This window comes from Anolis carolinensis, chromosome 5 (genome assembly GCF_035594765.1).
Source record: "Anolis carolinensis isolate JA03-04 chromosome 5, rAnoCar3.1.pri, whole genome shotgun sequence".
Classification (NCBI taxonomy): Eukaryota; Metazoa; Chordata; class Lepidosauria; order Squamata; family Dactyloidae; genus Anolis; species Anolis carolinensis.
This window is the reverse complement of record NC_085845.1, coordinates 149585115-149729293: the sequence shown is the minus strand read 5'-3', so window position 1 is coordinate 149729293 and position 144179 is coordinate 149585115. Positions and strand designations below refer to the sequence as shown.

General features: G+C 40.5%; 1 protein-coding gene across 2 annotated transcripts; it reads left to right on the top strand.

The window, feature by feature from the left end:
• Positions 1-25532: 25532 nt before the first annotated feature.
• On the top strand, positions 25533-136365 carry ppm1h (protein phosphatase, Mg2+/Mn2+ dependent 1H). Of its 2 annotated transcripts, XR_010006737.1 has the most exons (11): positions 25533-26191; positions 80527-80695; positions 84926-85270; positions 88282-88394; positions 103940-104024; positions 107647-107765; positions 117329-117392; positions 125858-125965; positions 129291-129442; positions 131037-133543; positions 133735-136365. XR_010006737.1 is itself a non-coding variant. In XM_062982550.1 (10 exons), the coding sequence occupies exons 1-10, from the start codon at positions 25941-25943 to the stop codon at positions 131182-131184; spliced, it is 1554 nt and encodes a 517-aa protein (XP_062838620.1). In that variant the 5' UTR covers positions 25533-25940; the 3' UTR covers positions 131185-136365. The 2 variants fall into 2 exon arrangements, 1 of the variants encoding a protein (XP_062838620.1); XM_062982550.1 differs by having other exon boundaries at positions 131037-136365.
• The last annotated feature ends 7814 nt before the right edge of the window (positions 136366-144179 follow it).

Here is a 144179-nt window from a genome sequence, read left to right as displayed (position 1 = left end):
GCATTCTTGTGTGTCCACCAAAGTTTATCAATGGAGCCTGATTTCTGTCAAAGTGTATTGCCACAGTTTTCAAGTGTTTCCAACAAGCGTTGTGGTATTCTTTTGTAACCACTAAATTACCAATTAAGAGTCATTTTCAGTTTTTTTAAACTTGAAACTTTGTAGCTAAAATAGAAATTGGATTTAATTATGTCTATATAAAATATAGAATGAGTCATAGAATTTAATTTATTTTGTGTTATCGAACTATTTTTCATGATTTGCTAAAAAAAATTCAAACAACCCCCATCACTCACTTCAGAATTTTCTTTCTGGCTACAGGCTTGATCGTAGCTCTTTATTTAACAGAATGAATAAAATATTTCAGCACCAGTCAATTTATTTCTATGAAACCACTATGACACCAGAGGATTTTCTATTCTAAAATATACTGAATGTGTTCTTGTATAATTTAGAATAAGAAAGAGCAATAAGTACAAGGTATATAAATAAATATATATGTACATAAATATACATTTTCTCCAAGTCTTTGGCATAAAACGATATAGTTTAATGTAATGTGACATTTTATTGCATAAAACAGAGCTGAAAACAGATGGCATGATAAAGATAATGTGTGAAAGCTTTCACATCAGCTTTATCTATTTGATACAAGATGAAAGCTAATCAGAGTTACTCTTGAGAGCCGATACTGTAAAGCCAAGTAGTTTTTGGGAATAAAGTTTTCACTAGCACATAAGGCACCTATAAAAAGATATTGGTATACCCTACCATCTGCATTAATTTTACTCCAGAGTGCAAAAGAATCATAGAACCTTGGAGTTGGAAGGGACTATAAGGGTTATCTAGTCCAACCTCCATGCAGGGATGTATAACTAAAGTACCCCTGAAAAATGCAGCCAACCTCAAGACATCCAAAGAGCCCACCAGCCTCCAAGGCAAATTAATTCCACTGTTGGACAGTTCTCACAATACAAAAGGCCTATCTAATATTTATATAGAACACAGGCCCCAGTGGCGAAATGGGTTAAACCCTTGTGCCGACTGAACTGCTGACCGACAGGTCCACGGTTTGAATCCAAGGAGCGGGGGCTGAGCCCCTGTTTGTCAGCTCTAGCTTCCTATGCAGGGGCATGAGAGAAGCCTCCCACAGGATGGTGAAACATCAAACATCTGGACATTCCCTGGGCAACGTCCTTGCAGACAGCCAATTCTCTCACACCAGAAGCGACTTGCAGTTTCTCAAGTGACTCCTGAAAAGAAAAAATATATACGTGGAATCTCCTTGCTTGTAATTTCACTAAACTCAATGGGATCCCTTCTAAGGAGCATGCTTTGAGACTTGTTTACACATACCCATATTTACTTGAGTATAATGCACCATGGAATCTAATGCACACTTCAATTTTCAAAACGCTGAAATTAAAAAAAAAAAAGGATTTGCTGGTAATTTTTTAAAAATGGGTTAGAGCACAAAGAGCTGCATTGTAAAAGAATTGTCAAGAATGTTTGTGTGCTGAATGCAGAAGCTATGAGGTGAGTACTGTTTTTCCTCAGTGAAGACAACCCTTTAGCTGAATCATGAATTGTGGATTAAACTGGACTTTTTTTTCTCAAAAACTCATAGAATTGATTTCTCCATCGAGCATTTTATTTATTTATTTTAATCTTCCCATTTTCCTAAGTAAACAACTTATATTCTTTTAATCATTTCTGTTACAATTATTCATGCAGAATCAAAGTGGACAAGTTTTTTTTTAAATGGGAATGATGACAGCTGCTTTCACAGCAAACCTTTTCTCCCCGCTTTGCTTCTGAAACCTGCCACAATCCAGTCCAGACACCTAAGAGAAATTTACACTACACAAAATAGGTAGTAACTGCAAGCAGTAAAGAATGAGCAATGGGGCACCAGACTTGTCCTTTTACTAGAACTTTGTTCAAAAGCAAAAAGAAGAAAAATAACTACGCTCTCCTTTTTAACATCCCAGAAGTGCTGTAGATAGTTGCAATGCAGTGCGGTATGACAATGCAGATTTGAATATTTGCAGGCACCGTGCCATGGCTCTGTTCCCAGAGCAGTCTTTTAAAAATACTTTTGGAAGAAAAGGAGCAGTGGGGCAAAGTCCTCTGAGACAGTCTATACAAAGTGTAAAAATCAGTTATTTTGTCTGGGACTATTTGTTTTTATATGATATTCTATTCATGAGGTTGCTGATGGATCTTGTGTGCAGTCAGCCTCTGTATCCATGGCTTTTGCATCTATAGATTCATCCAACCACAGCTTGAAAATGCCAAGTCTAAAAAGCAAATCTTGATTTTGCCATTTTATATATGGGACACCATTGTATATAATGGAACTTGAGCATCTACAGATTTTGGTGTCCATGGGGTGTTTTGGAACCAAACCCCAGTGGACACCAACGGCTCAATGTAAGTAACTCTAGATCAAGTATGGGAAGCCATGGAAAGCGAGAAGCCAATGAGCTCCATAGAAGACCTTAGCTTCCGTGTCACAAGGGAGTTACCCAAGTTGCTGAATATTACTCCAGAATAGATCAATTTGGATTAACAACTACACTCACTAAAATAAGTCAGGTCATTCCTACAATCCTACTGGACAGTTATATGATCTTTATTTTTTAAAATAAATAATAAAATATAGACAGAAATCATTGTGCCCCTCATTCGAAGGTCTTCTTGCCACCCTGAGATCGCATCGTGCAACTTGGAAACCTCCCGATGTTGCTGGGCTGCAGCTAACTTTAATCAAAACCATCATGGCCAGTGAGGCCAACAATATCTAGAGGACTACAAGTTTTTCAATCCTGTGCTATAAGTCAAATTATTGTTAGCATACTACACACACATTTCTACAAACTGGACTACACAGTCATCGGTGAGGCAAATGTCTAAATAATAATAATAATAATAATAATAATAATAATAATAATAATAATAAACTTTAATTATATCTCGCCACCATCTCCCCAAAGGCTCTCAGGGCAGTTCACAAAAGCACTCCAAAGTGTTGCACACACATAGAATACACAATACATAAGGATATAAAATGATGACAACATAAATTTACACAGCAATTTCACATAAAAACATCACATATTGAGATTTAAAATTCCATAAAATGCTTTTAATTTTTATCACGTAAAATCATTAGTTATGTCAATATAAAATAGCCTATTTTTAAGGAATTGTTCATTGATTAAAATATCTTTTGATTTTGTAAAAACCAGACATGGATTTTTGTGTTGTACTAAACAATGAGTTGGATGCCTGCTCTATGCTTCTGTGCTTTCAATGTCATACATTTCTCATTGCATTCTAAATGTCTGGAAATGCTACTGCAGGTGTTCTTTTAAAGCCAGCTATTTCCAGTAAGCTATGTTTTTACTGCTGCACATTTCACATAAGTTTTCTATAAATATGCAACCTGCAGCAGTCAGATAAAATGTTTAAAAGCCTGGTGGCACAATTATCAATGTTTGCTGCCATTAAGTATACATTTTACAAATAATAGCTTTCCTGGCAACAAAACCTGGAGTCTTAGGCTTCCGTGGCTGTTTAATTTTATTTCAATGTATTCAAAATGTACTCATCCAAAATTCAATCTTGTTCTTATTTCAAAGATCTGTTTCTATTTTAATGTAATCAAATGTACTCAGCAGCTATTCTGCTGTATCTAGAGACTAATATTCTTTCCAGACACTTGTTTGTTTCCTTCCTGTTCCGCTGTCTTGGCAGTTACACCAGTAACAGACAGTCAATGTGATAGATAGGATTCAACAAAACATGTTTCATTTATAGCAACATTACTTGGGATAGATTTCCCCTGCTCGTCTTTACAATGAATCATTTTCCCCCAAAGTAATATTCAGGAGATGCATGTCTCCAAATGCCCAAACTCACCCTAGACGTGTGACTTAATGCTTTGTCTAGTTTTAGACAGGTAGGTTTATGAAGAACTGTGTTCTTTGTTATCATACCTCTGACATGCATATGCTGTGTTTACTCAACACCTGGGGCAATGCATCATTGACCTTTCAAATTTCACTTTTTTCACAAATTTCACAAATTTTACTTTTTCTGGTTATTTATAGTAAAGGTAAAGGTTCCACCCCGCTCCCTGGATTCAAACTGCCCACCTTTCAGTCACCAATTTCAGCAGCTCAGCAGTTTAACCCACTGTGTCACTGGGGGGTTATTTATGGATTTGATTAAAATATTATCACTAGGAATTTCTAGGTGCTCAAAGTAGAAAATTAGAACCTATAGTCGCCTTCCACTGGAGGACTTTGAGATTCTTAGAAAGAACATTTCTCTAGAAATCTCTAGGTTCTTCAGTAGAAATTGACCATGTAGTCATCCTGAGGAGCTAGAGATTCCTAGAGATATTTTCTCAGGAAAAGCACTTTAAAATGTGTAGGGTTTTCCTTCCCACTTTTGTTGGGGTGCTATGCCCCTCACCCCAATAAATGTGGAGGCCCGACTGTTATTATTGCTTGTTTCTTTTCATGGCACATGTGTGTACTTATTTTGCAGGGAGATATATTTTGCTCAGAAGGGTTGAAAAGATAATTTATTCTGGAATTACAACTCAGAAAATCCTTGCGTAATTGCCAGCAATGCTGTGTGAGGATTTAGAAGTTGCAGTTTTTTTTAAAAAAGTGTGGCGCAGCAGGTTAAATCGCTGAGCTGCTGAATTTGCTGACCGAAAGGTTGGTGATTCGAATCTGGGGAGCGGGGTGAGCTCCTGCTGCCAGCCCTAGCTTCTGCCAACCTAGCAGTTCGAAAACATGCAAATGGGAGTAGATCAATAGGTGCCGCTCTGGTGGGAAGGTAACAGCGTTCCATGCAGTCATGCTGGCAATATTACCCTGGAGGCGTCTATGGACAATGCCGACTCTTCTGCTTAGAATTGGAGATGAGTACCAACCCCAAGAGTCAGACTTAACTAGACATAATGTCAGGGGAAAAGCTTTACCGTTACCCATCTTTTCCAAGTTCTCCTTTTGTTGGGTTTGTGTGTGTTGGAGGTGAGCATTTGACTGTATACTTGTCTGAGCCTTTAGTAAAACGAGCATTTTATTGTGCTTTGTGGTGATAAATACATTATTTCCCAGTATTCAATTTCTTGTTGCGATTGTTTGTGGTTAAGCTGCATAGGATTCTCGTCCGCAAAATAAGTATTGGAATGAAAAAGATTCAATGTCAGCTTTGTTTTTCAGTATTGAATCAAATTGTGTATTTTCTTTCAGTCTCAGGGCCCTTCCAAACAGCCATATACCCCAGAATATCAAGGCAGATAATCCACAATGTCTGCTTTGAACTAGATTATCTGAGTACACACTGCCTTATAATCCAGTTTAATGTGGATTTTATACAGCCATGTGGAAGGGGCCTGGTTTAACTTCAGGGAAATTGGGGTGGGTTTTTTTTGTGTGTGCTAACCATGTACAATACAGCAGCATAAAATATGTATTCTTATAGCTACCATTTTGTACAAGGATCTGTAAAATTATCCCCAAATTCCAAATTTGGCCACTGACCCTCCAAGGTTAGGAACATCTATTCCAGTACAGGTCTGGTGGCTTCTACTTGCAATTCTATCTTCAAAATCACCAGATCCCTGTCATTAGTTAGACGAATCACACTTGGGGACAGGCAAATGAGGGAAAGGCTTCCACAAAAGGTGGATGAAAATGATGACATTTAAAAACAGAAAGGCATAATTTGTCAACAGTGGTAACAGCAGACATGATTACTTAAACAGCCGATTATTATGGAAGTAAGTCCAGAGTCATCGTTAAAGATCTCAAAAACATGGTTGGTATTTTCAGTCTGTAAATTCCCTGCAGGGCTGTTTAGACCTTTTGATGGGCTACAATTAACTGCTTTGAGAACGAATAAGCCAGGGGAAAAGACAGTGGCCTCTACTTTGACTTTCTATCTGTATGCCAAAAAGCATATGTTTCTGCGTCTGAAGAGGAATTTTAAATCTTAGAGTGATCAGTCTAGGAAAGAAATATGATTATAGTAATCTCAACAGGTATTGCCTTCCTTTATCACTTATAAAATATATACAGTTATCCCTCTACCGAGTTGTATGTATTTCGGGCTGTATGGCCATGTTCTAGAAGTATTCTCTCCTGACATTTCGCCCACATCTATGGCAGTCATCCTCAGAGGTTCAAATCCAGTTCAAACCTCTGAGAATGCCTGCCATAGATGTGCGTGAAACGTCAGGAGAGAATACTTCTAGAACATGGCCATACAGCCTGGAATACATACAATAACCCTGTGATCCCGGCCATGAAAGCCTTCAACAACACATCCCTCTACATTTGCCATTTGTTTATTCATAGATATGATTGAAAATGTTCTCTCTAAGAATATCTATGTGCTCTGTGATCATATTCTTTCTGTCACACTGGAGGACTTTAGAGATTTCTAACGAGGGCACTGAGTGGAGCCAGAGTGGCCAGGGCAAGGGAGGAGGAGAAAAATCGCTGTGAGGAGGGCTCTATGGTACCTTGAACTGGAGGAACTAGGGCTTGCAGCTCTGCAACTCCTTCTGCAGCCACTCCCGGCTTGGCTGCCCTGCGACTGCCAGAAGGCAGGCAGGCCCTGCTTGTAGGCTCTGGAACGATCCCCGCCGTTGCTCTTTCCCTCCTCCTCGTGGCAGAGAGAGAGCCCTCTTCCGCTTCCTGGAGGCACCTCAACTGCGCCTTCTAGAGGATGGCGCCTTCCACAACCACGTAGTTTGCCTACCGTTTGAACCGCCCCTGTGTGTGGTCCAGGATCACTCTCCCCAGAGCCATCATATTTCCTGGACTCTGTTGATATCAATTATATATAACCTGTAGATATGTTTTAATGAAGAAAACTGCCAGTAATCAAATTAACGCTTGTCTGTGGAAAATCAGATGAAGGAGGTGTAAAGCATGCAACTGTTCAAGGAAAATGTAGCTAAGGATAACTTCTTACACAGTTAGTGCTCTAAAAATAGGTGCAAACAACATTGTGGGCTATGGAGGACATGCAGACCTCAATAGCCTCCTTTCAGTCTTTTAACGCACTTCTGGATACACCCTTGAAATACAGAGACAAATGACACCACCAAATTTTAGATACAAACCTCAAAAAAAAAACTCCTTAATACAAGCAGGAAATGAGCAATTGGCCTTGCTTTTACAGTCTTAAATGCTCAGGGAGCTTGAAATATAAAGCTAATATTTCTTCAACAGAGTGAATGCAATATATACATGAAATATGAGGAATGCTTAATTTGGTCAAACAACTTGTTTGCTATAATAGCAATATATTATGATGTGCCAACTGCTCGCAACCTCCTAAGCTTCTACCAAGTAAGCTTATCCAATGTCTAATTGGCTGATGGAGATGTCCATTGGATGTCTAGTAAACTAGCATTAATGCAGCTAGTTGTGTATAGGCTGGGAAGGCCTGCTCAAGACAGTCAATACATAGGCACATTGACAACAGAATTTACACTTGCCAACATCCAGACAACAAGATCTCTCCCTCTCTCTCGCCCCTTCCACACAGCTGTATTAAATCCACATTGAACTGGATTATATGGCAGTGCGGACTCAGATAACCCAGTTCACCGCTCGTAAATCACCAGCAGTAATAAGATCTACCAACCAAAAGGTGGCCAGTTCAAAGCCTCGTTAGAGTGAGAACTCGACTTTAAGCCCAGCTCACTGTTTAGCTAAGCAGTTAGAAAACAGCTTATAAACTGTAAGTAGAGAAAATAGGTACTGCAAATTGCAGGGGAGGTATTTTACAACACCATAAATAACAAGACCAGAAATGCGGTGACCGAGAGGAAGATGGAAGGAGGAATTCTTGATGGATCTTTGTCATAGAGAATGAAGCGACAGTACCCCCTGTGACTGAATCTGAGCACAACCTCAACCTCCAAGGCACAAAAAACCTGGACTTCAAGACTACATACCTCCTTCTGTCTGTCTTATTCTGTTCTATCCTGTCTCCAAATGGTATTGAATGTTTGCTGTGTATGTGTACTGTGATCCGCCCTGAGTCCCCTCGGGGAGATGGGGCAGAATATAAATAAAGGGTTATTATTATTCAAAGCAGATATTGTGTATTATCTGCCTTGATATTCTGAGTTATATGGTTGTGGGGAAGGGCCCTTTGTGTGTGTGTGCCTTCAAGTTAATGTCATAGCACATAATATACTGTAATGAAGTAATGTGTATATGCATGTGACTTAAAATCACCTGCTGACTTATGGCAATCCCTTTAATTTCATAGGCAAGCAATATTCAAATATGATTTGCAGTTGCCTTTCTCTGAAATATAGCCTGCAGCACCTGGTATTTGATGGCGGTCTTCGATCCAAGTATTTAACCAGGGCTGCTTAGCTTCTGAGGCCCATTCTATATTGACATATAAAATCCAGATAATATTATTTGAACTGGATTATATGGCAGTATAGACTTATATAATCCAGTTCAAAGCAGATAATGTGGATTATTTGCTTTGATAAAAATTGATTATTTGGCAATGTCGAGGTGGTCTATGATAGGAGAAGATTTGAAGAAATTCTGGGCTCTTTCACACTACATAATTACAGCCTTCCCTCCACATTAGTGGTGTTGACTTTAGCGGATTTAATGATTCATGCATTTGATTAAAATGTTCTCACTAGAAACCTCTAGCTCCTTCTGTGTGACACAATGGTCAACTTCCTTCAGTCATACTGAAGAACGCCTCTCTATGAATTTCTAGGGCCTCCAGTGTGATTCTATGGTCATTTCTCAGCAGAAGTCAACCACTGACTTAGGCTGGAAGACCTAGAAATTACTAGACAGATGTTATCTCAGAAAAAAACCCATTTTTATTAGACTCTCCCCTCCACAGGGGTCTTGTGTTCCTAACCCCATGGGTGTGGAGGACTGACTGTATAGTGCTATCATTTGACTTAAACTGCCAAGGCTCTATCCTATGGAATCTGGGACTGATGGTTTGGTAAGGCAATGGAGTGCCCTGGCTGGAAATTCAAAATACATCTCCCTAAACTACAAATCCCAGGATTCCATAGATAACACTGAAGAACACGCCCAAGCAACCCCAGAAACAGGCCTAAAAACCAATATATCAATAATTTTTGTTGTTGTTGAGCTCTGTAATTGAAGTGGAATCAGTGCTATAATTTTGTGGTGTGAATGGGGCCCCTATGAGTTTGAGGATGTATTTAGAACTCTCTACTGAACCTCTGGCCCTCTCTGTTTATAAGCCAGGTCTTTATCATTAGCATGTTTTGTGCCACATACCCTTTTCTAATCCTACAATCCAGTATTAAATCAGTGAGAAAAATGAAATATTCTCCAGAGCATTCCCTGTTGGTACTTCTTTCATGAAATATGTTTTTCTGTCATAGTTTCTTTGGGTTTCTTCTCATTTGGTTTCATTGCTAATGCCTATCACTATTATTTTTAGGTTCGGAAGATTAATAGCCCTGGTGGTGGCGCAGTGTGTTAAAGCACTGAGCTGCTGAACTTGCAGACCAAAAGGTCCCAGGTTCAAATCCCAGGAGCGGATGGAGCGCCCGCTGTTAGCCCCAGCTCCTGCCAACCTAGCAGTTTGAAAACATGCAAATGGGAGTAGATCAATAGGTACCGTTCCGGCAGGAAGGTAACGGCGCTCCATGCAGTCATGCCGGCCACATGACCTTGGAGGTGTCTACGGACAACACCGGCTCTTCGGCTTAGAAATGGAGATGAGCACCAACCCCCAGAGTCAGACATGACTGGACTTAACGTCAGGGGAAAACCTTTACCTTTACTTTTACTGAATCCCCCAGTGGCGCAGTGGGTTAAACCGCTGAGCTGCTGAATTTGCTGACCAAAAAGTTGGCAGTTCAAATCCGGGGAGTGGGGTGAGCTCCACCTGTTAGCTCCTGTGTAGTGAATCTTACCTGTTAGGCCGGAAAGGGAGCCTGGATGGCAGTGGGGCAGGCCTCCATTTTGGGAGAGAATGCCAGGGAGGCAGCCATCTTAAGTGAGGCTGGTTGAAAAGGGGAGGAGTTTGGAGACTCCTAGGATTGGCCAGAGGAAGGTGGGAGGAGCCAAGTCTTAGAAAGGAGGGAAAAGAAGGAGGGGAGCTTCTGTTCAGTTTGAGTTGAGCTTCAGGTAGAGTTGGAGTTGAGCTCAGTTGGGAGTGTTTGTTAGAGCGTTGCTTGCTGTGTGCTGACAGGAAAAAGGTCAGACAGCAGTTTGATTCTTTGTGGGAATTGGCACAAGGGATTGACGCTCTAGGCTGGGCTAGTTAACAGGAAGAACTCTAGGATAGAGTTAGTTAATAACCCAGGGGACTACCAAGTTAGGTTAGTCAAACTCGTTACTATTCTTAGAAACAGAGTGAGGGTTCTGTTAACCAATAGTTAGATTGGTCTGGTTAAATCTGTCTGTAACTAAGTGAAGTGAACTGAACAAACAACCAAGTCAAGCTAAAGAACTTTTGTAACAAGTCACGCTTTTTGTACCTCTCAGAAATAGTTAGTTGTCTGTTTTAAAGAAAATAAGTCTTGTTCTATTTAACTTTCAAAACGTCTCTACAGTGCCTCATTCCATCCTCAAGCCTGTGTGATAGTTCCAACCTTTTAACATCCTGGTACAGTAGAGTCTCACTTATCCAACATAAACGGGCCGGCAGAACGTTGGATAAGCAAATATGTTGGATAATAAGGAGAGATTAAGGAGAAGCCTATTAAACATCAAATTAGGTTATGATTTTACAAATTAAGCACCAAAACATAATGTTATACAACAAATTTGACAGAAAAAGTAGTTCAATATGCGGTAATGCTATGTAGTAATTACTGTATTTACAAATTTAGCACCAAAATATCATGATTTGTTGAAAACATTGACTACAAAAATGCGTTGGATAATCCAGAACGTTGGATAAGTGACTGTTGGATAAGTGAGACCCTACTGTACTACAGAAAAGCCCCTCAATAAACAGTGTTGGCAGAAGTGGGAGAAGTTTACCTCAAATAATTTTAAAACAAAAATCCTAAACATCTTAGGTTGGTAGCAGCTTTAATATTAAAAAGAAAGTTTTAAAGACCAGCAGGGTCACGTCTCTCTAACACGTATCTCTCCTGTGCCTCCGTGTATGTGTGTGGCACGCAGTGTGTTATAACTGGTGTCAGCGGTGTGTTATACCCTGCTTCTGCCAACCTAGCAGTTCGAAAACATGCAATTGTGAGTAGATCAATAGGTACTGCTCCAGTGGAAAGGTAACGGGGCTCCATGCAGTCATGCCAGCCACATGACCTTGGAAATGTCTATGGACAACACCAGCTTTTCAGCTTAGAAATTGAGATGAGTACCAATCACCAGAGTCAGACACGATTAGACTTAATGTCAACGAAAAACCTTTACCTGAGAAAAATAGTATGGTGATTCAGAGGGGGCTCCTGAATAGAAAACAGAAAAGTGCTTCATCAAACTACATATCCCTGGATTCCAAAGAATGGAACAGTGACAACAGTGCAAGGAAATTAGAGCCCTCATGTAAGGTGGATATTATTGTTATTCTTAATCTAAAGTAAGTTCTTCCCAGTTTTGATCATGAAGTATTAACCTATGCTTTGCTTGGAATAATAGAAAAAATGCAATCAATATAAATAATGCAGGGTTTTGAGTCAGGTATTATATGGTAGTTTGTGGTGATTTCCGTAAAATGCTAAGATGAAATATGACCTCTTTTAGCTTGTTTTCAAATGAGAGCCTTCATTGTATTACATTGCAATTAGCAATTTGATATGCAGCTCATGCCCATATTCTTCTAAGTGCAGCCAGTTATAGCATGCAATGAAACAGTCATGCTGTTGGAGCAAAAATGCTAAAAAGGGAACAAAATGCTGCAGAACAGAAGAAACAATATTTTGGTATTTTTTTCATTAACAACTGCTGCTTAAGTACACTGTCTTTTTAATCTAGAATTAGGTATGGGAAGCCAAATTAAGCCTTCAGATGACATAAGAACTGCTCTGGAATATGTATCAGAAGCAACTAGCTTTTTGAAAATTATTATTCATTTCAGTCTGTTGTTTCATATGCAGCACATTCTGCTTGCATATTTTTCTCATTCCCAGCTGTATCATAAATGGGTTTTCTCTAGCATAAAATGTAGCTGGAATACATTTGGGATTGTCCAAAACCACCCTCGTTGTGAGCATGCATCTTAGATTTAATGTTTTCCTTCCATCAACGAGTTTTCTTTGCAGAACAACTCTAATATTTCAGTATCTTTCAGTGGCTTGAATTCATATTTTATATTGTATTTAATTGTTCTTAACGGATTTATATATTGTTATGATTTTAACCATGTTGTCGGCATCGAATTGTTGCCAATTGTGTAAGCCACCCTGAGTCCCTCCGGGTGAGAAGGGCGGGATATAAATGCTGGAAATACACATTTAAATGATATTTATCAAGTCTTTCCTGGCCATGTTTGCTCAGCATCCTTCCACACAGCCATATAACCCAGGACCCTTCCACACAGCTGAATAAAACCCCATATTATCTGCTTTGAACTAGGATATATGGCAGTGTGGACTCAGATAACCCAGTTCAAAGCAGATATTGTGGGATTTTCTGCCCTAATATTCTGGATTATATGGCTGTGTGGAAAGGCACCTAGAATATCAAGGCAGAATATCCCACAATATCTGCTTTGAACTGGGTTATCTGAATCCACTCTGCCATATAGACCAGTTCAAAGCAGATAATGTGGGATTTTATTCAGCTGTGTAGAAGGGGCCTCCGATGTGAACAATGTTGCGACAGGCATAAGCACACAGTGGTTGAGACTTCCATGGGAATTGTTTCTGTATGTTCCAGCTTTGTATGTGAAAGTACTTCCATCTTGATTGAATTGGGTTTCTCTGAATTCCATTTGATTTTTCTTCCTGTCTTTGTTTCATAACAGATTTCAAAATGTGTGTGTGCAAAGTACGTAACTGAAATTCATGCATATTAAAAACTTAGGTTACCTAAAGTATTCATTTGCTTCTGTTCACTAAAGCATTTTGTATAAAAAAATGTCCAATTCTATGCATCCCTCATGTCCATGGTACTAATGGTTCTTTTATCCACGTCCAATAAAACATGTAATTTCTAGACATTTTTTATGTTGGCCAAAGTGATTCTATTGTATTATTGGGCTGGATTAAATTATTTGTATAGAGTTGGCTATTATCCACAGTTTCATGTATCCATGAAAAGTCTAGGAATGTATCCCTCCAGGATGTTTGGGTTTTTTTGGGGGGGGGGGGGTCATACTATATTTTATTTCTTCCAACCCCACAATAACCTTTGCAGAGGTGATTTATTTCCCCTTGCAACTGTTAGGTTTTGTTAGGAAAAACTCCCGAAAATACAGTAGAGCATTGAAAAATACGAACAGGATACTTATAGTTGAGCATTCAGCTCACAGCAAGCAGAATGTGAAGTGTTGTGGCTGGAAATGAATTTAGACCTTAGCAGGCAAAGATGCAGAGTTCAATCTTTAAAGTTACAAAAGGTTTATTTACACAAATAATATCTACATTTTTTAAAAGTAAAGAACTGGTCTGAGATACTCTGTAACTCCATCTCTCCAGGATTCAAAATAGGGAGAAAATGTCTCCTGACACACACAAGCAGAGAGAGGTCTCAATACACTAAGATGTAAAAAGTAGAAGTCAGAAACAAAGAGCACTTCATTTTCAATATGTTTTAATCTGTTTATGGTATTTATATGTCTTAACTTTTGTAATTGAGTTATATTTTATTGTATGTTATGAGGCATTGAATTTTTGCCATGATTTGTGAGCCACTCTGAGTCCCCTTAGTGGTGAGAAGGGTGGGGTATAAATATAGTAAATAAATAAATAAAGACATGCACCTGAAAAGTATCCCTTCTACATAACCAATTGGAATGAGAGCAGAAAGAGAGAGAAGAGAACAAATAGATACGTGCATTCCAACTGTCATTCAGGAATCAGCCTATTCTAAAGCTAGCTAACTATTCCTCATTGAGGACTGCAGACTTGAGCAGTGTAGGGTTGAATTTCAGCAGCAATGAGTCCTGAAAAAAAGTGAATAACCCAACAAAATGCATTCCCAACTGGACAAGGCTTCTCCTGGTATCTGGGAAGCTTTTGCTCTTTAAAATGGTCTGCGGCACTCTTGTCTTGTTCTTCTCTTCAGCATCTGCTTAGACTAGTATATGTAAGGTAACACTTATGTTTTCCAAAGGGCCATGGGGCATCGTTTCCTGAGCATGATTTTAGAAATGGGAGGAGGAACTTCCATCAGTACATTCCCCCAGAAGTATAGTGAGTCACATATTCATATAGTGCCACATTATCCTTGCAGGCAGTAGCTGGACAGACTGTGGTGGATCATTTGATAGGATGTGGCATGTTGCAGCTTAGGGACATGTTGTCAGTTCTCTATAAAAAGGGGTCAGAGACAAAAATAAACCGGATTTTTTTTTCCTTCTGGTGCTTTTAAATGTTTCAGAAGTATATTCATCGCATGCTGCATCTACAAGCAGCATAGGCTTGGTAATAACCATCTCTTTTTAGACCAGAAAAAACTAGTTTTACAGTAATCGCTCCACATTTTCAGGGGTTGTGGGCACAGGTGGAAAAACCAAAAGTGAAAAAACAATGAATATAAATCAAAATCACTAACCTGTGAGAACAATTCTCTGGGAATTTCTAGAACCTCCAGGAAGGATTTGATGATAGGATTGTGCTGGAGGACCGAGAGATGTCTAGAGGGAACATATATATTTTGGTTGTGTATCAGGCATCAGAAGAGGTGGTGGCAAACACAGTAATCCACCAATCAAATCCATGAATGCTTGCACCACAAATGTTGATGGATGCCTGTAGTTTTTTTGAGTTTCATGTCAGTTGGCAGATGAAACCACTAAACCCGGTTTTAGTGCAGATTTTCAAGTAACTGTCCAAAGTGCTGAACTCTATAATGCCTTGAATAAATTCAGTCTATTGGATAGCACCTTTAGTAAGACTAAGGGCCCTTTCAGACAGGCCCTATATCCCAGGATCTGATCCCAGGTTTTCTGGATTATATGAATCCACACTGCCAGATAATCTGGGATAAACAGAAAACCTGGGATCAGATTCTGGGATATAGGGCCTGCCTGGAAGGGCCCTTAGTCTTACTAAAGGTGCTATCCAATAGACTGAATTTATTCAACATCCAAACTAGAGTGCAAATGCCTTCAGGACAACACTGTCGCAAGACAGATTTTAGATCTTGTTTTACTTGTTTAATAGACAACACAGCTGCCCTTTCTATAAAAACCAACCATGTCGCCATCAATGAGAGGCTGCTGAACAAATTGTTCTCAGATTGTATGCAACAGGATGCATGTTGATAGTGTTAGAAACAATACCATACTGATCAACTCTAGAGTTATTTTTAAAGCATGTATCTCCATTTGTTTTTTGTTTTCTGTGGCAGGAGGGGTGGAGTGAATCCTAAATAGGGGGTAAAGCAAATATTGATCCGATTTGAACTCTCTTTTGAAAACTAGAGGTAGAGCAATATAGTTCCATTGCTTGTGGTTCTTGGATTTGTTGATTTTGAAAACAGCAACTTGCTATACATCACTTGCATTCACAGCCCTCACCATACCAGCTGTTCATTTTGTCTGGGGGATAATGGCAATTGTAATCCAACACCTGGAAGGCATTATCTTAGGAAAGCCTGATCCAGGATAATTCTAGTGGAGAAGAGTACACTATTTCCTGACATTATCTTGGTTTTATCACAGTCACCTAACCTTTCCCCTGTCTTCCTTATCTCTAGTGTTTATTTAAGCTATTTGGCAGTTCACTCCTCAGCATGTTTACCCAGACATGAATCCCACTGTGTTCAATGAGGTAATTACACACAGGACTGCAGCTTTAAAGTGTTCCTAAGGTCATAAAAACAAATTTTCAAAGTTTGTTTTTTTGCTGAAATGGCAAGTTGAAACTAAAAACAATCAAGAAACCCACCTTTTGAAAAAAGACATCATTGTCTGATATTAGATTGGTAGAGAAACAGAGATGGAGAGAGATGATAGAAATTATCTGAAGACAGTGGGTTGCTGTGAGTTTTCCGGGCAGTATGGCCATATTCCAGAAGCATTCTCTCTTGACGTTTCACCCACATCTATGGCAGGTATTCTCAAAGGTTGTGAGGTATATTGGAAACTAGGCTAGTGTGGTTTATATAGTTGTGGAATGTTCAGAGTGAGAGAAATAACTCTTGTCTGCCTGAGGCAAGTGTGAATGTTGCAATTGGCCAGCTTGATCAGCATTAAATAGCCTAGCAGCTTCAAAGCCTGGCTGTTTCCTGCCTGGGGGAATCCTTTGTTGGGAGGTGATAACTGGCTCCGATTGTTTCTTGTCTGGAATTCCTCTGTTTTATGAGTGTTGTTCTTTATTTACTGTCTTGGTTTTAGTGGCTTTTTAAATACCAATAGCCAGATTTTGTTCATTTTCATGGTTTCCTCCTTTCTGTTGAAATTGTCCACATGCTTGTGGATTTCAATGGCTTCTCTGTGTAGTCTGACATGGTGGTTGTTAGAGTGGTCCAGCAATTTCAACAAAGGATTCCCCCAGGCAGGAAACAGCCAGACTTTGAAGCTGCCATGCAATTCAATGCTAATCAAGCTGGCCAATTGCAACATTTACACTTGCCTCGGGCAGACAAGAGTTCGTTCTCCTACCCTGAACATTCCAGATATATAAACCCCACTTGCCTACTTTTCAACACCTTACAACCTCTGAAAATGTCTGACATAGATGTGGGTGAAACGTCAGGAGAGAATGCTTCTGGAACATGGCCATACAGTCCCGAAAACTCACAGCAACCCAGCGATTCCAGTCATGAAAGCCTTCGGCAACATATTTGAAGAGACTTGACTTGTATGGCTATTAGTCCACATTTTTTAAAAATCCCAAATGCAAATAAAATGAACCCTTTAATAGGGAAGAAAAATATACAACTGAATTGATGTGTGTTTTTTAGGAGTGTATGTTGAACCAGACTTATAAGAAGGGGGATGTTATCAGAAGCTATTTGTTTTAAATACAGTTATAAGCTTTAGTCCACTCAGTTTAGATGTTTTCAATTGTGAGCTTCATATAAAGATTATTGGGCATGTAAAATGTGAGGGTATAATTGCCATCAGATGGAAATTTTAATATCTTCTTTTTAAATGCTGTCAGATTACCCTCAGCTTCCTATGACACGGGGGTTTTTGTGACTTCCTTGATTGACTCAATCCATCTGTAATGTGGTCTTCTCCTTTTCTTACTTCCTCTCACTTTCCCAATCATTGTCATCTTTCCTAATGATTCATGTCATCTCATGCCAAAGTATCATTCTAGCTTCCAGGGAGAGTTGACTTGTTCCAGGGCCCATTTATTTGACTTCGTTACAATTCATGGTTCTTGTAGAATTCCCCTGCAATGCCTCTTCTCAAATGAGCTGATTCTCTTTCTGTCAGCTTTCTTCTCTGGCCAGTATTCACAGTCACAAATAGAAATTAGAAATGCTACAGCATGGATGATTTTGACTTTGGTATTCAGTGACATTTCTTTACATATGAGGATCTTATCTAGTTCTTTCAAAGCCAGTCTTCCAATGCCTAGATTTCAATTTCAGCATATCTACCTGCTGGCTCTTTCCTGCTTACAACCCATGTCGTGGCTTATTATATATTGTAATAGATTTGCATCCTAGATAGTATGGGACTTCAAGGTCTTAAGGTCAGTTGGGAAGTTCTCTTCTGTGTCCCAGGTTGGGAGAAGTATGCTGTCTGGACAGTAGAAGGAGAAGACCTTTTTGACTATGTCTCCCTGTTATGTATTGAATGCTGGCTGGGGCCTCAATGTAATGCAAAGTTACTCAAACTGACTGAATATCCAAAATTTTCAGGCTTAGCAGTCATAATTTGGTTTTAGCCTACTAGGCTGTGGGACTTGTTTTGACGATATTGAACTTTTCAAAAACTGTTTATAGCGTTTAAAATAGTTTTACTTTGACTGTAAGCGTTTTATTAATTCCAAGAGTCATCAAGCATATCCCTGGAATATAAATGAGTTTGTGAGTTGAATCAAGCTTGAGATTCTGTAATCTAGACTCATTTCTTAAAATGCTTGTTTTATTTCTTCCAGGCTGCAATTCTACACAAACATGGTTTTCAAATGTCCATTTGAAGGTCCGAACCCTGTGGCACCACACTAGTCACTTCTTTCCAGGATGCAGTGGAACCATTGGTGAGCACCCTTTGGTTTTGGTTGCTTAACCCATCACAAATCCACATAACAGTAGTATTGCCTAGCCCACATTTAACTAGTTTGTTTGCAAAAAGATCATGGGGAACCTTGTTAAAAGCCTTACTGTAATCAATATTTGCTACATTCACAGCATTCCTTGCATCTACCAAGTTTGTAACTCTATTGAAAAAAAAGATAAGATTAGCCTGGCATGACTTGTTTTTGAGAAATCCATGTTGCCTTTTAGTAACCACAGCATTATTTTCTAAGTGATTACAGACTGCCTCCTCAATGATCTGTTCCAGAATCTTTCCTGGCATTGATGTCAAATTGGTTTGCATCTTCTTTTTTCCCTTGTTGAAGATAGAGGCAACGTTTATAATCTTCCAGTCTGCTGGGACTTCTGTTCTTCAAGAAGTCTCTAAGATTATTGCCAGTTGTTTTGAAATTACTTTCTTCTTTGTCTGAGGTTTTGTTAACTGAGATACACATATAGCATAATAAGGCAGCAATTCAGACGCATGTCTAGCTGTTCATTCATCCTGATTTACCCCTATATACTCGAAGATAAGCCAAGTTTTTCAGCCCTTATTTATGAGCTGAAAAAGCCTCCCCCCGGCTTATAAACGGTCAAGGCCGGCAAGGGAGCCTGCAAGCTATTGCTTGCAATATGTGATCTATTTCTCTCTTCTCCTCCCTTATCAGTGTGTTTACTTTTCCAAAGCCTCCCTCGCTCTTAATCAAGGGAATGTTTTGAAAAGAGAAAGACACCTTTGCAAGTCAGGAAGAAGAAAATATATATTCATTAATCGTATGAAAGCTTTTTCCCCTGAAATATTTGTTAAACTCTCCTATAGGCATTAACCCCTTGTAAGCTTTTGCAATCTCTGTGTACTTTTATATATGTATCTATCTATATACATTAATTTTATATATATGAATTTTCCCCTCATATGTTTGCAGGTCTTTGCAAATCCTTTATACATATAGATCCATGTACCTGTGTATCTGTAGCCATACATATACATTATTTTTATATATGAATTTACCCTCATATGTTTGCAAGTCTCTGCAAATATCTATATAAAGAGAGATGTCTGGATAGATATGAATATATTCTTACCTACCTATATATAGGGCTTGCAAATATTACAGGGGGGAAATGAACACACAAATATATATAGACATGTCTAGATAGATATGAATATATATATATGTGTGTGTGTGTGGCTTGCAAATATTGTAGGGGAAATGCACACACACACACAGAGAGAGGGGAGGATTTGCAAATGTTTCAGGGGAAAATGCATATGTGAAATTAGTATATATAATTATAGATGTATATCTAGCTCTGCATTGTTTATGTAGGCTTTGAATGTTTGCCTGTTACTATGTTGGAAGCCGACCTGATTCCTCATGGGAATATAAGGTGGGATCCAAATGAAGTTTTTATTATTATTATTATTATTATTATTATTATTATTATTATTATTATTATTATTATTAGATTATTATTGATACCATATTGTTTTTGTTGCCCCTACATTTCCACTTATAGAGCTAGTTTATTGATTTTCTTTGAAATATGGTAAATATTCAAAAACATTTAACCTACTGATGCCTCTATTAATGAAATTTTATTGGTATCTATTTTTATTTTGAAATGTACCCGTAACTGCTACATTTCCCACCCTTGGCTTATACTCGAGTCAATAAGTTATCCCAGTTTTTGTGGTAAAATTAGGTGCCTCAGCTTATATTCAGGTTGGCTTATACTCGAGTATATATGGTATTTTGTGACTTTCTTTGGCAATAAAAAGCAAGGTTTGGTAGACTAACCTCCACCTGTTCCAGGCTGAGAATCCATAGAAGGCTTCCATGTGTACAAGCTGTGCCCAGATAAGCCTCACAAATGAAGGTTCTTCCCACGAGATTGAGAAAGCCTGCATTTCTGCAAGGAACATACTGTGTGTACAAAGCCCACTTGCCTGCAGCTAGCAGTGCAGCATTTATCAACAGATGGAGGCTGTGGGAAGGGCCAAGAGATGCACAATTCCACTCCACCCCCAACAACCTGATGTTAGTGATACACAGAGTTATTATTTGCACCTTTGATTCCAGCAACAGCAGGGCAAAGCAGAACGAATCAAATGAGAATTTTGTTTCTGGTGTTTTAGCCAAGTGACTTCAGACATTAGAGTGACTTCCAATGTCTGCAATCTTGGCAATCCCAGCATTCCCTTCAGACATATGGAAGGGTATCCAATGTGTTTAGTTTGGGTTCATTTACATGGCTGCAACATGTGGCAGGACAATCTTTCACACAACCAAAACTTAGAAATAACTAATTATAATAACTAATGAATCCATTTTCCAATAAAGGTATAACCCTGAGTTATATTACAGCTGTAACTCAAGAGAAAATGTCAACTATATAGCTGCTTCTGCTGCTGTTATCATTAATTTATATAGTGCCGTTACTGTACATGGTGTTTTAAAAGAAAAACAACCAAATGCTGTTAGGGAAAAGACACTACAGACAAGGAAAGAGGATGGCAGTGGGGAAAGGGATTAAGTGCAGCAGCAACTGTATCATCTTCTCTCCCTCTGCAACCAGGGTAGTAGCAGTTGGGATGGATGGAGGGTCTTCCATCTGTCGCTTGGCCTTGTTATAATAGAGCTGTGCCTGGCTCTTCTTCTTTACAATCCTCTTGTCATGTGATTGTCACTTTAAAATAATAATAATAATAATAATAATAATAATAATAATAATAATAACAATAATAATAATAATAATAATTTTAGTTATAGGCATATACTAGATCGTGGTGGATGAGGATCACATGGTTCAAGTGCTGGCTTGTGCTGTTGCCTTTTGTTGCTGCCACCATCACAACAAGTTGAATGGAAGGAAACTATGCTTTGTATCACATGTTAGTGACTTGTAGCATTCAAGTATTTTTAAGTAATTTCAAGTAACATCTTGTTATTGTTGATATGAACAATGCCTATAATGGTTGGTTACTAGCTACTTGAAGACTGGTGGTATTATAATAATGAATTGCTTTTGAAAAGTTTTGAAAAGAAAAAACATGGAATTACAAGTGACTGAAAAGTGTTTCCGTTGTCATTGAATACGCATAGTACAACAACTCCCTAAGCAACTAAAATTTTAATCACAACCATCTCCATAATTGAAAAAAGTACATTTTATAAGCTGTAAAGTGATTGAAATGTGGGTATTTTAAAATAAAAAATGGGCAAAACTTTCTGCCCGTTTGACAGAATGGCAGTCTAGAATGCAATAATAGAATTAAGGTGTAGAATGTAATAATATATAACATTTATCTAGAGGTTTGCTGGGCTTGAGAAATTGTGACATCCACATGGCCATTTGAATTGAACTGTGCCTGGTTCTTCTTCTTCTCAATCCTCTTGTCATGCGATTGTCACTTTTAAATAATAATAATATCTAATATCTATTTACGAATTTGTTACTCATAATGTGCACCTTGCTTATCCACTATTGCAACCTCATTGTTTTTAATTTGATGTTTTAATTCTGTGTTGTGTCTTTTCGCCTATTGTGTATATTTTATTATTGGTTTTTGTTTTTGTCCTTTGATGTTTCATATTTTATCATTGCTTGTATTTTGATTTTGCTGTAAGCCGCCCCGAGTCCCCGTCGGGGGAGATGGAGGTGGGATATAAATAAACTTATAATAATAATAATTAAAATAATAATAATTTTAATTATAGGCGTATAGGTAGTGCAGTGGGTTAAACTGTTAGCTGCAGGAAAAGCTGCTGACCAGTGGGCCAGCAGTTTCAAAGCTGCAAGTCAGGGTGAGCTCCCGACTGTCAGCCCTAGCTTCTCCCAACCTAGCGGTTCAAAAGTATGCAATAGGTACTGCGGGAAGGTAAAAGGGCGCCCCATGCAGACATGCGGACAAAACATGATTGAGACATGTCTATGGACAACAGACTCCTCGGCATGGAAAAATGGAACATTTATATTTTGTCTAAATATAAATGGATAAATGAAACCATACAGGGCTCATACTGCTTTTGTAACCAGGAAAAAAAACTAGAATAAAACATTAATAATTCAGTCCCCAGGAAGACCCTGATTTTTAAAAAAGAAACTTCTGTCATTTTCAGCACCTAGAGTGCTGCAAAATGCTGCTGTTCATAAATCCACTCCACATTTTCTGAGCAGTTTTAGTGTATTAAAAGCTGAGGAAGATCTAACCCAGGCTTTATTAAAGACTCACATACAGGTTAAAGGAGCAGCCATGAAAAACTGGCAGGCCTCAATTTACTGGCATCAAACAGAGTAACTACATTGTTCCTGTGTTTATTTATGACTTATGTTTATTTATTACAGCATATTTTTTGTAATAACAACATGCTGTGCTCAGATCATTTCTCTTTATTTTCCTGAGTCCCTCGAGAATCTTAATAGGTGATAGGTAAGAGATTAAAAAGTAGATTTGGAAATCATCAACCTGAATATAATAACCCTTCCAGTTGAATGTTGTTGACACTTTCATTTCCCACAATGCTTTTTTGTAGATTTATTGTGATTCTCCGATTGTTTCTAGTTCTCCAGTTTTGTTTCTGGTTATTATTTTGCATCACGTGATGATACTGGGCTTGAGAACTGTGTGGGGCGAGAAGGCATAAAAATGGGAAAGGTGGGATAAAAAGCTTTTATAAATAGCTTTTTGCGTGCAAAAAGGTCAGTAGGTGCTGATAGGAAAGACCTCCAGAAAAGTCCATGGAGAGCAAAATAATAGATAACCCTTAAGATAAATAGATTTCCTTGGTGTATAAAGCTTTTTTTGAGCTACAAAAAACTGAATGTCAAGGAAGTGCCTTTAGAGTGAAAATAAAACTCAATCTACTTGGAAGACCAATGCAAAAATACAAATAGGTGCCTGTGTGTGTGCAAGCTTTCAAGCCTGTTATCAATTTATATAGATCACATGGGTTGTATACTTGTGTCGATGTGTGTGCCTTGAAGTCATCTACAACAAATGTCATAGGGTTTTTAAAAAAGTTAGTTTTGCCAGTTCTTCTTCTGAAATATAGCTTACAGCATCTGGTCTTCACTGGCAGTCCCCCATCCAAGACCTAACCAGGATGGCCTTGCTTAGCTTCCAAGATCAGTTGAGATATGGTGCCTTTAGGGTATTTATGCTTAGTGGGAAGTAAAAGTCCTATGACATTATGTAACATGATTTTTGTTCCTGGATTACAAATGTCATTTCCTAATTGGTTCTATCATAAAAAAAACATGGAAAAAGTTTATTATGTTGGAAATGACAATCTTCATCAAGACTTCTCTAGTAATGTTTATCCATGATCCTGTTGCTTACTGTTTCCTGTATGTATATTCTGGTATGCAGCTTCCTTTACTCTATGGTTCCTGAGAAGTTATAAAAGGGGCTGTAGACCACATGATCAATATAGCAGACTGCAGGCTACTTCAGACCTCAGATCACACACTTGCTTGATGTTTTGCTATAGGAGATGTCCTGATCAGGTGGCACAGAGAATTAACTCAAACATATCTGAAACTGGACTGATGAGTTTTGTACCTCTGTATGCTGAACACATGAAGGTTGTGAGTAAACCAAACATGTTATTTTTTTTATCAAAGTCTACTTCATATTTGTCTCTTGAGTGCATGATAAAAAACAAGTTGTTTTATGGGAGAGTATTTTTTGGCACTGAAAAACACTTCTAAAGTTCTGCTGTTTTTATGCACTGGCAAATCTCTGTTTTTCTAACAGATCAGAGATAACAGGTTTATTCAGTCTAACAACTGAAACCATAGCCTTGCCTAATTATATCTGGTTGTATACCACAAGAGAAGATTCTACTCTAAAGCGTTTTTGGCTCTTCTCTGAAAGGTCATGCTTTTCTTTAAAAAGTTATGATCTTCAAAAGCTGTTTTCCCAAAAGGTTATGTGCCATTTTCCAAAATATTAAACTGTGAAAACTTTGTTTTTGCGGTATCTCCTATAGCACATTTTGCTATAGTTTTTCAATGAATATCTCATAAGTCTCAAGCAATTCAACATAGTCTGTGGCAGCCACAAAAACCAAGTTTCTGGAGTATAACACTGACTTTCAAAGTATGTACCACACAAGGAATTAACACTTTCAAACCAGGAACACAAAACTGTTCACATTTTGATACATGGTGTTATTCCATATTTCTTCAATTCCAGGACACACACTAATTTTAACAGAAAAAAACTTGATTTGTATGTATATAAAGGCACATGTATTCCATTTTTAGAGATGTTTAGATGGGGAAAAAGGTGCATCTTAGAAGGTTTAGTCCAGTCGTGACCGACTCTGGGAGTTGGTGCTCATCTCCATTTCTAAACCAAAGAGCCGGCACCATCAACCTAGCAGTTCAAAAACATACAAATGTGAGTAGATCAATAGGTACTGCTCCGGCGGGAAGGTAATGGCGCTCCATGCAGTCATGCCGGCCACATGACCTTGGAGGTGTCTACGGAGAAAGCCGGTTCCTCGGCTTAGAAATGGAGATGAGCACCAACCCCCAGACATGACTGGACTTAACGTCAGGGGAAACCTTTACCTTTACCTATATGGATGTGAGGCATTGAATCTTTGCCATGTATAATGCCGTACACCGCTTTGAGTCCCCCCCCCCCCCCCCCGTCGCCTCAGGGGTGAGAAAGGCTGTCTATAAATGAATTAAATAAAGGGTTGTTGTGTGTTTTCCGAGCTGTATGGCCATGTTCCAGAAGCATTCTCTCCTGACATTTCGCTCACATCAATGGCAAGCATCCTCAGAGGTTAAATATGGCAGGCATCCTCAGAATTATGGCAGGCATTATCTATGGCAGGCATCCTCAGAATTAAATAAAAATAAATAAATAATCAAGTTGGCCAATTGCAACATTCACCCCTGCCTCAAACAGACAAAAGTTCTTTCTCCCGCCCAGATATATCAACCTCACTTGCCTAGTTTCCAACAGACCTCACAACCTCTGAGGATGCTTCTGGAACATGGCCATGCAGCCCGGAAAACTCACAGCCACCCAGATCAGGAAGTTCCCGAGAGGAGCTTAGGGCTGCCTGGGATCACGTGACCAGTGGCCAGTCGGGTCGGAGGAGGAGGCGAGAGAGACAGAGAGAGAGAGGGAGGGAGCGAGGAGGCAGCCAGGTTGGTCTGTGCTGCCGGAGGAGGAGGAGGAGAGGGAAGGAGCGCCCGACCCCCGCCGCTCGCTTTGGCTGCGGCTGCTGCTTCCTGGGGGGACTGTCCCCTCTCCATGCGGCGCCTCCATTGCGGAAGCGCTTGGGCTCCAGGGACGCGGCAGGAGGAGGAGGAAGAGGAGGAGGAGGCTGAGGCTGCTGCCGAGCCGTCGCCCTGCGCCCTTGCCTCCCCGCCGCCCGCCGCCGCCGCCGGCCCCGCGAGCTGGATGCGGGCTCTCCCGGCCGCCGCCGCCCCGGGGCTGGTGGTGCCGGAGGGGGCGCCGGGGGCCCGGGCCACGCCGCCGCCGCCTCCCCCTCCGCCTCCTCCGCCCGCGGGACTATGCTGACTCGGGTCAAGTCCGCCGTGGCCAATTTCATGGGAGGCATCATGGCTGGCGGGTCGGAGCACGGCGGAGGCGGCGGCTGCGGAGGAGCGGGCTCGGACCTGCCCCTGCGCTTCCCCTACGGCCGCGCCGACTTCCTGGGCCTCTCGCCCGATGAGGTGGAGTGCTCCGCCGACCACATCGCCCGGCCCATCCTCATCCTCAACAAGGAGAGCCAGCGCCTGCCCTGGACCACGGGATACGCCGAGTGAGTGGCCCCTGCGGGCACCGGAGGGTGGGAGGCAAAGGACACCTCACCTGTCTGTCTTCCCATGCCATGCGGGGAGGGAGGGGGAAAGGTATGGCCAACCCCCCCTGAAAGAATCACAGAGTTGGAAGAGACCCCCAGCACCCTCCACACCCCCTCTGCCCTGCAGGGAAATACAATCAAAGCACTCTCCGCAGATGGCCATCCAGCCTCTGCTTACACACCCCCAGAAGAAACTGGCCTCACTTGAGCCCCATCTTGGGATCCCAGAGCTGGAAGAGACCCCGAGGTGTCATCCAGTCCAACCATCTGCTTGCCAGGAACATACAATCAAAACATTCCTGATCGACAAAACATTCCCATCTAGACTTTACTTGAAAAACTCCAGACTCCACCACACGGCAAGGCACTGAGTTCCACTGTTGAAGAGCTCTTATGCTCAGGAGGTTCTTCTGAGATCTTGGAGTCCTCGTGGACAAGTTAAGCATGAGTCAACAATGTCATGCAGCAGCAAAAAAGTCAATGGGATTTTGGCCTTATTTACTTACTTAGGTGATCCCTTGTTGTCTGAGTATATTTGTCTTCCAGGTGTTGTGTCCTGCTGTTTTTTTTTTTTCTTTGTGTCAGTAGCAACTTGAGTCGCTCCTGGAGTGAGAGAATTGGCCGTCTGCAAGGACGTTGCCCAGGGGACGCCCAGATGTTTTTGATGTTTTTACCATCCTTGTGGGAGGCTTCTCCCATGTCCCCGCATGGAGCTGGAGCTGATAAAGGGAGCTCATCCACGCTCTCCCCGGTTGGGATTCGAACCTGGCAGCCTTCAGGTCAGCAACCCAACCTTCAAGTCACAAGGCTTTAACCCACTGCTCCATCGGGGTCTCCTGGTGGTGGATACGTAGGTGACTGTGGAGCCCTATTCTTGACCCGCATGTTCTTCCACAGTGAGGACATCGGTTTCCAGGTGGAAGGTGGTCGCCCTCCATTTGTGCCTCCTCAAATTCCACAGCACTGCTGGTCATAGCTGACCTCCTGCTAGCATAAATAGGAGTCCAGTGACTAGATCCAGGGAAATCATGCTACCCCTTTATTCTGCCTTGGTCAGACCACACATGGAATCACACTGTGTCCATTTCTGGGCACTGCAATTGAAGGGAGATGTTGACAGGCTGGAATGTGTCCAGAGAAGGGCGACGAAAATGATCAAGGGTCTGGAGAACAAGCCCTATGAGGAGTAGCTTAAAGAGGTGGGCATGTTTAGCCTGCAGAAGAGAAGGCTGAGAAGAGACATGATGAGGGCCATGTATAAGTATGTGAGGGGAAGTCATAGGGAAGAGGGAGCAAGCTTGTTTAAACATGGCTGTCATGTCTCCTCTCAGACTTCTTCCAGCTTAAACATTCCCAGTTCTCCAGCTTCCCCCCTGCTGATGCCAGGGAGGGAGAGACTTGTAGGGCCAGCCTCACAGGTTTTTCTGAGCGAGAAACTCACCTTCTCAAAGCAGAGCTGCCCCATTGTCCTCAGGACCCAGTGCTTTCAACCCTGGAAAGGTTTGGAAGCCAAGCCCTTCAAGGAGCCCGAGATACACAATAGCTGAATTTAAATATCTGAAAGTATGTCACATTGAGATAGGAGCAAACTTATGTTCTGCTGCCCCAGATGGAGCAATGGATACAAATTGCAGGAAAAAAGTTTCTACCTAAACATTAGGAAGAACTTTTGGATGGTAATTTTTGATGGTATGTTTGGCAGTGGAATAAGCTGCCTTGGAGTGTGATGGAGTCTCTGTTGGGAGCTAACACCTCCCAACAAAGGGTTCCCTCAGGCAGGAAGCAGCCAGGCTTTGAGGCTGCAAGGCTATTCAATACTAATCAAGGTGATCAATTGCAACATTCACACTTGCCTCAAACAAACAAGAGTTCTTTCTCCCAGCCTGGCCTTTCTTTCAACAGATATATACACCTCACTTTTCTAGTTTCCAACAGACCTCACACTCTGAGGATGTCTGCTATAGATGTGGGCGAAATGTCAGGAGATAATGTTTCTGGGATATGGCCATGCATTTGGAAAACTCACAGCATCAACCCAGAGTCTGGATGGTTTTTAAGCATGATCTGTCAGGAGTGCTTTGATTGTGATATCCAGCATGGCAGAAGGGTTGGGCTAGATGGCCCTTAAGGTCTCTTCCAAATGTATGATTCTATTAGAAGAGGCATTTCAGGCTTTTCTTTAGGGAGCCCTGCCCTGTGGTATTTAAATGCTCGCCTCACTGCTCCCAAGGGAGTAATATCCAGTATTGCATATATTATCATCTATTTGTGATTATTATGGGATAAATACTCTGTCTGTGCCCAAAAGACATGTACTCTTCCAGTCCTATCAAGAGATTCAAGTGCAAACCCATGAGGAACCTTGGTTCAGGTCATCTCTCCAAAGCAGCCTCCTTGAATATTTGGGTATAGACCAGGCATGGGCAAACTTCGGTCCTCCAGGTGTTTTGGACTCCAACTCCCATAGTTCCTAACAGCCTACTGGCTGTTAGGAGTTTGTGGGAGTTGAAGTCCAAAGCACCTGGAGGGCTGAAGTTTGCCCATGCCTGGTATAGACTGTGGCACTTCTTGACCCCCTTAATTCTTCCCCATAAGCAGTCTCCAAATGGCTTTCTAGGTTTATTTGGAATGGGTGTGTAGTTTAAGCAGTTTGTAACTCCCATTCATTTCATGCAGTTGGGCTTACACCTTCCATCAATTCATCTGAAATTATCTGAGTCTTTTCCTCCCATGTTAGCTCACCCAGGTTTGCAATTTTACAGCCTGATCCCGATATTTGAACAGACTTGGAAAGAAATGCCCTTGGGTTTAATGAGACCTCTTGTTAAATGCGTGCATCCAATGCTGTAGTCATAAAATACTTATCTTTGACTTAAGGCTGGGGTGGTCAGTTACTCTCGAGGCAAACCAGTCAAGTATTCAAATCTTATAGGGCCATTGGAGTTTTACAGGGGGGTTTGGCTGGAAAGGGGGAGGGGTTGATTACAAAATGAGCATCACTCCCCCATAATGTGTGGGCCGATTTGTGTTTCGTTCTGCAGAGTGGCATTTAGCCGAGTGGGTGTTTGGTTCCAAGCCTCTGGGATTGTTCCTTGTTCCTGACAGATAATATGGGGCTGAGGAGGTGCTGTCAGTATATGAGGATAGGGAGTGAGAGACCTAAAATAGCCTTGTCTCCTTCTAGAGGTTTCAGGAACGGGAGAGTGGCATTTCGCTAAGAGGCGCACACGCCCCCTTTCAGGCCTATGCTGCAAAAAATGATGTCTGGAGACTTTGCGGGCGATCTGTTCATTCTGAAAATTTTCCATCCTCCTTCCCTGCAATCACTCTCTCTTGCCGTAGAAGCAGGGCTCAGAAGGTGGAATGAAGGAGACTACAGTACTTTTCATGCATCTCTGCCCATCTCCTTCATTTCCTTGTGACGTCACATTGTATATGTATTTTTATCTTACTTTATTTATTGTATTTACTGCAGTCCTTTATATCTGAATGGCTCGGAATGACAAAACCCTGCATTACAATTTGTTGTATGTGTTAGTGTTTGATGGGAATGCTATGCTGCTTTTGAACTGATAGCAAATACCTTTTTAACCTCAGGGTTTGAGGACGGATTAAGTTACTGCAGCTCAGCAAATGTTTCAGACAGATAAAAAAGAGCACAGGTCCAAATAGAGATCTACGATGAAGCTTTTGTCACTGAAGGAAAGGCGACGAAGGAGGCATATTTGGTATCTTTTTCCAAACCACCCCTCTCAGATCTAGCCTACACTTTTCTTGAGAAGGGAATTATATCCATTGTCAAAGGCTTTCATGGCCGAAATCACAGGGTTGTTGTGTGTTTTCCGGGCTGTATGGCCATGTTCTAGAAGTATTCTCTCCTGACGTTTCACCCACATCTATGGCAGGCATCCTCAGAGGTTGTGAGGTCCTGCCATAGACGTGGGCGAAACGTCAGGAAAGAATACTTCTAGAACATGGCCATACAGCCCGGAAAACACACAACTCCAAATCAAATCCCCCTGTTGTGTCTGGATTCTTGTCACAATGTATATATGAACATATTTAAGGATTTTGAATGGTAAACTAGCAGGAAGGAAACATACCCTGAGGATTCAGTAGTCAATTAAGGGAGAATACAGTATTTCATGAAGATAGTAACAAAGCTCTTTCTCTGACTAAACAAAATAGAAGTAAGGAAACTATTAAAACACTATGGATTTATAACCCTTTATTAAAGTAGTGGTTCCCAACCGTTTTTCTTTTAACCAAGGACCACTTGAGCAGTAACCACTTTGACAAGGGGCCACTCTCTAAAATTAGTACCAAAAGGGTTACGAATCAGTTTTTGGTCAATTTTCGGTTTGGTTATTTGGGGTGCTGATTCAGAAAACTGCATGGAGTAGACCACATCAGCTCTAGTTTCTGATAAAGAACATATGCCACCCAGCTGTCGCCATCTGCTTGCCCACAGAAAACCATATTTAATAATCTAGAGCTGATGTGGTAGTAATAATCTTTTGTGGGTAGTCAGCCTCTCCTCTCTCAACATCTCTGTTGCCTCGACACTATAAGAGGGTTTCACGAGACCAGTTACTCTTGTTGCCACGAGGCAACAATGTAGTAATAGTGAGGCTGACCATATTTCATTCTTGCAGACCACTGGTGGTCCACGCACCACTGGTTGGGAACCACTGGTTTAAAGCATTTTGAACACTACATATTACAACTCTTTTTTGCAAAAACCATAGGTAGACAAACACCTGTTCAAATAAAAAGGTCTTTGTCTGGCAGCAGAGGAACAGAGGCCAGGAGCAGACTAGTTTCCCATGGGAGTGAGTTCCACAGCCTGGTAGGAGCTTCCTTGGGGCCCATCTCCACTTCAGTTTGATACCACTTTAACTGGCATGGCTCAATGCTGTGGAATCATGGGAGTTGTAGTTTTACAAGGTCTTTAGCCTCCTCTGTTAAGGAATGCTTTGGGTTTCACCAGACTACAAATACCAGGATTCCATAGCATTAAGCCATGGCAGCTAAAGTGATGTCAAACTTCATTAATCCTACAGTGTAGATGTGCCCCAAGAAGTAGCACTCCCAAGTGTCTCGAGTCAAGGCCCCTGTGATGGTTTTGGGACCAAGAGAATGCCCTCTTCTGTGCATTTCCAAACTCATGTAGAGAACTATATCTTTTTACAGACTTTGCACCAAGCCCTATGTACAGGGCTTTTTTATTGTGCTGTGCTTCAGCTGGAGGCTCATAGTGTTGTTGTGGCACTTTCCAAAAGTCATATTCTGCATCTATGGGAATAAAGAACCACTTACATGACTTTCCACATATATTTACTAAAATATGTGATTTATGTCTTTCTGGAATGCCATGCAACTGTTTTAATTATGTGTGAAATCCAAACTCCTTGTGTCTCCTCACAGAGGAACCAAGGTATGTTGGTGAAGATATATGAAAGTCTCAGAAAATATTTATCTCAATGGGAGTTATTACGGTGGGGAGTTTTTGCTCTTGAGGATTCCTTAGTTCACAATCTTGGTTGCAATTTTCCAGCAAAATCTGGGTGTTTGTGTGTTTCTATCATGCTACTGTTTTTGTGAGTATTAGTGTATAGGAAGTCAGGATCTGTTCATATATGGCAAGTATATGGAAATGTAGCCCAAGGGTCCTTACCTTTATGACTATCAAACCCCTGTCTTGGTTTTTAAATTTGAACTGCGCGAACCCTAATGCTAAACAGTGTGTAACAACACTTTTTGCTCCCCCCCCCCCCCAAAAAAAGATCCCAACCAAAATGACAACAGGAAGTATTTTGAGGCCATTTCTGTTAAAATACACCCTCAAATAAGAGCAGAGTTCCATGATATGGAATGGAGTTGATCACAATCTCAACATAGTTTCTCCTTTCTGATTTATAGTCTAGATTAGTTGGGATTGGTATGACTTCCTAAAAACTAGCTCAGGAAGCACTTAGGAAGTATTTGTGTCCTCGCTTCTGCATTGCAGACTTTGGAAGAGGGATACAGGCATCCCGCAAGTTATGAACAATCTAGGTTCTGTAGGTTTGTTCTTAAGTTGAGTTTGTTTGTACGACAGAACAGGTACATTTTTAAGTGTAACTCCAGCCATATACATACATACATACATACATACATACATGGGGAGAGAGTGGGGGGAGCTTTGGATGGCATAAGAAAGGGTCAATACCATTGTAGTATTTGTTTTGCTGTCTGTGCCCCTGTTTAGAAGCTTTCACCTCACTTTCTGTCCCTATGATGATTGGATTTTGAGAAAATTGGCTTGTTGTGGAAACAAGGGTTGGGGATACAGCTTCAGTGGAGACACCTTATTCCCATAATAACTCTTCCAAGGAGAGAAATTTCCTTCTGAGGGGTAGATTTCTCTCACTTTCTGTTGTCTACCCCCAAGCTTAACTATCAGTCATTTGTAAGTTGGATGTTTGTAACTCGGAGAATGCCTATAAATAGAATGGCCATTTAAACGTAATTTATGTTTGCTCAGAAGTAAGTAACTACTCATTTCAGTGGAGTGAATTTCTTTGTAGATGCACATTATAGGGTCAATCTAACCTATGAAAAGGTCTCTTGTTGGTTCTTTCAAAAATTAACACATTGATCAGTGTTACTGTGAACAACCTTGCATTGTTGATGTACGCAGCCTTTTCAGTCCTTCTTTGCTCTTTCTTGTCAATGCAGCTGCTAAAAAACCACCACCATAGTACTATATATCCCATCAATATGGGCACCTGTTTCCCATCTTTTCCACAACCACTTTACCTTCAGAATTTCCTCTTCTCTAATGGCGTTTATGAGCTATCAATAGCTCTGCATAGTTTATTTCAATATGACTATAACAAATATCAATGCATTAGAGTATTATATAATTGAATTAGAATATATTCTTTTGAATAAGTGCTTTTGTTCCAAAAGTTAGTTCCTTGACAGTTAGAAATGTAAAATAAGCTTTTTTGCATAGCTGTTCGATAAAAAATTTTCTTAGTAGTTTCATTTGACCTGCTCTTTATAATTTACAGGGTGTTTCTTTTAGTCTGTACTCTTTCATATTCTGTTTGAAACTGAAATTCTTTGTCTGCAGAAAACGAAATTTTAACAGGCTATTGTACAGGAGCCTTTGTCTCTCTTATCAGTTTGGGATCTGAGAAGATTCTTGTTGTACATGTGACTTCATTATGCAGAAGATTTTTTCCTTGGAGACCAAAGTCTCATGTAGTTATTCTATCAGCTGACTGAATGCAATCCTGTTGAGCTTTTGCAGTCTGTCTGCCCCTTTCTGTATAGTAACAAAAGGGGATGTTTATCAACCTGCAGTTAGAATTTCTGCTTTGTTCAGTAGTAACTTGCAATATTCACCCAGTTTTGTGACTCAGAGCAGTAAAGTATTTGTTCCTTACCTGACCTGTTCTGGGCAAAAATGTTCTTTTCCTATATGTATTTGAAGTATTATTCAATGTAAACACATCCCTACAGAACGTATCTCTATAGAATCACATTGTACTGTATATATACCTGTTTTGAACAAGTTTTGAACAAGTTTGGTTCTGTAGGTTTATTCTTAAGTTGAATTTGTATGTTAAGTCAGAATAGGTACAGAATATATATATTAACTTTGGATAGCATAGGGAAAGGTCAACTCCCGCATGGTGTTTGTTTTGCTGTCTGTGCCGCTGTTCAGACGATTTCCACTCACTTCCTGTCCATGTGATAATTGGATTTTGGAAAAAAAATGGCTTGTTGTGGAAACAAGGATTGGTGATAAAGCTTCAGAGGGGACACCTTTTCCTCATGATAACCCTTCCAGGAGTGAATTTCCATTCCTAGGGGTAGTTTTCTCTCACTTCCTGTTGTCTCACCCCTGTTCTTAACTATTAATCATTTGTAATAATAATAATAATAATAATAATAATAATAATAATAATAATAATAATAATAATATTGTCAAGGACAGAACGCCACAAGATTCAAAGTAACAGAGTTTATTAGATTACAGAACTCAAAAATGCCCGTAAAACACAAGGGCCAGGCAGTTTTTGCCTTTAGGAGCAAAAAGGGGCAAAAGTAAATGTTCAAAAGATAAACCGGATTAAACCGGAGTTTAATCCGGGTAAAAACAAACTGCTTACTTCAGCCTGGGTGTAAACGAAACGAAAGCCAAGGAACAAAAGATACAAAGAATGCAACTAATTGGCAGCAGATTCCTCTCTGCTGCCAACACTGTGCTTAGAGTAACTTGCGTCGCTCCCCCACACACACAGCAGACAGGATCTCCAACACGAGTAAATCAGCCAAGGATTGTAGCAGTTGAGTAGACCAGTTCCGTTCCGTAGATCAAAGCCAGAAGCAGACGTTTGTAGTTTTTCCAAGTCCAAGAAGGGGGGAAGACAAGCCGTGGTCAGTTCAGTCCGAGTTCTCAAAGCAGGAGATGGCGTCCGTCAAGAAGACGACGGAAGGTCAAGCTAATAAGAGTAAGCACAGGTTTGCACAAACAAATGCCCACACAATCCCTCCCGCCGTCTGACCCTGGATTCCAATCAACTTACGTCACAGCACAGGAAAGCACACAAGTCTTCAGGGAAGCGTCCCACACACACACGGATCCCAAGCGTTTGCCCAGATTACCTTGCCCAACGCAATTTGCAATTGCTCTCAAGCCCCATTTTATGCCAGTTACAAATCTTCATCACTGTCAGCTGTCCTCCTTAACCCGGGCGTTTCCTCATCACTTTCCTCGTCAGAGCTGGAACACCTCTGACTACGCCCAACAGCATCTCCAGCTGTGGATCCCGTCCCATCCCTCCAGCTAAACCATGGGTCTAATCCTGAAGGTCCCCATTCATCTTCTGTCCCATCATGGCCAGTGGCACCCACTTCCTCCCTTACCCGAGTCCAATCCATCTCATCCTCCTCTGAGCTAACCAGCCCCTCCTCCATTCTCTCCGTAAACCCTTCGAAAGACTCCTCGTCAGATGGTGCTGCAAATATGTCTCGCAGTCTTTTTCTCTCTCGCTCCTCGAGAGTATCTGACTCTCGAGGAGTCTTACGCCCACGTCTGTCAGTAACAGAGCCATGAGGCTCAATCATAACACTATCCCCTCTCACAAAGGCCTCCTCCCCCGATGGCGGAGAAGTGGCAGTGATACCCTCCGCTATAGCACCACGACGACTAGAGGTATCAAGTTTCAACAGCGAACGATGAAAGACTGGATGGACCTTTAAACTAGACGGTAAACGCAAACGAAACGCAACAGAAGAAATCTTTTTAACGATAGGAAAGGGACCCAAATACCGAGGCGCAAACTTTCCCCCAGCCTGTTTAATATGTTTGGAAGATAACCACACCAAATCCCCTTCTTCCAACTCCTCCCCTGCCTGCCTGTGGCGGTCAGCCTGAGTCTTCTGCGTTGCCTTAGCTTCCAACAGTAAGCGACGGGCAACATCATGCAATGCAGCCATTTCCGAAGAGCGGTACACAGGGTCCGAAGAGACCACATTGGTCGACGGCGCCACACCTCCCCGTGGGTGAAAACCATAAGTTAGCTCAAATGGCGTATGCTGACTAGACGTGTGCACCGCATTGTTATAAGCAAATTCCGCCACCGGTAACCACTTTACCCAAGCCGTGGGTTGATCTAAACAAAAACAACGCAGATACTGCTCTAAGAGCCCATTAACCCGTTCCGACTGTCCATCCGTTTGCGGATGGAAAGCTGAAGACACGTTTAACTTAGTCCCCAAACACTCATGGAAGTGTTTCCAAAAGCGTGACACAAATTGCGGAGCCCTATCTGAAATAATCACCTCGGGTGCTCCGTGCAAACGATAGATGTGCTTTGTAAATAGTAAGGCCAACGTAGGGGCCGCCGGAATGGTTGAACAAGGAATAAAATGAGCCAGTTTACTAAATAAATCCACCACCACCCAAATACAAGTATAACCCCCAGACTTAGGCAAATCTGAAATAAAATCCATGGAAATGATTTGCCATGGCCTCTCCGGAACAGGTAAAGACGATAACAACCCTCTAGGGCGCCCAACAGGCGTCTTACTCTGCTGACAAACGGCGCAGCTGTCACAAAAGCGCAGAATGTCTTGCCGCATCTTTGGCCACCAGTAGCTCCTGGTGATAAGCTGTACGGTCTTGAACCTGCCAAAGTGCCCAGCCATGGGTTCGTCATGGTGGGCTCTAATCACCTCCAACCTGAGGGTCCCTACTGGTACGTAAACCTGCCCCCTACGCACCAATACCCCGTCTTGATCCTGGAGATGCGGCAGTATGGTACGGTTACCTGCAGAGAGCAGCATCAGTTGCTCCTGAGTCCACACATCATCCTTCTGAGCCTCAAGGATCTGGTCATGTAACCCAAGCTCATTATCTACAACACACAGAGAGGCAGTAGGCAAGATGGTCTGACATACTACCTGCTCATTGGTCTTAAATTCCGGCTTGCGGGATAAAGCATCGGCCCGCAAGTTTGCCTTCCCCTCCACGAACTGCACCTTGAAGTTAAACCTGGAGAAAAACAAAGCCCAGCGGATTTGACGCTGGTTTAACTTCTTTGCTGTTTGCAAGTGCTCTAAGTTCTTGTGATCAGATCTGACCACGATCTGGTGCCGTGCCCCTTCAAGCCAGTGCCGCCACACCTCAAACGCCACCTTAATCGCCAACAACTCCTTCTCCCATATGGTATAGTTCTGCTCGAAGGGTGTTAGTTGCCGCGAGTAAAATCCACAGGGACGCAAGGTCCCTGAGGAATCCTTCTGAGACAATACAGCCCCCAACGCGTAGCTAGAAGCGTCCGCTTCTACCACGAACGGTCTGTCAACATCAGGATGGGTTAGTATGTTGTCCGATTGAAAACTAGACTTTAGTTGTAGAAACGCCTCGTGAGCTTCCCGCCCCCACACAAATGGCTGTTTCTTGCGCAGAAGCTGCGTCAAAGGTACCGTGAGCTTTGCAAAATTCGGAATAAACTCCCGGTAGTAATTAGCGAAACCCAAGAACCTTTGTACATCCTTCTTAGTCTTCAGCTCCTGCCATGAGTTGACGGCGTCAACCTTATGTGGGTCCATTTTAAGTTCCCTACCTGACACTACATGACCTAGGAACTCCACTTCAGGCACATGAAAGACGCACTTGGAAGCCTTGGCGAAAAGCCCATTAGCCCGCAGTCGGTGCAGAACCTGCTTGACATGTTGACGATGTTCTTTCTCGTCCTTAGAAAAAATCAAGATATCATCCAAATAAATCACTAAAAATTGGTCAATTAGGTCCCTGAACACATCGTTCATGAACCTCTGGAATACCGCAGGAGCATTACAAAGCCCAAAAGGCATGACTCGGAACTCGTGGCATCCGAAACACGTGTTAAATGCCGTCTTCCATTCATCCCCTTCCCGTATACGGATTAAGTTATAGGCCCCCCGCAGGTCAAGCTTGGTAAAGACCTTAGCCCCTTGCACCCTTGATAACAGTTCCGAGATTAAAGGGAGCGGGTACCTATCCCGAATGGTGTATTTGTTTAGGATCCGATAGTCACAGACCAGCCTAAGTTCCCCAGTCTTTTTGGCTACAAAGAATACTGGTGCCGCAGTTGGAGAACTAGATGGGCGAATAAACCCCTTGGCTAAATTTTCATCTAGAAACTCCCGCAAAGCTTGCCTTTCCGGTACAGTCAAGGCATACAGCCTCCCTGCTGGCAGTTTCGCACCTTCTGCCAACTTGATGGCGCAATCATATGGCCTGTGCGGTGGTAATTTGTCCGCTTCTCTTTTACAAAATACATCAGAGAACTCCCCATACTCAGCAGGCACTCCCTCCATATCAGAATGAGTAACATTTAGAGTGCAACAGTCCTGCCTCTTTAAGATCACTTTACGTGTTGCCCAATCTACTTGTGGGTTTACTACAGCTAGCCAATCCATCCCCAGGATCACATCATATCTAGGCAAGCTCGTAATATCCCACACAAACGTTCCCGTTACTCCCTGCACCTCCCACGTTACTGCTGAGGTTTCATGGTTAACCACCCCAGTCTCCAGCAGTCTCCCATCTGCTCCTTCCACCCACACGTCGCATGCCTTGCGCACTCTAGGAATGCCATGCTTCTTAGCAAACTCAATATCTACATAGGAGACCGTAGCCCCTGAGTCCAGCAGTGCCAAAGTAGAAACAAGTTCCCTTCCCCCAACAGATAATGTAATGGGTACGAAAACATGCTTCCTCCCCTCAGTTGACTGCTTGAGGAGCCCTAGTGCGTTGGACTCACGTCGCACTAGGGCTGGCCTTTTCCCGAAAGCTGGGAAGGTTTCACATTACAATTTTTGGCAAAATGCCCAGCATTCCCACAGTACAAACACAAGCCCAGCTGTCTCCTACGGCTCTTTTCCTCTGTAGACAGCTTTTTAAAGACCCCAAGCTCCATGGGCTCTTCCCCCATCACCACAGGTGCCCTGGTTACATGCATGGGTGGCGCACACATTGCTTTTGAGTGTTTACGAGCCTCGAACCTTGCGTCTAAACGCAGCACCTTAGCTACTAAGGCGTCCCAGCTTTCAGCCGGCTCCAAGCGTGCTAATTCATCCTGGAGCATATCACTTAACCCGGCAGTAAATAAAAGCATGAATGCATTTTCCCCCCAATCCAGCTGGTGGCGATACAGGTTAAACTTATTTAAGTAATCCAAAACAGTCCCCTTTCCCTGTTTCAACCGATACAGAGCCCACCCAGCGTTCTCCGTGCGGAGAGGATCCCCAAAAGTATCAGTTAACAACTTTTTGAAATTATTCAAATTGTCCTTGACTGGGTCATTTCCCAAAATTAAATTAGTGGCCCATTGTCCTGCGGGACCGGTCAACAAACTCAAAATAAAGGCCACCTTGCTAGTGTCTGTAGGAAAAGCATGAGCACTGAGCTGAGAAAAATAAAGCTCCACTTGTGCCAAAAAGGTTGGCAACTTGCACCTGGTTCCGTCAAAGCGTTCAGGAGTCAAAACATGTCCTTTCACAGCCTGAGCTGTTTGGCTAACGGTAAAAGCCGTTTGCAATTGGTCTACTTTGGCCCGTAACTCATCCATCGTCTTCCTGACGGGTTTATTGCTGCAATAAACTTTTTATGGCGTTGGGCAATCTGTCAAGGACAGAACGCCACAAGATTCAAAGTAACAGAGTTTATTAGATTACAGAACTCAAAAATGCCCGTAAAACACAAGGGCCAGGCAGTTTTTGCCTTTAGGAGCAAAAAGGGGCAAAAGTAAATGTTCAAAAGATAAACCGGATTAAACCGGAGTTTAATCCGGGTAAAAACAAACTGCTTACTTCAGCCTGGGTGTAAACGAAACGAAAGCCAAGGAACAAAAGATACAAAGAATGCAACTAATTGGCAGCAGATTCCTCTCTGCTGCCAACACTGTGCTTAGAGTAACTTGCGTCGCTCCCCCACACACACAGCAGACAGGATCTCCAACACGAGTAAATCAGCCAAGGATTGTAGCAGTTGAGTAGACCAGTTCCGTTCCGTAGATCAAAGCCAGAAGCAGACGTTTGTAGTTTTTCCAAGTCCAAGAAGGGGGGAAGACAAGCCGTGGTCAGTTCAGTCCGAGTTCTCAAAGCAGGAGATGGCGTCCGTCAAGAAGACGACGGAAGGTCAAGCTAATAAGAGTAAGCACAGGTTTGCACAAACAAATGCCCACACAATCCCTCCCGCCGTCTGACCCTGGATTCCAATCAACTTACGTCACAGCACAGGAAAGCACACAAGTCTTCAGGGAAGCGTCCCACACACACACGGATCCCAAGCGTTTGCCCAGATTACCTTGCCCAACGCAATTTGCAATTGCTCTCAAGCCCCATTTTATGCCAGTTACAAATCTTCATCACTGTCAGCTGTCCTCCTTAACCCGGGCGTTTCCTCATCACTTTCCTCGTCAGAGCTGGAACACCTCTGACTACGCCCAACAGCATCTCCAGCTGTGGATCCCGTCCCATCCCTCCAGCTAAACCATGGGTCTAATCCTGAAGGTCCCCATTCATCTTCTGTCCCATCATGGCCAGTGGCACCCACTTCCTCCCTTACCCGAGTCCAATCCATCTCATCCTCCTCTGAGCTAACCAGCCCCTCCTCCATTCTCTCCGTAAACCCTTCGAAAGACTCCTCGTCAGATGGTGCTGCAAATATGTCTCGCAGTCTTTTTCTCTCTCGCTCCTCGAGAGTATCTGACTCTCGAGGAGTCTTACGCCCACGTCTGTCAGTAACAGAGCCATGAGGCTCAATCATAACAAATATAATAATACACTTTATTTATATTCCACTTTATCTCCCCAAGGGGACTCAGATTACAACATATACAGATAGGCAAACATTCAGTGCCTTGATACAGTGGAATAACAATGACATACAAATACACAGAACAAAAGTAAAGACTTCCCCTTTCATCTCCAGCTTAACCCTGGCCATGGGGAGGTGCTCTTGTTCCATTTCCAAGCTGAGGATCCTCTTGTCCGTAGACACCTCCTGGTTGTGTTGCCGGCATGGCTGCATGGGTGCCTTTATTACCTTCCTGCCGAAGCGGTATCTGTTGATCTACTCACATTTGTATATTTTCGAATTGCTAGTTTGACAGGAGTTAGGGCTAACAGCAGGAGCTCACCCGACCCATGGCTTTGAACTGCCAACCTTTAGGTCAGCAGATTCAACAGTTCAGTGGTTGAACCCTTTGCGCCACCATGGATGTCTGTAACTCTGGGACTGCCTGTATATGTTTTATTGCTATATTTTGTCCCAAATCTTAAGGTAATGCTTTGCATACCTTCAAGACATTTTTGACTCATGGCAGCCCTAAGGCAACCCTATCCCAATCTTATGGGTTTGTTTGTTTGTTTGTATTTGCAAGATTTGTTCAGAAGTTTAATCTTTTATTTTTCTTAAAGCTTGGAATCGTTGCTATCTTAAAAACCGCAGTGAATCCAATAAAGTAACTTTTCCAAGTTCTATTTTCCTTGCAGATAGAGCTTCTGCATCCCACCCATCTCCCTGAAAACTGAAAATCTTCAGGAGGCTTACTTTTTAAAAAAAATCCTCTGGAAAAAGTTCTTGGTTCTCATTTAGCAATTTTTCTGCAGCTTCAATTTTTGTATATTTATTCAGAAAGTGATTTGTGTAGGAAATCTTGACATCTGGTGTCTGAATGCCCTCTTTATATTAAGCCCCCACTATCAATAGATTCTCTGTTTTAGATATAGCTGGACAACATGAGGTAACTGTAGTTGGCCACATTTTTTCCAGTGTTTGAAAAACTTCACCTGCCCTTCGTACCTTACTTTTTTTACACTGTGCTTAGCCCTGTTGCAGATGAAGTAAACATGAGAAGAAAAGACATTGATTTGCTCATACTTTCCTGATACTCTAAATAGGAGAGCTAATTCTAGGCCTCAATTCCATGAAATGTCTTCTGTATATTCCCTCTTTGAAAACAACAACTCCACGTTTCTTTTCATATGTATAGAATTTCAGATCTATAGAAGCTATTGAAGAGGCCAGGCCTATTATTAGGCATAGACATCTAAATGCTTCAGGCATTAAGTCACAAAAGGACAGCAAATTGTTATCTTATTTATTATGATTGCTTTCTTTATTGATGGCTGCCTTTAGAGGCTTTTCTGCTCAGGAGCAAAAGTATACTTAAGGTAATATGCTCTTTAATGTAGGAAGAGAGAGGGACCATTTTCTGCTTTGGTTTAAGCAGCAAAATGCATTGGGCTGGACTGCTGTTCTTGTTATGAGAAACCGACAGTAATGTAGATTTATAGGTTTGCAATGCAGCTGTATTCCTGGATTCAGCCTTGAGCCTTGAGGCTCAGGTTTCAGCAGTGACCAGAAATGCATTTGCACAGTTAAAGCAAGTGCACTGGCTGGTCCTGTTCCGGAAGATGTCTGATCTGTCCAGAGTGACACATGCCTTTGTTACTTTTAATTTATGGTATGCCAGATTTGGCCTGCGGGCCTTGTGTTTGACACATGCACGCTACAGGGAGCACACAACTGACTGCTGGTCCATTTTGTGCACAAATCAAAGTGCTGGTTGTGACCACTAAAGAGACTCTAGCTGTCTGTTTGAGTCTGCCTGAGCTCTGCGATCTTCTTACGTGTGGTTGGTTGAACTAAAGAAAAAGACCTACTTGGTGGCTACTCCTTGAAACACCAAGTAAGCTAGGCTTGTCCCCTCCTTGCTAACCTTCCACTGGCAAATGAAAACTTGCTTAATTCAACAGGCAGGGCTGTAGCCAAGAGGGAGATTAGGGGTTCAACTCCTCCCCCAAAAATTTTCAGGTTTTTTAAAAAATTAACTGATTAACCAAATCCCCATGAGTGTCCACTGACGTTTATTGATGGAGCCTGATTTCTAAATTATTTTGCATTATGGAATTACTCTTCATGATTTTCTAAAAAAAGAAGAAGTTTCAACCCCCTCCCTCCTGAAATTTCTTTCTGGCTATGGTCCTGCCAACAAGCTTTCACAAATTGACTGCAAAGGGCTTTTGATTGTGTGTAGTTTTGTTGTTCCTCTGTTTTAAGACAAATGTTTAAATGTTTTTAATTCTATAATATTGTTTTTAAAATAACATTTACAATCAGTATCCCACAATTGCAGGCTTACCGTGTTCACAGATTATTTGGTGCTGCCCTGTGCCATTTTAAATAAGGATTGATGAGTCTCACTTTGTGATTCCAGCCTCTCTACAGGCCTTGCAAGGTGAGGCTTATAAGTCCCTATTAAAATGGCATGGGGTAAAGCAAAGGAGGCAGCAAGTTTGCTCCTACTTTGCAAAGTATACAGCATATGATACTGGTGTTTTTATTTTTTTTGTTCTCAGTTTAATATTTTGTAGACCAGCTTCAGCTCCATTTGGGTAAATGAATAAAATCATCACAATCCTTGTCCTCTTCCTTCTAAATGTGGAACAAGTCCTATATATGGAGATTCAGTGCCCTGGGAAAAGAAAACAAATATAGTTCCAGTAACAATAGCTGTTCTGTCAGCAATTCAAAGTGATATGACAAAACATCTTAATTAAATCACTATAGATAGGATCACAATAACAGAACTATCACTATAGATAGGATCACAATATCAGAACTTCAAAAAACGACACTCCTTCGAATGTGCCACATTATCCACTGAGATCTTGCAGATTCCTAGACTTTTAGATAGAATCTGAATAACTGAAGTCCAAAACTTTAGCCTTTAATACCTGGTAAACTGTGGAACAAATGATAATTTTGGCATTTTCTAAGCATTTGAGATGTCCTAAATGTGTGCTTGAGAGACGACATGCTGTACTGGTTGGGATGTTGAACTAGGACTCTGGGGACGAGGGTTCAAATCCTTTCTAAGCCATGGAAATCCATTGGGTGACCATGGGCAATTCACACTGTCTCATCTTCCAAAGAAGGCAATGGTAAAACCCCCTTTGCCCAAATCTTGTCAAGAAAACCCCATGATGGGTTTGCCATAAATTGCAAGTAACTTAAAGACAACACCAACAAGCACATACCTATTTTGTACCTTTCCATGAGAGGTCCAGAAAAGTCCTTGGTTCTCCTTTGGACATTGTAAAAGAAATTACATATCATCTGCACTTTAAATTATGAGGTGTACCTCTTTACAAGGTGGTTTTTTTTACTTTTAATGCTGTGTGTACAACAGATATCTTGAAAATACCTTTTTTAACTGTGGTCTTGGAGTTTGACAGCTGCCAGTCTTCAATAGATCAGTAGGTGAGGTATTGTATAACTGTCTAAAACATCATACTGCTTAGTTATAGCTACAGGACTAATTTAGAAAAAAAAACTTTTAAAAAAAGATTTACACTGGTGAAATATTTTAAAATAATCTCTAATAGGGAGGGAGTCCAGAATCATAGTTATCCAGTAACTTTATTAGGACCAATCAAAATGCCACTTTAAGAGAAAAAATTGAAATTTATTTTTTTGTTGGATGGCTGGTGTATGTGTTCAAGCAGATGTCATTGCTAAACCAGTTAATAATGACATTTGGTGAGTGCCATGGATCTAAAGAGTACACTCTGCAATGAGGGTAGGAGTTAGCCAAAATAAGTGTTCTTGTGTTCCTCCAATAGGGAAAGTTTGACTTGTGTTGTCCTTCAGGCCACCTTGTGATGTTGCAGCATTCTGCATCACTGTGACATCATTCTGTTTGGTGCATGAATCTCTTACTTGTGGGAGATAAAGTGGCACCATGTGGGCAAAAAGCACATGTTTCATGGGAAGACAGAGCCAACTTCTATCAACAAAACCTATTTTTAAAGCAGTATTTAACTACCTCTTCAGTAGATGTACTGCATTGTCTAAATCTCAGCTTCTATACAAGAAAAATTAGGAGTGAATTTATACATCACTTAGTATTTAATGCCTGCTATGGTTTTCAAATAAGACAGCAATTATTCCTTTCCCCTACAATCATCACCCTCCAGGCAGACATGTAAAATGTAAGCAGATATAATTTAAGGCAGATTATGTTTATAAGTCTCTGGGTTTTGCATTTCCAGCTGTATAGTCAGCCCTCTGTATCTGTGGATTCTGTAGCCACAGATTCAACCATCCATTGCTTGAAAAGCAATTATCCAGTTTATATATGGAACACCATGATACAACACCATTGTATATAATGGGACTTCAGCATCCATGGACTTTGCAGTTCATATCGGGTCTTAGAACAAAACTTTTGATACTTTTTTTTGTGGGGTGAGGAGCAGATAATGGTGACTGCAGTTTACATTTCTGGTTGCATTGAGAAGTGCTGGTATGGCCCATGACTCCATATGATTGAGCTCCACCTCTGCTTTAGATCATCATTGTCCAAACTTCTTCAGATGTTGCATAGTGACAGCTGACATCTTCTGTCACCATTAGCCATATTCATACAATTATAGATTTGAGAGGGACCTCGTGGATCATCGTATTCACTCTTTGCTCAATGCAGGATCTTTATCATTTCCATTAAGCAGACGCCAGCACTTCCTTAGACAATTAATTCCACTCCCAAACAGCTCTTACTGTCAAGAGGTTCCTTCTAATGCTCCATCAAAATCTACCCCCTTAATTTAAAACCATTAGACCTGGTTCTACCTTTTTGGACAGCAGAGAACAATCCTGCTCCCTCTTCTCTATGACAGTCCTTGAAAGGCAATAGTCACCCCTCAGTCTTCTCTTGAGCAAGCTGAACAAACCCAGTTCTTTCAACCTTTCATAGTGCACTTTATTTTTCATACCTTTTCTCAACCTTGTTGCTTTTCTCAGAAGCTACTCCAACTATAGCCTTCTTACAATGAGGTGCCCAGAACTGAATGCTGTACTCCAGAGGAGGCCTGACCAGAACAGAATTTAAAAGAACTATGTTCAGTTCTGCCATAATTACCAACTACTTTGATTCTTAATCTCTTGTTCCTTCCTCTACCTTTTGACATAAGAAAGTAACTGCAAGACACAGCAGGAATTTGTTGGGCAGCCTATGCTCAAAAGAGTGAAGTCTCCCAACAAATATTCGGGTAGTTAAAGTTCCCCATAACTATTCATTCCTGCATCTTTGAGATTTCTGGGATTTATTTCTGAAAAGCACCACCCACCACATCTTGCGTTGTTGCATTTACTTCTTTCTGCTTTTATTTTTATCCAAATGCTCTCACCTGGTCCATTCTGATCACTCTCATGGATTTCTGTACTGGTGAGGATGAGGAGAACTATAGTTTACCTTCAACTCAAAGTTAAATATAGATTTATGACAGGCATTTTTCCTACAATGTATGCTAGTTTTTGTTATAAGATCAAATTTATTAATCAAATTGAAATTTATATATGGGACATAATATCCAGATATGATTTTTCCTTCATCTATTTGAATGCATATACATGGCAGCATTTAATGTACATTATAAGAGACAATGTGTTCCTGGCATTGTACGCAGCCACTGTCTAGGATGAAGTGATAAATGTTTCTTGATTTATTTTTTAAACAACGTCATTTGGATAATACATTATACTCTGGAGAAAAACTCAGACAGTATCAAAGCTGGAGACTGTAACTTACCTGACATAATGTATAGCTGTCATACATTGTCTTTTTAATATATATCCTTCAGTTAGTACTTTAGGAAGATGATATAACTGATCTTACTTTGTTTCTTCATTAAAAATGTTACCGTATATACTCAAACATAAGCTGAGGCATCTAATTTTACCACAAAAAATTGGGAAAATGTGTTGACTCGAGTATGAGAGTGAGAAATACAGCAGCTACTGATAAATTTCAAAATAAAAATAGATACCAATACAATTACATTAATTGAGGCATCAGTAGGTTAAATATTTTTAATATTTACATACAACTGTAATTTAAGATAACAATAAGACTTTAATAAGATCAGACTGTCCAACTATGATTGCCTGTATACCTGAAAATAAGCCGACCCAAATATAAGTAGGCCAGGACCCTCACTTGAGTAGAAGCTGAGCGGGGCTTTTCAGCCTTAAAAAGGGCTGAAAAATTCAGCTTATGCTTGGGTATATACGGTATGTTTTGCTCTCTTTGCCGAATTTGGTAACATTATGCTTAAACAAAGGGAAATGTTGGTGTTAATGTGATGCCATAGATTAAACATTTAATCTAAACTTTTTTTAATTTGATCTCCTGTAAGTATTTCGAGTAATCAGTCTTCAAATACAATAATTGGACCCCAATTACATTGGAGTGCCTTCTACCATGTCTGTTGCTTTAAAGCAGCCTGTTTCTGTTCCTGATTCTCCCTCACAGAAGGTTACCCAAATGTGGTTATTCCATTGACTTTCATCTTCTTCTGTACTTCCACTAATGAAGAATGATCTCTTCTGGCTATGCTTTTGGTTTCCCAGATAGGTATTTAGAAGGGATATTCAATTATTGTTGCTCTCAACTTGGCAAAACCAAGTCAGGGAAAATCCCTTTATTAGCAAACCTGTTTCTCTTTGTGCCTTGTTTCAGATGAAGGAACTCCATAAAATTGAAAAGATCCCGTTCTTGCTGTGAGCCTTACCTGGTTTCTCCCCCTAATCTTGTGTTGATAGAAGTCTGAGGCTGGATGTACACTGCCATATAATTCAGTTAATTGCATTGAACAGAAGAATGAATTATAGGGCTCTTAGGTACAACTATGTATCTTACATCATTGTAATTGCTGTTCTTTAAAGGGTGTATTATGTCTGTTTTGCACTATGGAGAACCAGAGGAGACAAATAATTTTCTCTGTGAGGTTTGTTCAGAGGAGGGTCATGACTTTGACCTCTTCTGAGGCTGAGAAAGTGTGACTTGCTTAAAGTCACTCCGTGGTCTCCATGGCTGAGCAGTGATTCAGACCCCGGTCTCCAAATGTGTAGTCCAGATCTCCACCCATTACATCAACTTATATTTAAACTCTGATGAGTAGCTCTTGTGCTTATAGTATGAAGAACAGAGGAATTCCTTGTGTAGATTTTTGGTGCTTTTAGAAGGACTGGTAAAAATTTCTTCTTATGATGAAAAGAGCTGACATGAGTGGAACCAAAATTAGACGACAGAGTTAGTGATACTTAGGTGAACTTTCAAAGTAGGTACAGTGAATATAAATTAGGAAGCATGCATCTCTTATAGTTTTATCATTTTTGAAAGATACTATATGTGATGACTCATGGGCCTTGTAGTCCTGTTCCTAGTACTATTGTGGCAGACGAAGAGGAAAACATGGGGTTTTCGCCGGTTCAGCAAGAGCCGGAGTCCCTTCACCTGCAGGATGTTGATGTTTGCCCTCAAGAATTCAGCCAAACAGGCCTTGGGCAGAACTCCCCTCCGTTTCCCAGGAAGGAATCTTATTCTAGAGAAAGGGGAGTCAGAGAAGCCCAACGGAGGAGTTTACGCATCGCTGCCAAACATCAAGCTGATTAGGCCTGCTTCCCTTGGGAAATTCTAAGGAGTCACACATCTGGACAGAGTTGGGTTTCGCTTCTCGTTCTCTAGGGAAAGAGTTCTGTTGGCAGGAAAACGAGACCCAATATAGGTGTTTGGCGCGAGGGATTCTTTGCGGAGTCAATTGATCACCTTCAGGAGAGAGATCGTGTGTGGACTTCGTAATCCCAGTTCCTTGCTTCCCGGATCAAGCTTCAAGCCTTGCCCTGCCTCGCGGTTTTACCACGGACCCTGCTTCATGCTTCATGTTTTGCCTTGTCTCCAGTCACGGACCTAGTCAAGAATCAAGTTTATTTCCAGCCTTGTTGTCAAGCTTCATTGGACTCTAAGACTCTGTTATTTCCCCACACTATTGCTTGGCAAAGTGTGTGTTTCGGTCAAGTGGATTAAAACTTTGAACTCTAATATCATTTATTGGACAATACATTTTTGGACTATATTTGACCTCATTTGAAAGGTCTGCTTCTGAACTATATTCTACACTTGTTTTTATTGATTTTATATATTTCTTTAATAAAGATATTAGATAGAGACTGGCCTCTGTGTAAGGTTATTGGTGCCCAGCAGCCAGGGACCTGACACTATAGTTGGCTGAAACCCTAAATGGAGTCATTTCCTGTAGACGGGTGGGGAGAGACGAAGAGACAAGAAATCACAGCAACACTTTGTTGTAGTAAAAACAGCCAAGAGTCTTGTGGCATCCACAAAAACTGATGCCAAATAAACCTTATTACTCTTTAAGCTATCATATTTTCCCTGATTTAACTGCAACAGACTAACATGCTTACAACACCTCCCCCGCTCTCTGGGTTTATTGCAGGTTTTGCATGTTATTTATTTGGGGGTGATATATAAATGTGACAGAAACACAATGAGTAGCAATACCAGTTGCTTGTTTGCTTACTTATAATACAGAGGGTTTCGTCCCATGGTTGTATATAATAAATTGTGAAATGGAAATGCTGTTGCAGAACTGACAAAGAAATGGTGGCTAATGGGGGTCAGTTAATGTTCCGTTATCAAGCTGGAATGGCTCAGTGGCTTTAATGGGCAGAAAAACGTTTCCTCGAGAAGTGCCAGTGGTTGCTGAAAGCATCAGTCTAAAATGTTTTTAAGTCTGTAGCTGGCAAATATGTCTTCTTTCTGTTAACCCTTTGCCCCCTGCCATGGTTTAAAGTGGATCAGAGACCTCCTATTTGCATTTTGTGTGACCAAAAATGATGATCTATCAATGGATCGTTTTGGGGTCAGTGCAGATTGCCGGAACCAGCCTCCAAAAACAGATCGGAACTGTTATGGGGGAAGAAAAGGTTTTAAATCCTCCCTTAACAGTAGGAACCTAATACAGGATTGGCTCCCCACAATGACTTTGGAATAATAGTGGAAAGTATTAGATTGCAGTGCAATCAGCTCTCCTTAGCCACAGATTTTGTTTCCGTGAATTCAACCACCTATGGCTTGAAAATACTTTTTCTTAATCCAAAAAGCAAACCTTGATTTTTCTCATTTTATATGCAGGGCACCATATTATACTGTGCACAGTGGGACTTGGAGAATCCATGGATTTTATATCTGTGGAGGTTCTGTAATCAAACTCCAAAGGTACCAAGGGCCCACTGTACTAGTTGCATTTTAGACGTAATTTGTGGTTTGATTCTTTCATGGGAGATTAGGAAGCATTTGGGTCTTTGCAGTATAGTCTTTGAGAGAAGGACTGCATCTGGAGGCTGTTAAAGTTGAGGTGATGCATATTATTTTATGTGGGGGCTGATAAAATGCTTGTCTGCCCATCTGTGCTGAATATGTATTTGCCATGCCAGTATAAATAAGCTGATAGTACCAAAAGCTAAACATCATCTTTGGACTCATCTCTCAAAGACCTGGATTCTGTGAAACACTGTTGTGGTGCCTTTGAATAGTGTAGATCACTCAAGGAAGTAGTAATCTACACTAAGAACACTCTAGAAAAGCTACCTAACAGATAATAAGTAAAAGGCGAAAGATTTATACGATCTGAAGAGAAACCAGAGTATAACAGATAATAAGTGTAAGTCTATAGTAGGACCCCCATAATGGCAAGACGAGTGCCTGAGATTCAATTATGCCCAAGAAAGCATGCAATCTCTAGCTAATTTTAGGTCCTTCAGCATTTTTTTTTCATATCAGTAGTGACCTGAAAACTGCAGGTTGCTTCTGGTGTGAGAGAATTGACCATCTGCAAGGACGTTACTCAGGAGACATCCGGATGTTTGATGTTTTACCATCCTTATGGGAAGCTTCTCTCATGTTCCCGCATGTGGAGCTGTAGCTGACAGAGGGAGCTCATCTGCACTCTCCCTTGAGTCGAACTGGCAACCTTCAGGTCAGCAACCCAACCTTCAAGTCAGCAGTCCTTTTGACCCATTGTGCCACTGGGTTCTCCAGCATGACTCTGTGGCATTCTTGGGCCAGCAGTCCTTCATTTCAATACGGTCTGTTAATACCCACAGTTTTGTTTATGCACATGAAGCCCCAAAATGTATCCTAAATGGGGCTATACACTGCTTCTCTCTCAGATGCAGCTTTGTTTATTTCGCTTATCCTTGTCTGTATAAATAAAAAAAATCTGAAGAGAAGGGATTCTGGGTTGTTCTTCATTTAATTATCGACATGATTATCATCATTTTTTAAAATAAGAATCACAGCTGCAGGGAGAAAATTCTGTGCTTGATTAGAAGTTCAACAAAGCCTTCAGCATGTTAATATTTCTCCAGATAGCTAGCCAATGCAATAATTTGAAGGGGAAACATCTAAAGTCCATAGTGATTACTAGCCTACAGAAAAGGCTTGTGGACCTGAATTATTTGACTTGTCAAACACATTCAGCCTGATGTATCTCACAGGATCTTGAGTTCATCAAAAGTAGTGTGGTGTTTCTTGTTGTTATTATGTACCTTTCAGTCATTTTCAACTTATGGCGGTCCTAAGGCAAGTCAATTATGGATTTTAATTGGCAGGATTTATTCAGAGTGGACTGGCTGTTACATTCCTCTGAGGCTGAGAGAATGTAGGTCACCACAGGTGAATGGGGATTGTAACCCTGATGTACAGAGTCCTAGTCCAATATGCAAACCACTGCATTGTGCTGGTGGAGGTCTAGGTGATTAAAAAATGAAAAATCAAGTGGAAAATGTGTGATCTCCACAGGCTGCTGATCTTTTGTGGAAGTGATAAGAAATGTTTGCCTTGAGGCTTGTTTCTTTTGTGTATGCATGTGTATTTTGATCATTAACATAATGCAATGTTACATTATACTCTGGCTTTCTGCTTCATTTGGAAATGAGTAGTTCAGCAATTCATTGAGGGGGATGAAGTTGGTTGCCAGCTCTCCTGCTGAGTCACACACTCTCTTTGCAGCGCACCGTGAGTTGCTCACAAGGGGATAGCTCTTCCATCTGTCAAATGGAGGAGGTTATGTAAGTGTGGTTGTGGAACTTGGCCCACTCGGGAAGGTCTTTAATTGAGTTCTGTTTTCTGAAAACGCAGAGGAGACAATTTGATGCCGCAGTGCTAGGGGTAGGACAAGAAGCAATCAATGTAAATTGCAGGAAAATAGATGTAGCCTTTCTTCAAAGTAGTGTGTTCTAAGATAGGCTTGTCAGACATCAAAGCCATATAGTATGATATTTATATAAATTGTCACTTTCATCAGAGCATTGTTTGCCAAGAACTTGTTTGACAGAATAATTTGGTGCTTAGTAAAGGTTTTCCATGGTTTTGCCAACAAACTCTTCTTCGGGTTTTAAAGAAGGCATAGGATAGCCAAGCAACAAACAATCCAGAAAAACTTTTACAAAGGTGCTGCAGCTTAGAACATTTCACTTTCGCAAAGGGAGAAATAAATGATTGAATCCCCACACAGATGTATATGTATCTGGACTGAGAATTCTCCCACCTTGTGTCCCATATTGCGATAAAGGTAAAGAACGGGGACCTAGAAAATGTCTAGAAAGAACACCATTTAGCATGTTAAGTTCCTCCATCATGACTCTATGGTCAATTTCCTGCAAAAGAATTGTGCTGGAGGATCGACAAACTGCTTAAAAAGTTTGTCTTTTTCCAAATGCAGATAAGTGCAATTACTGGTACTGATTCCACAGATTAGGGGACATACTGTACATACAATAGGATTCTGCTTCACATTCAGCCACATGATAAAATGTTTTTGGTTTTAAATCAAATTAAATAAACATAGTCTATTCATGTAACAGGAACTGGCTTTTACTATTTGCTTCTTCTCAGGTTCATTAAGAATAATGGAAATTGCAGACTGGTATTATTATTTATCGTATCAGAAGTGAAACCGAGGGTAGAGTTGTAATGCATTTAGAAACACAAAGTTAGAAAATTGACATCCTACTAAATGTCCTTGGACCAGAATCTGGCCACTTGGAGTGCCTCTGGTGTTGCTGTGAGATTGTGCATGTGGCAGGGTTCAGATGCATTGTAGAAAGTGGTCTGTGGTTTGCTCTTCTCCACACTCGCATGTCACAAACTCCACTTTGTAGCCCCATTTCTGAAGATTAGCTCTGCATCTCATGGTACCAAAGCGCAGTCTGTGCAGTGCCTTCCATGTTGCCCAGTACCGGAAATATCTCAGTACTAGGTCATTTTCTCTAGGGCTGCCTACTTTGAACAAAACTGAGAAAAAGTCTGAAACAATATTTCTGGCTGATGTTTCATACAGTTGTGTTTTTTTTGCATGTGAACGTAACATTGTTACACAGTCACAGTGAACTTGGGTTTATGTTGGCATTGTGTGGTTTCAATTCAATTCCACTCCTCCCACTTAATAAAGCACACTGTGTACCCGGAAACTAATTCCTAAGTACAAAATGGGTGTACTGCTGTAACATTTGCATCAATGTAAAATTTGCATCTGAACAAAGACTTACTCTTTTTGGGATGTGACCTATTTCTTTCACACAAAGTAATAACCAGGCAGGAGTGGATGGGCGTATCTCTTTGCAGTCTGTCATTTCTACATATTTTTAGTCTAAATTGTGATTCACCGCTTCACTAACCAAAAACTTCTAAAATATATCTGAAAGTATATTTTCATAAACTCCAAATGTTGAGCACTGTAAAACACCTAGAGATCGAGAAACCAATTAATTCCTGCCTTTTCATATGTTAGTGATAACGTCAATTCCATTTTGTTTTTGTATCATCACTTCCCAGTTTTATTCCAAACAATGCATACAATTTGCATTTCTCTTTTGTATAAATGTGTTCCTGTTCTAAGCATTTTATATGCAATGTCCCCTAACATGAGCATTTTTGTATGCTGTTGCTCCTAGTTTGCACATTTGCATTGTAAAATTTTGAAACACGTATGATCCAAAGGTTAATTGCATTCCAGTATAGTACATATAAGTCAGGAAAATATGAGTTAGGTCAATTTGCTTCAAATGTATCTATAGATACATTCCAATTTGCATGTTAGTCTAAGAGTGCTCCTATCACCATCATTGGCAATCACTCGTGCCTGAGTATGATTGTCTTCCAAGTGTTGTGTCTTGGTGGTGAGCCCATAGGTGACTGTAGAGACCTATTCTTGATCCTCATGTTCTTCTGCAGTGAGAACATTGGTTTCCAGGTGAAAGGCGGTCCTGGTCAGGGTTGGCTTGATGCGCCTTCCTCCTGACGCATTTCTCCCTTTCAGCCCTCCATTTGTGCCCCTATGAATTCCACAGCACTGTTGGTAACAGCTGACCTCCAGTTAGAGGGCCAGGGCTTCCCCATTCTCTGTCTATGCCACAGTTTTTAAGGTTGGCTTTAAGCCCATCTTTAAATCTCTTTTCTTGTCCACCAACATTCCATTTTTCATTCTTGAGTTGAGAGCATCGTAATTGTTTTGGGAGGCGGTGATCAAGCATTCAGACAACGTGGTCAGTCCAGCGAATTTGATGGCAAAGGATCATCACTTCAGTGCTGGTGGTCTTTGCTTCTTCCAGCATGCTGACATTTGCCCCCCTGTCTTCCCAAGAGATTTGCTGATGGAATCATTCCAGAAGTTGAGTGTGAAGTCTGTGTCCGTATGTTCCATGTTCCAAAGTTTATTTTTTCCTTTTTGGCTGCAAGGTGGTGACCCCTCTGGATGCGGCAGTCCAGTATTTTTCTTGGAAGACATCTGTGTGCGAAGTTTTTTTTATATGTGGAGGTCAGTTCACAGCTGATCAACACAAGTTTTCACAAAGTGAGGTGCACATCCAGTGGCATGGTTGACATGACGATGGTGGCTTCTCATCTGTTGCACCCTTCTTCTGCCTTCACAGCTGTTGCAACATGTACCATGTTGTCACCACCTGCTCCGCTATTGAGGTCCTTGGATTGTTCTCGGTCAGTATTCTCCCCTGTGGTCCCTCCTGGGAGTACATGACTTCAACGGTTATGCCTGCAGGATCATTGGAACACACAAGCCACTATGACAAGGTGACAATCCTTAGAGGAAGAGTGCTCTATACTATGGAATGAATGCAGTTTGATACACTTTAACGTTGTGGATTTCTGGGAGTTGTATTTGCTGAGGCACCAGCACTTTTTGGTTGGATCTACACTGCCATATAACCCAGTTCAGTACAGTTAATCTGCATTCAGAAAATGGATTATATGGCAGTGTAGATGAGTCCTGAGTCAAGAGAAGACTAAAGACCTTGTAAACCTACAACTCCTATGATTCTATAACATTGAGCCATGGCAGTTAAAGTAGTGTCAGATTGCATTAATTTTATAGTATAGCTCCATCCTAAGAAATATGGGTCAGGTCATCTCAGAAAGCAAAGATGGGCAAGTGTCAGGGGTCCAAAGGTTATTTTTTTTCTCCCAGGATCATTTGTGTGTTCCCCACATAAAATCAGCAGAGAGTGGAAATACTTCTGCATTTTCTTGAAAACCTTGGGGAGATGGATATATCAAGAAACAACAAAACACATTTTCTTTTAAAGTAGAATCATGCTTCTTTGGAATTGTCCAGTATAGATCTTCTTTAATGAAGAAATACTTTTGGGTGGTTGTGACTGTGTGTGTGTGTGTGTGAAAATCCAGACAGGGAATATATATGGCCAAGGGCTGTGTATTTCCATCTGTGCTGTAGGCTATATTTCAGAGGAAGGGACTGACAAAACCATCTCTGGATATTCCTTGCCTAAGAAAAGCCCATGAAATTGACCGGATCACCATAACTTTACAAGTAATCTGAAGCATGTACACACATACATATCCAATATAGAAATTAGAATGGCTATTTCAAGCTTCCTTACAGTCTACAAAAGTGCTACTCAAACTGGTGGTCCCTGGACTGGTGCCAGTTCCTCAGCCATTGGCTGCCCACTCATGGCAGCTTTCCAGGGAAGAAAGACTCAGCTGCACTCAATGGGCACAGATACAGTGATGGTCCCTGATGCACTAGAGAACCATAATTGTCTCCCACTTCATATAACCTAAGAAGCACTCATTTATAAGATGAACCAATTCATAAAAAACATCTGTGTACATTTTGTTCTGTGGAACCTGTCCCTGGTGGCTGCCCTTGTAGCTGGTAGTATACAGACTGCAGCCAGCATATTTGTTTTTTCTATAATCTTGTCCTTCAAGAACTGCATGATGAGCAGCCAGAAAGACCTATTAAGGATAAAATAAAAGAGGAACAATTAAAAATGCTGGTGATTTTCCTTTCCACCATACTCCTCTCTTCTCTACTGTTGTGCTTTAAACATCCTATTGTATCTCCTCCATGAAGAGTTGATGACCTATGTTTCTCTGTTGTTGTTCCGGACTGATGATTGCTTCCTACCAAATACAACTCCTCTACTGTGTGCTTTCATTTTGGCTAATGCGACAGCAGCATAATACTATTTGTCAGCATGCAAGCAGAGCTGCAACCAAGTGAGAACGTTATCCTTTGAGAACGGCAGCTCCTATGAAAGAAAAGTATTATACAATATATAATGTCACTGTTAATGCTTTGATTTCAAGTGGCCAGGGGCTATATCATGAAAGATAGTTCTTTTGTAAGACATTTTTGCCAGTGATTAGTCCTCTGCTCCTCATATGCTCCTCATATTGTAGGATGTCTTGCTAATAGCACAGGGCCCATAGGTGTACTGGATGCACCTGGGCTGCTTTAATGAAGGTCGTATATCATGAATGCTTGTACTTAGAATAGTAAACATGGTAAACTGGAAATATTCAGAGTTTTCAATGTGATCTACTGTTGTTTCAAATTGCTCCAGATGTGGATATAATTTATAAGCTGGCTTAATAAAAATAATGGCATTGCATGCCTTTCCCCAGAAAAGGGAATATATAGCAATGGTGGTTTTTAATAAGCACATACTAGAATGGCATTAAAAAAAACCAACTTGTTATTAAAAATGGAGTTGGTGACTGTGTCCCTTAAAGTGCATTCCTTTTCTCTGACTTACCAAGGTGCTGCTAAGAAAGAATGATTATTCTTTTCCTTTCCCATTTTTGACAATGAGGAAATTTTCACTCTAGAGCAGTGGTTCACAACCTTTTTTTGACCAGGGATCACTTGGACCAGGGACCACTCTCCAACATTAGTACCAAAAGGGTTACAAATCAGTTTTTGATCAACTTTAGATTCGGTTTGGTTATTTGGGGTGCTGATTCAGAAAATTGCATTGGATAGACCACATAATAACTTTATTTTTAATAATTGCTTTATTTTTGTACCCTGTCTCCATCTCCCCAAAGGGACCCGAGGCAGCTTACATATGGTACAAGGTGCCTAAGACAACACATAAAATAAACTCACAGTACAGTAAAAAAAAACAAAAAACCCAGTAGTATTAAAACAACAATTTGAGCTCAGAACAGCGCCCGATAACTTATAGTGTCAACTGTCGTAAAAACATGGCCAACTGTAAACAAGAAGAAAGGAAAGGGATAGTGCAAGGAACAAGGGCATGGGATGAAAGTGCAGAAACATCAGCTCTATTTTCTGATACAGAACATATGCCATCCAGTAGTTGCCATCTGCTCACCCACAGAAAACTATATTTAATAACCTAGAGCTGATTTTCCCCGCATGCCTTGTGGACCTTATTTTAGGTCTCATGGCCCACCAATTGGAAACCACTGCTCTAGACAATGAGGATAATTTTTGAAAGCCGCATGCATTTTTCCTCCATCTTATTAATAGGAAAAAGCACCTAAGCTGATACATTGGAAATACTTGGTTTAAGGTGAACTGAAGATATCTTCATACATTGCTTTCAGGTGCACTGTAGAATGGTAAATCTATAGTCAAAGAATGTTTTTTATTTATTTATTTATTTAGATCCCACCTGCCTCATAAAATGGATCTCACAATGTAAGTTTTAAAAAGTTAAATATTATGTGGTACAAGAGTTTACAAGGGATTAAACTATCAATCAAAGCATTGCTCTTAAGGCAGTAATTTAAACCATTTCAAAGCTCCCTGATTGAGTGGTGATGGCACGATTGTCAGCATAGATGAAACTCTCTGTCCTTTCTGGCAGTGGCTGATCATTTGTGTAAATGTTGAACCTTATAACAGGGACACCAGAGGCAGTCTAAGTGGCCAGCTTCTGGTCAAAGGACATTTAGTATAATGCCAAGTTTTTAAACTTTGTGTTTTTAAATACATTATAAATGTACCCTCAATTTGCTTCTGGCACAATAAATAATAAAGTGATTTAAACAAATTTTTAAGTTTTAAGTTACTTAAAGTTTAAAATTTTAAGTTCTGCAATTTTAGAAATTTGGAAACTTAATTACATTTGTATTTGGGAGACAGAATTCTTACTTCAGGACCTAATGTCTTTATATTGCCCCCCTCCAACCTGATCTGCACCCCTTCTTGTATTTTCCATCTTCATGTTTCACTAACATTTTAATGCAAAAAGTACTGTTTTTTCTTCCTTTGAAGAGTTTTACAGGAATACAGGCCATATGCTCTGCTGTACTGGTATTTGCATAAATCTTTGACATGTTTGCCTTTAGTAGTACACTTGTTCTCTCTCTCCCTCTCTGCTATTGCTCTTGAGCATGAAGAAACAGACTGCTCACTTTCGCACATTGAGGAGAACGTCAGTATTCCAAGCTGTGTGGATATGTACGTAATTCAGTCCTTGGTTTTAGTAACATCTTGCTCTTGTCCGTGTGAAGTTTCCTAGTCTATCATCTTTTAAAAACAGTGATGTGGAATAACTCCATAGGCCTCTGATTTTCCCCCACCAAATGTTTGGGGCTTTAGCTCTCCAATTCCCAATCAACTAGGATTTCTGAAGGTTGAAGTCCAGAACATCTGGAAAACCACTGCTGGAGTACCACTGGAATAAATTAAGATAGGATAACATTAGAGAAGATAGCAAGCTATGAACTTACCTATCTAAGAGTAATTTAATGGGACTTATTTTTTAAAATCTACAGGGTTGCAATGTAAATATTGCACATAGGTCAATGGTACCTAAGTCAGGTCCAAATAGCCAGAAAAGGTTGCACCAACTGAATCTATTTCTTTGGAAAGCTCAGTTTTTAGGGAAACTGTAATTGGCATATTTCATGAACTGGCACTGGTGTTGCCAGTTTTTAACATACTATGATCTTGAGCAGAACTGGCTGATTCTAGTAGTAATCGCAGCAAAAAATACATCTTCTATGCTACCAGAACTCCCGCTCTATTGTTTTCTCATTAACTTTGTAGTATCACTAGTAATTTCCAAGAAGTCAATATTGTCTTACCCAAGTCTTACCCAAGAATACTCCTAGCATGTCCTAGTCATTTGGGTGTTGGACTATGATTTTGGAGATCAGGGTTGAAATCCCAATCCATGGAAACTCACTAGATCTCCTTGGGCAAGTCAAATGCTTAGGGAATGACAAAGGCAAAACCTACTCTGAACAAACCTTGCTAAGATAATCCTGTGATAGGTTCTCCTTAGGGTTGCTATAAGTCAGAAATGACTTGAAGGCATGCAGCAGTAACAAAAAGTATTTCTGCAGAAAATGAAAGCCACAGAACCGCAGTTGGGGGGGGGGGGAGGCACTGCTTCCTTTTGAAGCTCATGTGATAAAGCCTTCAGAAAAGAAAATGTCATCAGCTCGTGACTACTATAGATATTTAGAAGTTCCAGATCTTTAGTTTTTCAGCCAGTTAACAAGATAGGCTTATAGTTTCAGTTTCATTGTTTTTATTGTGCTGCTACCGAGGAATTTTGAAAATTCAGCAAAATCCATAAATATCTTTTATTTCTTAGACAGTCACTCATTCCATGGAATCATACTTGTTAGACCTGATGAGCGATTTCAGTGTAATTATTTCTAAGAAACTTTTATTGCTGCTATTATTATTATTATTATTATTATTATTATTATTATTATTATTATTATTATTATTATTATTATATCCTACCTGTTCCCCAATTTGGGACTCAAGGCAGATGACATCAATTAAAGCAAAGTGAATGCAATATTAACAGAATAGAAAAGTTACAAAGCAATAAAACAATCATAAAATTTGTTGTTAATAAGTTAAACAATAATAACAACAACAACATCAACAACAAATAAAAGTTTAGTTATATTATACAAATACTATTTCATCTGAAAAAAAATCAGCTCTCAAAGACCTGCTGGAATAAAAGGCACGTATAGTACTTGCTTGCAAAAAGATTGTAAGGAGAATGTCGGTTTAGGTTCTCTGTAAAGCAGTGGTTCTCAACCTTTGTGTCCCCAGGTGTTTTGGCCTACAACTCCCAGAAATCTCAACCAGTTTACCAGCTGGGAGTTGAAGGCCAAAACATCTGGGGACGACCCACAGGTTGAGAACCATTGCTGTAAAGAGTTTCAGAGCCTGGGAGAAACCACTATGAAGGCCCTTTCTGATGTTCCTGCAAATGTACTTATGAGGATGGTAGAACAGCAAGCTGCGCCTCCTCAAAAGATCTCAAAACACAGACGTGTTTATTCAGGGTTGGAGAAAATATGTGTTTTATATAGATAAACATGGGCTTTATATAGATAGCTGGAGGAAATATGTGTCTTATATAAATAAGAGATTAATAGCATTCAAGCCAGTGGTCATACGTGGTTGACAGTAGTACCATATTACCAGGTTTTTCAAAACAGCAATAAGGGACAAGTAGAATTCATGACATCCAAGGTTAACACTTGAGAAACAAGCATGTGTTCTCCCCAAAGACCAAATAAAAATGCTGATGTCAGTTATTAGTCACACGTTTCTTTGTAAAATCGGAATATTACTGACATTCATAAATTACATAATGCACACATTTATGTCTTTCTGTATTCAAAAATACAGAAATACAGAATGTTTTGGCATTTTGTTACAGCGAGAAGTTTTCAAGATAAGGTACAACATTAATAAGAGAAACCTGTCAGTCTTGCAAGGAACAAACTTTCTGACTCATATACGGGATAGCGTTTACAATAAGGCAATGTTAATTGTTGTTGTTGTCATCGCCTTGTTGTGTAAGGGTAAAGGTTTCCCCTGACGTTAAGTCCAGTCATGACCGACTCTGGGGATTGATGCTCATCTCCGTTTCTAAGCCGAAGAGCCGGCGTTGTCCATAGACATCTCCAGGTCATGTGGCCGGCATGACTGCATGGAGTGCCGTTACCTTCCCGCCGGAGCGGTACCTATTGATCTACTCACATTTGCATGTTTCGAAGTGCTAGGTTGGCAGGAGCTGGGGCTAAAAGTGGGCGCTCATTCTGCTCCCAGGATTTGAACCTGGGACCTTTTGGTTCGCAAGTTCAGCAGCTCAGCGCTTTAACACACTGTGCCACCAGGGGCCCCCTGCCTTGTTGTGTGTTCTTAAGTAATTTCAAACGAACGATTCTGCCATGGTTTTTTTCTTGGCAATGTTTGTTTAGGGAAGGTTTGCCATGGTCTTCCGTTAAGACTGAAAAAGTGTGACTTGCCCACAGTCACCTAGTTGTTTCCATGGATGTAAACGAATTCAAATCCTGGTCTCCAAAGTCCTAGTCCAACAATGAAACCACTACCCCATACTGACTCCCAGCAATACACAGCCTAATTTTAAATATCTCTGGCAAGAATTAGTTCAAATCTTTGGTAAGAGCAACTTATCCTTCCCAAAGCAGTCCACCTGGCAAGGAGGAAGAGGGAGATAATAGGGGTAGGGGCTACCTTGGTTGTCTCGTTAAAAAAATTCCCACCTGACATGTGGCTCTCTTTCCTAAAGACAATGCACAGGATTCAACCGCATTAACTTAGAAAATTATCCAGGAGGAGAGATTATGCAGCAGGGCATTAGATTAACCAAGCAGAATCAGAAGACAAAGCTCCAGCCCTCTCTCCTTACAAAGATTTATTTTTCCTTCTTGCACAGCATATTTAGTTTTCATGGTTCAGTGGTTGCTCATCCCATTTTCTGTCCCAACGGCTACCACTGCCAAACCTTTTCTCATAAGGCAAATTCATGCTACTGGCAATTCACTACGGAGATGGAAAGAGAACTTCAAAGCATTTAGTGGGGAGCAGTGAAAATTAATAAATTACATGGAATTATGTAAATTGACTGCATAAAGTAGCACATATGCTTAAAGCTGAACTTCAGATTAATTTAGGTAGCGGTAGTGTAGATTCAAATGCCTGTGATGTATAAAGGTAGTTTTACAATTGGATTTTACATATCCTTTTTAAAATCTCCTGGTTGAGTTCACAGTTCAAATTTATTGTTTTTTGTTACAGGAATAATCTTAGTTGTCATTCCGAGCTCTACTATTGCTGCATGAATATCTTTTGTTGCAGTTTACATGTCTGTGTGAACAGATTCGTGTTTACCCTGTCTATGCGCTCATTTGGGGTTTGCTTGTGGAAACTGAGAAAGGATGCCTAGCTGGGTTAGGCTTGAGAAGCATGTTATTACAATAACTGGCTCCTTCCTTCCTGAAAAAGACTCAGAAGGTGGTGGAGGGCAAATGCTATTCAGTTTTATACTCCTCTGGAATGCCACACTGTCTTGTCTTGTCTCTTGGCCCTTTAAACATCTATATGAAGCTTGCAGGGGAAGCATGGTGATGCTGATACTACTTGCCATCCATGTTTTCCAACAGCAAATTCCAGGGAGTCTGTAGGATGTTGAAACCTCCAGGATGCACTTTTGGGAAAGATGAAGGTGAACAAACTGAAGCTTAATCCAGCTAAGTCGAAGCACTATGCAGAAGTAAATTGGATGATCCGGATAAATGGATCAAGCTGGTAAAAAAGGGGGGTTGTGCTCCTCTAAAGGACAAAGTTTGTCTTGGATATTTTTCTACATGTTATGTGAAGACACCAAAGGTAGCAATGTCCAGAAGAGCCTTCAACCACTTGGTTTGCCAACTTCAACCTCATATATAGAAAGCAGCTCAAGTCGCTATCCCCTTGGTCATTCATAAATCAATTACGTCCAGACTGGACAACAGGAGTGCTTTGTATTGTAAGTCTGCATTTGATCAAAATTCAAAAACTTTAGCTGGTGAATCTTGTTGCTTATGTAGCACCTTGAATAAGACAATCAGTACATACTAATTATACAGAGGTGAGCAAAACACAATCTGTGAGGTGGATTTGGCCGCAAGCTCCTTTTTATGGCATTCCAGTGCCCTTGTGTCCTCCAGAGCGTGACACTTCTAGGTTTTCTAATCCAGAGAGGCTCCTTTAGGGGACATCAGTGGTTCTACCTGCTATAGCCTTGGTCCTTTTTATTTATTTACTTTATTTTTTATCCTACCTTTCTCCCGATACATACTCAAGGCAGCTAACAGCAAACATGACAATACAATTTCGAACTGTGATAAACTTTGGAGGGTTACTTATATCGATTTCTAATCTATCTATCTACGCTGTTTCTCCTAAAATAAGAAATACCCATAAAAAAAGCCATAGCAGGATTTCTAAGCATTTGTGCAATATAAGCCATACCCCGAAAATAAGACATAGTGATAGGCGTGGCTATGCAGCATACAAGGTCAGCTCCCCTGTCAGGTCCCAGTTGTTCTGTATGTGCTGCAAGTTGAGGCATAGAGGGAGACATAGAAAGTAAAGTAAAAGTCTCCTCGGTGAAGTGAGGAGCAGGGCACTCTGCTTTAGGTATTGTGTGTCCTCAGGGGGAAGAAGTAAAACGGTGCTGCCCTTTTACTCAGCACTGTGGGTTGCTCTCCCCCAGCACCAACCAGCAACAGTCTGTGGGTCTCTCTCACCCACCACAAACACCAGTAAAGCTGCTGCTCCCCAGCACTGACCAGCAACAACCTGTGGGTCTCTCTCACACCACACAAACACCAGGGGATAGGGGAACAGCTTCAGCAAGGAGTCCGCTACTGAGCCCAGAGAGATCATCCCATAAATTGCAGATTGTTGTATCATACTTAATTAAAAATAAGACATCCCCTGAAAATAAGCCATAATGTGTTTTCTTGAGGAAAAATAAATATAAGACAATGTCTTGTTTTTGGGGAAACATGGTATCTATCTATCGATCTATCATATATTTACTCTGTTTGGCAACTGCCTTCCTACCTGGGTACCAAGGCAGCTTACAAAAACGAATGAGAAGATTAACTAAAATATTAATAAAAAAGTTAAAAGATGATTAAAATAACATCCTATTAAAATGCCATTAAATTTTAAAATACAGTAGAGTCTCACTTATCCAAGCTAAACGGGCCGGCAGAAGCTTGGATAAGCGAATATCTTGGATAATAAGGAGGGATTAAGGAAAAGCCTATTAAACATCAAATTAGGTTATGATTTTACAAATTAAGCACCGAAACATCATGTTAGACAACAAATTTGACAGAAAAAGTAGTTCAATACGCAGTAATGTTATGTTGTAATTACTGTATTTACGAATTTAGCACCGAAATATCACGATATATTGAAACATTGACTATAAAAATGGCTTGGATTATCCAGAAGCTTGGATAAGCGAGGCTTGGATAAGTGAGACTCTACTGTATATACAATAATTTACAAACTGAACAGTCAAGTTAAAAATAAATCATCCCTCCTTCCCCAAAAGAGGATCCCTGCCACCAATTTATTATTTAAAAAACCTATTTGAATAAAAAAGTCTTTGTCAGCCAACAAAAGAAGAGCAGAAAACCAAAACTTGTCATTTAAGTTGCTCTTGATGCTTAAATAGATGAAGATCACTCCAGTTCAGCAAAAAAAATTTCCTCACCACTTAAAGTTAATTTTTGAATGTGCGTGAGGTATGTGTGTGTGCAATTTTTATCATGTTTTAATTGTTTTGTTTTATAGTATATTTGTTGCTGGCCCTCGTGGCAGAATGTAAGCTGCTCTGAGTCCCCTCGGGGAGAAGGGCAGGGTATAAATGCATATAATAAATAAATAAATAAATAAATTGTTATGAGTATTGGGATGATGTGACCAATGGAAAGCAGGACCGGCCCAAGGGAATCTTCAGGGGTACGCAAAAAAAATTTTGCGCCCCCCCACCGTGCTGCGGGAGGCGTGGTCAGATCTGGCCCCGCCTCCCACGCCACGCGCGGGCGCCCTGACCCCGCCCCCACAGCGTGGGGCAGCGCAGGAGGCGTGGCCAGACCTGGCCCCGCCTCCTATGCTGCGTGCGGGCGCCCTGACCCCGCCCCCCATGGTGTGGGCGGCTTGGCCAAGGCGCGCGCGGCAGGAGGCAAGGCCAGAGCTAGCCACACCTTCCACCCCGCAAACCCTGTCCCAGGCAGGCTGCAGCGGGAATCCGGTCCTTCCAGGCCACGGTGAAGGTCCAGCCTCTGCCTGGAAGGACTGGACTCCTGCCACAGTCTGGTTGGGACAGGGTGCCCGCCGCGGGAAGCGGGGCTGGCGACGCCTGTGGGAGGCATGGCCATGCGATGCCGGAGGCGTGGTGAAGTCTGGCCCGCCTCCTGCGGCGCCTGCCGTAGGGACAGGGTGGCTGCCGCGGGAGGCGGGGCCAGCCACGCCTCCCGCAGCGCACGCCCGCTGCAGCTTGGCTGGGACAGGGTGCCCGCTGCGGGAGGCGTGGCCAGCCCCGCTTCCCGTGGTGGGCACCCTGTCCCAGCCAAGCTGCAGCGGGCGTGCGCTGCGGGAGGCGTGGCTGGCCCCGCCTCCCGCGGCAGCCACCCTGTCCCTACGGCAGGCGCCGCAGGAGGCGGCCCAGACTTGACCACGCCTCCCGCGTCGCACAGCCACGCCTCCCACAGCGCGGGAGGCAGGGCCAGGGCGCCGGAGGCGGGGCCAAGTGTGGCCACGCTTCCCAGGGGCGCTCGATAGCACCCCTGGGAACATGGTGCCCCACGCGGGGGCGTGGCTAGCGTCCCGTGTTGGGCCGGGCCTGATGGAAAGGGGAAGACTACTAGAGAGTTCCCAAAAATCCACAAGCATGCGGACAATTTCAACAGAAAGGAGGAAACCATGAAAATGAACAAAATCCGGCTACCAGTATTAAAATAAACTCTATAAAATCGGGGCAGTAAATAAAGACCAACACTCAAAAATAGGGGAATTCCAGACAAGAAACAATCAGGGCCAGCTAATTACCTCTCAACAAAGGATTCTATAGGCAGGAAGCAGCCAAACTTTGAAGCTGCAAGGCTATTTAATGCTAATCAAGGTGGTCAATTGCAACATGCACACTTGCCTCAAACAGACAAGCGTTCTTTCTCCCACCATGGATCTTCCACAGATAGATAAACCCTACTTGGCTAGTTTCCAACAGACCTCACAACCTGAGGATACCTGCCATAGATGTTAGCCCCAGCTTCTGCCAACCTAGCAGTTTGAAAACATGCAAATGTGAGTAGATCAGTAGGTACTGCTTCGGCGGGTCATGCTGGATACATGACCTAGGAGGCGTCTACGGACAACGCCAGTTCAGCCTAGAAATTGAGATGAGCACCAACCCCCAGAGTTGGACACAACTAGACTTAATGTCAAGGGGAAACCTTTACCTTACTATTTAGAATATCGGTGGTGGGGTTTAGCCATAGAACACGGAAGTCCAGTGCTGCAACTCAAAATACCTTGCCTATTACAGTCTGTTGCAGCCATTGCACAATTAAAATATCTAGAAATCCTCAATTTTATTGTGTCAGGATATAATTTAAGATGACAGTTTAACTAACTAGTCAGACAGTGGAGCATCAGAGCTAAAATAATTACATTACTAAATCAAAAAAATATGGCAGATTCAACATCTTGTATTTCCTGCCAGTTGTGTGCTGTTCATTAGCTCAAACTAACCATGAGAACACTGCTTCTAATTGGGAACCTTACCTCGGGTTGGAAAAGCAATAAATCTGGTTGATCAGAGTAAGACTTTTAACATGCTTGAAATGAAAGCATCTTTAGGATTGGTTTGTGTAGGTAGGTGTAGGAATTAGAAAAGGAAGTGATAATATAGTTGGAATGCTCTAAATGTCAAGAACTGATCTTGTATTTAATGAGAATGAAAAGTCATGGGGAGAAAAATACAGTCTTTGCTCATTAAAAGCCTTTCTTGGAGCAATGTGCATTTTTGGACTCTCCTGTCGTCATGATTAGCTTGCTGCCCTGCAGAGCTCAGTGAGCAATTGTAAGCATGCTTTTTTTCCGCCAGAAATATCAGATTTATGAAATGAGCAGCCTAAGCTCACTAATATTATTGGAGATGACTGCTCTTTTTGCCAAGACATGCTTATAGGAAAACCTTGTTTCCTGATGATATAAATGAACACAGTCATCCCAATTCAGAAGGGTATGTGTGTTTGTGCGCCTGACATTAGAAGTGACTAACCATCATGACCTTATAAAAATGATTGATATATGTATTTATACTGGTGTTGTTGAGGAAGTATGCTCTCTGTCTTGAACAAAGGAGACATAAAGTTTATTGTTCTGTACACCTGACTATGAGTACGAATATATATTTGCACATACAGTCCAGTGAAGCAGTTGATGGCATTTTCTTGGGTGCATCTACACCGAGGAATTTATTTATTTATTGTGTTAGAAGTGAGCCGAGGGTACAAGTTGTAATGTATTTGAAAACACAAAGCTTAAAAAACTTGGTATTATATTATGTCAACAATCTGACATAGAAGGCTACAAATCTTGTGAAACTACAACTCCCATTATTCTGTAGGATTCAACCATGTCAGTTAAAGTGGTATAAAACCAATTATTCTACAGTGTACATATACCATTGGCTTACATGGATATTAAATCTTGTGTTCAGTGCTTTTTCTTCCCACTCCCTCAATGTGGTATTCAATGTATGAGTATATATTTTTATGTGGATCAACTATTCTGCATAAACAAAGCTTTTACTGCGCACATAGGGTGATTGCTATATCTGGGTGAATATTCTGAAGATCAGTCCAACAAATAAATGATATAAGGCACACAAATAAAAAGACATTAAGGACAGAATTTATTAGGCATCATCCTGAACTTTTGCTGGTGGAGAATCAGCTAATTTCTCTATTATTTGGAATTAGTTATACTGTTTTAAAGAAACGTTCTTGGCTTTATAAATATTCACACTTTTAGAACTTGGTAGTGAATTGCCATTTCCATCCATGTCAAGTTAAAATTGATTTAACACTTAGCTTGAAAATGTGGAGGAATGTGCAGTGGTTATGAAGTTAAAATTTCAGCAGCTGTCATCTTGTATAAAAGTGTTAAAGGTATACCTTAGTAAATGGGGTTCTGGGCATTCATTCTTTAGAAAAAACTTAAAGCCATTGAAAGAATAAGGATAAGTTTCTGCATAACAGAAAAGAGAAACAGTTCAACATATTTCAGCAAACTTTTCATTAAAATTAACAATATATTATATATGCAATAGGTCACATAAGTTGCATAAGTAAATAAAAAGATACCGAACCTTCTAGAGACTACTCAAAAGTTTCTTCAAAAATTCAGGGATGACTTTTTTTCTATCACCAGTCTCCAATTTGCTTATGATTTCCATGTTGGTGGCCAGACTGCCAGGTCTGTGTCTTTTTCACTTATTTGTTATAGCTGATTAGGCAAAATTATTGGTTTTAGTCCCCCCCCCCCCCCCCCCGTGTTTTGCTGCTCATTGAGGGATTCAGAAGGCAGCTGATCTCAACTGTTGCTTTTGTAGGAAGCACAAATCTAAAGTTACAATAGGGTTGGCCTGGAGTAAAATTCCACACTTCTCCAGTTGAAACTTTATTGTTTTGCCTGTTACCTGACACTGAAAGTCTGAGGTTTCTCTAGCCCTCTTTCACCATTCCAGTTCTGATATTGGTAATACATTTCCTTATTGTTTGCTGGACTGCTTGTACATAAATGTTGTAAACAACCATTGTACTACTACACAAGATAATAAAATAAACAAACTAGGTTGAGGTTGAGATGTCAAGTGGGACTGATAAAAAGAGCTTCATTGTCATACATTTTGTGCTGATGTCCATTTATATTGCACTACTAGTTACACCAATGTGTAAGTTTCGTACATTATCCCACAACTGTATATGTATGCGGCTTTTCATTCAAGCAATGTGGTGGTTCCCAACCATTGGTCCTCCAGCTGTTTTGGGCTTCGTTTCCAGAAATCTTATCAACTGTTAGGAATTGTGGAAATGAAATTCCAAAACTGCTGGAGGACCAATGGTTGGGAACCACTGCTTTAGTGTCACCAAATGTGAGATTTGCTCTCAGGCAATCCCACCCCTGTAGCCAAATGTGGGAGTGTTTACATCTCAAACACCAAATGTGAAGCTTTCACAGTGCTCACTGCAAGCATTCAGTTTGAGGGCATTCTCTGATCCCCTCTTCTGCTGCACATAAGAGCTTTCTCCTGCCCATCTTGTGTGATGATCTTAATGGATTAGAGAGATGGGACAAAACTAACAAAATGAACTTCAACAGGGACAAATGCAAGATATTCCACTTAGGCAAAAAAATGAAATGCAGAGATATGGAATGGGGGATGTCTGGCTCGACAGCAGTATGTGTGAAAAAGATCTTGGAGGCCTCATGGACAACAAGTTAAACATGAGCCAACAATGTGATGCGGTGGCAAAGAAGGCCAATGGAATTCTGGCCTGCATAAATAGGAGTATAGTGTCTGGATCAGGGGTTCTCAACCTGGGGTCCCCAGATGTTTTTGGCCTTCAACTTCCAGAAATCCTAACAGCTGGTAAACTGGCTGGGATTTCTGGAAGTTGTAGGCCAAAAACATCTGGGGACCCTAGGTTGAGAACCACTGGTCTAGATCCAGAGAACTCATGCTACCCCTCTATTCTGCCTTGGTCAGATCACACCTGGAATATTGTGTCCAATACTAGGCACCGCAATTGAAGGGAGATGTTGACAAGCTAGAATGTGTCCAGAGGAGGGTGACTAAAATGATCAAGGATCTGGAGAATTATACTACTTTTATCTCCAACAGAGCACCACCCTTCAACCTTCAATATGACCATTGTATATACTTTGTCTGAAACACAACTCAGTATGACAGCAATTCTGGAAGCCAGAAATGCATAAAAACAACACTTTATCTACACAAGTCAAATACACATCAGCAGATTATTTATAAATAACATTTGAAATACCATACTCTCATTTTAGGCTAAATCAGATTCTTACCAATCATTCAGTTCAAATATGTTACAGTGAGGCTCCCATCAAGCTTTGCTAACATAGTCAGGGATTAGGGATGATGGAAATTATAGCCCAACAGCCTTGGGAGAGCATTTATTTATTTATTACGTACTATGTTCATTCATACACTACTTTTTCTCTCCAAAAAGGAGGCTCAAAGCAACTTACAATAAAATCAATATGATACAATTTAAAACCCAAACATGTATAAACATTAAAATAGAATAAAATATTATCAGTGTTAAAAATCAACAGTTAAACCCATAACTGCACTACAGCATTTTTACATTTTTGTTTGTGTCCGCATGATTTTCATGGGTCTTCAGGTATACCAGTTTAGGAAAATAAATCACACAGTTCATTTACCTATCTTGGTAAAAGAAGAAATTATGTTTTGAACATTATCTAATGTAGAGACAAAGTAACTTAATTAAATATCATAGAGTAGCGGAAAGAATGTGCAGCAGTGTAATGTGTTAGTCAGCAATAGCACATGTGTGCCATTTGGATAAAATGAAAGTTTTAGGTAGTAAACAGTGATGTGATTTAGGCCTGATTCCTATCTTACTGGAGCAGCATGGGAGCCATTCTTGAGTTTGCTCTAGTAATACTTTAAAACATTGCATGGTTTGTATGATTGGTTTGCATTCATGCTACATAATTGTGCTGCTGTTATACCTTAACAACTATGGCTACATTTGGTGGAATCCTGGGATCGGGAATTCAGGGAATGGCATTTAGAAATCTTAGCCAGAATGTATTGCGCTTCAACAGACTACAGGCTGCAGCATTCTATGTAATTGAACCATGGCAGTTAATATTAGAATAGTAGTGCTATAATTATGTAGTGTATGGACCCCAAGTTCCTTTTGATGTATCAGATCTGCCTTCTTGTAGATCAGGGATCTGTGGCTTTGGAAAAATCATGTTTACTGACTTATGTATTTTGGAGGAAAGCATGGGGTCCATCCACATCAGCAGCTCAGGCTGCTCTGGCAGTTTATTAGAAAGTCAGGCTGCTACAGAAGTATGTGTAGCCATGGTCTCAGGCACCAAACTTGTGCATTAGAAGAAATTTTGAAATGATTTTCATGTGATATTAGTTATGCATGTTGAAAGCTATTTTAGTTAGTTTGGACTTGAAGGTGCAGTTAAGTCCCATTAATGTCAAGGAAGACCTGCAGATGGTAGAGGTGAGAGACTGTTAGAATTGGTTTGTTGGTATAGCTGCCTTCATATTTTTCTCATAGGCCTGGCTATGGAGAATTTATAATAAGTCCTTGCACTTCAAAATTGGCTGATATCAGTGCTGTCCAGTGCCTTGTATCATAATTCTAAGCCTGTACTAAAGGCTTTGCTTTTTTTTAAAGCAACAGGTTGAGCAAAATAGAAGATACCTGTGGGGATTCGTTAATAATAAATTATGTTTTCCAGCTTTAGGGGCAAGGGCAAAGGCTGACTTTTAAAGATTCATTGACGACTTAAAAGTGTGCAGTTTCTTAGAATATAATTGAAAAAAGGATACCAGCTTCCCTAAAGCTACTAATCTAATTAGCTTCAGTTGGATTAATTCAGGTTCTTAGAAGGAGTTGCATGGCACTGCTGTATACAAATATCTGTACCTTAGACAGCTTTAATCCAGTTGAAATGTGGGGCTTAATGCAGAGGAAGAATTGGTTGGGTGCTGTTGTTCTGGGATTTCAAGCTATGATGAGGACTTGGTGCTCATACCCAGGGCTGTCACAGATCAGACTTGCTGGGGCTCCAGACCTATCTGGGAATCCACCACCTCAACAGTGTTACTATTCTTATTTTTCAGAAGGGCAGACTTAGAGTGGAGTCTTTTAATTGGTACATTTGTAGTGATTGGAATATATTTTTCCCTCATACTGCTTTATTCCATTTAATCTAAGCTCCCTTGCCATGTTTGAGGGATGTTTTCCTTCTTTCTGTGATAGAGTGTTATCTACTTTTCTTACCTTTCAGCCATTGGATGCCTTTTATCTTTTAAGGAATGAGATGACCTATGTCTGCTCATGTTGCCCCATCCCTTCTCCTTCCCTTGAGAATGCATTCCTTTTCAACCCCATATTCAATTCCTGCTCTTTTTTCCTACAGTTGCCAAGCAACAAGCACTTTTCATTCATGATGATACTTTCAAGAACAAAACTGAAAGCAAAAGAGAATTTCAGCAACGCCCTAAACATGACCTGCTTTGTTATATAGTCTTTTAGCACCTGCTAACGCATTAGTCTTTTTTTTTTTTCCTTTGAGAATGAACTTGCGTGGAGTAAAATTTGCATGCCTTAGAAAATTAAGGTTATGGTGAAACACAGTAACAGGCTTTGGAAGTCAAGACTACAAAATACAAATCAGTAGGGTGCATGTTAAGAAGCCAGTGTGATGCAGTGGCTTGCGAGTTGGACTATGACTCTGGAGACCAGGATTTGAATCTCTGCTCACTTTGTGCCTTTGGGCAAATCACATTCTCTCAGTCTCAGAGGAAGGCAAAGGCAAATCCCTCTCTCAGCAAATCTTGCCAAGAAAACCCTTTGATAGGTTCACCTAAGGGTTGCTGTAGGTTGGAAACAGCTTGAAGGCACACAGGAACAGCGAGCATGTTGACCCTCTTTCAGGTGTTTTGAACACCATGGTGCCATGGGGAGGAGTTAAATATACGATGATCTGCATCCATTGTATCATGAGTGTCGATAAATTGGAAATCAATCTAAGAAAAGGCAGGAAATGAGATGTAAATACCAGAAAGTAAATTGGAATTGATGGGAAATAAAAAAAGTTTGGTGCTGTGTCATCAGAATCTGGAACAAGGAAGCAAGAAGACTTGGGCATGAAGAATGTGGTTGTGTCTCCTTTGGAGGTTTTTAAACTGAGGCTGTGAACATCTGTCAGAAGGATTCTGATTTTGTATACATACATAGCAGATGGCCTCTTCCAACCTGATGATTCTGGAATTCTAACACCCTCTTGAAACAGAGCTCAGTGGACTGAATTATTCCAAAGAATTTACAGGAAGAGAAGATAGAGCATAAAGGATTTATTTCTTTTCAAGCCTTGCCTCTTCTTTTAGTTAGAAGCTCACAAAGAGTGTCATACCCCGAGTCCTCCAAACTCCTGGGTCCAGCATGCTTATATTGCAGGATAGATTGACCATTGACGGTACAGGTTGGAGTGTACAGGACCAAATGACTAAGTTGCACATGGCTGGTTCCACCATTAATATCAGAGAGAGGTGGCCATTTCAGTTACCTGATTCATTGTGTTATTTAAAAAAATTTGATTGTTTTCAGAGATGGGAACATTTGTGGGAGGTGGGGGAACCAGCATTTCCTCCTTGAAAGTGCTATGGGTTAGTACTGTATTTGTGCCATGTTAGCCTATTTTCTTAGAAACCCATCACAAACTGGCAGACTATGGCTCAAAGTACTTTGGCCACATCATGAGAAGACAGGAAAGTTTAGAGAAGAGAATGAAGCTGGGAAAAATGGAAGGAAAAAGGAATTGGCGTTGGGCACAATGGATGGATTGTATCCTTGAAGTGACTGGCTTGACCTTGAAGAAGCTGGGTGTGGCGACGGATGACAGGGAGCTCTGGCATGGGCTGGTCCATGAGGTCACGAAGAGTCGGAAGAGACTGAATGAATAAACAACAAAACATGGCTCAAAAGACCAGGTCTAGGTCTGCATACCACCAATTTTGAGTAGCATTGGCAGATAATGCATCATAGCCCTGACAGTAGATACACCGAACTGAAAGATAATATTTGGTAAAATTATTTATGGATCCTAGTAAACTTTAGTACTTTAAAAAAATCCATCTAAATCTCTCGTTGAATTATATAAATAGGCCAGGATGCACAAAGACGCATGAAGCATAAATATCTAGGGGCTATAATTATCATGCTGTAATGGTTTGAGAATATTAATTGGAGCTAGTACTTGCCTTCAGACCACATTCTTTCCAAATGTTTGAGGTATCAACATTTAGCATGAGAACTTGCGGGGAAACTAGTGCATAGTAATACCATGCCATCTCCCCTAATGAAAGAAGCAACGAAGTCCTAAACTGCAGTAAACTTAACAAAATACACTTGCTACAGTTCTGCAGCACAGAGGCATTATGGGATCAATTACATTCTGACTATATATCCATTACATTCATGAGCACGACACCTTAATAGCAAGTGCTGCTATATGAGATTGTAATCTTTGGGTCCCTCTGTCAGATCAATGACCTCTTGTTGGAGTGATCTTGGGAGGTTTGTGATTAGAGACATTAGGACATATTGTGGTGCCAGACCAGACCAGACCAGGTTTGCAAATGTACTTCAGGGGCTCATTAATAATATTGTCAAATGAGAGGTCAGTTCCGCAGGTTCTTCTGTGTTTCAAATTAAAGTCTAAGTAGAATTGTCAGTTTCTCTAGCATCTCATTTTTTTCCTGTTGAATGTAATTGAGACCTTGTCCTTGAAAACAAGTCATTAAGAGACTCTGTGTGCAGTGGAATGGAAGGCAATAGAATCCTTTTCTGTTTCTTGGAGCTTCTTCTGTCATTCTTATACCACCTATATATTTATTTTACAAAAGACTGCAAGCTCACACTAAAGTCAACCAAAGTCGGACTAGCCCTTTTTGGTCCTGGGTTTTGGCTCCAGGAAGATCAAAAATTGTAATAATTTTATGGACCACTCTTTTAACAACTCTTTATCCCCTTCCCCAACTATATCTTTTTTGCTGTCCTCCACTATTCATATTATCCTTTTGCTTGTTTATTCCCATGATTTATTTAGCATTAGCGCTCTGTCAGGGTTCTGCCTGTTAATTTCTTCTTAATCCCAGGATTCAGTTATGGAATGTGAAGAGAAGAGTCGTTGTGAACATGTGCAAAGTGCTTCCCCCCCCTCATTTTTGCATAACAACTGACTACTGCTTCCTCACTCAGTGAGAATCATGTTATTTCCACCCATCCTCTCTAGTTTTGGGACTGCTGTCAAAGAGATAAATGAACAAAACCACTCTGTAACTGCTTATTGCAACCTAGGGGAAAATGCGCCTGCTAACATGCCTTCAAAGCAATGCATAGTGTAACCTAAGATTACATGACTTAGTGGTGTATGAATTGCAGTTGTGGTTCTGTGCATCACCATCTCTAAAGGGCATTTCTGAAGGAAGTTTTTTAAAGTATCTATTTCTCTGTGTTTCAATCAGTATGCAATTTGGCATAAGCAGCTTGACACCTGCTTTTGCTCATGCATTGCCAAAAAGTTGGTTGAAAGGGAAGAAGAGAACTGAGTGGAATATTAGCATGATTATAGGATGAAGTTTCTCTGCATGACATGCCTGCAAAATCTGGACATTCTTGGCTCAGATGATGGGTTACCACTCCGTTTATCTGTAATAGATACATAGATATCTTCTGTGATTCCCATTCTAAAGAAAGTGTAGAGTAGCTTTAATATAAAATCAAGACAATCATTGTTCAGCTAAAAAGAGTATGCCAACATCAGCCTGAGGCCCTTCCGCGCAGCTGAATAAAATCCCACACGACCTGCTTTGAACTGGGATATATGACAGTGTGGACTCAGATAACCCAGTTCAAAGCAGATATTCTGGGTTATATACCTGTGTGGAAAAGCTCTAAGACAATCTAGGCAAAACAGATTCAATAGCTAATTAGAAGCAATTTTTCAAAGTATTGACTGTCCATTGACCTGCATGTACAATACCATTTTAATACTGTTTCAAATGGTATGAGAAAAGGGACAAAGTGGCATCTTATGGCAAAGTTTTTAAACATTACAGCTAAAATCTTACAACAAATGGGCCTTATTTTTTTACAAAAACTAATCACAGTATTATAACTGTGTAGATCTATATTTAATAAAATATAATAGAGATAAAAATTGTTTAAATAGTGCAGCGGTTTTTAGCCCATTTTTTCACAGTAGGTTAAAAACGTTCTGTAGTCGCCAATGGTAGATTACTGTAACAGCATGATAAAGGCTCATGGGTTTCTATAGATAAATAAACCCTAACCAGAACATCATGGAAAAAACAAATTGCTATTGGAGAAAGCTTCATACACTAATAGATTTTATGTTTTTGACTTGTTTAGTATAGTTTTTAAAAACATTATTATATAGTGATATATTATTTCATTCTACCTTAGTATCTGAGGATGAAGGTCAGGTTAACAAATATTTATAATAAACAAACAAAGCAGACTGTGTGTTTGCTGGTTTTGCTGCAGTAATTTCCAGTAAGGGCTTGTAATTTCAGGTCATGGATGCCACAGAAAAATATTTTGAGAGAGGGAACAAATCCATACCTGTGGACAAAGTGTGAACTGTTCTGGCCAGATGATGAACTGTCTGCTAATCAAAGTTGTCAGCTGTATCAAAAGGGATTAGCACCATCACTGCCTAACTTCGGAGTTTTACTTTCCACACATGTTAAATATAAAAGAAAAAAAAATTAAAGCTTGAAGTGCTTTTAACTTTGACTATTTGCCCAGAATCTAAGAGGACCCAAGTCTGCAGTTTGCCATGTCTATAAGTCTGCAACCCTTTACACATTTACCTAGAACTAAGTGTCACTAAACCAGGTAAAAGTTACTTCTAAATAAACATGCTTACGTTATATACTGAGGCCAATTTTAGAGAGAGATAGTGAAGATATGGAGTGGTGGAAGGAATGTTTTTTCTGTATGAATGAACATTGAGAGATAAAGCTGCATTCATACAAGTAATCCCCCTCCTTTTCCCTGAGCACGCAGACGTCTTTACTGATGTCAGCGGAGATGCCTGGCAGCAACCAGGAGCTCTCTGGATCTCTGTGGCCATCTGCCACAGTGATGGGAAGGTAATACAACCCCAAAACTTCCCTTTTTCCTTGTGCTTCAGAGTGCAGGGAAATGTGAATGGTACTATTGAGGTGTGTGGACAGTATGCTGGATTGGATTAGAGCCAGTACAGCTGTCCACACTCACCCTTGAAGTCTGGAGGATTCTCCAACTTCTTGTCATGCAGAGTGAAACCTGGTAACTAGTTTTACCCTGTGTTATGGACATCCAGGAGTTTGTTTATTTACAGTATTCATATTCTGTCCTTCTCACCCTGAAGGGGACTCAGGGCAGATCAGAATGTACATATATAAGGCAAACATTCAATGCCATATGAACATAGAGACAGACACAGACACAGAGGCAATTTAACCTTCTCCAGCTTCCTGAGGGTATGCTCGATTCCGGCCACAGGGGGAGCAGCTGCTTCATCATCTACTGTGATGCCGACTTCCTCATTCCAAACTCTGCTGGACGATTTTTATGGTGTCGTAAATTAGTTAAATTAGCTATTTCTGGTCGAACATCGGGTTAGGGGCCATTGTCAAGATACATAACTGAATACTAAACTTAGAAATGTTCATGTATGTTTTCCATTTCTGTGTATGGATTGACACACAGGATCCTGCTCTGCTAAAACACTAATTTGTATTCATATGCTGCTCTTTGTCAGGGGCAAGGATCACAGAGCATTTCAGGTGTTCTGTGACTACAGCTCTCAGCATTCCTTCCTCTAACTCTGATTAGGGCTGCTGGCAATTGTAGTCCAATACATTCTGGAGGGTCTTTACATTAGGTAAAGAAGGGAAAAAGCTTATATGTGATCGAAACATAGTCAGCTGGATCTGTGTTTTCTATAGACCAATTTCATTATTAAATGTAGATTATAAATTTTTCACTAGTATATTGGCAGAAAGACTAAAAATATTCTTAAATAATTGGATTGAGAAGGATCAAACATGATTCTTACTGCAGTGCCATATAAAAGAAATATATTAGATATATAATAGAACATTATGAAAAACAATACAAAAGAACTAGCATTTGTATTCTTAGATGCAGAAAAAGCTTTTGACAATATAAATTGGAACTTGATCTTTCTAACATTAAAAGAAATGGACTTTGAAAAAAACCCCATAAAGTCAGGAAGCAAAGCATCAGCAGCTAAACTTTTACACCCTAAAACCCAAACAAACTTTCCTATATTTAGTGACAAGGCAAAAGCAGTGAAAATTGATATGGAACAAAAGGCAAAGATTCAGGTATTATAATACAACTTCTGATTTAGACTGTGCCACTTAGAGAATACAAGCAAATCAAGGACATGCCTGCAGTAGCTGGTCCTATCACAGTCCATGTTTGTATGGCAGGTATCTTTATATATAAACAGATTAAATGAATGCATGAATACATCTTGTGGTGTCTGCTAGGCATGATTGCCAAAATGTAACCTCAGTTTTCATAGATAAATTATCTCTGCCTTCCATATGTTGAGGATTAAGAACTGGATTATGTCCTATTTGTGAGCCTCCATGAAACAGATGTGATGCTATTGTTGATAGACAGGTTGCTGAGCTAATACACTCTTGGCTTTATCCACCACAGATGTCCTGTCTTAACACTGGAGAGATGGATTGTGCACTCCCTCTCTCGCTGAGAGCTTTGTACCTTTTAAAGTTTTCCCACAGGCCATTCCCTGCCCACACAAGCAAGATATGGTTGTAGAGAAACCAACATTTCTCTTTATTTGCTCGTATTTCAGCCCTAGCTGCTAGCACTGCTTGCTGAGACCAGAGCCTATGCTCCCTAACCCTACCCTGCTCCCCATCTCAGCGTTCATTGTGGCTTTAGGATTACCAAGAAATATTTATACATACTGTACTACTATTTCTAACTATGGACTATATGCTCACAACTAGCTTTAAAGATAAATAAGACGGATATGAAACATAAAAAATTAATATTATCTAGTTTAGTGTTATAGCTAGTAATTCTTACAGTGCTCAACTGTGGAAACCTACAGAGTGATCTTTGGCAAGTAACACTCTCTCAGCCTCAGAGGGAGAGAAAGGGAGATCCCTGCTGAACAAATTTTACTGATAAGACCCTATGATACCTTAGACCAGGGGTCCCCAAACTAAGGCCCGGGGGCCGGATGCGGCCCTCCAAGGTCATTTACCTGGCCCCTGCCCTCAGTTTTATAATATAATATTTTTATATCATTTTAAATAATATAATATATTGTATATACATATAATATTGATAATAATATTATAATGTTATACAATATAATACTAATAATAATTCCATATAATAATATTAATTATATGTTATATATTACATATAATATTACAGTATAGTGGTATAGTTCAATATAGTAATATATAATGCTAATGTGATATGCTAATAATATAATATATTGTATGTACATACAGCTGCTCTGAGTCCCCTTCGGGGTGAGAAGGGCGGGATATAAATGTAATAAATAAATGTAGTAAATGAATAAATAAATAATTTTAGACTTCAAAGGTAAAGGTAAAGGTTTCCCCTGACATTAAGTCCAGTCGTGTCCAACTCTGGGGGTTGGTGCTCATCTTCATTTCTAAGCCAAAGAGCTGGCGTTGTCCATAGACACCTCCAAGGTCATGTGGCCAGTATGACTCCATGGAACGCCGTTATTTTCCCGCCAGAGCAGTACCTATTGATCTACTCACATTTGCATGTTTTCGAACTGCTAGGTTGGCAGAAGCTGGAGCTAACAGCGGGCGCTCACTCTGCTCCCCGGGTTTGAACCTGGGACTTTTCGCTCTGCACGTTCAACAGCTCAGTGCTTTAACACACTGAGCCATCGGAGGCTCCAATTTTAGACTTAGCCTCACCCAAAGTCTGAAATGACACAACAACAATCCTAATTAACTATCTCATTGGCCAGAAGCAGGTCCACACTTCCCATTGAAATCCTGATAGGTTTATGTTGGTTACAATTGTTTTCATTTTTAAATATTGTATTGTTCTTTCATTGTTGTTGTTGTTTTGCACTACAAATAAGACATATGCAGTGTGCATAGGAACTTTTTTTTTTCCAAATGATAATTTGGCCCCTCCACAGTCTGAAGGATTGTGGACCGGCCCTCTTCTCTAAAAGTTTGAGGACCCCTGCCTTAGACCCTCAGAAACAAATTGAAAGCAACTAACAGCAATTTCTGTAATGCATCCACTTTGTCACGCCTATCATCCCTAAAGCAGTTGAAGGCCCTTTCTACGCTGCCATATAAAATCCAGATTATCTGCTTTGAACTGGATTATATGGCAGTGTAGACTCATATACTCCAGTTCAAAGCAGATAATCTGGATTTTATATGGCAATGTAGAAGGGGCTGATCTCCTCTCTGCCCTATCTGCTCCACAGGTTTGACTGTACTAAAACAAGAAGAATCTTATGTTTGTGGCTGCCCTGCAAATATTTGGAGATTGCAGTGAACTATTTGTAGCAAACTAGGTCCTGGTTCCCATATTGTTACACAGGTGGCAAGGCAGACATTCGGAGAGGAGTTTGAGCATTTGCTCAATGACCCAGATATCAAATTTAGCCCAAAAATGTATTGCTCAACTCTATGTTTATTGAACATGTTATTTTTTGAGGAATACTTGCAGGTTTTGTAAAATACTTTGGGAATTTCATCTCCAATGCAAACAAATGTGAACAAAATGTTTCTAAAAATCCCTTTGTTTTGGTTCCTTTCTTGATAGGGTGATCAATGCGGGCAAAAGTACACACAATGAAGACCAGGCCAGTTGTGAAGTACTTACTGTAAAGAAGAAAGCAGGAGGAAGTAATTCCACACCAAACAAAAACTCCTCTTCCAAACGAAGATCTTCATTGCCAAATGGCGAAGGCTTACAGCTGAAAGAGAACTCAGTAAGTTGCCACTTCCTCTCTTAACCAACCACAGAAATGGTTGAGTTTGTCATAGAATGCATGGTGTACATGTGATCAGTCCCTGATACAATTTTCATCTAGTGAAACATTAGTACATGAAAGTTATTTTGTTAGGACTACAGCTCCTTGAATTCCTTGATCATTATAATCTGGGAAGGACATGTTTATGAACTTGGCAGATGTGCATGTAAGGAGCAGGCGTTGCCATAATTTCAACAACACTTTACTCAGTTGCTGACCAAACCCATGATTATCCAATTTGAAAATGATGATATTTAGCTTTGCATGTACAGCTAGGCCTTTTTAAAAGACAGCTAACGCTTGAAAGCTTGTTCCTTATAGGACTGTTAAGTAAGAGTCCTCTATTATAAGAAAAGCTCTGTGTTTGAAGGCTTGAAAGTTTTTGCTTTTCTATAGATTGAACAAGATGCTCCCTAAATCTTGTATTTATGGTATGGGCCTTTCTGAAAGCAAAAAATGTGTGTGTCATTTAATTTATAAATGTGGACAATATGCTAATTTTACAGCGAAACAAATGGCTCAGTTTACTAAAAATAATAATTTCACTCAGTATTTAGCCAGAATTTTTAAAAGCTACTTTCTCATAGTCAAACCTGCATTTCATGTATCACAAAGAGCTGTTATTTTACGTATCTCCCGATATGCATCGGGAAATAATAGGGTTAAAAACGATTCCTTTAACCCTGATACATGTCTGTCCAAAAGAATACCTGAGTTAATCTTATTTATTTGATATACTGTATTACTCTCTACCACTTTGCTATTGTGTACTACATCCAAAGTGACTTACAAAGTTAACTTTTCAAAAGATAACATTTGCAACAAGGAACGTTACAAGATATTGCAGCACATTCAAATATTAATTCAGAAAATATAAATTAATTCAAAATTGGCCAAAAAGGGGAGGGGCATGTTATTGCCACTGATTATAATTGCACTCCATGGGAGCCAAACTTTGGAGGTGCTGTCAATAATAGAGATTGTAAGGGTCATTCCAGACAGCCATATAACTCAGAATATCAAGGCAGAAAATCCCACAATATCTGCTTTGAACTGGAGTAGAAGGTAGTGTGAACTCAGATAACCCAGTTCAAAGTGAATATTGTGCGATTTTTCTGCCTTGATATTGTGGGTTACATGGCTGTGTGGAAGGGCCCTGAGTATCCAGAAGGCATCAATTTTGGAAGCTGAGCTGGATGGTGAATACTTAGATGGGAGACCACCAAGGAATGTCAGTGCTGTAGACTATTTTCAAAGGAAGGCAGTAGCAAACCATCTTAAGTATTCCTTGCCGAAGAAAAACAGATAACATTTATGCAGTCACCATAATTGAACAGATGACTTGGGGCCCTTCTACACAGCCATATAACCCAGAACGTCAAGGAAGAATAACCCACAATATCTACTTAGAACTGGAATATCTGAGTCAACTCTGCCATGTATCCCATTTCAAAGCAGATAATGTGGGATTTTGTTCAGCTGTGTGGAAGGGGCCTTGATGGCACTCTCTGTAGTTGGTTATATTAGTTTATTGCTTGTTTTCCATAATGAATTTAATGGTGGCAGAATAGAGAAGCCTCCCCCCCCCCCAGACATTGTGAAAATGTTGTTAACATTCACTACTAGAGGGCACTATTACTCTAGAAATGGTTTTGTTCAGTGTATGAGGCTAGAACTCTGAAACTGGATAATATAAAATGTATACTAACTCGTGGGACAGCATATAAGTACTACTGAGAGTTTCTTACTCATTTCCCCCCCTCCTTTATTGGTTTTCACTAAAAACAATGAGTTGGAATAAGCTATAAGCCACATTACATTGTACTGTACCAACACAAAAGTCAGGCACTTCAGAATATGTGGTCTTGCTGAGTTATTGTTGCATCTCTTAACAATTTATTCTTGAAAACAGACAAAAGCTGGGTGTCATAGCTACTTAGGGAGCATATCCCAGCAGGGCACTTGCTCTAAAATATTTCAAAAGGCAGCCTCATGGAGCAGTCCAATTTACCCAGAGGGGGTAATCTGTAATGGGGAGGGGGAGATCTGTAATGGAGGGTCTGAAGCATCTAAAGCTTTGCTGACTCACAGTAGTTACAACAGGAGCTGAGGGGGCAGCTTTTCATATGCAAGTTCCCACCCTGTTTTTCTGCCAGCATTTAGCTTTCAGGTTTTGTTTACTCTTTAAAACAGCAGGAAGAAATAAACCATTCTAGCTCAAGAACTAATATAGTTTAAGACCTTCTACAGGAGTTGAGAAAGTTTTGGATCCTAGTGATTCTTAATATTATAGTGTTAAAGAAAGGTGGACTAATTACTTTGTGATGTTTTCATCATCATTTTATTACATGGTAGAATATATGTCATGTCATGTTACAGGTTGAGATTCCCAAATATCTGTATTTGCATATACATAGTGAATAAGGGATGGGTGGGAAAGGGGGCTAAGTGGAATGAGAGATAGGTGGGAAAAGGGACTCAACCATTATCAGAAATTTGAAGGTTTCCAGGATGTCCACCATTTGCTGGGTGGGAGAAGAGCACAGGGTGGATTGGCCAAGCAGTTGGAGGTTTCCAACATTCCTTGAACTCATGGCAGCCAAATACATTTGGACTTTTCCCTTCCCTATCACCTCTTTTCACAGGAGCTTTGCATATATCAAGTCATAGGACCTAGAGTCTTTCTCCCACTTTCCTTTCTCCTCATCAAATTTTGGACACTGGTGAAATGAAAGCTTCTTGAGGAAAACTCAGCCAGCACTGGATGTGTAACTAGCCCCCTTTCCTCAAAGATGAAAGTGGCTGTGACAGCAAAAAGTGTCAGGTTTTGGAGAATTTCTGGAAGCAACCTATATAGTGTATTTTATTTTACAAAGGTTGCTGTGATTACCTTTTAAAAACTGTATAATTTAACATTTTTTTCATAAACTACTTTCTGCCTGAAATGGAAAATATTAGAAATGTAAAATAAAATTGTAGAAGGAAAACTTCTGAGTTTTCCAAACACAAATCACCAAATATTGTTGGACCTTAATTCTCAAAAACTCTAGCTAGTGGCTAGGAAAACTGAGAAATGCAATGCAATAACCTCTGAGGGCCCGGGTTTGGGAACCATGGGTGGAATATGGTTCAACAGATGAATTAAATGGCAGAGAAATGGTGGATATCCACATTTATTAAGATTCAGGAGTTCTTTTGCCCATTGTACTTTGACACATGTGAGACACATAGTATACATATATGTATGTTTGTACTAGAGATGCCACTGAATTGTTTTAAGTGGTCTGGTGGCAGATCTTCAAGTTCTTTTGTGGAAGAACTGCAGTGAAACCAGTCTCTACTAACTACAGTCTGCTTCACAGATGAAATAATGTTAAATTACTATATTCATGATTTGTCCCTCCTCTGGTACACTGGTCTATAAGTGCAACTGATTAGTTTCCTCTTAAGTTAATGTATGTTATTACGTAATGATGGTTCTTACAAGTGCAACTGAATGCCAGGTTTCCCTCCCCTCCTACAATATGTTTTTGTAAGCAGGATTGTGATAAAGACTGGAATGGGAGTCTGGAATGAGAATTTGTTGAGAATAAATTCATCCACAGGGTATAAAAATGAACCTGGTGTATGGGATGGGCAAAAAAATTTGTAAGCAGGATTGTGATAAAGACTGGAATGAGAGTCTGGAATGAGAATTTGTTATGAGTAAATTTATCAACAGGGTATAAAATGGACCTTTTTGGGATAGGCAAAAATATTAAAACCGCACTGAAATCAATGGGGCTTAAGTGGCTGATGTATTCCATTAATTTCATTTGAGCTGTTCTTAATTGTGACTAGGAATGTATCTACACTCTAGAATTCATGCAGTTTGACATCACTTTAACTGTCAGGGCTCAATGATATGGGATCCTGGGATTTGTAGTTTGGTGAGGCACCAGTATTCTTTGGCAGAGAAAGCTAAAGACCTTGTAAATATGAAACTCTCTTTTAACAATAGTTAAAGTGGTGTCAAACTACATTAATTCAACAGTGTAGATGCACCCTGAATCAGGATCGTCCCACAATCTCTCCCTCCCTCTCAAAGTCATGTTGCACTTGGAAACTGAGAAACTTGTGTGCCCCCTTTTAGTGAGTAAGCCACCATTGACTCTTACATCGTGTTTTTATGCTTTCTTCTTTAACCAGGAATCAGATGGCATCTCCTTCCATTACTGGTCACTATTTGATGGTCATGCCGGTTCTGGGGCAGCCGTTGTCGCTTCAAAGCTACTTCAGCATCACATTGTGGAGCAGCTACAGGAGATTGTAGACATCCTGAGAAACTCTGCTGTGCCTCCCCCAACCTGCCTGGGGGAGGAGCCGGAAAACATGAATGCCAACAGCCGAACTTTGACTAGGGCAGCCTCCTTACGGGGAAGCGCTGGAGCCCCGGGCTCACCTGGCACTCCACCAACCCGCTTCTTTACCGAGAAGAAGATCTCTCAGGAGTGCCTTGTTATTGGGGCAATTGAGACAGCATTTAAGGAAATGGTAGGTATACCGTTTACTATTCCTGGTGACCATTTATGTAAGATCCCTACATGTGTTCGTGGAGATCCAAATCCCAAGGGAAAGAGGAGCACACAAAGTCACATTAACAAACTTAAGAACGCTACCTCCTGAAACTGAACAAATGCTTGGTTGCACAATACAGATTGATTATCTGTTCTGTGGAACTATAAACTCCGAAATGCAACAGTCAAAATTGTCTATATGGGTGGCTGAGATATTAACACCTTTGCTTTCTGATGACTTAGTGTACACAAACTTTGTTTCATGCATAAAATGATTACAAATGTTACCTTTAGGCTATGCATATAAGGTATACATGAGACATAAAAGAATTTAGACAGATATGCAATCATTCCAAAATTCAAAATATGGAACAACACATCTCAAACATTTCAGATAAGAGATACTCAACCTATAATAGTGTTAATGTACAGTCAGTCTCTGAGTTACAAACACCTCACTTACAAACAACTTATAGATAAGAACATGGGTGAGACAACAGAAAGTGAGAGAAATCTACCCCTAGGAAGGAAAATTCACTCCTGAAAGAGTTATTATGTGGAAAAGGTGTCCCAATTGAAGCTTTCTCACCAATTCTTGTTTCTACAAATCAATTTTTTCAGAAACTAGTTATCACAGGGACAAAAAGCGAGGTGAAATCTTCTGAGCGAGAATAGACAGCAAAACAAAGACCACATGGCTGTTTGCCCTTACCTATGCTATCCAAAACTCTCTCTCTCTCTGTGTGTGTGTGTGTGTGTGTGTGTATTGTTGAGTTCATCACACCAATGCTTGGAAAGTGACTTTTTAAAAACTGTAGCTCTCCCAGTCTGGAACTGGAGTACAAAAACGGAACTCTTCTAAGGAGTGTGCAAGATGCCTCTTTACCTACAAAAATTACAAAATGTTTAGGTTGGTAGAATGCATTACTTTAAAAGTAAAATAAAATACTTTTACACCAATAGTAACTTTTCACCTTATAGCCAACTTTGATGGCACATTAATAGTTCATGATGCATTGTTCACATGAAAGAAAAATTGCTATTTTTTCCATCCCCAGCAAAGCATTTGTACTATAACTCCTAGAATTTCCACTCCAGCATGGTCTGTCTGCAACTTTTGAAAGCTATATGACGTTATGCCCTTCAGTGGAAGTGTTGTGTTCTGTGGGTTGATTTGAGAAGTCCAGCTGTTGTCGTAGATTTTTTTCCAGTGGAAAAATGGCAGCTGATTTTCGTATAAAGCTCTCCACTCTAAGAACATTTTTATACATGTTTCTCCTGATCTTGAACATGTACTGATCTTTTGAATATGCATACCAACAGTCCCGTGATATTCTGCAGACTGTGAGATATATTGGAAACTAGGTAAGGGAGCCCGGAAAACATACAACAACCCTAGGTAAGGGAGGTTTATATATCTATGGAAAGTCCAGGATGGGAGAAAAAACTTTTGTCTGTTGGAGGCAAGTGTGAATGTTGTATTAATAAAAAAAACCCTCTAAAATCAGGACAGTAAATAAAGAACAACACTCTGAAAACAGGGGAATTCCAGACATGAAACAATCAGGGCCAGCTAACACCTCCCAACAAAGAATCCCCCCAGGCAAGAATCAGCCAGGTCTTGAAGCTGCAAGGCTTTTCAATGCTAATCAAGGTGATGAATTGCAACATTCACACTTGTCTCCAATGAACAAGAGTTCTTTCTTCCACCCTGGACCTTCCACAGATATAAAACCCTCCTTTGCCTAGTTTCCAACAGACCTCAGAACCTCTGAGGATGCCTGCCATAGATGTGGGCAAAATGTCAAGAGAGAATGCTTCTGGAACATGGCCATACAGCCTGGAAAATTCACAGGAACCCAGTAATTCTGGCCATGAAAGCCTTCGACAACACATCAAGACATATTTTGTCAGATGCACAAGAAACTGCAGAGCAATAAATCATTAATAGGGAGAAAATGAGAACTTTTGCAATTATGAGCTCTTAATGGGAAAGTTGAGGGCTTAGACTTTTAAATCTTAACATTGATTGGTCACAAAACCAATTCACAATGCAATTTAGACATGAGCCACAAGGTGGCCACATTGAGCAATGCAGAAGTTACTTGTGCTTTGCTTTCCACAAAACCATCCACGGATTATTTATAAAACAAATGGGATTGAACCCTCTGTATTGAACGCACAAGATTTTTTTGTGGTGCATGTTGTTTAGCATGGCAGTCCATATTCTGCTTTAGTACATGAGAAATCCTGCTAAGACATAATAGAAATGCTTGTAGCTCTCCGTTGTCCAAAATAATTATGGACAACTTCTATAGGCCTTATTCTAAAGCATGGTTATCAATACGAGTGCATCTTATTTTTTAAATGTTATGTCTATATGTTTGCTGTGGCTACTATGGGGAACTTTCAACCTCAGTTCTCCAATGGTTTATCATACTAAAAAACAGGATTCCATAAGATGTTGTCATGGCAGTTAATGTGGTATCAAAGTGCTATAAATGTGTGATGTGAAAGGGTCCCAGGTATTTCTCTTCCCTCTAGTGCAGTGGTTCCCAACCTTTGAGCCTCCAGGTGTTTTGGACTTCAACTCCCAGAAATCCCAGCCAGCTAACCAGCTGTTAGGAACTTTGGGAGTTGAAGTCCAAAACACCTGGAGGCCCAAAGGTTGGGAACCACTGCTTTAGTGAGACAGTTTGTTGCTCTTCTGCTTCCCCCCAGCTTCTCTCTCTTATCAAATGTCTGTTATTATATGATCAATTTATATCTTACCTCCTCTATCTAAACAATATCTTGAAAGTCTTCTACAAAGTGGGAAACATTTGTCTGACTTGATTATTTTGCTTCCAAGTTGATGCAGATGGAGTAAGACATCCTTTGTTAACTAGTTTTTAAATACAAGTTTCCTTGCTATCATGAAGCAACCATTACGAGCTATTTTTTTAAATTCTTGTGGAATTGATCCCCTTTCTCTTTTTTCACCTCCAGGATTTGCAGATAGAGCAAGAAAGGACTGTGTACAATATATCTGGTGGTTGTACGGCTCTTGTTATTGTGTATTTACTAGGAAAGCTCTATGTGGCAAACGCTGGAGACAGCAGGTAAGCTTTTGTGAACAAGTCCCTGTATGTGTGTGTTTGGATGGTTGAAAGTGAAGCTGTGTTGCCATGAAAACATTTTTGGAAGAGAGATAGTCATGATAGTCTGTTGCAGTGACATTGTGAAGACTGATCTGTTTAATTTGTCGCATATGATGATATGGGCTGGTGCCAAGGATGCCAAAAAAAAATGCCAAGAAAAAATTGTTTTTAAGATGCTGTGGATCACTTTCTTATTTACACTAATTAAATTATGAGCAATTTCAGAATAAATATAACCCCTAATAGAATAATGATCTAAAAATGAAGTAAAATGGAATATTTACTTCTCAGTCTGTGGACCTTTCTCAAGCTATTTTTAAAACATATCATATTGTAGAGAGTACAGAGTTCTGGTTAACATACCTTGAGAAAACATATGGTAGTGTGCAATTGTTTTTTTTTTAAAGCTGCTAGTGGTGGTCTGTTGCATCTACTACTCTCACAGAGGAAGAATTAATTAACAGTTTCATGAGGATGAAAGTCAATGTATGACTATTCTATCCACTTACCAAAATACAGTATTAGTTTTCAAATTTCCAGTTTTTGGATATCTTATGTAGGATTTTTTTTTTGCAGAAATTCATTCAGTTCATAAACTTCATGTTCTTAGTCGTCAGTCTTATCAAGTTTTATTCGAGGCTTAGACCATAGGTCTTTCACATATAACCCAAATAAATACCAGATTATTAAATGCAATATTAAAATACACCATTAAAATCCTATATAAATCATTAACATGCTACATATATCAATGGCAAGATACTCCCTTAAAATACTATAGAAGATACTGCATGGACTAGCACCTGCATAATTAAAAACCAGGTTAAACCAAGTAAATACAAAATTCTTAAAACTTAAGGAGAAAACACCTTGGATATAAACAGCCACTATTTGTTAAAAGCATCCTCAGCACAGATATTTTAATACAGCTTACCAATATTTTTTCTGATGCTGTTATATGAGGTTTTTTTGCAGAGCTTGGAATGTTAGGATTAAGAATTTGTTGTCAAATTAATTAATATCTGCCATTAGAAGAGGAGACAAATTCATGGTTGGTATTGTTGGAATAATTAGTTAATTGAATTACATTAGTTATTCAGTTATATACTTAATTTGTGTGAAATTTACAGAGAATGGTATGGAACCTATCACCATTGACCTCTAGAGCACATTTTGATATTTGCTTATTTGAAAGTGTATTTTTAATTGCATTGAATTTGCCATCCCCCAGCCTGTCATCAGTTTACTAGCTGTTAGGATTTCTGGGAGTTGAAGGCCAAAACCTCTGGGTACCCACAGGTTGAGAACCACTGTCTAAATGAGATTGTGACTGATCAGCCCTGATCAGGTTGCTTATGCAGACATCAACCCTATGCTCCTATCACCTACTTTGATCCAAAAACCTTTGAAGTATACTTTGCGTTCATTGTTTGGGGAAACCTAAGCTGAACGAGTGAATGTGTTCTATTTTGGGTTCAGCTTCACGTACACATGACTGATTTCAGCTCACAACTCAATTGAATGGCGGTCAAGTAGAGATATAAAGTGTAACAGCCAAAAACAAGAAAATCCACAATCCATCTTGTAGCAAAACATTTTGGACCAACCAATGACACAAAATAATACATCACTCTTTTGAAGCTTCACTGTCTATTTTATCAAGTGATAGATAGTAAAAAGCATGCAGAAAAAAGAGTGCAATATTTTGGTTGTAGCATCCACATTTTAAACCATGATGTGTGTATAGATGCAATGTGAACCCCCACCATTTATGGGTGGGAACAAAGGCAATAAAATGGTGTCAGCAAGGTGTGACTTTTACCTTTTGAAGTATAAAGCAGCCCTTCCCCAAACTTCATTTGTATCTACTCAGCATAAAGCTATAGAAGGCCCTTATGAAAGACGACTGTAGTTAGTATCATTAGAAGGTCTTTGTAAGTAGATGCCAGGACCACAACAAAGTCACAGTCTTCCCCTGTATACTTTTTGCCATCTGTCATTTCACCTGATGAAGAATCCTGTAAAGACTCAAATGTCACTGTGATGTACTTTTAGTTGGACTAATAAAGCTATCACTACAGGAGGGAATTTTTATTTTCTCGTTAACAGAAACAAAAGGTTTATTGAATAACAATGTGTTGTAAAACTTCAAACATGTATGCTGGTTGTCTGATTATTTCAATGTAACAATTGTTTCAAATTTAGTTTTTTGCCACCACTTCACCACCAACTCTTCCTCTCTGCTCTCAATTCACACACTTCTTCAATGAGCTCAGTTCATCCCCTTATTTTTCCCTCATTTCTACCGAATAATTAAATAGTCTTTGCTTCTATATTCCCCACCCCAGCATGCCAAGAATTTTAATTTGATGGGTTTATATATGCTACTGGTGAAAATATCTTGGAAGCACCAGATCCCATCTGATCTTGGAATCCAAGCAATGTCAGCCCTGATTAATCCTGGGATGGGAAACCGCCACAGAATATCAGGTGCTGTAGGCAATATTTCAGAAGAAGGAACTGGCAAAAGTGCCTCTGAGGATTCCTTACCTAAGAAAACACTTTGAAAGTCCTACAACAAGATACCCATTATCTTATTGTGACTACAACAAGATAATGGGTAATTTGAAGTCACATGCTCACACATACATTCTCGGCTGTTAACATACAGGCCTTTGCCCTGCTATCCTTCAAAGATTGTTGACTGGGGATCATGGGAATTCAACACGTCTAAGAAAGTCATTTTAAAAAGGCATTTTAAAAGCATGGGATCCCATTCTACAACATGTTTTGTCTCTGTTCTGTTTCGTTTTCCCCCTCGATACATATTTACTCATACCTGTTGAAAGTTATAAAGAAGTGTTGCTAACGGATAATATGGAATGGTGGTATTGTTTCAATTAGAGGTTAAAGGTAACACTAAATTACCCGCTCCAGCAATTCGTTATTGAATCTAGAGAGGCAAACCTTCAATTGGATATTTTTGAAGTTGTCAGCAAATTCACAGCACTCCATAGGGTTGTCAATAGAGGATTGTTAAAGTAGCCACCCACATCTATTTTGTGGCCCAGCTTTCCAACTCCCTTCCCTCTTGTTATCTAAAAAAAATGGCTTATTAAAATGGGTGAAAAAATTTCATCTCTGGAAGTAAGCCTCTTGGATTCAAGAAGACTTCTGCCCAAGGAAAGATCAAGTTATGGGAGGGTACATGTTTAGCCAGCTGTATATTTTGACTCTAAACTAATAGTGAAAGAGTGGGAGGGTCACCCAATGAGTTTCCATGGCAGAGTGGGGATTCAAACCCTGGACTCCAGAGTCATAGTCCAACACTCAAATCACTATATCACACTGACTTCCAAATTTCATACAATTCAAAAAGGGGTAAAGGGTCTGATCTTCTGAAAGGGCTCTGACTGCCTGAAGATGTCATGCTAAGAAAGCAAATAACTTCACCCCCTTACATTCATTCCTTTACCCTCCAGTGTTGTTCTTTAGTTGTAATAGGTCTATACCTCTTCTTTATCATCTTTTATGAGACATAGACTAAAATGGAGTAGCTTCATTACATGCAGATAAAGAGGTGACAGACCTTGCTCTAGTTTCAGATTAGATAGTGTAGTCATTCTCGGCTGTTAACATACAATTACCTCATTGGCTATATCTGAATCCTGTCCAAAGTGGTTTTTTATGCGCTCTCCAAGATCAAGCACCATCAGAATACTTGGCAGAGACTCCTTTCCCAGTGCAGCTCTTTTTAACGGTGTTGATCTCAAGGTGAAGCTATTGATTTTCTGTCATTTGGAAATTGCGCAAAGACATGAAAGCACCAACCTCAGCAGTGTTCAAGACATTTATCTTTCTCCCATAGTGAAGCATTATTGCCCTGTGTTCTCTTAACATTTCAGCAGTCCATTACATTGCAGGGGACAATGTCTGTGCCGTGTGCTGATTGGCAATGAGTAAACTGCATCTACAGTACAATCTGTACATCACTGTACATCATAAATGTCTGGCAGAAAATTTACTGCTCCATTCTAACAATATTGTCCCTCTTGCTCCTTACCATTCCTAAAGAATAGCCAAGGAAGGTGCAGAAAGATAGCAACCAAAATCGTCAAGGGATTGGGCAATTCTACTACGAAGATAGTTTGGGGTTGTTTAGATGGAAGGGGCCTGCGCAAGAGGAGACAAAATTTACATTTCAAAAGGATCTACTGAAAGATAACACAATGGCTAGCTCAAAATATCTAAAGGGACATCATGCTGAAGATTGGGCAAGCTTCTGATGTCCCGGATACCAAATGTGGATCTATACTGCCACATAATCCAGTTTCTGAATCTAGATTATCTGCTTTGAACTGGATTATATGGGTCTACACTGCCATATAAGCCTTAGACACAAACCACTGGCTTCAAATTATACGAAAGGATATGCCAGGTAACCATTAGAAAGAATCTTTTGACTGTAGGATTTGTTTGGCAGTGAAATAGATGACCTGAAAGTGAGGGTGGACACTTGATTTTTGGAGGTCCTTAAACAGGTTGGATGGCATCTTTCTGGACTGCTTTAGTCATGTGTTCCTGCATGGCTGAACTAGATGGGTCTTTCATTTTATCTAGCATGTTTTTTCTCATGTTCTGAGTCTCTAATATCAGTGTTTTCACAATACTAAAATCATCATGTTCACTGTACTCAAGGTGTACTAGAATATCTGTGATGATATAGCAACTCAGATGGTGATTAGAGAGAGGACTGACTGACAGTCAGTGTTTTTTAAGAAAACATCTCTGGACATGCTAACCCTCAAAGTGCTTCCTGTAAATGTCATGAGCAGTAACCAAAAAATTTACAACTTGCCTCAGACCAGTCCAAAGGACAAATTAACCTTGTATCAGTTCAGAAATCCAGATTTTGATGCCTCTAATCTACTAATCGACTGTGATACTTAATATTAGAATTAGAAGTAGTTTGCCAGCATACCGTAGGTAGCAAAGGATCACATCTACCATATTTCAGGTGAACAGATGTGACAGGGAGACCTCAGTTTTTAAGTTTGGGATGGGACTGATTCATAGAATCATAGAGTTGGGAGAGACCTCATAAGTCAACCAGTCTAACCCCTTGCCAAGAAGCAGGAAAATCGCATTCAAAGCATCCCTGACAGGTGGCCATCCAGCCTCTGCTTAAAAGCCTCCAAAGAAGGAGCTTCCACCACACTCCCGGGCAGAGAGTTCCACTGCTGAACAGTTCTCACAGTTAGGAAGTTCTTCCTAATGTTCAGGTGGAATCTCTTTTCCTGAAGTTTGAAGCCATTGTTCCGCATCCTAGTCTCCAAGGCAGCAGAAAACAAGCCTGCTCCCTCCTCCCTATGACTTCCCGTCACATATTTATACATGGCTATCATGTCTCCTCTCAATCTTCTCATCTGCAGGCTAAACATGCCCGGCTCTTTAAGCTGCTCCTCAGAGGGCTTGTTCTCCAGACCCTTGATCATTTTAGTCGCCTTTCTCTGGACACATTCCAGCTTCTCAACATCTCCCTTCAGTTGTGATGCCCAGAATTGGACACCGTTGGATTCTGTTCTGTTTCCACAAACAAACAAACAAACAAACAAACAAACAAAACGAAACAAACATTTGATATGTATGAAAATGTCACAGGTCATAAAGATGGCCTTACAGCTTTCAGTTAAAATCAAAATATCAGACACCATTCCAAAAGCTATTAGAGGGCTAATCTGAGACCTTTCCTTAGCTGGATATTACACACTGGACATTATGCACCACCAAGAAAGTATCACCTGCTTAATTTCAGATGGTTGAGGCCCTAGGACCATGATAAAATGTATATACACCCATTCATCCACATAATACATTTATAATTTTACACGTGGGGCTTAGGTGTTTTAATATGCTTTCCTAAGTAAAGATATTTATCTTGATGGCCAGATAATCAGGGGTTTTTGTAGTTTGGGATGAGATAATACTACTACCAACTTCAAATAGTATATAGCACTTATGAGTAGAAATATCCGTGTTTCTTCGTCTCATCTGAAAGCCATTTCAGGAGATTGTTGCTACAGAACAAGCACTGACTCTTTGCATCTGCTGACAACTAAAGGTAGTTGATTTGCAAGCTTCTCATGCTTGACTTCAGAACAAATTGATTTTTGCATTACTTGAGCTGTTTGACAGGTATGTCCGGGTCAAGCAAGCTGTTTGCTAGCTTGCATGCTCATTTGCTTATCTGGACTCGTCTTAGCTCAAAATACCTTTTTTGAGGTTTGAAAGTAAGAAAATAACTAGAGGCTGCTTTGATAGACACTTTTCATGCTCTTCCCCTTACCAGTTTCCCCCCTCATTTGCTACTAGTCACTTTACAACTTATCTCCATACTCCTCATAATTCTCATTTTCCATTCAAGTGCAGAATTAAAAGGATATGTATCTCCCGTTCAAATTCATTCTCTTTAAAAAGTGAAAATATATAACAACTTGTATAAACTAGTTCAATCTAAACAAGCCTTGCTTATTTTAGCATTTCAGCAGTTCATTGGGGGTAATAGAAAAATCCTTCCAAAAAGATGATGGGCTAAATCTCAGTCCTAGCCTGGCGAAGAGAGATTATGGAAATTGTAGTTTATTGACATCTGAAGTACCACTCATTCCCTAATTCTTCCTTACAATTACGATAAAAAATTTAAAGTGAATTTTCCCTGCTACTTGGGATTGCCACATCCAGTTTTCAACAGTATGCTTGTTTTCTGCCCTTCTCCAAAAAACCCTACCACACATTGTAGGAAATGCCTTTACTTATACCCATACTTAAGTCACTTTGAGTTAATATATACTACACCAGGAATGTCAAACTCATTTTCATCAAAGCCCACATCGACCTTAAGGCCATTAAATCTATTGACAGAGAATCTATGGATACAGAGGGTCAACTATATATATTTTTACATAGTGGTCAGCGCTCTTTAGTTTTTACATAAATTGTGTCTCCTGGTGTTATTGAATGACAACTCCTATCACTTTTTACGATATTTTTATTGTTTCAGCTTTACAATATCTTGCTCACACTTAGTTTCCATTTCCGTGGAAATGAAGTGTATATAAATATGAACACCAAAGGAGACAACACGTATCACTTGATTATCTACCATGCAGACTGGGAATAATGGGAATTGCAACCCAACAGCACTTGTGGCTTTCAGGTTGTGGAAAAGATTAAAGGACATCTTAAAGTCTGACATCATATCCACAAGCCCTGTATCTACCTACAAACCCACTATCCTGACTAAACAAAAGAAACGGTAGCCTTCCAGATGTTACAGTAGCACAACTCCCATCAGCTCTAATGATGTATAATGATGTGGAATATATACATTCTAGACCAGCATCTGGAGGGCCACACAGTTTGACACATGTGCACTACATAGTTCTAGCTAATTCAAGACTACTTAAAACTTCTGTGGTTTTATCCTATGGAATCCTCAGCATTGGTAGTTGGGTGAGTATGCAGAATTCTCTATTATAGAGCTTGTGCATTCATTTTTCTTCAATTATAGCACTAGGGCTCTCTAGTAGAAATTCTAAATTCTTCTCCATTTCTGTGTATGGTACTTAAGTAAACTACAGTTCCCAGGATTTCAAAATACGAAGACATAACTGTTAACGTGATATAAAACTGATATAATCATGAGGTGTGGACCCTTGGTTCTTATGAAGCATTGTCTACACCAGTGGTTTTCAACTTGTGGGTCCCCAGACGTTTTGGCCTACAACTCCCAGAAATCCCAGCCAGTTTACCAGCTGTTAGGAGTTATGGGATTTGAAGGCCAAAACATCTGGGGACCCATAGGTTGAGAATCACTGATCTATGCAGCTGCAAGTCAGACATGTAGAGAAACACATCTCACATTTTCTACGTGAACTGAGTGCTCCTGAACCTTCATATGTTTACATATTACAAACGTTATGCATTTTACTTGGGTATTTGTTAGACAGTGAATAAAAAAACAATACTAATATTTTAGTATTTTATTTTTTCTGTAAATTTCTGTAAAGAAGAAATGGACACATTCGAGGCACATAACCGCTATAATAAGCAAATAAAAGGGGGAAATACTTGTATTCACAGATTATCGTCCTTTGACATTTTCCTGATGCACATAATCAAAATCTACTGGAGTGTCCTTCTGAAAGTAGCTGGAAAAAATCCTCCTTTTTTCTGTCAAATGCCTCTTCACTCAAACCAGATGTATTTGCCTCACCTGTATGGAATTCATAATGTTCATTGACTTCTGACAAAGTGAGCACATCTTCCCTGTGGCTTGGAAGTCATAACATACTGTTAGAAAGGGTTTTCCAAGTGGTTTCTCTTTGTCACTTATCACCAGCTTTTAGCATCCCTTATAGAAATGTGCAGTTCAGTGTTTTGTTTCAAATATTTTCTGGCTGAAAAGATGTATAATAGAATAAGGGCATCCTGTGAATATTCTTCACTGAAGTAGAGGGTTTTCCCCCCTTTGTTGTTTTAAGCATTTGAATGTCAAACAACAGCAAGGAGAGTGAAATTACCCTTCTGACTTTATACACAGCAAGAGGGCATTTTCTCTTTGTGGTTTGACCAGCGTGCCCTTTTTCTGCTTTTATTTGCTAGCAAAGGAACATAGACTTCTGAGGAACAACACCATATACATGTGCAAAGAATTCATTTTTAGGAACATGTGGACATTTCCATAGCAACATTCATTGCTTTTCCTTGAATTAGTCCACTTCAATTGTTTTAGTTATAAGCTATAAAGGTTAACTGTCCCAAATGGGGAAATAATGTTAAAAACAATACTTTTTGGTTCCTCCCACAATGTATTAAATTGGAGACTAAATATCGACCATGTATTGTTATCCTCTTTGACCTACATTAAGTGGAGAATATAATTCCAGTTACGGCACATGCAGCATCCTTATTTTAGCAGGACTAACAAGATATACAAGTTGAAGGATGCACAAATATGAATATCATTTGGGATCTGGCACATTTTGATAGGATTTAATGTCTTTTCAGTTAGCACAGGCTCAGTCATCTCACCAGCATTACCAAACCTAATTCTGTATTAGTAAAAATAAATTAATTCAAATAATAAATATGATAGACCGAGTGGCATGGGCCAGTACCCCTCTCTATATACTCCCTTTGGGCATAAGCATCCAGGAGGTTGTTTTAAAATGCATAGTTCTGCCAATTCAGTTCGGCTCTAAGAGGAAGGAGTTCTGCTTTAATTTAAGACATTATACTTGTAGTGGCCGTTTTCCTTTCCTTACACATTCTCTCCATATTGGTGGCTACATTCGGCTCAATGTATTGTTCTCCTCATGCTCCTATCTTCATAAAATTTGACTTCATTTTTTATTGAAAAAGGCCCTCTGTGTCCCCCTAGGAACTCTGGAAAAGGCGATTTTGCAAGTTTCTCCCTAAACCTTATTGGTTTAGGCTCTTTTTCCAAACCTCCAGTCACTTCTTCTTTGGAGAACAGGCATCTCCTGACCTCATAAATCCACATAAAACAGGCCACTGTAATGTAAAAACCTAGCCAAAATGCCCCCTTCTCCATTTCTGTGTATGGGTCAGGGAAGGTCTTTTTGTAAAAAGAAAGAAAGAAAGAAAGAAAGAAAGAAAGAAAGAAAGAAAGAAAGAAAGAAGAAGAAAGAGGGGGGGTGTTAGTGTTTCTGGCATGAAAATTTATGTAGTCCTAACATCTTGGGAAGTTTCCTTACCCAGCCCCAAAACATGTATGTGTGTGTTTGTTTATTAAAATGTGCATGCAGTTTTAAAGTACTGAGTAGCATAAATTTCATCTGTTGTGGCCAATGCATTATGACAATAAGTGTTTGACTTTTCCAAGTCATAAAGTAGCTCTGTACGAAGCAAATGTTTAATATTCCTGGTTAGTGGTACCACTCAAACAAAACACAGGCAGTCCCCAAGTTATAGACATCTGATTTACAAATTATTCTATTGTTAAGGGAGCCTCCGGTGGCTCAGTGTGTTAAAGCACTGAGCTGCTGAACTTGCAGACAGAAAGGTCCCAGGTTCAAATCCGGGGAGCGGAGTGAGCGCCCGCTTTTAGCTCCAGCTTCTGCCAACCTAGCAGTTCGAAAACATGTAAATGTGAGTAGATCAATAGGTACCGCTCCGGCGGGAGGTAATGGCATTCCATGCAGTCATGCCGACCACATGACCTTGGAGGTGTCTACAGACAACGCTGGCTCTTCGGTTTAGAAATGGAGATGAGCACCAACCCCCAGAGTCGGACACAACTGGACTTAATGTCAGGGGAAACCTTTACCGCTTTACTATTGTTAAGAATGGGGGTTAATATTGCAAATTAATACTTGCAGCAAGGTATATTGAGATAAGGTCTGCATTTCAAAGCCTGTTAAAGGATTGAATGTATCAATAAAAAAATTAAGAATAGAGGCGAGACAACAGGAAGTGAGAGAAATTTACCTAGGAAGGGGGAAATTCATTCCTGAAAGAGTTAACATGGGGAAAAGTTATCTCCACTAAAGCTTTGGGTGCTTCCAAACAGTCCCCAAATCCGTAGGCCTTTGGGGAGGGGGGCGGGCGGTTGGCTACATGTCATTCCAATTACAATTGGGATGGCATGCAGCCACCCTGAAACCACCCAGATTTCTCCCTAAAAATTAAATAAAATTTATCTGACCACCATTACGTTCCTCCTCATGACAGGGGATTTCGGGGTGGGATGAGGAGGAAAATCCCCCCTCCTCCCCCCGCCTCCTGGTGCATCATTTCCTTGTGGGTGCCTTCTTAGATTTGGGTTCCTGGAGCCCAAAAAACTGAGATGGTTGTATAGATGGGGCCTGGGGATTGCATGATGCTGTCCCCAGGTCCAGTCCACACCTGGTAAGATCCAGATCTTACCAGGTGTTTAATTAATCCAGAACCAAGGAAACTCTGATTTCTTTGGAATTAATTCAGTTTTACCAGAGGTGTCATTTGGACACCTCCGGTAAAACCAGGATGGATCCCAGTTTTTGGGCCTGTCTGGATGGGCCCTGTATCACCAATCCTTGTTTTCACAATTTTTCAAAATCCAATTATCACCAGGACAGAAAGTGACCTGAAATCTTCCGAAAAGGGGCACAGACAGCAAGACAAACACCACAGGGGTGTTAACTAGTGTTAACCCTTCCCTATGCTATCCAAAGATAAAATAGGGTTTATATTTTGGTCTGGAGTTATACTTAAAAATGTATCTGTTCCGACTTACTAGCAAATTCAGTTCAAGAACAAACCTACAGAACCTATATTTTTAGTAATTTGGGGACTTCCTGTACTCAAACTGTCTCATTGTTTCTCTTTGTTAAAGTGATTTTAAGTTTATATTGTGTATGTATTTCAAAGTTAATGAATTTTAAAGCATTTTCTACATAATTGGCTCAGTGTGGCTGGCAACAGAACTATTACTGGCAGGTGTTGGAGAAGCCTGGGCAAGTGTCTGTCGAGATGAGTGGCCAGGATCAATTTGAATGTCATAAAAGAAATACAGCAGCGGCTGTGAATGGCACATCGCTCTGTGAACATGCCACATGGCCTGTGCAAGGTCATTTAAAAGGCCTTTAACAAGGCCTGTCTAAAGAACATTTTAAATCTGTCTTAAGCTGATCATTATCTTGTCCGGTTTCAAAAATTTATATCCATTTTGTTGAACTGTCAGCTTGATATTTGCAGTAGCAATCAGAAAAAAACCCAGCTTTCCACTGGCCACCACATTCTATTGTCTTGTCTTAGATTTAGAGGGTTCTATTTGCTGGGAACTGGAATAACTACCCAATTTACTCAATACTATTGCTTACCTTTTTTTTTTTTTGCTCAATTACCTCTCCAAAATTACGTTGCACATTAGATTTGCATAATATGGTAATCTTAGTGTTGAGCCAAAGCAAAAGGGAAAGCTGCTTTAGGAGCTGCACCTGGAGCTCCTCTTTGAGGGACATTGTCTCATTTAATTCCCATGGCTCAGTGCTATGCAGTGTTGGGATTTGTATTTTGCTGAGGCATCAGCATTCTTTGGTAGAGAAGACTTTCAAGATAACATTTTATTTCACCCAGCTTACCTCTCCCAGCTACTGTGAAATGCTATTACACATTACATCTGATTTGGTTTATCAGTTAGTGGTAATCCAACATCTGTTTGACACTCTTTTTCACAACAGCTTTTAAAAACTGGACCCCCACCCCTTTTGTGCTTTTCTTCTCTTTCTTTTGGTGGTTGTTAAGCCTTGGGGGAGGTCCATTTTCCCTTTTGTACAGCACTTAAATGTGAATAACATCATTATCCTGGACAAAGAAAACTAGTTGCATTCCTGTCTCTGAATTTAGTTAACATTTTATATCTATATTCTATTTCATCAAGTTTGTAATCTGCCTTGGGCACAATCAATCCTTCAAAAAGTTTGCATCTGTTGTATCCTTTTCTTTTTGACGCATTTAAAGGGACTTTGGGATTTAATGTAGATGTTACTGTGCTTTGTCCATTTGTTAATTCAGACAAAATGTGCTAGAGTGGTTCTCAATCTGTGGGTCCCCAGGTGCTTTGGCCTTCAATTCTCAGAATTGCTAGGATTTCTTTGATGAACTACAAAGCCCTAAATGGCTCCAGCCCTGCCCATCTTCGTGATCACATCTCCCCTTATGAACCGATCTGCTGGGGAAGCCCTCCTCTTGCTCCTGACACCATCACAAGCGTAGTTGGTAGGGACGAGGAAGAGGGCCTTCTTGGTGATGGCTCCCCGACTTTGGAATGCCCTCCCCAGAGAGATCACGCAAGCCCCTTCCATAGGGACATGAAATCCTGGTGGTTCCAGCAGGTTTTCAAGTATGATTTGTCCCTAGGCCCTCCCCCTTGGTTGCCAATCAGGACCCTGCTCTGCACTTCATCCACCTCCCCGGCCCTGTGATACTCTGTCACATCAGTCTTTGCCTAGCCCTTCATAGTTGGTCATGTCCATTCTGAAATTCTGGCCATTGTTACCTTGAACCCATCTGAAGGATTGTATGTTTTTGTTTGATGATGTTACTTTTGTTGTATGGTCTCCTATTGGCAATTGAATGTTTTGCTTATGTTGGAAACCACCCTGATTCCTCTGGGAGAGATAAGGCAGTATATAAATATAGTCTTATTATTATTATTATTATTATTATTATTATTTCTGGGAGTTGTAGGCCAAAACACCTGCGGTCTCACAGGTTAAGAAGCACTGTGCTAGAATGTAGCTTTTGCTTAAAACATTACTTCAAATGTTTTGCTTGCAAAGAAAATAATAATAATAATAATAATAATAATAATAATAATAATAATAATAATAATAATAATAAGTTTATTTATAAACTGTGGTGGAGGCTCCTTCCTTGGAGGCTTTTAAGCAGAGGCTGGATGGCCATCTGTCGGGGGTGCTTTGAATGCGATTTCCTGCTTCTTGGCAGGGGGTTGGACTGGATGGCCCATGAGGTCTCTTCCAACTCTACTATTCTATGATTCTATGATCTATGATTCTATGATTATACCCCGCCTCCATCTCCCCCGAAGGGGACTCGGGGCAGCTCACAGATAGTATCAGATAAAAACAGTGACAATAAACAAAACATCAGTAAACAAAAACATACACCAATTATAAAATTTAAACATTAACCTATGAAAATAAAAACATACTTAATAAAACACGGAATTAAAAACAGCGAAGTTGAGTAATAGACTCAACTATTAGACTCAACTAAAATAGAACACATAACTAAGATGTGCTCTGAGTTGTTTTGTTTAACTGAGTGTTACTCCTGCCTTTGTTACCCTCTGATCATCTACGTTTACTGTGAGATGGATTTTGTGAGTCACACATGTTTTTTTCCCTCTTTATGCCTTGTAAAGAGAAACTCTTGTTTTCACTCCTTCTTCTAAAGTACATTGTTTTGTTCATTCCAGGTCACTTCTGTGCCTTTTATTTCCCCAATTTCCCAGGGCCTCATTTCAGTTCCTTACCTTGCATGCTTATACTCTTCTGTGTAGGAAATGCACATTTCTAGTTCACTTGTAGAAAACAGAAATATGCTCTGTGAAGGAATTCTGCTTTGGTCTGAAGTAGCCATTGAAAAATATGACAAGTTTTGTTTGTATGGATTATTAGCTTAGGGAGGCTGATTTTTAACAGGATGGTAAGGAAATTCAGCTGAATTTTGTGATGTGGCTGATGAGATGTATGCCCGTATTGAGACCTAAATTCCCTAAAGGTACAAGATCCTGTTTGTTATTGGAAGCTATGAAGGGTCAGCTCTTGCTAGTATTTGGGCGGGAGCCCACCAACAAATATCAGGTGCTGTAGACTATATTTAGACATATTGTAGACAAATGTTCATTGCCTGAAAAAAAAATGGTATGGAATTCATTATGCCACTATAGGTCAACAGGTGATTCGGTGTCATATTTGTGCATATAAATGATAGACACTAGCTATACTTGGCTTATTTGTTTTCCAGCTGCCTAGTGAATTTCATCGTTTTCTCTGTCTGTTTATTGCATTAGTTCCATTTGTGTGTAAAGTATATTTGCTTTGCTGTGTCCATTTGCTGCTAAAGTAGGTGTGTTATAGTATATTTAACCAATCAGGAGCTTTCTTGACTCATCTGCTGCTGTATCTATTATGCTTTGCTCAGATCTTACCTGGAACACTGTGTCTAGTTCTGGGCATCACAATTCAGAAAGGATATTGACAAGCTAGAATGTCTCCAAAATGGAAAAAGGTCTGGAAGCCAAGCCCTATGAGAAGCAGTTCAGGGAGCTAGACCTGTTTAGCTTAGAGACGAGAAAGTTGAGAAGAGACATGAAAACCATGTTTCAATATTTGAACAGATATCATATTGAGGAGGAGGCTTGTCTTCTGCTGCTGTAGAGACTAGCACAAGGAACAATGGATTCAAATTGGAGAAAAAGAGATCCCACCTAAACTTTAGGAAGAACTTCCTGATGGGAATTGCTGTTTGGCCATGGAATTTGCTGCCTTGGAATGTGGTGGAGTCTCCTTCTCTGGAGGTTTTTAGGCAGAGGCTGGATGGCCATCTGTCGAGGGTGCTTTCATTGTGTTTTCCTGCATGGCAGAGGATTCGACAGGATGGCTCTTCCAACTCTATGGTTCTATGATTCTATCTCAAGCCAGAGGATTTGAAGGCACCAAAGGGGTCAGATGTGCAAAGGGGTATTCAGGAATGTGTGCTGTTGTTCGCCTTGGGTCAATAGATCTTTTCTAACATTCAGTGTAAACAAAATAGACCAAGTGTTTTGTTTTCACAGTAGTGAGAGAAGAAACAAAATATGCTTTATCTGTTCTGCAGAATAGAATGAGAAGTCACTTTTAGTTTTTAAAATAGCTGTCTTCCCTTAAAGAGACTGTGCAGCATTTCCTCACTGTGTCTTCTGGCTATTACAGGGCCATAATAGTCAGAAATGGAGAAGTCATTCCGATGTCATCAGAGTTCACTCCAGAAACAGAGCGACAGCGTCTTCAGTATCTGGTAAGCGTCCTAGGAGCTTATATTAGTCATTGATTTAGAGTTTTCACCTACTCAGTTGTTGTTAATTTTTATAACATCCAATTGAAATCATTTTAAGTACAGTAAAGTCTCACTTATCCAACATAAATGGAACGGCAGAATGTTGAATAAGTGAAAATGTTGGGTAATAAGGAGGGATTAAGGAAAAGCTTATAAAACGTCAAATTACGTTATGATTTTACAAATTAAGCACCATAACGTCATGTTTTACAACAAATTGACAGAAAAAGAAGTTCAAAACATGGTAACATTATGTACTAATTACTGTATTTACACAATTTAGCACCAGAACATCATAATATATTGAAAATATTGACTACAAAAATAGTGACTACTAAAAGGCAGACTACGTTGGATAATACAGAACGTTGGATAAGCGAGACTCTACTGTATATTGAAATTGATAGTATAAGAGCAGTCAGTCAATACATGATATCATTCATATAGACATTCATACATATACATATATCTAGATAAAGGTAAAAGTTTTCCCCTTACATTAAGTCTAGTCGTGTTTGACTCTGGAGGTTGGTGCTCCTCCATTTCTAAGCCGAAGAGCTGGCATTGTCCGTATATGCCTCCAAGATAATGTGGCTGGCATGACTGCATGGAGCACTGTTACTTTCCCGCCAGAGCGGTACTTATTGATCTACTCACATTTGCATGTTTTCGAACTGCGAGGTTGGCAGAAGCAGGGGCTAACAGCAGGAGCTCACCCCGCTCCCTGGATTTGAACTGCCAACCTTTCGGTCAGCAAGTTCAGCAGCTCAGTGGTTTATACATATACATATATCTTTATACATATATCTACACCAGTGGTTCTCAACCTGTTGGTCCCCAGATGTTTTGGCCTTCAATTCCCAGAAATCCTAACAGCTGGTAAACTGGCTGCGATTTCTGGGAGTTGTAAGCCAAAACACCTGGAGACCCACCGGTTGAGAACCACTGATCTGTACACACACATATATGAACTATATGTATAGATATAGATAGATAAGTAATGAGTAAATGACAATCAGGTTGGCAAAGAGGGTCTTCAACATCTATAGTTCTCATATATATAAGAGAGTGAAAAAAAAATACTGACAAAGTCCTATTTACTACTCTTTCCAGACTTGGCAGTTGTTCCAAATACCACATGTTAATCTTGAGTTTTCTCATGTGAGAATAGTTTTTTTTTAAAAAAAACCCTTTTCAGATATTTGGCAAGTTTGCCCTGTACCTTAAATTCCACCACAGAAGTCTTGTGGCACCTCAGCTAGATGCTTGAAATGAATGTGCTTTTTCTGTCTGTCCCCTTTAAAACTAGAACACCTCAACTGTGGTGCTCTCTCCCACTGTGACCAGAGTCTTATTGAAGCCGGCTCATAAAGACCAGATTACTCGCTTTTCTAGGAAATGCTTGCTCTGAGTACAACATTATTTGGTTGGCTGTAAATGCAGAAAGTGTTGCGGTGGAGTAAGAAACTATGTTTGTCTCCACTCAGATTTCATTGCTGTTATGTTGCGTTGCCAGAGTACAAAATGTTTCAGAGGAAGAGACTACTTTAGGGGCGATGATATTCACAGCGATGAATACAAAGCAACGGCAATAAATATTTATGCTGCATCCTAGTTTTACATTTATGCTGCCTATATTTAAAATAACGTGTTTGCCTTTTAAATTAAAGATGATCTATATCATCTTGAGGGTAGGGTGTTACTTGAAGAAAGATAAAACATAGCCTGGAAGGGTGGTCTTCTCCTTCTCCCTTGCCCCGGGTTTCTCTTTTGAAGTTCTTTCAGCTAGGATTGGAAATCACAGCAGCCAATTTGAAAAACACTTTTGCCGCTTCCCCAAACTTTTTCTTTACCTTTGTTTGTTTACTTCATCTCCATATGTAGCAAATGTGCTTGAGTTATGGATATCATGTTCAAAGAAAATATGGGGAAGATACCAGAAGCGTGAAACCACATTAGAGAAACACTTCCAATGCATTTAGAACAAATATGTAGTCACCTCTCAGTACGAGTGAAACAATATGCCCTTTAGGATTATAAACCTTAAAAGGATCTAAGTTTTCATAGGTACTACATCCCAAAAGCTTGGTACAGGATTTAAATATACAGTAGAGTCTCACTTATCTAACTTTTGCTTATCCAACGTTCTGTATTATCCAACACAGTCTGCCTTTTAGTAGTCAGTGGTTTTGTAGTCAATGTTTTCAATACGTTGTGCTGTTTTGGTGCTAAATTCATAAAAACAGTAATTACTACATAATGTTACTGTGTATTGAACTGCATTTTCTGTCAATTTGTTGTATAACATGATGTTTTGGTGCTTAATTTGTAAAATCATAATGTAATTTGATGTTTAATAGGCTTTTCTTTAATCCCTCCTTATTATCCAACATTTTCGCTTAACCAACGTTCTGCTGGCCCGTTTATGTTGGATAAGCTAGACTCTACTGTATGTCTTTTTACTCCTTTAAATTACTAAATTAAAAAATATACATCAATACTGAAGTACTGTATTCTCCAGTAACCAGTCTGGCTGCCGTATTTTGAACCAACTGGAGTTTCTGAACTTTGTACACCTGTCACCCCGCTTTGACTCTTCCTAAAATTATTTTGTCTGCTTTACTGCTGTTATTTTCAAGACTAGGATAATGCATCTTCCAACAGGCATCTTCATATGATTAATATTTTTATTTGTATGCAAAAAATGGGTTAAAACATTAAACTTTCCTTTTCTTTTTCTTTTCTATTGGATAATTCCTGTCCTTTTCCCAAGCATTCGTGTCAATTGTCTTACTAAGTCTTCAGGTTGCTCCCTGCCTCTGCCATCTCCTTTGCCATACATTTTTACATTGAGTTGGAAAACATGTTTAACTATGTATTTTTTTTACCTCAGTTCTTGTCAGCACTAGCCTACATAGCTTAGGATGAGAGATGATGAGAACTGTGATCTGAAGTAATTTGGGAGGAGACCTCTTTTCCATCCCTGCATCTTAGCTGCTCTCCATAGACAACCTCTATGAGGTTCAAGAGACAAGACCAATACTTCCTTAAACAACATTCTTTGCAAATTACCATATATGTGCCTATAATGTAGACTGTTTCAGTTTTGTCTTAAATGCAACAGCTGTTTTCAGAGATCAAGAAAACTGATTGCTGTTGCTCACTTTCATGAGAAAGGCATGAGGGCAGAAAAGCATTGTTGATGATGCTAAATTAGCAGCTCATCTTTTCCAAGTATATAGTTAGCATTGCCCAGAAACTTGATGAAATGTGGAAGAGCCACAGGGTGATGGTTTCCACCAGGTCAGCATAGTACAAAATGTGAAAACAAGCTGTTCTGAGTTGTAAATAATTAGCAAAAGAAGCTGAGTGTTTGTAAAAGGCAAGAACTGCAGAATGGTAAAATGTGTTTCCAAATGGGCATGGAAAGCTATTTATAATTACATATTCTTCTGGAATATTGTTCATTGACATTTGTTTATTGTTAGCATTTCTCTTTGAACATCAGGAGAACAACAATTTGAGGGAATCTCAAGGAAGATGGTTTTGTCACTTTATTTTCTTTCCCTTTTAAATCTGGTAGGCATATATGCAGCCCCATTTGCTGGGAAATGAGTTTACACACTTGGAGTTTCCAAGGAGGGTTCAGCGTAAGGAAGTTGGAAAAAGAATGCTTTACAGAGACTTCAACATGACTGGCTGGTAAGAATATGTTCCCTTTTTGGGCACAGATGTTTGCCATCACATTGCCATCAAGTCAAAATGTCTGTTCCGAAATAAGGACTTCCTTTAAATACCAAAGGTGGGCAAACCTGGTCTCCTTGCCATGCCACCACTGTGATAACACAATGTTTAGCACATGTTTAGTCATGTCTGACTCTGGGGGTTGGTGCTCATCTTAATTTCTAAGCTGAAGAGCTGGCATTGTCCATAGAAACCTCCAATGTCATGTGGCCAGCATGAATGCATGGAGCGTCATTACCTTCCTGCCTGAGCGGTACCTATTGATCTTCACATTTGCATGTTTTTGAACTACTAGGTTGGCAGAAGCTGGGGCTAACAGTGGGAGCTCCTCCCACTCCCCACATTCGAACTGCTGACCTTTTGGTCAGCAAGTTGAGCAGCTCAGCGGTTTAATCTGCTGCGCTACCTGGGGCTCCATGCTAGCACAATAGTAACAATATTTTCTAGGATAGTTTTCTAGGATAATAGTTTCTAGGATAAATTGCTATTTTATTGCTATTATAGTGATAGCGCTATAGTAGCAATAAAAAAGCAATTTAGCCTAGAAATAATGCATACAGGGTGCATTGCCAAAATTGTGCTCAGGTCACCCTGCTGGACTTTGTTGGTGCAGCGACGTGTATTTTTAAGGAAATTGCTTTTTTGCTGTGTTTTTTCTGTAAATCAGTCATTTTGCCAGAGCCACTGGTGGAGCAGTGAGTTAAACCCTTGTGCCGGCAGGACTGCTGACAAACAGGTTGGTGGTTCGAATCCAGGGAGAGTGGGAGAGCATCCTCTGTCAGCTCCAGCCCCCCATGCGGGGATTTGAGAGAAGCCTCCCACAAGAATGGTAAGACGTCAAACATCCGGGCATCCCCTGGCCAATTCTCTTACACCAGAAGCGACTTGCAGTTTCTCAAGTCACTACTGACAGCAAAAAAAGTCATTTTACCCATCTGGACCGTCTGCCTGGGATGGTTCTAGGTTGATCTCTCTACTTTGTCATATCTATATAAGAAGTTGACATGTTCTAGTTCTGGTTTAAACAGCTTTCTCTCTGTCCTTCATGCCCTTTGCATTCTGCATCATATAGCTATGACCAAAATAAATTAAAATAGGTAGGAGTGCTTTCTGGGAAAGGATTTTGTAAACTAAGCAAAGATGAAGCTGATGCTTGTTGGACAGGACAACCTGTATAGTTTGGCCTTGCTGTTGGGAGACGTCATTGTTTATAGCCACTTCCAAGGTCATGTGCCGTCATGACTGCATGGAGGACCATTACCTTCCCCCCGGAGCAGTACCTATTGATCTACTCACATTTGCATGTCTTCAAATTGCTAGGTTGGCAGAAGCTGGAGCTAACAGGTTGTGCTCACTCCACTCCCCAGATTCGAACCGCCGGCCTTTTGGTTAGCAAGTTCAGCAGCTCAGTGGTTTAATCTGCTACGCCACCGGGGGCTCCTTGTTTTGTTGTTACACAATGCCATTTAGCCACCAGTAGGCATCATGTCTTTGTGTTCATAAGAGGGAGATTTCTATTGAACAAACAAGGCTGTAGCCCTCAGGACAAATGATACACCCCTCTCCAAAATGAAGGGAAACAAACCCTGTTGTTTCTTTAGTATCCGTATTATCTGCTTTCTTGGGTTGCAGTCAGTTTTCATGGTATTGCTTTTGCTTTCACATAGATGAAATCTCTTGAGTCTCTCTCATTTTTTAAAAAAAACACACCTGCGTTCTAATCTTTGTTTTCTGTTTTGTATGCATATGTTTTAACATTTGGTCTGAGCTGACCTTTACTTCTCCCTTGCAGATAGTTTCAAAGCTGTGAAATTCTAGTTGTCAAATACATACACACACATCCATTCCCAGGGCCCCTCGACTAAAAGCGGCAGCTCATGTGAGCTTTGCTTTGTCTAACTTGCAAGTTGTGTTCAACAAATATTGTAGCTGTGGGCGCTCTTGTTTTCTTTCTTGTTCTGCTCAATGTCCACTGACAGCCCCAGCCAGGCAGTCTGACAGGGAAATGGATAAGTAGATAGAGAAATGCCACGGAATATTTTATGAAGCCAACGCCAGACTCTCACATGGCCTCCTCCCATCCACTTTAATCCAAATTGATTGATTGAATTGAACACAGAAGCTCTGTTACAGAAATCTCCAGTTTTATTCTCCAGAGGATCCTGCTCCCCAATAATAAAAAAGAGATCCAACTGGCAATCCTCATTTTCTTAGCCATAGATCCCAAGGCAGTGTTTAAAATGACAGTCTCCCTTTTCCAGACCTGAATTTATCTGTCAGCCACCACCAGTCGGTCTAATTAGCTTACTCTTATTACTCTTCCTCAGATAAGTGGTTTTCCCTGATAGTTTGACTCTAGGGTACAAAAGGAAATGGGCAACCAGCCAACTTTATGTTTCAACCTGCTCATTTGCACCTTGCGTTCAATCGATACAAACCCAAATGAATATTCTGTATGGTAACATTGGCTTTCTACATATTATGAATATTCAACCAAAATCACAATCATATTTATTTTACTTTAGCAGGACTTCAGAAACATTTTTGGACTACAAGAAGTTTCATCCGAAAAATAGCTTTCCCAAGCTCTGCAGGTCTCGCGTGTCTGCAAGGGAATGGGATCAATTCCTAGTTTGTGGGAAAGCAACCTTTACCTCCATTATCTTGAAAGAGAGCTTTCTTTGAAGTAATTCATTTCTGCACTTCTAAGGTGCATGTTTTTCCCATTTTAGGGCTCCAAAAATGAGGTGCAACTTAGCAAACGATGGTGCCTTTGATTAACCATTTTTGAAAAGTTTTTTACATTGTAATATCTCCAGGAGAGGGAGAAAAGGAGGAAGGGCTTCAGCCACAAACAGCTCTGCCAGTCATCACCATTTCGTCCTTAGCCTCAACCAGACAGCTGTTTACTGGTCTGGCTGAACTAAGTGCTGCTTCCTTTGCCTCTGCAATGGGTCCATAAATTTAGTAAAATAGACTCATGCAGACAAGATGACTTTTGGATTGAAAAGGAAACAAGAAAATGTGCATGCAGAGGACATTCTGAAAAATATTGAAAGAAAATTCTTTTTTCCAAAATCGAAGCTTCAAAAACAGGTTGTGCCTCACATTTGATGCACCTCACATTTTGTGGAATAGAGTAATATTGTATGAGGCCAAAATAAAATTCCCTTTTAGATCAAAATATGGGTAAAGTGTAATTATTTAGTGTACAGACCATTAATTTGTAGCAAATGACAAATGGACAGAAAAAGATTTAATTAAAAGTCAAAATTAACCCAAATCCTTTCTTTGTTTCCCAGCTTCATACATACAAGCAAAGTGTGTGTGTTTTCTGTGGATTCTATATAGGAAACCATTCAATGATGATAAATGGCTGTTCACAACATGCATGTTCTGCATCTTTCCAAGATTTGCAAGCTATAGAGGCAGGAACAGCAGGGGAAGAGATCTAACCTGCTGCGTATAGCACATCTCCTGGCAATGATGGATGGCTCTTCCTTCCCTTAAGAGCTTATATGCTAGAGGAACAGAGAGAGGTTGCAAGGGTAGACTGAACTGGTTGCAGAGAGATCAGAAAAGCCTAATAGCCCCCCCCCCCCCCCCCCCCCCTCTTCCTGGCCTAATTGCAAAAGAAGGAATAGCAATATAAAGCTTGTTTATCTTGGTAGTGGGCTTCCTTCTGTGAATCTTTGTATTGCCATTTAATTTTTTAAACTTCCAAATACATGTAGTGTTTTATTTCATTTTATTTGGGTTTCCACCTCTAACAGATTGGAAAGACTTTGAAATCCCTGCTTCTAATTTCTACCTTAATACTTCTATTCAACGTATTCTTAACTCTTTAATATTCTGGATGTCACTCCTGTCATGGCTATGCCGCCAGCTTGGGAAATTCTGGTTCAATTTCCCATTCAGCTGTGAAACCAGCTGGGTGGTCCTCCTTGCACACAAGTTAAATCGCCCTCATTAAAATAATACTTTGTTTGTATAGTGTTCTGGACCTTTTCCTCCTGCCAGTGAGTGCCTTGTCTTCTTCTCCTAACTCTGGAATCTTTTTTAATGCAATCTTTGTGCTTATTTGTCATTTTTAAAATTTGCACATTTAATTTTTCTAGTGCTATCAATTATTTTTGTGTTTAAATTTTATGTTGTTTTACTGTATTGAATGTTTATATAAGCCTTTCTGAAATCCTTTCTGGAATGAGGTCTCTCTGAAATAAATGCATCTAAATTTGGGGATATAATCTGCGATTTTATTTATCAGAAATTATCATCTTGCTCTTAGATATTAGTTTCATATATTGTTCCAGAATCTTCATTCAAGCCTTCCTCTCTTTTTTAATGTGGCAAGGTGGAATAAATGGAGTGGAGGGAGTAAGTGCAACCATGTGCACAAATATGTGCAAACATGTGCACAGCATTAATTCAGAGGAGGAAACCTGATAAATTTGAGAGGACAATGTGTTTATGCAAAGAATTGATCTAGGAAAGTGGTTCCCAACCTTTGGTCCTCCAGGTGTTTTGGACTTCAACTCCCATGGTTCCTATCAGCTGGTAAGCTGGCTGGGATTTCTGGGAGTTGAAGTCCAAAACACCTGGAGGCCCAAAGGTTGGGAACCACTGATCTAGGACAATATAAACTAGAAATGAAATGAAATAGATTGTATTGGGATTCATTGTGAGAGCACTTTGTAGGCAAATGTAAAGATATAAGAATGCTCCTGTATATCACTCTCCTTTCCAAATGTGTGTCTTTAGCAAAGGGCTTGTATCATGTAAAGTGACAGATGTTCACACATGACAATTGCAGTAACATTGATAAGGTTCTAGCGTGACTACTCAAGAATACATGCTCCCTGAAAAAAACCAACATTTGAGTGGTTTCAACAGTTGGGTACCATTTCCTTGTCCTGCTTTATAAATATATGTTTGCGTGCAGTAACTAAACTGAAGAACAGCCCTCCTTTCCCCACACGAGTGCATATTACTTTGCTGGCTTGTTCTTAGCTTTGATTTCTTAGTCCACATAAACAGCCAAATGGAAGTCTTCTCTAGTTGAGCTTTGTCATTCCAAAATTGAAGCAGGTGTCCTCCGAAATGTTTGGTCTGCAGCGGTCCACCTGTTCTTATCATTGGTCATAATAGTTGAGCTTCTGGAAGTTGAAGTATCAAATATGTAGAGAGTCAAAATTTGCTTGACCTTGTTATATACATGGTGTTTCAAAACAATGTAGTCAATTTCAAAGCAATGTACTTACTCTTAAAAAACAGCTGGTTTCCTCAAATTGTTGTTACCAATGCTGAATGTTCTTTGGCATTAGCGGATCAATGCCAAAACACCATTGAAATGACATTGCACCCAAATTACAGATTCAGTCTTGCCGAACTGCAGACTACAAAGCACCTTATTTATGGAGTAACCAACATGGGAATGACTGAGGCTAGGGACTGTTTATTGTTTGGGAGTGGCATACAGCAGTTATAATTTGAAATTCTGTGCCTCACCATTTCAAGTAGTAAGAGTTTCATTCATTCAGGGGTGGTTCGTATTTGCAGAGATATAGCAATTCCAAATTGGATCCATCTTTTTGAAGCTCACTGGTAGAACGTATATTCTGCTTGGGTTTCTTTTTTTTCTTTTTTTTAGAATGTATGTTGTTACAAACTCGGCTTATGGTTTTGCAGCTCATAAAAAAGACACCGCCAGAGTATATATGTCCTGGAACATGCAGATGGTTCTTGAAAGGGATGTCCTACTCCCATAAAATTAAATACTAAAACGTTTATTCTGTTTCTCCTTTTTTTGAATAAAGCACTTGAAAGAGATAAAGTTCTGCCTGCTGAGTTTTTACTTTTGTAGGGATCCTTCTTGAGAGATGTGTGCAGTTTTACTGCATTTTTACCCATTGTATACTCTCACTATTCTAAAATGCACTGTTATGAAAGCAACTCAGTGCCTTCACATTTATATATCAGCTTCAGATATTTAGTTTTTTCACCACTGTGGGTTCCTGGCTGGTTTGTAAGACATACTGTGCCTTGGCTTGGCTTTTTCCTTTCCCTCTGCCATTTCTTTCTTCTAAGAAATTGCATGCAGATTCTAATGTGGTGCATGAACAAGATTGTATCCTAGAGAATGAAGCCTTTGGAGGATGAAGGTGACACAGCCTAACTTTAGAATAGCTCATTTGCAGTAATCTGAAGACAGATTACAACAAGAGGAAATTAGAAATTAGTGCTTGGGAACTTTCAAGTATTATTCTAATAGGCAAGTATTGGACCAGGTACACCTTTAACAAGGTCAAATGCAGGAGTTCTAATTTTTTAAAGTGAACAATTGTGCAATTTCTCACTTATGTTTTAGAAAAGCCATCATAATGTTTGTAGGATTTTCAGCACCCAAAGTCTGAAACTCTTGTATGCCCATAGTAGGAGGGAAACCCAGCCACATCTTTTTCAAATAATGTGTTTACAGTATCTTCTTGTTATGTACACTTTATTTAAATCAAAGATTTAAAATAGTTAAATGGTATTCTAATGCCAGTGTAAAAACACATGTTCTATAAGTCTATGTGAAAAAAAACCAGATTCCTTAGTTGATGTTGAGCTGCATATTTCATTATAACTATTGAGTACCGCTAATGGTTTTCTGCATCTGATCTAAGAGTGTCAATATGAAATCTTGGAAGTTAAAAACTTGGGGAGGGAGCTGTCTGAGGTATTAAACTAAATGTTCCCCAGGCAGGCTAGGAAAGAAAAGACACCATAGTATATTCCAGTATTTTGCCCAGGACAGTGCTGGTGGGTGGTCCTCCTGTATCACTCCAGGGTTTCTTGAATATCAGCTTCTCAATTGGTTCTTTTTAATTCAGAGCATTCCATTGAGAATTAACTTGTTTGGCCTTCCTTTCTCAAACTGCTCAATCTTGCCATTTTTACATCTCAATTTGAAACCAAATGCAAATCTGTGCATATACTTATCCTTTAATGAGCACCTCTGTCTAGTCGGACACCCCTTTAGAAATGCTGAATAGATGGCAGCAGAAGGAAGCAGCAACTTTACAAAGTGTGGCCATGACTCTATCTGATCCAAGTGTTTTATTTTTCTGAATGCTGTGGCGCTGGCGGAATTTTAAAAGACCCTAGATCATAAGCTTCACCTTTACAACATACATTTTTGTCATGCTTTAGTAGCCATTGAGTTATTTCAGAGGCAGTGGCTGAGAAAACAAGGAGTAAACTGGAAACCTGCCACTAAGCTGTGATTTTATTGTTTGTTGCTTCTGAAATAAATAGATCTCTTGAGGGGTGTCATGCTGGTCCACTTGAAAAGGATTTCCTTTTCTGTGCCTGTTTATGGGATGACAGCAGTGGCAGAGTATTCTTTATGCGCCGTGTTCTTCCCATAAATAAGACAGACAGCATTAACACCATTTTATTGCTTAAAAGCGAGTGAAATAGTCTAGCAGATTGTAGCTGTGTAAAAGAGACCAATAGAAGAAATATGTGTGTATGCATAGGCTCATGCTATAGGGCAGGTTTAGCAAACAATTGTTTATAGCTTATTTTGATCTTCTTTCTGAATTCCCAGGCTTAGAATAATAGCTGCCACTTAACAGATCCCAGCTGTCTTTTAGGGCAGTTTCTCTCAAACTGGTGTCCTGTAGCTTTATTAGACTGCAACTTCTGTTCCAGCCAGCTATGCTCTGCTAGTTTGGAGGAATTTGAGAATCGCATACCAGTGAATAGACAGCAGGTGAAAGAAGGTTGTTTTAGGATGCTTCTGCACTATAAAATGAATCCAGCTTGCCACCATTTTAATTGCCATGGCTCAGTGCCATGGAATCCTAGAAATTGTAGTTTTACAAATCTTTAGCCTCCTCTGCCAAAGAGTGCTGATATCCCACCAAACTATAGATCCCAGGATTCCCTAGCAGTTAAAGTGATGCTGGGCCATGGCAGTTAAAGTGATGTTAAACTGCATTAATTCTGCAGTGTACAACTACAGTATGTGCACCCTTAGAAGAATTTGTGGCCAGGTTCATTTTTCATCACCTGGAGGTCTTTACACAAAACTAGCCACAATGGCACTGAGTGACCTGGTTTGAGACTTTAATATTTTTTAAAGAGCTGTCTCATAAATGATCTTAGAATTCTGCTGCTTGTCAACACTACCAATTAATAATATAATGTAATGTAGTTTTGGAATGTTACTACCAGGACCATAGGCAGAAAAAAAATGGGGGGGGGAGGTGAAACATTTTTTTGTGAATCATGAAGAGTAGTTCCTTAATGCAAAAAAATTTAGAAACCAGGTTCCAATGATAAACTTCAGTGGATACTCAAGGCAGATAAACTTCAGTGGACACTCATGAGGATTTGGTTAACCAGTTAAAATTCATAAGTAAACCAGGTTAAAAAAAAACCTGAAAAAATTCAGGGGGGGGGGGTTGAACCCCTAACCACCACCCCCCCCTTTGGCTACAGCCCTGGCTGCTACTATTTGGTGGTGCTGTGGTAATCAGGGTGTTCCGGTTTCTTTTCCTATGTGTTATTAAAACAAAAAGATAGAAGGGTCTGTATCCAATTGCTAGTCCAAACCGCAATGGACCTGTTGAAGCAATGTGGCTAAAGTGTGAATGATCTTCCCGCACTTGATTTAACGAATCCATTCAGGTTGAGAAACAATAGCTGAATGAATGTGTTTATAAGCTTACATGAAAAAGTACAACTTTAATGGACAGGGAATGGCCAGAATTCTGTTTGGGGCATACAGTCAGTCTTCCCATCCACAGATTCTGCCTCCATAGATTCAATCACTTTATCTTATCAAGGAGTAACATATTTTGTTACGTCATATATTTTGAGAGTAGCTCATGTGGTATAATGGTCTGTGTTGAACTAGGTCTCTGGGAAATCAGGGTTTGAGTCCCCATCCCAATATGGAAACATCAGGTAACCTTGGACAAGTCACACACACTCAGCCTAAGGCCCCTTTTACACTGTCCCTATATCTCAGGATCTAATCTCAGATTATCTGCTTATCCCAGATTATCTGGCAGTGGAGACTTATATAATCCTATTTAAAGCAGATACTCTGGGATCAGATCCTGGGATATAAGGCAGTGTAGAAGGGACCTAAGAGGAAAGCAATGACAAACCTTCTCTGAATAAATCTTTCCACAAAAATCCTGTTGTAGGGTCATCATAAATTGGAGTCAACTTAAAGGCAGATAAGAACAATTTTTTTGTGAACTGCATTCCATTTCCTCCAATGCATAACACTTCCTGCACCTGAGCTGTAGGCCATTGGTTATTCTTCAAAGTGCCAAAAGACTATGTGTTTTTTAGCGCTCATCTGTAATATTTATTATGGAAACAAATACTTGGAGAGGGGATCATGAGTCCTTTGTAAAGATGCAGCATTAATACACAGAAATAATGATACCAACTAGTGTCAGACAACTCGCTCAATAATTAAGTCCAAGCTTTATAAAATGTTGTTTGTTTTCCCACAGGGCATACAAAACCATTGAAGAGGATGACCTGAAGTTTCCTCTTATATATGGTGAAGGCAAGAAGGTGGGAATAAGTGTTTTGCCATTTCAAAGGAATACGGGAATGTTTTTCTGTTTATCACTCAGTTTAGCCCCGAGCTGTCCAATGTTTTCCTCTCTTTCTCTTTTATTTCATCGTTCTGTCAGCTTGAAATAATATTGTGTCTGTCATAAATCACCTCACCCTGTCTATAATGTGGGAAGATGGAGGGGAAGGATGCAGTATATGATCATTTTAGAAACATTTACTGCTGAATTTTCTGATTTCACCTTAATTCTTTTGTGAAATCAGAACAAGGAGATGATTTGAAAAGGCACATTTTCTTTGTTTCATTTTTCCATTTGATGTGATTGCAGAGTTCTGTGTAACTCAATAACCTGGAAAAAGACAAAAGGCATAATTTGGTTTTAGGTTGCTTGAGTACAATGTTCAGTTGGCTGGGTTCAAATAAGACTGAGTTCCATTGATGTGGTAGCAGTAGTCCATAAAAACATTGTACTACTGTTTTTTTACTGTTTTGTTAATTTGAATACAATTTCTTTTCAAGAATGTGAAGAAAAGCCTGAGAATTCCATTGAAGTAGCAACATGTTACCAAATGCATAATTAGGAACAGCAAGAATATTTGTATCCATCCCAGCAAGACAAGGCTCTGAGATCAATAAAAGAACACTGAGATTTAAAAGCTGCTGGTGTATTGAATTAAAGCATACGCTTTTTCTCAGCAGTTCATTGCCAATAATCTGACTGCTTTCTTGAATTTTATATAAGATCCCTCCTTTGTCTTCAGAATAATCTGAGTTTGCAGGGTTCAAGTGTGCTATAACTTATCAATATATTTTAATTGGATTTTGGTTTTCAAATGTGCTTTCACACCTGCAGCATTTGAAATCCATTTTTCTTTGTTTTGTGTGCCCAGCATGTTGTATTTCATTCTTGGTGTATTTTAGAGGCAGATTTGGGAGTGTTTGGCATTTTTAGAGCAGTCGCAAGAATTTTACTGCTAGTGGTTTGCACTACTCCCTTGTTTCTTAAGACTTGTGGGTTCTACTTTGTCTTTGACATGAACACTGAGTTTAATTATCTGGAACAAAGAGCACACTAAGACTGAATGAAGCTAGGGCTTCAGATTATATGCTTGACCCAGAACTTTGTACAGTATCAGAACCAGTCTCGCTGGTCTGTTCACACAAAATTTTGGTCCACATTTGTTTTATTTATTTATTTATTTGCGGTATTTATATACCGCCCTTCTCAACCCCGAAGGGAACTCAGGGCGGTTCACAGTGTTGGCAACAATTCAATGTCCTCGATAAAAAAACAGTATAAAACATCAAAGTTGACCCTCCCCTACATTAAACATTATTAAACACATCACATAAATAACATCATATATCACACAAAGACATAGCCATTGTCCGTAAACAGTCCTGGGTCATTGTACTTTCAACATTTACTTTAGCTTTAAATATTTCTATGATGGGCCAAACGCCTGGTTCCACGGCCAGGTCTTTAACTGTCTCCTAAAGGTCAGGAGGGAGGGGGCTGACCTGATTTTGCTTGGGAGGGAGTTCCACAGCCATGGGGCCACCACCGAGCAGGCCCTGTCTCCCGTCCCCACCAGCCACACCTGTGAGGCCAGTGGGGCCGAGAGCAGGATCTCCCCGGAAGATCTTAATCTACAAACTATTTAATAGAGGGAGATAGGTTCGGAGAGGTCAGTTGGACTAGAGCTGTTTAAGGCTTTATAGGCTAAAGCCAGCACTTTGAATCGTGCTTGGTTGCTAACAGCCAGTAAGTGGAGTTGCCGCAACAGGGGGCAACTTTGTCAGCAACTGAAATGAGAGAAGAGATGATCAAATGTGAAAACCACTTTTAATTGCTGCCTTTATGTAACAATTGGGAGTTCAGAAATGCTTATCAGTCATTTATTCATGAAAATATTTATAATCCATCCTCTGTGAAAAGATCTCAGGCCAGCTTACAAATAATGTTTAAACACAGTAAACAGTTTAAAACAAAATCGTATAAATAAGCTTTACACCTTAATGATTTAAAAACAGATTGAGACACTTTAAATCCAAAGATCCACATATAGATGCTGATTGACCTTTTGTCCACCACTCTGAGAACTTTGCCCATTTCTCCTTCAGTTCCTTGAACTCCAGACCACTGCCTGTACAAATGTCACCTGTCTTCTGAGTACCATTTTATGGGAGCTCAGAAGGACAGGTTGCTCACCTGTAACCATGTTTCTTCGAGTGTACTCTGTGAATTCACACTAATGGAGAAGCTGCGCCTGCGCAGGTTCCGACGGAAACTCTTCCAAGCTGAAGTTCAAATTTTGGCGGTAACCACGCCCCCCTTCCCAAGGGGCATATAAGGCAGCCCCAGGCGCCCGCTCTCCAGTTCCTACGCCGCCAAGGCAACGAGAAAGGGAGAGGTTTGCCAGAGGGGAAGGAAGGGCGGGTTTGTGTGAATTCACAGAGTACACTCGAAGAAACATGGTTACAGGTGAGCAACCTGTCCTTTTTCTTCGTGTACTCTGTGAATGCACACTAATGGAGACTAACACGCTAAGGTCCCGGATGGTGGGACAAGGCAAACTCGACAATCAGTGAATGTCCAAACACATGTTTATTAGGACATAGAAAAAACAACCGTCCCAAGGGACCAGTGCAATAAATTGTCCGAAAGGACCAGTGCAATGCAACATGAGCATCATAGAAGAAGAACATAACATGGAAGGAATTTTTCAATAAACATGATAGAGAAAAATACACAATTGCGTAGTGCATATAAACGCTCTCCCAGGGGGAGAGGGACAAACACATCTTGGTCTTTGGCATATCCGCCAGGGCCAACGAGGCGGTACAAAGCAACAGAGCAACTGCTCAATACAATCATGGGAAAAAACACATATCCCTAGAGGCAGGTATGGGGAAAAAACCCCGTCCAACTTGAAGGAGAGGTATAGAGAGTCACCTGTGGGTGAATATGAAGAGAAAAAACGTCTGAGAGTCAGGAGAGGCAAGATGAGAGTACTGATCTTGCAAAGGCCGAGTCTTTAAGGGCTTTACTGTCCAGCCTGTAGTGAGAGACAAACGTGAGAGGGTTTGACCAGATAGCCGCTTTACATATGGAGTCAAGCGGAATACCCCTAAGGAAGGCGGTCGACGCCGAGAGGCCCCTAGTCGACCTCGGGCGGATGGAAGGAGGGGGAGGTCGCTTGGCTAGTTCATAGGCCAACTCAATGGCCTGAGCGATCCAGTGGGACAGTCTTTGGGAAGAAATGGGATTACCCAACTTGTCCTGGGCATAGGCGACAAAGAGTCTTTGTGACTTACGAATGTCCTTAGTACGATCCCTGTAGAAAAGAAGTGCTCTCCGAACGTCGAGAAGGTGCAGTTTTTGCTCGAGAGGAGAGGAGGGGTTAGAGAAGAAAGCTGGTAAGACAATGTCCTGGTTGAGGTGGAAGGCTGACACCACCTTAGGAAGAAAGGTAATGTCCGGGCGAAGAACAGCGCGGTCATGGTGGAAACGAAGATAAGGCTCGTCGACTCTGAGGGCAGCGAGCTCGGATGGCCGTCGTGCCGACGTGATCGCCACCAGAAAGGCCAACTTCCAGGAGAGCAGGCGTAGATCGGTCGAGGCAAGCGGTTCGAAGGGAGCAGAAGACAGCTGAGAAAGTACAAGTTCGAGGCTCCAGCCCGGCGTAGGTGGTAGCGACGGCGGGCAGATGTTATTGTAGCCCCGGAGAAAGGTTTTGATCAGGTGGTGAGAAAAAAGAGATGGCTGGCCGTGGCGCTGAAAGGACCAGGAAAGAGCTGCGAGATAAGCTTTTATAGAGGCAAGAGAAAGTTTCTTCTCGACGAGAGTCATGAGGAAGTCGAGGACCACCGATACCGAGGTCGGGAAGGTGTCGACGTTACGGGATCGAAGGAAGGCATGAAAGCGAGAGAGTTTGTAGGAATAAGCCTTGGTAGTAGACGGCTTATGGGCTGCCCGCAGGACGTCTCGCAGATTCTGCGGAAGAGAGGCTAGGTAAGAATCTTCCATGCAGTGAGATGAAGGGAAGAAAGGTCCGGGTGAAGAATTTTGCCGTCCTCCCGTGAGAGAAGGTGCGGCGAGAGAGGCAGAGGGTGAAACGAACCTCTGGAGAGGCGAAGAAGGGCTGGATACCACGGTTGGCGGGGCCAGGCCGGAGCTATGAGAATCGCCGTGACCGAGATCGAGAGAAGTTTTTCGAGAACTTTCGGTATGAGGGGAATCGGTGGGAAAAGATAAAGCATCTCCGCCGACCAGTCCAGAAGAAAGGCATCCCCTAGGCAGCCGGGGAAAGAGTTCGGGGGGAGCCTCGCTCCGTAGCGGGGTAGCTGGGCGTTGTGGGGAGACGCGAAGAGATCCAGAGTAGGGCGCCCCCAGAGGCGGAACAGACCGTCGAGGACCTCGGGATCGAGCTTCCATTCGTGAGAGGAAGAAGTCATCCTGCTGAGGGCATCCGCTAAGCCGTTTTGGGCGCCCGGTAGGTGGATTGCAGAGATCTGTACGCCGTGGGCTATGCACCAAATCCAGAGACGAGAGGAGAGGAGCATCAGTTTCCTCGAACCCGTACCACCCTGTTTGTTGATGTAGAATACTGCTACTAGATTGTCCGATTGAATGAGGATGGACTTGTGGCGGATGAGGGGGGAGAATGCTTTTAGGGCTTTGAGAATGGCAAGAAGTTCGAGGAAGTTTATGTGGTTGGCCCTCTCTGACGGGGACCAAAGATTTTGAACCGTTAGACCGTTCATGTGGGCTCCCCAAGCGTAGGTGGAGGAGTCTGTGGTTATGGTTAGCGATGGCGGGGCTGGATGGAAAGGAAGGCCCTTGCACACGTTTTGGTGAGACATCCACCATGAGAGAGACTGGCGGACGGACGACGGTACCGACAGGTATCTGGAGTTGTGGTGGTGGAACGGTTTGAAAGTGTCTATAAACCACCTTTGCAGGGTCCGAAGGCGCAGCCTGGCAAACGGGGTCGTGAGAACCGTGGAGGCCATGTGGCCTAGAAGGACCTGAATGACACGGGCTCTGACCCTCCGGGCAGATCGACAAAGGGCGATATGGTGGCGGAGAGCCAGGAATCTGTCGAACGGAAGTGACACAGTCTCTGCGACGGAGTCGAAGAGGGCCCCGATGAACCGGATTCGGGTTGACGGGGAGAGATTTGACTTCTCGGAATTGAGTTGGAGGCCGAGAGATTTTAGAAGACGCAGCGTGAAAGAGACGTGATTTTGGAGAAGAACCGGGTCGGGCCCGACGAGAAGCCAGTCGTCCAGATAAGGAAAGACCGTGATGCCATGTAGCCTGAGGTGAGCCGCTACGGCGGCGACAACCTTGGTGAAGACCCTCGGGGCCGTGACGAGACCGAAGGGCAAAACGGTAAACTGGTAGGTTTGGTCGAGAACTTTGAAGCATAGGAACCGTCTGTGCGCCTCTCGTATCGCCACGTGGAAGTAGGCGTCTCGTAAGTCTATGGAGGCAAAGTAGTCTCCCCGCTGCAGCATCGGGAGGATAGAGGCAATAGAGACCATCCTGAATTTGGAGGGGCGAATGAATATATTGAGTGCCCTTAAGTCCAGAATCGGGCGTAGCCCGCCTCCTCTTTTCGGGACTGTAAAGTATCTGGAGAAGAAACTTAGAGGGTCCAGTTCGGGAGGGGAGGGACGGATAGCGCCTTTGGCCAGTAGCGCTTCGACTTCGGCCAGTATCTCTGGGGAAGGGTTTGAGTGGAGAACGTGACCTGTAGGAGGGAGGTCCATGAACTCTAAGGCGTAGCCGTCTTGGACAATGCGGAGAACCCACGCATCTGAAGTAATAGAGTCCCATTGATTGTAGAAAGGGGCTAGTCGGTCTGCAAAGATACCGAAGGGACGAGGCAGCGTGGGCTCTACAACGGTAGCGGGCGAGGAGCTTTGGCAGGAGTTGGCGTCAGGTACGCCGATTAGGCTGCGGAGGAGCAGGGGTGGATCGACCGCGTTGCTTTTGCGGATGAGGTCCCCGGCGAGGTTGGTGATGGGCTTGATTGTTCGAGCCCGAAGGCCGCCTGAAAGAATGGTGTCTGAAAGATTGCGGCGGGAAACGGCGGGAACGGTGCGGGAACCAGCGAGTGCGCTGAGGTTGAGGTTGGTCGCCACATTTAGACGCAAGAATTTTAAAGTCATGATTAGACTTGAGTTTGTCATCGGTACCGGCGTGAAACAGTCCGAGCGCGTCAAAGGGAAGGTCCTCAATGACCTGTCTGGAAGATGAGGAGAGACCCGAAGACCTCAGCCAGGCGTGGCGGCGAATGGAAATCGCGTGGGCAATCATTTTACCCGCAGTATCACCTGTATGCTTCGCCATTTGTATTTGGTGGTGAGCGAGCGAGTCTGCCTCCTGTTGGAGGGTAGTGAGGACGGAGCGGTCTTCGTCCGACATCTTAGCGAAGAAGGGCTGCGCCTTCTCCCAGATAATTTGTTGGTAGGCACCCATGCAGGCTCCATAATTCGCCATGCGGCAAAGCAAAAGGGCTCCGGAATAAAGTTTTCGACCCACGGCGTCGAAGCGCTTCCCTTCTCTGTCGGCCGGAGTATTCGACTGACGACCTGAGGATTGAGAGGCCTTAACGACCAGGGAGTTAGGGTCGGGATGGTGTTTGAGCCACTCCAGGGTATCATCGTCGGTACGGTACCAAGTCTCGATCCTCTTCGAGGTCGGAGGAATGGAGGAAGGGTTTTTCCAGGAGGCCTGGATAACGTCCAACAGATAAGGCAGAAAGGGGAGTAGCGTGGCCGGCGGAGCTTGGGCCTGCACCCTTTTGAAGACTGGGTCAGACACTGCTTTGGAGGTTTGCTTGATCTCCAAACCCAGGGCGTCGGCCATCCTGACCATTTGCTCAGCGAAAGCACGAACATTGTCAGTAGGAGAAGGCGGGTCCGCCTCATACGCGTCGTGGGGAGGAGAGAGGTCGAGACCGAGAGAGACCACCGAGGCCGAGAGGACAGAGTCTGGACGGTCGACATCAACATCTTCCTCCTCAGCCCCTTGGGGGGACTGAGGGGGAGAAGACAGCACAGTCTCGGGAGGAGGCAAGGCCTCGCGGGAAGAGAGGGCCGGAGGCCGAATGTCCTTAGAGGCTGAGGCCTGGGCTGCCCGAGCCAGGCGAGCCGTTTGTCTGCCACGCTCCGGTGTCGAGGTGGGAGGGAAGAGCTGTTGGCGCGACGAGCGAGGCGGCGCAAGGGGCTCCGGCACCGGCACCCTAACCACCGTTTGGGTAGAGTGGTGGGGTGAGTCCTGCAGCTCCCCATCAGACAGGGGGTGCAATGGAGACTGAGAAACATCTCTAGGCCTCTGGGCTGGTACAATAGGAGAAGACCTTCTCGAGGAAGTTGTCGAGGAAGATGGCGGGTCTTTCTTTGAGGAGGCCGAGGAGGAGGAGCGCTGAGTTAGCCGTTTCTTCGCCGGCGGTTGCTTGGATGCAACCCTCAAGGACTTGCCAGGTGTGGGAGGAACCACAGCTGAGTCGGATTGCGCTCGACGAGACTCCTCGTGAGCCCTTTTAAAGGCTATTTTGATAGCAGAGGAGGACGGAGGGGAACCGATACGAGAGCGGATCGAGGTCACCGAAGCCAGAGAGCTCGACGTCGAGGAAGGTCCCACCTTTCCGGAGCGGGTCGACACGGTCGCCGTCGTCACAGTACACGGTGGTTTGACCGGTTTAGCGACCCTGGAGGTCTTGGACGCTCTGGACGAGACCGAGGAAGCCTTGGCTGCCGGAGGCTTAGTTGGTGGTGCCGACATAGCTCTCAAAGCTGAGGACGCCGACGTACCCGACGTCGACGGAGTCGGTTCTGGCGCGAGAGATTTTTCGTAGAGCGCCGCTCTAAGCCTAGCGGCTCTGTTCTTTCTGGCCTGAGCCGTGAGAGCTAGGCAAAAACGGCAGGTACTGACCACATGAGCCTCGCCAAGACAGAAGAGGCACTTGGCGTGGCCGTCCGAGTCAGGAATTTTAGCAGCACACTGCGTGCAACGCTTGAAACGAGTAGTAGACATGCGAAGAGTCCGAAGTGAACCTTGCGGCGGAAAAAAAGGAACTGGAGAGCGGGCGCCTGGGGCTGCCTTATATGCCCCTTGGGAAGGGGGGCGTGGTTACCGCCAAAATTTGAACTTCAGCTTGGAAGAGTTTCCGTCGGAACCTGCGCAGGCGCAGCTTCTCCATTAGTGTGCATTCACAGAGTACACGAAGAAAAAACCTTAGTGGAAAAGCAAATACAGCATTAGATCAGAGCTCTGAAAAATTTCTTTTGGAGCTACAAAATCCTAGGGTTTGTGGTGGGGGTTGCAGTCTAGAAAAGCAATTGTCCCAAGCTCTTTTGTTTGGATGACTGGGAAAATAAACAGCTTTTTTTTAAACTTGGTGTTAGTTTGTTCTTTGTTTCTTACAACATGTTTCATTATTCCTAGGCTCGTGTCATGGCAACAATTGGGGTGACGAGAGGACTTGGTGATCACGACCTGAAGGTGCATGACTCAAACATCTACATCAAACCTTTTTTGTCTTCAGCTCCAGAGGTAGAGCATTCACATCTTTCTAACAGGGACAGGCTGAAGGGCCAACACTGGGAATTATTATTATATTGTTTAAATTTCTTTTCAAGAATGTAAAGAAAAAACTTCTTCAGGCAGCAGATGTTGGAGAACTGTAACAAAAGACCTCCTGAGCTCATCATTCCTTTCTGTTGGAGGATGGAGTTTTGTGTGCTCCATGGCCTGTTCTTTTCCTACTTAGCTTTCTCTTTTGTCTGGTGGAAGTTGCTGTTCCATTGCTAGTCAGTTTTGCATGTGGAATGGGTAAGAGGTTATCTTCCACATCTTATGTTTTGATGACCCCAAAATGATTAGTAGATGGCTGGAATAACAATCAAATTTGGTAAAGTTAAAGAAAAGTATGGTCATATCTCACTCTTTTGTCTCACTCTTAAAAAGTGTCCTATGCATAGTTAATTAGAAGTAAATCTGTGTGCATCTTTATTTTGAAGTAAGCCTTGTTTTGTTCCTCTCTTGTGAATAAGTTCAGAATTGCAACCTAAGATTGTTAGAAAATATATGCTAATTTAATGGCCATTTAGAGGTATTTAGAAAGCCCATAAAACATTTGATAAAACCTATAGAATTGTAAAGTGGTTAGTTGGCACTGTGCGCTCAAAGTTGACTGCATGCAGAAAACAGAATGATGTTGTTCAGTGTCTTCTGGTTTTTTTTAAAAACCCTGAAACACCCAGAAAGGAGTTGATAAGTTTTGCACATAACAGTGCTGAGGATCAGATTTATTTAGATGTAGCTTTTATCTACATCTAAATCCCTTGGGTTATACTGAAATCTGCTTGCCTATTTGTTTGTGAAAATTGAGTTTGGTAATGCTTCGCATAAAAAGGTATAAGGCCATTAAGAGGGGGATTGTTTCACTGAAGTAGCTTCATTGATCAGTAGTAAAGTAGCTAGTGCAAGGCTTTTCATCCATCGACTATTCTCTTAAATTCCATGGAATTGAACAGGCTACTCCAGAAATAAAGAATTGCATCATTTGAGCTTTGTATAGCTTGCAAAATATGTTTTTAGCTCATTTAGAGAATGTTCGCATGCAGCTTCCTAAGCCAAGGGTAAATAGTAGATGAGATTTGCTCCCCTCCTCTCATTTATATCATTATGTTTGTATGATATATGGGCTCAATCTTGTTGGGTAGTCTCATATAAAATAAACCTATTATATCAGTTGTTAACCAGTTAGGTAAATTTAGAGGTAAATCCTACAAGTTAACATAAATCCCGTAATTTCAGCTCTCGTTGGGACTAACTGTAGCATTCAGACCATCATTAGTTGTTATGGAAGCAGGTTACCCAAGAGTAGTAGGGATGAAAGAGATAATGGCAACTTTGCATGACAAATTCGAATCCACACAAATTATTAGCATATCTACTTGGATGTAGCCTAAAGAAGACAGGTGGCAGGCAGATGTATACAATAGTAGCTGCTCTAGTTTCTAGTTGGATGCTACACTGAATGCCTTGAAACAACATACAACAGCAAGTTAGTCAAAGGAAACAGTCTGTTCTAGGACATGTTAATCCTGGAAAATGGCAGCAAACCGCATAGGACTTGGAACATGGCTTTTGATGTCATTTTTATTGGTCAGGTAGATAAAGCTCCATAACTGTAAACAGATTGAGGCCCCATATATTTGGTAGGACATTCTGATATTTGAGCAGAAGGGAAGTACAAGTCCATGAAAGCATATAAAAAGCTATTTGAGGGAGGAAATGGTAAGCCCAAATTTAGTAGGTGGCATTTATGGTCTTCCAGTGGCATTTATGGTCTTCCGGTGTTATCTTTATATTGGTGTCCAAATGCCAATGCCAAAAAGTTATCTTCCTCAGCAATGAGTTTGCTGACATTTGGATTCTGTTTTCAACAGTTACGGCTCTGTTTGTGTTTTTCTTCCTCATTGGTTTCTAATCTTTAACAGCACTTTTTACTTTATTCAATGAAACTAAAATATTGCCTCCTTTTAAAAATCAAATTTTATCCATTAGAAAACATATAGAAGGTTTACATTGGGATATGACTACATTAAGGGATCTTGGCCCTCTGCATAGCAGCCTTCTGTGATAGGGAGCAGGGGAGGGGGAGGAAGTCAATAATTGCAAATGATTGTAATTTACATTTTGGGACTTTCTGTAAAAATAAAGTCATTTCAAAAAAAAAGCTCAGCAAACCTGCAAACCCTCTTGTATAATATTGTCCAGTTTGGAAATTTATCATTTTTATTGTGAGAACAAAACAAGTTAGGATTTATATCCTTGCTTCCAGATGTCTTGGACTACAAGTCCAGGCTACCCTGCTTTGATGATTGCAGGACTTGTAGTTCAACACATATGGAAGTACCAGGTTGGAGAAGATTCCTGTAAGCATTTCATCTTCCACAGTTTCTAAGATGAATGCAGCACAAGCAGAAGATAAATTGCTTTCAGAGTCTTGCCAAATGTATTTTCCAGCACATCAATGGAGTCCTGACCCTGTCAACTACAAGGATAATGCAGAATCACTGCCCAGGTGCTACTTCTACATCCTAGTCCAGATAATAATTTCTTCTTGTCTGATATGACAAGGTTACTTCACTTCTTTGAAAATACAGCCATTGCTGGAGTGATTAAAGTGCTCAGTTAGTAGTTCAGAAGGACTCCTGAAGGTTTCATTTTTGGACTTCAAGGAGACAGTTGGTTTGACAACAGGGAGTACAAGGCAAGCAGCTATGATACCTGTATCTAACAAGATGTGCTTGGAAAAACAGAATGACATTTCTCTTCATGCTGGTTCAGTGAAATCTGGAAAGTCAGCCAAGGAGTATATTATAGAGTGCATTCAGTGGAATGTTAGAAATTGCTTTCCCCTCATAAAACTAGGAACAGGTCTGTGAGAAATATTCTATGAGAGGAGTCTTTTACAAATCACGTGAATACTCAAACCTTTGCATACTTTGGTTTCTTCTGGTTCAACCAGGATATAAGATGATACCTGCTGTTGTTTGCCAAATGGATGATTTTTCCTTGGCTCTGGAGCAAGGAGCAGAGCAGAATGTTTCTGCCAGAGACAAAAATGGACTGACATGGCCTCTAATACTATTCCTGTCTAATACATTTGCGGGTAGATTTTTATTTTACCAAATTCCTTCTGAAGGGAAGTTTACAGATGGCCTAGGAATTGGGTGGGAGCCTTGTTTTTCAGCACTTTATATCACCTACCAGGAGAATTACGTTGTTTTTCTAAAGAGGGAAGATAATTCTTATTCATTGAAATATCTTGGTTTCCCCTTCACGTGAGCTTTGATTTTTCTTTCAGGTGCGAGTGTATGATCTTCTCCAATATGAACATGGCCCAGATGATGTGCTAATCTTAGCTACTGATGGACTCTGGGATGTACTATTAAATGAAGAAGTGGCAGAAGCGGTGACTACCTTCCTGCCCAATTGTGACCCTGAGGACCCCCATAGGTTTGTAGTCTCCAATAGTTTTATTGGTTTTGCAAGGATGTGGCTCAGACACACACACATCCATTTTTTGTGAATATAAACTGCACCTTTTCTCTGTGTTTTTGGCTTCTCTGTGACAGGGTTGCTTCCTGGAAAAGATTATTCGTTCATTCATTTGGATGCCTTCTTTCCCCCAAAACTGGGACTATTCTGCTTCCTAATTGTACTTTTTACTGATTGCAGGACAAAGCCGTAAGAAAGGTTTGTGGAAAGGATGGATGAAGGAACAAAGAAGGCATAGCTGATTCTAGTTTTAAAAGCCACTTTGGAGTGTAGCTCAGTGGTAAAACACAGAAGGTGCCAGGTTCAATTCCTGGTAACTCCAGGTCATTCTAGACTGTAATCTTTGAGAATTACTATAAATTATGCTGTGAGCTGTATCAATGGTCTGATTTAAGGTAGTTTTTTCTGTTCCTGACTTTTATCTTCTATTTACAAAATATGAAATGTAAAATAGGATTTCATTACATGGATAAGCAGTTAAACATAAAGTTGACTAGATGCTGGAAATGATATTTTGCCCTTCCCTAAGCTCTGTTAATACAGTGTATGGTCAATAGCAGGCCTTCTTAAACCTTTCCCATTTGCAACCCCCTTTTTATGTGACACCGAGTATAAATGTGTATAAAATCAAACATTTACCATCTCTGACTATTCCTTCCTAAGAAAGACCCTATGAAATTCATGGGATCACCATAATTTGACAGGCAACTTGATGGTGTGTGCACACATAGGCACACACAGAAAGACATGTTAGACCGTAAGCTCAAATCAAAATACATCAAATGCAGTCCATACTAATGAACTGACAGCTTTCATTTTAACAATGGTTGTTGTTGTTGTTGTTGTTATTATTATTATTATATTTATTTATACTCTGCTTGATTTCTCCTGCAGGAGACTCAAAGCAGCTTAACATAAAAGCATCAGCATACAGTTTAAAATATACAAATATGGAAACATTAAAACAGAATTAAATATACAGTATTTTAAAAATTCCCAATTAAAAACCATTAAAACATATTCAAAGTTAAAAAAAAGTTTCCTTTCCTCTCCCTTCCAGAAATAACTATAAATATGTACAGTAAGGTTATCTTGTTTTATTTTCATAATTTGATGGAAAAGGCAAGTCAAATTATTTGCTAGGAGGCATTGCTACCCTTCCCTAGATATTCTCATAAAATATCTTCCCTTTTTTGTGTCACAAATTTACAGGTTTCTGACTCTTCTATAAGTCCCACAACTATACACCAATGTTGTGTTGTGGTGGTGCTCTGCTTAGTTACCACATACTTCTGCCAAGAGAGGAATTCATTCCCATTTCCCAATTCTTCTCTGTGCTTAGACGTATTGCTATTTTACTGTGCTACACTACCTTGCCCACACTGAGGGTAGATAGTCTGCTCAGTTTCAATAACCTTTGATATGGAAGCACAACTGCTGAGTTTTATTTCCATACAGGATGTTTGGATTAATTTACCTGTCCTGTAAGCAATGAAGCTTTCATTTTTCCAACCTGTAATCTCTGGATTTTTCTCTTCTTCTTCACCTACAGGTACACATTAGCAGCTCAGGATTTGGTCATGCGAGCCAGAGGTGTGTTGAAGGACAGAGGTTGGAGAATATCCAACGATAGACTGGGTTCAGGAGATGACATTTCTGTCTACGTCATTCCTTTAATACATGGAAACAAACTCTTGTAAAACCAGCACCAATACTAGTAATAGGGAACATTTGCTTTTTAGTAACAATTGGTGGAAGAGACAGGCTATCAAGAAATGAGACTATTGTGTTTCTAACATATATATTCTGTACTGAGTTTGGTTATTTCTACTTGAAATGTAGGGCTGAATTGTACATGATTTAAAGGCATCTCTTAGAAGCTTCCCTATATTTGTTTTTGGTGCATAAGAGGATCATAAATTTATGCTGCTAGAGTATTAGTAATTTCTTGTTAATGTCCCTCCTGGTGAGGACCAATTGTGATCTGATAGAATTTATCTTTTGCAGTTTGATGTAGCCAGAAATGTCACTGGAGATATGAATTCGGAATATCATAGTTTAAAATAGTAAGGCAGCCCTTATTCCCCCGAGTCTCGGTTTCAGCTGATTTACTTTTAAATGACTTAAATTTCTAAGATATTAAGGTGAATGAAGCCTGATAACATTTAGTTATTGTTTCTTCAAAAACTCGCAGTGGAGAAATTCCAAAAGCTTTTATTTATATACATGAGTTCTACATTTTTTGCTGTTTTACACTGTCATGAAAATCTTAGTACATCACTGGTCCTTTGATGTGTTTATGCAGCAAAGCCCACTTTTCCCCTGGACTTGGTCCAGCACATGTTAGTAAAGGTGCCTGAGAGAACAGAAAGATTGATTGGGAAATGTATTCTTGTGTTATTTTTGTCAAAATTGGTATATGTATGCAACTATAATGTAGCAGACTGGGAGGATTCTTATTTGCAAAGATGACTGCAAATCAAAAAGTTCATTTAGCACCAGTTATTTCTCATTCATTGAATGCTTCTGTCTCCTGAAGTTACATCCTGTTTTTATTCAAGTACTGTTTTGCTTGTTGTATGTGGCAGATTTTTGTCTTCTTATTAACAATTTAATATTAATGTTTCCTCCAGAAGAACAGCTTTTCTCTTTTTCCTATCAAATGCTTCCAACATTAATTCCTTTTACTGATTCTGTGAGGTTATATTGATAGGTAGCAATATTTCTCATTTCAAACTCAGATGGGGAAGAAAAGGGATGTTGGTAAAAGACAAGAATCCTCAGCATCTTGCTTTTCAGTACCTATGCTTTCCATACATTAATGCAGAGTCAGAATAGATTGCTGTAAACATTCCAGTAAAAAACATGATCAAGTAAGAACTATATATGTACATGGCTACAAATCACCTCTTCTAGGCTGGGTTTTATGAGGATAATTTAAGCCATCATTTCATTGGTTACCAATGACTAGCAGTTGGGTGACTCATTTTTTCCTTGCAAACCAGAAGCTATGAAAATATATCCCTGCTTATTGTTTTTTGAAAATCATGTTGGATAGCTGGGAAGAAATGAACTTTCAGAAACAGTAGACAAGTGATTAATGATCTCAGAAGTGTTAAATTCTTCCCAAACGAGAAGCTGTCAGTAGACAAGAGAATGTCAATATATGTTCTTGTAAGTGTCCTATGTTTCTACATTTCATCTCATTACAATAGAATTAGCTTGAAAATAAACACTCCCAATGCCTGTGTACTATTATTAGTCTCAACTAGAGCAGGTTAATTCAATCAGTAGACATTACTTGTCTGTTGAGTCATGATCCAACCATTGATTCTATGGATTTGCTCAAATTGGGATTGACTAATAGGATTAAGGTACTATTTTTTTTTTACTAGAATATGCATTTACTCCATTAAACTTCACAAACCATCTTTGCATCAAATAACAAAGGTATCTTAAGATATTTTTCAAGAAGTGATTATCACAGTAATTAAAATTTCAATCTAAAATTGAACCAGTCAGAAGACCTTAGCCTGTAATATGATGTATTGTAAATTTGGGTGCAATAATGTGCTTTTGTAGCAAGAACTCCTAAAATCTACATTTCTGTAACAGGCAATATTTCATCATTCAGGCTTTTTTTGCAAATCACTACTTCTGACATTGATTTCTAATTTGAAACAGTACTTCCTTTCTACTATAGGCTGAAATGTACTTCTTACCTTTCTCCCTGCTTCCCTAGTAATCTGGCATGGATGTGGTAATACACATATTTGTTTTTCATTTTATGCCAAATCCTAACCCAAGTTTTAGTCTCATTTCATTAGTGTCTTATGAAGTCTCTTTTCATTAGTCTCATTTGGTCTCATTTCATTAATTCTTATGAAGTAACTTATACCCTTAAGGATTATATTAGTGTCAGTTTGTAATACAATCTGAACCTTAAGATACTACTGATTTTGTTCATTCTGTTTAGTAACCACAGGATTATGCAAGTATTTTTTTGTGTATTGGCCACTTGTAGTGCCAGAACAGTAAAAAGAAAAATCTCTTTGAGTTGTCGAAGGCTTTCATTGCCGGGATCACAGGGTTGTTGTATGTCTTTCGGGCTGTGTGGCCATGTTCCAGAAGCATTCTCTCCTGACGTTTCGTCCACATCTATGGCAGGCATCCTCAGAGGTTGTGAGGATGCCTGCCATAGATGTGGGCGAAACGTCAGGAGAGAATGCTTCTGGAACATGGCCACACAGCCCGAAAGACATACAACAACCCAAAAATCTCTTTGTTAGTTCACTACAACATTGGTATCAGCCAGTAGAGGAGGATTTTTGCCAGCACAGAAGCACTGTAGATTAAAGTGTCAATGTTTTCTACCATGATGACATACCACATTTAATTACAATTCTGCAAAATGAGTGGAAATCAATATGCCTGAAAATGACCAATACCAGGAATTAAACACATTTGGCATCAAAACATCACATGGGTAGAAAGTTCCTTTTTATTATCAGTAATCACAAAGGCAATATCTGAAGCATTAAATGAAACAGTGTGCTGTGTGATTCTATATTGTTTCATCCAGATTAAGGGACAAAATTGCAAATGCTATGTAATTTGCATAATGTGCAATGGAAGATAATATATCCCAAAAGGTTATATTGTAAGATGTAGCTGTAGAATGCTGGAATTTTTTTAAAAGTGTGCTGATATTCAGGAATAGTATTTAACCTATTTTAAAAAGCAATACACCTAGGGGTTCTTGTTTTTATGTCTCCAAATTACTAGACCAGATCACGTTATTCCTTTCAGTGGCGTTGTCTAAGTAATACTGCAATGACTGAAGAGCACTTTTGGATGAGTGCCAAACCCTACTCAGGATTCCTAAAGAAAATGTAGACATTTGTGTTTCCTGCATACTAAATGACTTCATCCCCCTTCCTTGAATGAATTAAAACTATAACAGTCAGAATTTACTTTAGTCTCTCTCTTACAAGATGCAGTTAGCCATCATTTTTACTCAGTTGGAGTCCCTTTGTTCTAAATACACCTCTATATAAAATGTTTCAAATCTTGTTTGAAAGTGATGCAGTTGAAACTGCATTTTCTAGATGAATGAATTTTATAAGAGCCTATGACTAGGATTTAAAGAAGCCCCCTTGAAAATTTCACCCCAAATTTGGGGTTGTCATCCTATGAAATGAATTAGCTATATTAATGTCCTGCCTCACTACCTGTAGCATGTGCTTTGAGTAGCTTTGGGGAGTTGGATATCAGGCCTAGTACTGTATTAATAAACTATGACATGAAATATTTACAAAGCCTAGCAGACGCTATGCAATTTTACTTCCAGTTTTTATTTTTGGAAAAGGTAAGTTCCACAGGATGGCAAAATTCAGGTCAATTTCATAACAAATCTTTGTTACTGACTGCCATGTGTGTAGTAATACTTATTGTCTTTGAGTACGTCTGAGGACAAATTAACATTTTGTAAGATGCTCTGAGATCTTTTGTGGCTGAAGAGCAGGGTAAAAATTCTCTAAATAAGATGATGACGATGACGACGATTATACATGCCGGCACTGTTGATAATTGACTCTTGAAATAACCAATCTAAAAGAGATCTGGGAAAAACTCATTTTTAGTGTCTGCCTCTTACGTGTTTTTGGAAGTGTTTAAGCAAACATTAACTAGATGCAGAGGAAATACATTTATGCTATATGGAGTATTCAAACATCTGATCAGTGATGGAATTTCAGATTGTAAAAGTCTGTGATAACACTGATCAAATCAATGAAAAACTACAAAAAAGGAATGATTGTTTTTCTTCTATCCCTGATTTTTAAATAATCAAACCCACAAACAGTGATAAACTTCCATCTCCTATTTTTATTCCATAGACAGGCAGCTCACTTTATAGGAAATTCCCCTATAGCCCAACATTTTCTTTGCCAAGTTCATCTGTTTTAGAATGACATTCAACCTCTTTCTAACCCTGATAATGATAACATTATTTTAAAAAAATTTAAAACCCAGTAAAGCGCCCCCTTTCAATACTTACAAAACCCCTAGGGAAAATGCATCAATTAGAAATATGAAACTACACTCACAAAGGTTTTGAAATAATTCATCTTATTCAATAAGAAACTTTTCAGTGGTTTTCTGACCATTTCTTTAAATTGCTCAGAAATTGTGTCCTATATATTACAGCTTGAAGTAACATATCCGTGTCAGTCCCATATTTAAGCTTTGATTCTTGTCTTTATGAATTATACACTACAACCCTCCTAATCCCATCTCAGTTCTCTTGACCAGTTCTCTTGTAGTTTGCTTATGTTGGGAGCTATATAGATTGCACTATCTCATCCCCACATCTCCCCTGCTCTCATCAGTTTGCTTTCCTGTTGTGTGAAGATGATACGCTGGAAATGATGTAGATAGTGGCCAAATACCTCTTCAATAATTCTGCCAAATTCTACCTATATTATACTTGAAGGAGGCTTTTTCCCTGTCAACCTCCACTTTGTTTTATCGTTCCATTGTGTTCCATTTTAATTCAGCAGCTGCCATTTCCTTCATCCCTTTATTGGCACAGTGACTGTACTGAAGGAATGTACCATTTTCTAGGCTCAGCATTCCACACAATAAAAAAAGAATCTGTTGGATTTAAAGGGGGGGAAAGAGAGGATTGGATCAATGTATTTAAGCGTTGTGACTGTGAAATGTCAAACTTTTTGTAACCTGAGAACAAAAATGTTTAGTAAAGGGATATATTTTATGTGTTTTGAAACTTTTCAGTGCGATGTAATAAAGAAAGGGAGCTGGAAAATGTATGCACAATAAAGTTTTAAAATTAAATTGTAAAAAATAAACATAAAAACTTATTTTGGCTCTCTATTTTGGACAGTATTACTGTGAACTTTTTTAAAAAGGGGTTGATTGCTGATCGGCAAAGCACTGAAATATTTCAGTGAAAGTATGAAACCAAGCCCAGAACCCTACAATATGAGATGTCTTATGAGCTGTTTATAGCACAAATATAATATAGAGTTCTGTAGATACTTTAAATGGCCCCTTTTTCCCAAGTCCTGTTGGAGACTGAGAAAATTGCCTTGCGTTGAGTAAGATCACGGGACTATCTACCCAATATTGTCACCTCTGTCTGGCAGTGGCTTTCTGGGCTTTAGGGTAGCTAGGGTTCATTACTAGCCCTATCTGCACCCCTGGTATTCCTGGTGTATCGTGTATCCAGGAACAAATTAGGACGGATGGTTCTTAGTTTACAAAATCAGATAAAATCATCTGCATTCAGGGTGATATGGTGCACACTGTGCATGCTACCTCTAATTTGGTTTGGAAACCAATTCAATCCAGATCCAGTCTAATCTGAACCCTCAATCTTAATCAGGATTTGGACATCCAGATTGTGGTTGTCTTGCACTGGGAAAGCAGAACAGCTATCCTTCTCTCCATAATCTGCATAAATTTTGGACTAAAACTCCCATTACTCCCACTCATTATGTCCATGTTTGCTGGGGATGGTGAGAAGTGTAGACCAATATACGGGAGATACCAAATTGGCAATGCAGTTGGCCCTCCACATTTGTGGATTTAACTTTTGCAGATTTGATTATTCATGGATTTGATATGCTCTCTCTTGGTCTTCCAGTGTAAACTCCATGGTCAATTTCTGCTAGAAACTGATTATAGAATTATGCTGGAAGACCTAGAGCAGGGGTCCTTAAACTTTTTAAACAGAGGGCCAGTTCACGGCTGACTGTTGGGAGGATGGGCTACAGTTTGATGGTGGTGTTGGTGCCTTCAAGTCATTTCAGATTTAGGGCAACCCTGAAATGACCCTCTCATAGTTGTCAAGATTTATTCAAAGGGGATTTGCCTTTGCCTTTATCTGAGGGCCCTTTCACACTGCCCCTATATCCCAGGATATGATCCCAGATTATGTGTTTATCCCAGGTTATCTGGCAGTGGGGACTCATCTATTCCAGTTTAAAGCAGATAATCTGGGATCAGATCATAGGATAAAAGGCAGTGTGGAAGAGACCTGAGGCTGAGTTTGACTTGTCTGAAGTCATGCAATGGGTTCAGAGCCACAGTCTGAGGTTCAAACTACTGCACCATGTTTTCTGAATCACTTCCTTCAGATTCCTATTTACCTTTCTTTCCCCCTCCTCCATCCCGCCTTCCCTCTTTTTCCTCCGTACCTCCCCTTTTCCTTCCCTCCGCCTTCTTCCTTTTTTTCTTTCTGTTCTCCTCCTGCCTTCTATACATTCTATGCAGTCCTATCAATCCGCCTTACTTTTGGCACGACAAAAACAATACACATAAACCCACAGCATCCTCATTCTTACTGGCTCCAAAGAAAGTCCAGGCACAATGACAACGGTGGCAATGGCAAGTCTAAAACTTAGTGCAGGGGCTGGGTAAATGACCTTAGTAGACCTTAATACGAGGACCCCTGACCTAGAGATTCTTAGAACACCTTGTGAAGAGGTCCTACCAATGACAGCTGGTAGAGTGTGTCTTTCTTAGGCAAGATTGTGGATCTAGTTTCCCCTGACCAGGACACTTTCACTAAGAACAGGGCTACAGTGTTTGTGTGCATGCCTTCGATGCATTTCTGACTTACAGCAACTCTAAGGTGAACTATCACAGGGTTTTCTTGGCAAGATTTCTTCCTAGGCTGTGAGCCATGGACAATAAGACTGAAAGAATGTGACTTACCTAGTTGGTTTCTGTTGCCAAGATGAAATTTTAATTCTCAACTCCAGAGTCTTAGTCCAATACTAAACCACTATGCAACGCTAGCTCTTTAATAATATATCAGTGTACTGGCCCTTTAAACAGGAGCGAACAATTTGTCATCCTCCAGATGTTAGGGCTATGTCTCCTCTCAGTCCCAACCATCAGTCAATGATGAGAGAGCCAGTTCAGGAAAATATAGAGGATCACACTTCACACCATCCTGCTTTAGGAGCTTCTGATAAAGAATAGGAGAATAAATAATCCTGCCCATTTCATCCCCAACAGTGCTTTTGATTACCTGATTCAGTATCTTCACTGGAGATTGCTTATGAGGGGGGTGGGGTGGGAACATCAGTTGCTTTCTGAATGACAGAGGAATGCAAAAGTAACTGGGGACTAGGGGGGACTGGGAAGGATTCACTGGCTAGCACCGCAATTGTAGTGTTAGTATGCATGCTTTGTGCATTACACACAAACATTGTGGTGTGTCATTGCCTCTTCTGAGACTGAGAGTGTAACTTGCTCAAGGTCACCCAATTGGTTTCTGTGACCATGTGAAGATTTTAATGATCTCAAAAGTCCTAGTCCAACACTCAAAACCTGTATGCAACACTGGCTCTCTGATATTATATAGTATGTATACTGATAGTCTTGTCATTTTTATAAACACAGTTTTGTCCCATTGAACCAACTGTTACATGGTGAGTAAAGACATAGTAAATCTAACTGATTCCGTGGCTGGTCTCTAGTTGAGACTAACAACAAGATTTACATCCAGATGCGCCCAATCCCTCACTTCCAAAAACAGAGATAACAGTAATCAGTTCATTGCAGACAATAACAGAGACTTTAGCAGAATACTCTTTTGCATCTTTAACTCATTTAAACAGTAACTTGCCTATGCATTGAAGAAAGCTTTGCTAACCCCGTTTTTCATGCTAGAAAGAAAGGGAACTTGACAAGCTCATGGATGTGTGGGAAAATAAACTTGCGATCTGGCATTGCAAGTCTTTGGAATATGGATATTGCTGCTGTCAGAAGGAAACTGCCTGAAGGTTCAATGTTATCCCTTGTTTTTTAGGGGGAAAATGCCAAATCTTAAAAATTCTGATTGGGAACACAAGCTACCACTGATCACCGTATCATGCCGTGTTAATTCTTCATGGATCTAACAAGTCTTGAAAAGTTATTATTACAAATAATCTCACACTCCATAAAATTCTGCATGCCATTAGGTTATCTGTTACTTTATGGGATAGATACTGCTTTTTTGTGTTTCCAATTGTGTGTGCTGGCCTTAACATAAATCGATAGATCTTTCAAAATGAGTAGTAATCTACTATTACTACTTCGCTTGGAAATCAATTCCTCATAAATACACAGTACATTTTGTATCTGGCATACAAATATTTGAACTACAATAACATTACAAATACTGCTATAGTAACATGCCTTAAATGCTTACTACATATTTAATAAATACTAGACAGTGAACAATTAAATGGGGAAACATTATCATGAGGTAGCACTGCCTCATCATTCTCATTTTTGTTTAGCAATGCTCAAATCTACTGGAAAACAACATTTTCTAATCATTTACTTATAAAGGTTTATTCCACAACACAATACCCCCACTGTCATGTACAAAATGCAAGATAATGTTGGCATTGCTACACGAGCCAGTGTCTTAATATGATGATATGAAATAAGATGGTATACTTGAAGTGGGAACTTATTCAGACTCTTTTGCAAAATAACTTCAGCTGGAATAATTTGTTAGTTATGAATGCGTAACCAAGAATTAAGGCCCTAATGGCCGTTTTGCATTTATGATCCCTATGTAGCCCCTACTAGAGGTCTATGTAGAGACTGTGAAATCCCCCAATCTCCACTTACCAGGAAGGAGCCCCTGCAAGGAGTCTGTTGTTCCTGTTAAGAGTGCCTTAAATACGTAGTAAGCATTTAAGGCATGTTACAATAGCAGTTTTTGTAATTCTTAGGTCAAGAGAAGAGTCATGGGAAGGTGAGAGGTGGAGAAAACATCTCTATGAGTAAGAGGTCAGGATATAGAGGGAGGACACTTCAGGTGACTCAAACTATCTAACCCTATTACTACTGCCCAATGTGAGACATTCTTCACTCCTCTGTGCTAAGTAGCTTCATTTCCAACAACACTGTTGATTGGGAAGAAGCTGCCTAAGACCTTCCCCTCCTATTATGATCTCTGGAATGAAAGGAATTGCAACAGGCCCCTGCTTCTGCTTGTCACCCCAACTGCTCAAAGAGGGGAGGGGACTGTCAGTTAGCTGCTTCCCAATTGGCATGAGAACAGACTCCCATCGATCCCAGTACCTGTTTCCTGATAAGTGATTTGAGAGATTGGGACTGAGTGCATGGCATTTTATGTACAATGTTGATATGTAAATTTCCAACAAGATTCCAGCCTTATTTCCTCCCTGTACAACAGAAAATGCAGGGCCAATGGTTTAAATCAGGCGGCCCATCGAAGCCATTTATCCAGTCCCTGCAGCAGCAGCTCTCTCCTCCGCCAAGGAAGGTGTGTGCAGCAAGGGATAGGAGGGAAGGGCGCACACCTTTCCCGTCTCCTCCCTCGCTTGGTGCATGCCTTCCAAAGCTTTGCTTGTTTATAATGGTATTTTAATTATTATTTAATAATTATTAATTGATGCTTTGCTAGTGCTTTTGGTGCACAAAGGTAGAAGGAAGTTGGATTAAATAGCCCAAGGGATCTCTTCCAACCCTCTTTATTATTTTTATTATGATTAACCTTGAGGCTGTATCTCTGAGGGACCGTGAACTGGCCCCGTTTAAAAAGTTTGGGGACCCCTGGTTTAAATACAAGCTTCTTAAGTGTTTTCCATTCTTTGCGCTGATACAGGCAGTAAGCTTATCTATTAATAGACTCAAATGCATAATGTATACTGTGGCCTGATAAAAATGGAGGGAAAATCTGGAAATGAAAAAGAAAAATTATTGTGCTACACAGACAAAAATATGCCAGAATCCAGAGCTGAAAAAATACCAATTAGAGCTTGTTATCTTCTTGCTTTGTTCTACGACGGGGGTCCTCAAACCTTTTATGCAGAGGGCTGGTTCATGGTCCCCGAGTGGCAGGAGGTTATAGTTTGAAAGGAACACTAACTCGTTTGCACATTGTGCATATCTTATTTGTATTGCAAAAATACTGAAAAATGACAAACAATTTTAACCAATATAAACATACCAGTATGTCAATGGGAAATGTAGGCCCGACTCTGGCCGATGAGATAGTCAAATGAATTAGGATTGTTGTGGTTGCCTTCAAGTAATTTCAGACTTAGGACGACCCTAAGTCTAATGTTTAGGTTGGGTATATGACTTTGGAGGGCTGCATCAGGCCCACGGACCTTAGTTTGGGGACCCCTGCTCTACTTCAAAGTATTAATTAAACAGAATGCATCATCAGATATGCCTTCCCTTTATGGATTATAGAGATGTAGAAGCATGATGTAATATGATGCTATCATATACTATGTTGCATTTACTTCAGGTTATTGGTGGTGGTGGGGGTGAAACCTTGGTTACCAACTCTCTTAATACAATTTTAAGCTCCAATGCTTTTTGAGAGGAAGAGTGCAAGATATGACTATATGAATAAACACTCTGCAAGACCTAAGTGGCAGCATTACACTAAAATATTCACCTTAGTCAAAACGATGCCATTGTACTCTATACATTTTATGGGCTTGCTCACAGGTATCACTATTCACATTTAAGAATTGACCCTATGTTATTCCTTGGTGTTTTCTTGGTGTCTTGGTTTTTAGGCCAGTCTCTGGGGTTATCTGAGGCACTCAGAAAAATGCATTGAATAGACCACATTAACTCGTTTCTTACAGTTGCCATTATTTTCTATGGGCAAGCAGATGAAGGCTGGTATATGGCATTATGTTCTATAGCTCAAAAAAAACTATAGCTGATAGGGAAAAACTGGTGCCATTTCTGGAATCAGCAAGTCAAATTAGCTTGGAGTAGGTCTAACATTTGAGGCACCAATATGTATGTTGGACAGTGTAATTCTGTGTAACCTAACCTATATATCCTAAATAATATTAGTGCCACTGCTTCACACTGGAATAATTTATTATAAATTTATGGGCAATTACACACTAACAAAGCAATGTCTTGCTTTCAAATTGGTGGCACATTGCTGGTTTTCTTTGGAAAGCTCAGTTACCAAGCCCTATCTTATTCCTTTGTCCTGCTATCTATCTTGTTCAATAATCACTCTTCTTCATGCAAGTAAATGTAGATGGAAAGGAGAGAACTGTGAAAGGTTAAAATGGAAGCAGGCTATCTTTCATCAACATGGTAATTTTGCTGCTTGGCTTGGTGCCAAATGCTTGCTGCAGCCACTAGCTGCCATTCCAACATGAGTGACAGGATCTTTAATAAGAGTGTAAATAAAAGCCAGGCTGAGAAATGAGTTTTCCATCCCAGCAATCACTGGCCTAACCTCTGCTGTAAATAGTCTTTCAGACCATAACAGATGGAATACCTGCACCTGGGGATCAAGGCAATCTCTGAGCAATGCAATTTAAGCAGCTGGGTACCATCAAAACATGAATTAGTTGGGATAGGCTGAAGAATTCCCATATATATATGTGTGTGTGTGTGTGAAATCTTTCATAGAAACAAATAGTTCACTCTGAATTTTCCTTGTTCTCCCCCCATCACACACACATCATTTATGGAAGAACGGGCAGCATTTGTATTAGGCCACGATTTCCCCTAAGATGGTTGTATCAATGGGTATTTAATTCATGGTTATTGATTAAACAGTTTGAAAGTGATTGATTTAACCACAGACTAAGTAGCTAAGGTACAACAAATACAATAGGTCATTCTGTTTTATGGGACTAGTCTTCTGCTCCTGGGATGGGGGAGAGGAACATGGATTCACAGGGACAAGACATCAATTTTAAAAAATCTTTTTAAAAATGTTAATAAATGCAGAAGAGCTCTATAATCTATTTCAAAGGTGAATGGCTACCTTTGCTGGTTTTCATTAGAGGCAATTTCTTCCCCTATGAATGAAGGTGGGAGTGGGGAGGGGGAGAGAAATAGTAGTTTGGCCAGGGTGAGCAGTACATGTGGCCTGTGGCCTCTTTTCCCACACCTGGACCAAAGGTCTACTCTGAAATTTGACTTACTGACCTACGTTTATCTGTCAACTGAACCCTTTAAAATGCATTTTGAAAACCTGTTGGGTCAAGTATTTCTCTGAGCCACAACAAACATCTACAGATCTGCTTACAAATATTGTGCTACTTGTATAAATCTTTAAAAGAAAAAGGAACAAAAGTTTTTAAAGGGCTAGGCTCTTATTCTCTTCAACAAACAGACTAGTAACTACTGAAGTAGAGATGAAGCAAAAGGTCTGAGTTTTGGTCCTAAGGAAAGCAGTCACATTGCTTATTGTATAGTGAGACAACACATGTAAATCCCATTAACTAAAATTCCATTTTTCCTTTCCAATATTCTACAATGTATCTGTCATTTATATATGAATAGCTAGAAGGAAATTTAATTTATGTTGGATTGAAAGTCTCCTTCCACTTACAGAAGCATTTTTTTTTTGTTTTTCTGAAAGGGCTATTTTCAGCTGCTGAGCAGGAAGAAACCTCAAATCCAGATGTTTATGAACACTGAAATCTTTTTGGTAGCTCATTAGTTCATATGTTAAAAGTATGAACACTCCTTATTCACCATCTTTTCATACAGATCTACAGTGAAACTACATGAACGCTTGTACAAGCTAATATATTTTTTGCACTTAGTTACTGAATTGAAAAAACAATTTCTGATTGAAAAAGGTGGCTTCACCTCCAATTATCTATTTACAGATGCAGAGGTCAAATGCAGTACGATTATT

Bases quoted from the DNA above. Each gene is read 5' to 3' on its own strand.
- ppm1h (XM_062982550.1), top strand. From the start codon at position 25,941: ATGCTGACTCGGGTCAAGTCCGCCGTGGCCAATTTCATGGGAGGCATC. The intron at 26,192-80,526 runs GTGAGTGGCCCC...CTTTCTTGATAG, and splicing joins TGGACCACGGGATACGCCGA to GGTGATCAATGCGGGCAAAA. The intron at 129,443-131,036 runs GTTTGTAGTCTC...CTTCACCTACAG, and splicing joins GACCCTGAGGACCCCCATAG to GTACACATTAGCAGCTCAGG.